At 34.8% G+C, this 144,179-nt stretch overlaps 10 protein-coding genes, 1 long non-coding RNA gene and 1 pseudogene across 15 annotated transcripts; 5 read left to right on the forward strand and 7 right to left on the reverse strand.

The window, feature by feature from the left end:
• The first annotated feature begins 8,310 nt into the window (after window positions 1-8,310).
• Window positions 8,311-11,932, forward strand: LOC142530087 (uncharacterized). Of its 4 annotated transcripts, none has more exons than XM_075635856.1 (10): window positions 8,311-8,475; window positions 8,570-8,639; window positions 9,478-9,545; window positions 9,812-9,873; window positions 10,127-10,208; window positions 10,291-10,524; window positions 10,648-10,776; window positions 10,860-10,921; window positions 11,004-11,114; window positions 11,669-11,932. In XM_075635856.1, the coding sequence occupies exons 1-10, from the start codon at window positions 8,425-8,427 to the stop codon at window positions 11,709-11,711; spliced, it is 912 nt and encodes a 303-aa protein (XP_075491971.1). In that variant the 5' UTR covers window positions 8,311-8,424; the 3' UTR covers window positions 11,712-11,932. The 4 variants fall into 4 exon arrangements, with proteins under 4 accessions (XP_075491971.1, XP_075491972.1, XP_075491973.1 ...); XM_075635857.1 differs by having other exon boundaries at window positions 8,312-8,475; window positions 11,675-11,932; XM_075635858.1 differs by having other exon boundaries at window positions 8,409-8,475; window positions 9,478-9,547; window positions 9,815-9,873.
• Window positions 11,933-20,432: 8,500 nt separating this feature from the next.
• Window positions 20,433-24,754, forward strand: LOC142529118 (laccase-1). The gene is made up of 5 exons (XM_075634512.1): window positions 20,433-20,590; window positions 20,856-21,007; window positions 22,313-22,560; window positions 22,661-22,789; window positions 23,505-24,754. The coding sequence occupies exons 1-5, from the start codon at window positions 20,492-20,494 to the stop codon at window positions 24,614-24,616; spliced, it is 1,740 nt and encodes a 579-aa protein (XP_075490627.1). The 5' UTR covers window positions 20,433-20,491; the 3' UTR covers window positions 24,617-24,754.
• Window positions 24,755-39,692: 14,938 nt separating this feature from the next.
• LOC142528956 (beta-glucosidase 44-like) lies at window positions 39,693-43,918 on the forward strand. The gene is made up of 11 exons (XM_075634261.1): window positions 39,693-39,951; window positions 40,268-40,326; window positions 41,621-41,696; window positions 41,897-41,968; window positions 42,049-42,136; window positions 42,224-42,476; window positions 42,580-42,695; window positions 42,852-43,069; window positions 43,151-43,182; window positions 43,263-43,365; window positions 43,449-43,918. Exons 1-11 carry the CDS (start codon window positions 39,723-39,725, stop codon window positions 43,721-43,723), a joined length of 1,521 nt encoding a protein of 506 aa, XP_075490376.1. The 5' UTR covers window positions 39,693-39,722; the 3' UTR covers window positions 43,724-43,918.
• Window positions 43,919-45,629: 1,711 nt separating this feature from the next.
• On the forward strand, window positions 45,630-47,024 carry LOC142528957 (uncharacterized). Its single transcript, XM_075634262.1, has 4 exons — window positions 45,630-45,938; window positions 46,065-46,257; window positions 46,359-46,414; window positions 46,522-47,024. Exons 1-4 carry the CDS (start codon window positions 45,696-45,698, stop codon window positions 46,810-46,812), a joined length of 783 nt encoding a protein of 260 aa, XP_075490377.1. The 5' UTR covers window positions 45,630-45,695; the 3' UTR covers window positions 46,813-47,024.
• Window positions 47,025-47,923: 899 nt separating this feature from the next.
• LOC142528646 (DExH-box ATP-dependent RNA helicase DExH3-like) lies at window positions 47,924-58,464 on the reverse strand. Its single transcript, XM_075633732.1, has 19 exons — window positions 57,974-58,464; window positions 57,514-57,668; window positions 57,351-57,438; window positions 56,890-57,117; window positions 55,183-55,278; window positions 53,781-53,969; window positions 53,523-53,682; window positions 53,311-53,441; window positions 52,885-53,052; window positions 52,526-52,798; window positions 51,752-51,946; window positions 51,460-51,663; window positions 51,279-51,348; window positions 51,033-51,181; window positions 49,861-50,166; window positions 49,503-49,562; window positions 49,249-49,401; window positions 49,016-49,126; window positions 47,924-48,846 (listed from the first exon to the last, which is right to left on the reverse strand). The coding sequence occupies exons 1-19, from the start codon at window positions 58,328-58,330 to the stop codon at window positions 48,382-48,384; spliced, it is 3,558 nt and encodes a 1,185-aa protein (XP_075489847.1). The 5' UTR covers window positions 58,331-58,464; the 3' UTR covers window positions 47,924-48,381.
• Window positions 58,465-66,369: 7,905 nt separating this feature from the next.
• On the reverse strand, window positions 66,370-68,024 carry LOC142530069 (transmembrane 9 superfamily member 9-like; annotated as a pseudogene).
• A 77-nt stretch (window positions 68,025-68,101) lies between these two features.
• On the reverse strand, window positions 68,102-70,258 carry LOC142530070 (peptidyl-prolyl cis-trans isomerase CYP26-2, chloroplastic-like). The gene is made up of 2 exons (XM_075635834.1): window positions 69,299-70,258; window positions 68,102-68,466 (listed from the first exon to the last, which is right to left on the reverse strand). The coding sequence occupies exons 1-2, from the start codon at window positions 70,105-70,107 to the stop codon at window positions 68,334-68,336; spliced, it is 942 nt and encodes a 313-aa protein (XP_075491949.1). The 5' UTR covers window positions 70,108-70,258; the 3' UTR covers window positions 68,102-68,333.
• Window positions 70,259-98,366: 28,108 nt separating this feature from the next.
• On the reverse strand, window positions 98,367-111,427 carry LOC142528934 (DNA mismatch repair protein MSH2). The gene is given in 14 exon segments (XM_075634224.1): window positions 98,367-98,579; window positions 98,975-99,125; window positions 99,501-99,703; window positions 100,352-100,478; window positions 101,281-101,391; window positions 101,950-102,021; window positions 102,105-102,194; window positions 102,270-102,380; window positions 102,471-103,025; window positions 103,643-103,696; window positions 103,698-104,717; window positions 110,903-110,935; window positions 111,052-111,101; window positions 111,202-111,427. Coding segments are annotated over 13 exon segments (2,616 nt in total). The 5' UTR covers window positions 111,251-111,427; the 3' UTR covers window positions 98,367-98,579; window positions 98,975-98,984.
• A 1,028-nt stretch (window positions 111,428-112,455) lies between these two features.
• On the reverse strand, window positions 112,456-115,271 carry LOC142529675 (uncharacterized). Of its 2 annotated transcripts, none has more exons than XM_075635284.1 (2): window positions 115,125-115,271; window positions 112,456-114,908 (listed from the first exon to the last, which is right to left on the reverse strand). In XM_075635284.1, the coding sequence occupies exon 2, from the start codon at window positions 114,865-114,867 to the stop codon at window positions 112,639-112,641; it is 2,229 nt and encodes a 742-aa protein (XP_075491399.1). In that variant the 5' UTR covers window positions 114,868-114,908; window positions 115,125-115,271; the 3' UTR covers window positions 112,456-112,638. The 2 variants fall into 2 exon arrangements, with proteins under 2 accessions (XP_075491399.1, XP_075491398.1); XM_075635283.1 differs by having other exon boundaries at window positions 112,456-114,918.
• A 1,966-nt stretch (window positions 115,272-117,237) lies between these two features.
• LOC142529677 (ATP-dependent Clp protease adapter protein CLPS1, chloroplastic-like) lies at window positions 117,238-119,249 on the forward strand. The gene is made up of 3 exons (XM_075635286.1): window positions 117,238-117,407; window positions 118,254-118,401; window positions 118,848-119,249. The coding sequence occupies exons 1-3, from the start codon at window positions 117,341-117,343 to the stop codon at window positions 119,107-119,109; spliced, it is 477 nt and encodes a 158-aa protein (XP_075491401.1). The 5' UTR covers window positions 117,238-117,340; the 3' UTR covers window positions 119,110-119,249.
• A 522-nt stretch (window positions 119,250-119,771) lies between these two features.
• LOC142529676 (peptidyl-tRNA hydrolase, mitochondrial-like) lies at window positions 119,772-122,391 on the reverse strand. Its single transcript, XM_075635285.1, has 8 exons — window positions 122,115-122,391; window positions 121,936-122,020; window positions 121,168-121,235; window positions 121,029-121,079; window positions 120,893-120,966; window positions 120,301-120,359; window positions 120,137-120,213; window positions 119,772-120,036 (listed from the first exon to the last, which is right to left on the reverse strand). Exons 1-8 carry the CDS (start codon window positions 122,358-122,360, stop codon window positions 119,923-119,925), a joined length of 774 nt encoding a protein of 257 aa, XP_075491400.1. The 5' UTR covers window positions 122,361-122,391; the 3' UTR covers window positions 119,772-119,922.
• An 8,065-nt stretch (window positions 122,392-130,456) lies between these two features.
• LOC142529777 (uncharacterized) lies at window positions 130,457-132,544 on the reverse strand. The gene is made up of 3 exons (XR_012815963.1): window positions 132,280-132,544; window positions 131,634-131,682; window positions 130,457-130,913 (listed from the first exon to the last, which is right to left on the reverse strand). It is a non-coding gene; the product is annotated as an uncharacterized LOC142529777 (long non-coding RNA).
• Between the last annotated feature and the right edge of the window lie 11,635 nt (window positions 132,545-144,179).

The raw sequence follows: 144,179 nt of genomic DNA on the forward strand, positions 1-144,179 counted from the left end.
ACATAATGGGACTTGGGATAGCGAGTAGAATTCTAGCTCGACTATTTGAGCGAGGGAGTGATGATATCCCGGGAAATATCCTATACTCTCCCAGGTCATCACCAGTTTAGAGCCCAAGCACCTAGGAGCCCTTGGGTCATCACCTACTTGGGACCCGGGCAACCAGGAGAGTTTAGTAGCAAGGGTGTTTTCGTCTGGGAGCCCGGGAGGACAAAGCTCGGGCATTCCAGTACAGGTGTCATAATTTAAGTTATAAGCATGGGACATCCTTTTCCAGTTAGGGCTCCAATAAAAAAAAAGCAGTACTCCATTATTCCCCCGGCTTATATACGTAACGTAATAACACGTGAGAATTTGAGCAAAGATCAGGATTATTCAGGTCTTCTTTGGCCACTCCGTGTATAGAAAGCCCCCATGTACAGAATGAAAACTTCATTCTGGATTCTACGAGAATTTTTATGAAAGCCTTTCATTTGCTTCTCTTCGATGGATCTTAATAGACAAAGAAAGGCAGTGTGCAAAGGATTTAGTCATCATTAGGAGATCCTTTAGCGTGTAAGAGAGTGACCAGACTCAATCAAAACAAGCATGGATTGTCAGACCCAACAATGTCAGTAAAGTAGAAGCATGTGCAGCCACACCCTCATTAATAGTGGTTGGACATTGAAAACAAAATCATCCTTGGTTTTCCTCCTATAAATACCAAGTTTTGTTTATTACTAATGGGAACACTCATATATTTATATTCTCTTGTTATAAACGAAATATCTACTCTCCTCACAGACTACTGACTTGAATGTCGGAGTGGCTACACTGGAAAATCATCCGACGCCCCACTAACGATCTCTGTTATTTCAAGTGTGCAGATATTCCAGAGCCAGAGAGAACCCCTTCTTAAAAAAATATAACCTAACCCGGTTAAATTACTCACGCACCTCGCATTCATTTTTACCCGGTCACATCAATGTATTAGAGGTTTGTCGTTAAATTTTCTTGAAAGCTGAAATAGTACGCTACAATGTATTTATTAGGCTAGGTTGGTCTCCGTTGTTGCAGGGTTGACGATGTTGATGCTATTGGAGAGCTTTAAGCTTCTTCTTATCTTGCTCTTGCTGCAATCATTAAGATTTAAATTTGCAAGTTTTGGGATCTTGCTATTACTTGATTTTGTGTAAGAAGTGAAATGTGGTGACGTTGTTTGAGATTTTTGTGATTACATGCACCAATTACGGGTTCATTTCCATTGCATATGAAGTAGTGCTTAATTAGAATTTATTTCTCTTTGAAGTTGGCCATTCACACACTGCGGCGTATGATTTTTTTTTTAATAGGGACAAAAATGGTGTGATATCATAATTTTAAAATTCATGATTGCGTACATAAAAATATTTCAATCCTAGTATATACTTGGTACATTAGTCACACTGCTATTTACAAATATATTTTGTTTTTGGGTTCATTGCACTTCACTTTGTTTGTAAATATTATGCATAAGATTGACTCATTGACATATACTTTGTATTACTTATGCATTAAATAAGGTCTGTATTTAAAATTTGATGTATCGTTTTATTTAAAAATAGAGGATAATCGAAATCCATTTATTTCAAATACATCTCCCCAACTGCACCCTCATAGTTCATCAAATATGAACAGTTTGATACGTCGAAATCTCGAGTTTGAGCTTCAATTATAATAAATCATCCACCAACTCAAAAGAAAAACAAAATGACCCTCTATGTAGGTCAAATATTCTAGGAAAAAAATTGTACGTACACAGATGATACCACAAATCTTATTAATCATATTATTAAAATACATAACCCAAACTACATCGTGTCATTTTCATCCAATTATCCTCTACTATTGGGACAAAACGTCATTTCACCACACATCTTGCGTGTGGATAATAATTTTTCTCGTTAAAGCTATTTAATTACCATATAATTTAGTCAGTTGAGAGGAGTAACGAAAGTAAAGTTCGGTAAGATTACTTTCAAAAAATAGAGTAAAATCAGTGGAGGTAATTATGAAAATACGTGGGAGGTTGTTATTTTTCATTTTTTTTTTTTTTTTGCTTTCAAAAAATAGTGTAAAATCAGTGGAGGTAATTATGAAAATACGGGGAAACTATTAATATTTTTCTACTTTTTATACTTTGAAAAGAATTGCTTTATAAGGCACATGGTTCTTAGTTCTTACTTAACAATAGTATAAATATTTACGTGAATGTGCTCTTGTTTTATTATGTATTATGTATGTGAGTTGGTTTTTTGTGAGATAAGATATCTCACATATCATGATACGGTTCTTGCAATATTTTTTTGACCTAAAAGTACTTAATATACGATGAAGATTTTCTGAACACACTTGTGCGGTGCGTCCGAGAAAAAGATTCACTAGAAAACTTGTCAGTTTACGGAACCAACTAATGAATAAAGAAAAACTAACTCCCTTAACAAAGTGAGGAAACAAAGTACATCCAAAAATATTTTATCAAATCAAATTATCAAAAACTATGGATGTAAGTTCTGTGAAGCTGATATCCTCTTTGGTAGACAAGACTCTAATCAGTTCAACGATTAGGTGTTGTGCTTGTATGTTTTCAACATTTCACGACAAAACAACACTACGCCTTGGCTCAAAAATATTCCCCTCGAATTTGCTCTCCAGCGGCGTCTAATTTTTTCAACAACTTCAGCTAAATATATTATATCTAGAGTTTATCAAAAATTTCAATGTTTTAAAAATACAAAACTCTATAATTTAACATGCACAATATTATTAGTAAGGAAAATAGAATTAAGTAATAAATTATATTCCTTTCAATATCCTCTTTTTTCTCTTTCTAGACAAAACACACAAAAATATTAAAAAGCATAACTCCCTTGAGTTAGCACGCAACTCCCCCTGAGTTGGAGACTCGTCTCCCCCTGAATTCAACAATCTTAGAGAAGTGTTGTTAATAAAATTCAAAGTATTTTTAACATTTTTTTACAATCTCTCGAGAGATTCATTATAATGCATTTCTCGCGCAATCAATAACTTTTAACCCAATCATTTTCAAATATCCCCAAAATATGGCACATTTATTCTCAAAATCAACTGTTTCAATAGTTGATTGGATGCAAACAAATCAACTAAATCAATATTATTATAATCAGAAAATTGATTTGCATATCATTTATTTTCACCAAGCTTGTCTTGGTTAAATATTCTAGAAATTTTTCTCAATAAGTGTTTTGACAAAACATTAAGTTGCAATTCATGGGCCATGTTATTTATAATTCCAGATAATATGGGGATTCATGTCAATTTGAGGTTATGATATTGATATCAAATTTGTTAAGCCATGAATAAGAATAAAATCTTCTGGATATTTGATTAAAAAATCTTCATGTTTATTGATCCAAGAATTTTGGACTTATTCATTACTTTGTGCAATATCAATATTTTGTCGATTATTTTTATAATTTGAATATTCAATCCAATCGATTATGTCAAACTCTGAAAGTATTTGCATCAATGATACTTTTTGAAGCTCTTCTAGAACTATTGATTTGTAATATACTATTTATCAAATACATCATCTTTTTTCATCGTCAATCAAATGATCTTATAAATCTTTCATTCATATCAACATGCGATGAAAATATAATTTGGGTAGACATCAGCTACCTCCACAAACTTTATATTGTGCTTGATATATATCAATAAAATCTATTTACGTATTTCATGCATTATATTATATAAATAGTGATATGTAAATTTAATACAATACATGATTAAGACATATATCTTAATATTTTGTCTCAATCTTATATTTAAATATTCCACTTCATATGAGATAATATATTCTTCTTATTTGGAGGATTAATCAACCACAATATCATTTGTGTTTATTGATGTTGTCACAATCACATTAGAGAATGGATCACATTGATTGACAACTTTCAATATTTGTCTCTTTTATTTTGTTTTGAATAAGAAAATACTATAATTAAAGCATTTAATCATTATTTTGAAAGAATTGAGATTGAGAAATTGGATATACTTTTTCAAATCCGTACGTATATTAAATAGATTTTTTACCTTCAACAATGTCACTCAATATATCATGAATGTCATTTGACATAGAATTTTTCCTACATTCCCAAAACATATAAGACAAAAACATTTAATAAAATACTTTTTTACTCATTTAAAGATAATGGCATTTAAAATTAAATGGTAATTTTAATCAAATAACATAAATATTAATACACTTTGACATAGATTTATATATTTCATGATATTTCATGAGCACCAATTTATAATTATGCTACTTCTAGATAACTAATAAATATCTCATAAAATTGAGTATTGACAATAAGTTGTGTTATTCCGATGACATGGAATGAATGAGAATTATTTTCGTTCTCAATTGGTTATAGCATCGGATGATAACGTATTATAACTCATAAGATAGACATAAAAGAATAGAGAGATGAGAAGAGAGAATTCATGAGAGAAAAGAGAATGTGTCAATACTTAAGGTACAATTTTCATTGAACTCAATCATCGAAAAATAAGATAATACAAATCTTTATAAATATTATTTTTCTATATCTATCTTGATCACAATCTATAATCATTTATATCAAGAAACTATTTTATAACAAATACTAGGGTTTTGAGAATGAAACTCTAATTTTAAAGAGAAAGTGTAGATTGTTTTTTAGAATTGGTAAGTATAGATTTTCAAACACGCATCTTCCTCAAATCGGCCTATCAAGAATCTTATTTTACAAAATGGTGTAACATTTCCTTTTTCAAATGCTAATTGATTGACAATTCACGCCAACAATTAATTATTAATAACAATAATATATATATATATATACTAGTTTAAAGAATTTTTGAAACAGAAACTAGTGGGAAATTTAATCGCATTCAACATCCTCAAAAATAAATTTTAGATCTACCTATAAAAACACGTTTGTAATTAAAAGTATAGAAAAAAAAAAGCTATTTATGAAAATACAGTAGGAAAAACAGGAGTTCATGAATTTACGTTAAAAACAAAAACTTATGTGAGACGGTCTCACGGGTCGTATTTTGTGAGACGGATCTCTTATTTGAGTCATCCATGAAAAATTATTAATTTATATGCTAAGAGTATTACTTTTTATTGTGAATATCGGTAGGGTTGACCCATCTCACAGATAAAGATTCGTGACACCGTCTCACAAAAGACTTACTCAACGTTAAAAGATGATAAAAACAACAAAATTAATTATATTAGTCATATTTTTATATGAACGAATGATAATTTTAAAATTATTACATGTAAAAATATTAGAAATAAGGTTTTATTTTTTTACTTTGAAAAATAATGAACTGTTTATTCGTTTTGGTTTTGGTTTTTGTTTTTCCTTTTAAATAGTTATACCGAATAAGCTTCAATTTTATATGATATTATATAATACGATTTATTTTAGTCGAAAGGCTATTTATTTTTGGCCATAAATAAGAAATGATATTATTACCTTAACTCTACAATTTACTATGAAATTTAAAATGGCCAATGGTAATTATCACACCACAGCCGAGAAGAGTGAGATCTGAATTTTCATGCTTGGATGTTAAGGGCTTTTGCAGTTGAACGATGGAGCAATCGAAGGCCCTCGTCGTCTCCGTGCTTCTTATCAGGTTTTCTCTTTCAGTTTATTAAGAAAGACTAAATTTTGTCCGTTGCTCTCCATTTTTGCACGTATACGGATGAATTCAATTGAGTTAGATAATGGAAAATACATTTCTTCATCAGTCTCACTCTTCTCTTTGTCTTTGCTATGCTCTTCCCTCAACTGTATTAATAATGTTGTGTCAGAGATCGTTGCCTGACGACGACAGCGTCAACGTGGAAGTGGATTTTTGGATACCCGGACTGGATGATCCCTTGCTGGCTGATGTAGTTACCACGAAACGCAGATACAAAATGCAACACGACCCGTCAATGCGACACGACCCAACATGAAAAAAATCAGGTTCGGGTTGGTGTTTTTCGGGTTCGGGTTAGTGCGGGGTTAGACGGGTTTCGGGTTGGGTCGCTGGTTGACCCGAAAACTTTTTTTTTTGAAAATATTACCTATATTTTTATATATTGTATGTTAGAACAAAATTTATTGTATTTTTATATGATAAATTTTCATCATTTAATATTTATTTTGTATATTTTTTATTTCTTTAACAATTGTTTATTTGATTTAGTAAATATACTTTAATTTTCTATCACTAAACTTTCAAATTTAAATCAAATTTTGTTATTATGTGTTTAAATTAAAATATTATTATTATTTTTTATTTTTTCAAAATTTTTTCATTAATTTTTTTTAAAATAAATAAATAAAATTCGGGCTAGGCGGGTTGAGTTGGATTAGACGGGTTCGTGTTCGGGTTGAGGGTCTTCGGGTTGCTTCGGTTTCGGGTTGGGTTCGGGTCGGAAAAAAAATAAAAAAATTTCGCGGGTTGACCCGAAACCCGACCCGATTGACACTCCTAACATAGGATACAGAAGGAGCAGTACAAAGATGATTTTGGTCAGCGTTTAGTGATGTAGTTACGAAGTGGCTGATCAGATATAGATCTCATTTTCAAGGTATTTATACTTAATGAAAACCACAAGTTCTTTATTTTCAATTATACAAATATATATGCATTAGAGGTTACTTTGTTGTTAAACTTATAAATTTGCACGAAAAGCTGAAAAGTGTGCAATGTATTGAGTTGGGTTTTTCTCTTGCTGCAGGTTGACGATGCTACTTAAACGGGAGAGCTTTGGAATCTTATCTGCATTGTTGATGATCTTTTGGAACGCACAATAATTCAACATAATTATTATAAACACACACATCTCATAAAATAGCTTGATTGGAAAAGATAAAAATTAAAAAGTAAACCAATCATTATGATGAAATTTCGGCTGCAAAAATTCTTATTTTTTAATATAAATATCGCACTTTTAATTCTTTGTTTATGTGTTACTTCGTAAAGATTTTGTAGGACCGAGTTCTTATCGCTTTACCAAAAGTTATAGCTAGTGGTAATGGTGCAACTCAAATCTTTTAAACCGCACAGCAGCTCAAGCACCACGGTTCGATCGCTCTACCAAGCAGGGACAATTATTGCACCCAACAATCTCTCTCCCAATAATTGCAATCCTTGCAATCAATGGGAATTGAACCTGTGACATTGGCTCTGATACCAATTGTGGGACCGAGTGTTTACCGCTTTATCAAAAACTATAACTAGTGGTAATGGTGCAACTCAAATCTTTTAAACCGCACAGCAGCTCAAGCACCACGGTTCGATCGCTCTACCAAGCAGGGACAATTATTGCACCCAACAATCTCCCTCCCAATAATTGCACTCCTTGCAATCAATGGGAATCGAACCCGTGACCTTGGCTCTGATACCAATTGTGGGACCGAGTGTTTACCGTTTTACCAAAAGCTATAGCTAGTGGTAATGGTGCAACTCAAATCTTTTAAACCGCACAACAGTTCAAGCACCACGGTTCGATCGCTCTACCAAGCAGGGAAAATTATTGCACCCAACATTCTTCCTCCCAATAATTGCACTCCTTGCAATCAATGGGATCGAACCCGTGACCTTTGCTCTAATACCAATTGTAGGACCGAGTGCTTACCGCTTATCAAAAGCTATAGCTAGTGGTAATGGTACAACTCAAATCTTTTAAACCCTACAACAGCTCAAGCACCACTGTTCGATCGTTCTACCAAGCAGAGATAATTATTGTATCCAACTGATTTTTCAAGTTCATGCGCCACTTCACTTTAAATCACTTTCGCCTCAAGTTATTGCACTCAACGTGGACAAAAATCTATAGCATTATCGTCGTTATATTAGCTGTTTTTTTAGGGTTGAGATAGAACACAGATTGGGAAGACGTTTACAACAATGATTTTTAAATTAATCAGCAAATGATTAAAATATATTGATGAGTTTTGAAATTATTTGAGTGAAATCCATATTTTGACATCAATTAGGGAGCGTAGAATAAGACAATTTTTTCAGGAAGTGAGAACAAATAAATAAAGATATGGTGACCGACAGCAACCTTATGGCTGCTTTTGGAGATTTATCGATCATATATCGTATATTTTTTGTTTTTTGTTTGTAAAAACAAAATCCTCGGCGAAAGGAAAAAATTAAAATAAATAAAATAAAATAAAATAGGAGGTGGATACAAGTGCAGCACCTCCTTTAACTTCAATCGCACATTATTCTCCAACAAAAAAAAAAAAAAAAGAAGCTCTTTCTGGAACGATTGACGAGTCAAAATTTAAAGAGAGAAAACAAAACCCATTTCAAATCTATCTCAAAGCTTCGTTGGTATTCGGCTACTCGAAGAATTTTTGCTCAATGGGAACCGTTATCGACTCACATTTCTTGGCACTCACTGCCATTGTCACTGTGCGCATTATTCAGCAAAAAACTTTGTGCACGAACATATATTCTGTATTTGTGGTGGGGTTGCTCAAGATAGTTGCTTTTGTTGTTTTTGCAGGTGGGCTATCAACTCCTCTTCTTCATAATCACAGCCCTTCTCAAAATCGATAAAATCACCGACTTTGCAGGTATTTTCATCCACCTTTCAAGTATGATGATTTTTTTTTTGTCAGTTTTGGGATACAATATGAAGTATTCTTTTCAAATATTGGTTGAAGAAGTTATAACTTAGATGTGAGGTTTAAATTTTGAAAAAATGACAATATTTTTAGAATTTATTTTTGTCACCTTTGAGATCATACGTCTTGATAATTCTGACTCCTGTAATAAGCCTTAATCTTGACGTTAAATCTTCTTTCGACATTTTCTTTAAAAGAAATTGTTATGATAATCGTGCTGTAATAAAATATTTTGTTAAGCTTGTCTTCTGTTTCCAAACTGACCTCACACTTGGAAATTGAGGCCTTGTTTAGTAGCATTATATGTTTATTGTGGAAAGAGTTTTTGGAAGATATAGAATTGAATAACATGAATTCTTTTTTTTATTTGTGATATAACTGTGTGAGAACTCTAGGCATATCAGTTTAAGATTGTAAAATATTATGTTTTCAGTTAAAATACAATGTAACAAGATACTATTTGAAATTGTTGGAAATATGAACTAAAAGTATTTATTATGTTGCAAAATGTGAACAGGATGGAAAATATGTATTAGAGAAAAGAATGTGAATTAAATTGTAAATGTTTGGTTTCCATTTGAGGATGGAAAATGGAGAACTATAATAAACTGAACAAGGGCCAAAGGTTTTTGTTATTGGGCTGAGAATTGTGATGACCAATTGGGAACTCTGTGAAGTTTGTATTTGAATAAAGCAACACTCTTTATATGATTGTTTTAACTGTTTTACATAAGTCTTTGGTGTTGTATGTCTTTTTGTAGATATTCTTTTTATTTTTTTGTTACAGGTAGCACAAATTTTGTTGTTCTTGCTGTATTGACCTTGGTCGTGAAAGGATCATGGCACTTTCGCCAGGTGATCAATTCTGTTTAAACTTCTAATTTCAATCACTTGTTTGTGTCAACATTATTTTGCAAAGAAATTAGAAGCATCCCAGTTATATTTACAATTTTGAATTGTATCTCATCAGAAATGTATCAAATGATAATTGCTATTCACTACTGGATCTTTATTTAAAAAGAACTATGTATGATACAATGGCATCAAATGTATATTAAATTTTTCTTGACGTCAGTTTAATTTTTTCTCTTAGTGGTTGAATTATTAAGTTCTATTTTCAGGTGGTTTTGTCCTTGTTTGCGATCATCTGGGGACTTCGTCTCGGCCTGTTTCTTCTGATGAGGTCCGACTCAGATAATTGTTCTCCTGAATATTTAGAAGATGCTTATATCTTTCTTTCAAAGAATGATCTCTTGACTGGGGTTTTACAAAGTTCACAATATTATTCAAGTGATGCCAACCAGGGATAAATTATTTAAAAAGGGATGTTTTGGTGCCACAGCACGTATTTTCTTGTCCTTGCCAGACCAGAAATGTTTCTTTCTTGTTATTTCTTACCTTTATTCTGAATTCAATATTGTGATTATTTGTCTTAGGATACTCCACTGGGGAGAGGATCGACGTTTTGATGAAATGCGCACTAATTTGGGAAAATTGGCAGTTTTTTGGATTTTCCAGGTTCCGTTGCTTGTTCAAATATGAAAAAAGTACCTAATGGTAACGTCTTCCCCAGTCAATCTCCTTAGTTGCTCTTTTGCAGGCTGTCTGGGTGTGGACTGTGAGTTTACCTGTTACAATTGTTAATGCAAGTGATCAAAATCCTTCAGTTCAAGCCCGGGACATAACAGGGTGGATCATGTGGTCTATAGGCATTTTTGTTGAGGCAACCGCCGACCAACAGAAGTTGTTATTCAAAAACGCTCAAGAGAACAGGGGAAGGTGGTGCAATGCTGGGCTTTGGAAATACTCCCGTCACCCGAACTATTTTGGCGAGGTTCACTTCAGATATAGTCTCTGATGCTTCAAGCCAATATAATGAAATATGAACGTGATATTTTCTGTTCATTTTCTAGGAATTTTCTTTTACCTTATAAAATTATATGCATTTTGTGCTCAGATACTTCTCTGGTGGGGTATTTTTGTGGCTGCAACACCAGTACTAAAAAAAGCTGAATGGCTAGTCATCTTTGGCCCAATATTTCTTACCTTACTGCTCCTTTTTCTCAGTGGCTTTCCACTTCTCGAGGTTGCTAATTTAGTTTGTTTACTTAAAATCAACTGTAATGACTCGTTTGAACATGCATTTTTACTGAAAGTTTGCATCAACAGGAATCTGCAGACAAAAAATATGGAAATGTATCTGCTTACATACACTACAAAAGAACTACGAGGTTGGTGTTCCCGTTCTTTATCTACTTTTGCTGTAAAATGTTGTGATTAAAGTGATAATCATCAAGTCATTTTTTTGTGCAGTCCTCTCATTTTACTTCCTCCTGCTTTGTACGGGAATTTGCCATCATGGTTCAAAGCAACATTTCTGTTTGAGCTTCCTCTCTATAGTCGCAGCCTTCCCCAAGAAAGCTGGTAAGATTACCTTAATTTTTAAAAATAATATATATGGCTAAATTTATTTTGCCAATGAAGTTTAACCATACCATTGCCTGCTCGTTGCGTACACTGCATTTACCATTTTCCATCCATCTCAACTTAAATCCACCTTTGTTACTCCCATAAAAAAAACGAAAATTCACATTTGTAATTTTTCATCATGAATTAACAAAAAATTCCATTGATAAAAATCTGTTTTGAGTATTAGGCTGCTACCATCATGATAGTTGAATTGAAATGCTGGTAGTGAATTACCTGTTTCTCGAACCGAAATCGTGGATACTCATCATTGGAGATTCACTCTCCATTCGCATTTATGTCTCCATATAGATGAAATTAGAATGTAGACTCTGTTATCGGCAGCTTTCAAATGAAGATATATTGTGGTATATTCTCATTTTGGCACTAGAGCAAGAACTTTGATCTTTTCTTCATCTTTGCACCTGAGGAGAAATCTTATGTCATGCATATTTACATACCGATGACAATTTAGTGAATATGATGTCGAAAAATATCCGTTTTCATGCAAGGAATAGAAGACAGAAAGAGAACGATGCAGGGAAGATAAGTTAAGTATTATTGCACAATCTACAGCAGCTTGCTCGCGCTGCCGACTTCTGTCGTGACTACTGCTAAAAATGTTCTTATTTACCAGGAAAGATCCCACAACCCATTTTTTTTGTTCCTTTTTTGTATGTAAATATTCTTTGAATAATCCATGTTTTTAATACCATTTGTAAAACTGCGGACTGGTTTTCGTTTTTATCTATGAGGTTGTGTTCGAACAGTTAAGATTTTTGTGGCTTTTCAATCCTTCGTTTTGAGCTTGGTTTATACAAATAGATTCATGTAATAACCACAGTTTTCAATGATAAAAATTACTTATAAAAACTCCTATCGTTTTATTGTCTTACAACAGATCTCCAACCTGGTCTGATATATGAAAAATAATTATTTTTTATGTCAAAATTATTATTTTTCTTCGTAAATATGAACCGGTGCAATCCGTATAACGGATATAAATAGGTGAGATCGGCTCATATGAAACTCACTCAATATTATTTACATTTTACTTTCTATTAAATATAAAAATTATATCATTATTTTATGAGGTAAGAGTCTAATGATATATTTATTGGTATGCTTTTGATTTTGGAGTAATGAAATGTTATACTTATAGTAATATCATAAGAAATTATATAACGAGACATTTATCAATACATGTGGCGTGAGAATTTCACGTCTATTATTAAATATTCATCTTTAGATACACTTTTAAGATGCTGATCAAAGTGTACCTTGAAATTTCTCTTCGTTTTGCTCAACAAAATAAAGAAGTGATCATTTAATGAGTGATAAAAAATAATCTGTATATTAAAAAAGCTGAATTTGGTGGATGTTTGGTAAAAACTAATAAATCGATTTGAATAATAAGAGGTACAGGAATTTTGCTTAGCGGATTTACGAATCTTGATTCAAATTATTAATTTCACAAACAGGAGCGTAAAAAGAAGAAGAAGCAAATTTAAGTAAGAAAAAGAGAGGAAATGATGTTATTTTGTAGCCAATTTAGGGAAAATAATAGATGTAAAATCTATGTAATTTAACTCTAATTTAATATTTTGGACAAGATATGACATCACAAATAGAGATTAACGTCAAATAAAAAAATAATATTAAACAAGACTCAAACCAATCATAAGATAAAATAAGACTAATGGTCAAATGCACCCAAAAGTATAGTAAAATTATTTGACTAATTTTTTTAATCTCATAATATAATTATAAAATTCTTGTAATAAAATCGTTTCTAACACAAATCATAATTATTTTATATATCACATGAATATTAATTTTATTAAGCGATAAGAAAGTATATGGACCGTCGCGTAACCAGGATTTTGAAATCAGGTACATAAAAACTTCAACAATTTTTTCTCGCTCATGAAAAATATTTTTTTTAAAAAAATTTATATAAGTAAAATTATGCTTAATAAAATCTCAATTTTGAATGTAAGAATATTAGATGATGAATGTACTAGATCACGAGAACAAATTGTTTTTTCTTCTTGAATCGGCCAGGAAGGGAATTTCTATTGGTCACATGTGCGGTAATTTGAAATAATAAATGTGAAAATAAAGAATAAAATGGACACTGAAATTTACGTGGAAAAACCCGAAAAAATTATTAGGGTAAAAACCACGGGCAAGATGAAAAGAATTCCACAATAATATTTACGGTGTACAACTCACTCACTGTGTTTCCAAAAAGAACACACTCTCTTAATACAGGATAACAAAACACCTCACAAATTTTATAGAACTAAGCACTCAAATGCAATAGAATGAGAGAAAATTCGAAGAATGGATGATTTCAGAATGAAGGGGGAGCTCTATTTATAGAACCCTTGTCTGTGTGAAAACGATTTTAAAACGCATCTTCCGTCTTCTATCAAACTTCCGCCAAATTTGACAAATAACTCATTTAATACATTGCAAAGAAAACATGTTTCTTTACCTCATTAAAATCTTTGTCGGTTTGTCTATTCCTCTGCCGACATTTCTTCCACTTGGATATTTGATTGATAATCAAACACATCTCCACACATCCTTTCAATCTTGCCATTCCCTGCTGCTTATGTTTCCGCTATGCCACTTGAGGATCTACACCACTCAAACTTATCAGTGTTCACTGACTTGGTCAGAAAATCGGCTATGTTATCTTTTGTATGGATCTTCCGCATATCCATAATTCCTTCTTCTACTACTTCCCGTACAAATTGAAATTGGACTCCAATGTGTTTCGTCCTGAAATGAAAGGCTGGATTCCTTGCGATGTGCAAGATACTCTGACTGTCACAAAACAAAGAAACCTTCTCTTGTTTGTGCCCGATCTCCTCCAATAACATTTTAATCCATATTGCCTCCTTGCAAGCTTGAGTAGCTGCCATGTATTCTGCCTCCGTTGTAGATAATGCCACAACGGTTTGCCGTTTTGAGACCCAGCTTACTGCTCCCCCTGCAAGCATAAACACATAATCAGTAGTAAATTTCCTTTTATCAGGATCACCTGCATAATCTGAATCGACATATCACCCGAGTGTAAAATCCGATCCTCCATAACATAATGCAGCATTTGAGGTACCCTTAATATATCTAAGGATCCTCTTGACAGTGCTCCAATGCTCTCGTCCAGGATTCGCCATATACCAACTAACTGCTCACACTGCTTGAGCAATGTTCGGTCTTGTACAGATCATAGAGAACATCAAACTTCCCACTGCTGATGCATATGGTACTCGAGACATCTCCATCATCTCTGATTCACTGCTATGACACATCTCGGAGGATAACTTGAAGTTAACAGGAAGAGGGGTCGATATTGGCTTACTATCTTGCATGTTGAAGCGTTGCAAGACTTTCTTCAAATAATTTTTCAGCGAAAGTAAATTCTTTCTGTTACTTTTGTCTCGTTGAACTTGCATCCCTAGAATCTTGTTTGCTGGTCTCAAGTCATTCATATCAAATTCCTTAGCCAACTGTGTCTTCAATCCTTGGACCTGATCTTTGTTGGGGCCTGCTACCAACATGTCGTCCACATTAACAAAATAATATAATTATCATCAGACCTCCTGAAATATGTACAAGGGTCTACACTCAATCTATTGTATCTAAGGCTTATGATATATGAATCAAATATCTTGTACCAACACATCGGCGTCTGTTTGAGATCATACATAGATTTGTTCAACCTGCAAACCAAGTTCTCTTTGCCTTTTTCCCCAAAACCTTCTGACTTGAACATATAGATTTCTTCTTCAAGATCTCCATGAAAAAATGTTGTTTTCACATCTAGCTGTTCTAGATGTAGGTCAAACACCGCACACAATTCCAACACTACTATGACTGTTGTAATCCGAACCACAGGAGAAAATCTCATTGAAGTCAATGTCTTCTTTCTAAGTATATCATTTTACCACCAATCTAGCACGATACCGCTCCACTTGGTTATTGTCATCACGCTTGATCTTATAGACACATCTGTTTCCAATAGATTTCCTCCCTCGTGATAGTGAAACAAGATCCCAAGTTTTATTCTTGTCTAATGCCTCCAATTCTTCCTGCATTGCTATCATCCAAAAGGATACATCCGAGCTTTGAGTAGCCTCGTGGAAACTCGATGGCTCACCATCCTCTGATAATAAACAATATGCAATGTTGCTTTCAGTGACATAATCTGAAAGCCAACCTAGTGGTCTTCTGTCTCGAGTTGACTGTCTCACATTGAAAACCTCAGACTCAACATGTTCTTGTTCTTCGTGCTCTGGTACTGCTTCACAAGAATTTTTACTTTCATCTGTCTTATTCTCCACCTGAAATATAGTAGTTCCTGAATTCAGTATGTCTTTGTCTTATTTTACTTTATCTTCCTCGAAGATAAAATCACTGCTGATGACAAGCTTGTGAACAGTAGGATCCCACAAGTGAAACCCCTTTACTCCATCAGCATAACCCTAGAAGATACATTTTCTGTATTTCGAATCCAACTGATCTTTCTTGTTCATTGTAAATAACGTACACAGGACTTCTAAATGTATGCAAATGAGAATAATCTTTCGGCTTCCCAGTCCACATCTCCATCGGAGTCTTCAGATCAATCACCACTGAAGGAGAACGATTGATAATATAACAAGCGGTTTTGACTGTCTCCGCCCAAAATGACTTGTCTAGACCCGCAGTCCTCAACATAGCTCTTGTTCTGTCCAACAAGGTTCTATTCATCTGCTCCGCCACTCCATTCGGTTGAGGTGTGTAAGCCGTCGTGAATTGTCTTTTGATGTCTTCATGTTGACAATATGCATCAAATTCTTCACTGGTATATTCTCCTCCATTGTTAATCCTCAGACACTTGATTTTCTTTTCAGAATCGAGTCCAACCCGTGCTTTGAAATCTTTGAATATCTGGAAAACATCTGATTTCTTCTTGATTGGATACAACCAACATCTCCTAGAGAAATCATTAATGAACGAAACAAAGTATCTCGGTCCTCCTAGGGATACAACTGGTGCTTGCCAAACATCCGAATGAATCAGCTCCACTATGCTTTTTCTTTTGGCAGTAGAAGTGACAAACTTTAATCTGTGTTGTTCACTAGTAACACAATGCTCACAAAAGGATAGTGACACTTTTGTAAATCCAGGCAGCAGCTTCCGTTCTGAGAGAATTTTCAACCCTCGTTCTGACATATGCCCGAGCTTTCTATGCCATAACACTGTTCATTCTTCTCCTGAACCAAGTGATGCAACAGCTAGTTCCGCCTCTTTGTGTGTTTCTCCCAAAAGTACATACAAATTTGCAGCAACTTTTTCCGCCTTCATAACCACAAGCGCACCCTTCACAATTTTCATGATCGTATTCTCGATACGGGTTTTGCACCCGATGTCATCCAATTGCCTCAAGGACAAAAGATTATTCGTAAGTCCTTTCACATGTCGTACCCCTTGTATGGTGCGAATGATGCCATCAAACATTTTAATTTTGATAGTACCGACCCCAGCGATTTCCAAGGCATGATCATTTTTCATGAATACAGATCCTTCTGAGACTGGTTCATAATGATCAAACCATTCTCTCCGAGACGTCATGTGCCATGTCACTCCCGAATCCATAATCCATGTGTCACAAAATATGTGTCTGCCTTCTGCAACTATTGCCGCTTCGCTGAATAATATTTCACCACTGCCTGAAGTATTGGCCACATTTCCTTGAGAATTCTTCTCGATACTCGTACACTCTTTCTTGAAGTGCCATTTACCGCCACATTTAAAGCAGTATATATTTTTCTTCTTGCTTCTCGACTTTGATCTACCCCGTCTTTGGCTCCCACTGGAGTCACGGTCCATAAATCTTCCTCTTATCATTGATAAAGCCTCTGTCTGCTTCGATGTTACCAACCTATCTTTCTTATTTTTGCGTCGGCTTTCTTCTCCGAGAACCGCAGTTAAGACATCGTCGAATTTTAGAAAGCACATAAGAATATTGTTGGTAATGTTGATGATAAGTTGATCATATGAATCTGGTAAACTTTGAAGTAGAAGCTCCGCACGTTCATTTTCTCCTATTTTATGCCCCATGGAAGTGTGTTGGGCAAATAGAGTATTTAGTGTGTTGATATGGTAGGTCATCGATGAGGATTCCGCCATCCGAAGAGTATAAAGCATTCTCTTTAGGAAAATCATGTTGTGTAGCGACTTGACCTCATACATCTTTGTCAGAGTATCCCAAATAACTTTTACTGTTCTTATCTCGGAGATACTTTATAGTACTTCGTCTGCTATAGCCAAGTGTAAATTGGCGACAGCATTATCATTCATCTCATTCCACTTTCTTAATACAGGAGAACAAAACACCTCACAAATATTATAAAACTAAGCACTCAAATGCTATAGAATGAGAGAAAACTCGAAGAAGTGATGATTTCAAAATGAAGGGGGGAGCTCTATTTATAGAGCCCCTTGTCTTTGAAGACGCATTTAAAACCCGTCTTCCGTCTTCTATCAAACTTCCGTCAGATTTGACAAATAACTCATTTAATACATTGCAGAGAAAACACGTTTCTTTGCCTCATTAAAATCTTTGTCGATTTGTCTATTCCTCTACTGACAATTCCGAGTCCACGAAAATTTGTAATTTTGGTTGGTGGTGACTTTCAAATGTTATTTTATTTTCTCTTGTTTCATGATTAATCCATCGAAAATTTTTGTGCTTTTTCCTAAATATTTTACATCAACTCAAGTTATATATATATATACACTAGCGACCGGGGCTAGAACTTTCATATATTAACTTTCATATATTTTACAGTAATTTTATATATTAAATTATATATATTAACTTTCATATATTTTACAGTAATTTTATTTAGTAAAATTGTGATATATTTAAATTTGTATAGAAAATAAACATGTAGATGACTTTTAAATATATATAATATTTTATTCATGATCACAATCTTATCATTATTTTAGGAGAATAATATATCGTAAAACTGCGATATATCAAGGAGCCTACATTTATAACCAATATTTGTACATTTATTAGATGAATGTCACATCAACAATTAATATATACATTAACATAGCTAATACATATCATATCAAAACTATATCAAATATATATATATCATCAGCGACTGACATATAAATTAACATAGTAAATATATATCATATCAAAATTATATGTACGAATATATATATTGTTCAATCAATCTATTGCACACTCTTTAATGTGGTTGACCAAAAGTTGGTGTGACAAAAGATGTTACAAAAATATAGTGTTCCACCATCATTTATTTATTTTATAAAAATAATAAAGATTCTGTATTTATCATCCTCTTTTATCCCTCTCCACATAACTCCATCGACCACTACAATTTCCCGTCCACGTATATACCTACCAACCATACCAACCAAGTGTCGACTACAAATATATTTTAAAGTTTTATATATAATTTTCAAATGTTATATTTTTTTGTCCAATGAGGTAAAAATTATTTTTGTCATGCAATAATTATTTTTGATCAGAGAAAGATTGAAACATGACGTTTAATTTGTTGTATAGTTTAAAATATTAGAGTTATACTGTTGGTAACGACTATAAATTTTTGTAAGTGGGTAAGGTATGATATCAGAGTTAAGATCACATGTTCGATTCTCATTAATTGAAAGAAGTGCAACTAGTGTAAGATGATTTTAGGAGTGCAACAATTACTCCTACTAGAGAGCGATTGAAACGTGATACTTGATCATTTTTTCTTTGATTTAAATGATTTAAATTGTATTATTATAACTAATGTAATTTTTGATAAAATGATAAGCTTTTCCACGTACGGTAAAAAAATGCAATAAAAAATATCCTTAGAGGTTCCAAAGAGTACCAATCAAACCATAAAAATCAACGACTCTTAAAACAATAAAACTAAAATTAATATGCAAAAGAATTTTTTAAAAAAAAACCATATTAAAAAATTAAAAACCCAAAATATAGTCGATTTAAAATCTTATTTAAATAAATCATATATATATATATACACATATATATAATTTTTATGTGAATTACACACACACACACACACATATATAATACATATCTATCACACACACATATATGTGTGTGTGTGTGTAATTCACATAAAAATATTATAAACATATATAACTCATGCATGTAATAATAAAAGGAGCATGGAGAACAGATAAAGGAAAAAATGATACAGGCACGCGCACTAAGCTTATATGTCACACTTTTAACATATGATCCAATTTTACTCACAACAACCCACCAAATTTGTGATTTCAGTAACCAATGCCGACTACTTACCCACAATTTAGTGGTTTATATATCCGTAAATATACATGTAAAATTGTATTTTTGATCTTATATATTTGTTTATTTGAGATTTAAGTTATTTATGTTGTCGGATTCAAGTTTTAGTAATTAATCTTTCCATTTTTTGGTATTTTTTAAATCAAGAATGCTGATGTGTACAGACTTTGACGTCAAATTAGCTTTGTATCGATGTCAAAAAACACCAAAATACAAAAAAAAAAAAAAAGATCATAATTAGCAAATTCAAACTGAATTTTGACAAAATGGATGACCGAATTCGAAAAAAGATAAATATACGTGGACCAAAAATGCAATGTCTCCTCTCTCTCTCTCTCACATACACAGACACACACACACAATATATATACATACACAGTTTTGATATGCTTCAGACCCACCATATATGCACACTTATGTGAGTACCGATGAAGTGACATACACCCATTGGATGTACAATTTTTCTCTGTTTTTATCACATCAAATATATGGATGTCACCTCATATATATGTGCTCATATAAAGCTGCACGATAAATGTGTAGCATATCAAAACTATATATATATATATATATATATATATATATATATGGGAATATGCATGCATGTTGACGAGGGATACCCTAATTAATATAGAAAATGACACATTTAGGAAGAAATACAACTTTTAAATTGGCATTGAACATATTTTATTTTTCTTGGAAAACTTTAAGTAGCATCCAAATTATATGATATTTTTTTAAAATAAAATAAAATAAAATTGAAGGCCAGTCACTACTCACAGCTAACTCTTGAGCCACAAAGTTCCAAGAGACAATGAGAACTTTTTCTATTAAAGAAAAAAGAAAATTGAAGGCTGCCTGATCTATAAATATGGCCTTGGGTTGAAATGGGATAATAGAAAGAGAGATTTTAAATTTCAGGTTCTCAATTCACAATTTCTTGATATTTAGCGTCAATTTTGTTGGATAAATGGAGAGATTTTGCCAACTTAATAATTTGTTAGTGACCACTTTCATACTAGCATTAGCTGTGCCTTCTTCATCCACAACAAAGCATTTTCAATTCAATGTAAGTTATTACTTATATTCAGTTTTCCAAAAATATATTTACATGCAATTTAATTTACAGGTATACAGACCACTTACGAACGAATCGTAGTCGTGCATATGCATTATGATGTATGTTTTTTCCTGCTAAAATGATCCCGAACTCGGATATATATCCGTGTTCACGCATGTGTACACCTTACGATTTTTGATTGAAAAATAAAGAAAATCGGACTATTTTCGAGCATTATCATGCAAATTGATGAACTAAATTAAAATTGCTGCAGGTTGAATGGAAAACTGTAACAAGACTTTGTACCAGGAAGCCAGTGTTGACGATCAACGGGAAGTATCCAGGGCCGACTATTGCTGTGAATGAAGGGGATAATGTCCAAATTAAAGTCACTAACAAAGTTGCCCCAAACACTACAATCCATTGGTGAGTTACGTTAATTAATTGCATATATTATAAAAATTAAACATGATTAATCCATTTATTTTATTTAAATAATGAGCAGTTAATCAAGTTCCCATTTCGAAAATAATTATTAAATTTAAATTTACTAATCATGAATATATATAATTTGTTTTAATTATTATTCGTCTGTCTTTGGCATGTCAACTAGAAATATATTATTTGCGGCAGATTTGTCTCCCTAACATCATTATTTAGGCTTTACTTATTCTAACATAAAGTTTGGTGTAAAAGAATCATTCTGTCATTTATAATTGAAATTTATAAAAATAGTGTACAATTGATGATTCGATATAATTCATACAAAACTGATTGGCTTTTTTTTTTTTTTTTGGTATTATTTGTACTATTTTTAACTATGTTGTATTCAAAGACAAGTAGTCGAAAATGGAGCATTATCATCGATGCTTGTCATGATTATTAATTAGCATATTATATAAAGGCAAAAACATGTGTGCGACGGTCTCACGAGTCGTATTTTGTGAGACAGATATCTTATTTGGGTCATCTATGAAAAAGTATTATTTTTTATGGTAAGAGTATTATTTTTTATTGTGAATATCAATAGGATTGACCCATTTCACAGATAAAGATTCGTGAGACTGTCTCACAAAAGACCGACTCTTATATAAATGGGATAAAAATACATCATTAATTTGAACATTTTTGCTTCTTGATTTTTTTTTAGAAAAAACAAAATCTTCCAAAGTACCATTCAACGTTACAAAATAAACAAAACTTCTCTATCGTACTTTGCGGCGGGCGATCCAAGAAATGGAATAATTGTTAAAAAAGGATATTATTTTGGTACAATAAATTTTTATTTAGGGATATTTTTTTCCAATTATTGATTTAACCTGTCAACATTTTTTGATACACACAAACAGATCACCATATTTGGTGTCACGTCAGCAATTGGATCAAAATGATCAAAATCTAAAATTTAATATGTACAAACTAAACTTTGAATACTCGATGAACCAAAACCTATATCGATAAAACTTTCGGCCTTTTGACACTATCTGAAAAATGATTAAAGAAAAAAAAAATCAACTTGGAGTTAGGCAGCTAATGAGCTACGCTGCTATGAGCTAAACGACCCGACTATTCTTGATTAAGACCAAGATTTTAGCACTTAGACCAACAGTAAAACACGCTAGATCACAAGATGATTTTGGCAAATTCCCTGAACGAGATAGCACATAGCATCATGCAAGTGGTATTTGCATGAGTTAGAAAGCCTGCCGGGCCTTATGATTACTGCAACAGGCACGGGGTTCGGCAGCTGAGAACAGGGTGGGCCGATGGACCAGCGTACATAACCCAGTGCCCCATCGGCGCAGGCAGCACTTACACATACAACTTCACTGTGATCAACCAAAGAGGAACCCTTTGGTGGCACGCACACTTCTCGTGGCAACGTGCTTCTGTTCACGGCGCTTTCATCATTCGCCCCGCACCACGCATGCCTCTCCCTTTTCCAACACCAATTCAACTCGACATCCCCATCATTTTCGGTAAAAAAAATAATAATAAAAATCATTCATTTTCTTCGCTTAAAAATCATTTTAAAAACTCGGGTTTCATCATAAATTTGTGTGTGCTGGACTTGTACAGGTGAATGGTGGAATGGAGATATCGATGCAGTTGAGAACGAGATGATGTTGTACGGTGGTGGACCTAATTCTTCGGATGCCTACACAATCAATGGTCTACCAGGGCCCTTGTACCCTTGCTCCGCCAAAGGTAAACATATATAATAACGAGCACACAAAATATTTTATATATAATTGTTTTTTTAAAAATTTTTTATACTATATTTTTATTAATATTGGAAAACAATTAGAGGGTATTATCTAGTAATAAATATTTGAGAAAACTGGAATATTGATCATGTATATTCATCTATCTGCTATTTTGGTCATCTCTATTACCAAATTTCATTCTTGATCCGCCATCTAATTTGTTATTTTCGCAATTTTGTCATTTTATCCTACGTACATGACAATGGCATGGTGCTTACATGTGAAATGTCACATCAGTACTTTCGATGAAAAAGACTAAAATTGCAAAAAAGAAGACTAATACAGAGTTTAACAAAACAAATTATTAAAATCACAAAAAAAACGAACAAATATTTTTATGATAAAATATATATTGCCAAAAAAAATATAATTGATTTTGTGTACATATTATGCATACTTTATTCACTAGTGTCGATTATACAAGATGCAGCAAGGTGCTCAAATTATTACGTCAACACTTTTGGTTTGGAGTTCAAATGGATCACCTACATATATTGCTTAGATATAGTTATTATAATTTATATAGTAATATCTATTATTTTAAGGTAATATTTTATTTATTTAAATTAACAAAATTGGTTTTTTTTAGCAAAACATTTCTATCATCCATGATCTACATTTATCCTCACATGTTACATTGGAATTGTGCATCACAGATACATTCATACAGACCGTTGAACACGGGAAAACCTACATGCTAAGGATAATAAACGCGGCGTTAAACGATGAACTCTTCTTCGCGGTGGCGAGTCACAGCTTAACGGTGGTGGAAATCGACGCCGTTTACACGAAACCGTTCACCACGTCCGCCATAATGATCACTCCCGGGCAAACCACCACCGTGTTGCTAACCGCCGATCAAGTCCCCGATGCATCCGGCGTGTTTGTCATGGCGGCTAGACCTTATCTTACCTCAGTTTTCCCATTTGATAACTCAACAACAATTGGTTTCTTGAAATACAAAGCTAACTCTAATCTTGAAACAAAGAAGCCTCCGGCAATTCCATCTCACTACACTTTGCCTAGCAATCTCCCAGAAATGAAAGATACCTCATTCGCCACACAGTTTTCGGACAAGCTCAGAAGCCTCGGATCATCTGTTTACCCATGCAATGTGCCGAAAAAGACCGACAAACGTGCCGTCATGACGATCAGCTTGAATCTTCAAGATTGCCCGGTTAATGAAACCTGTAAAGGGTATCTAAACAAGAAGTTCTACGCCTCGATGAACAACCAATCTTTTGTTCGTCCTTCGATGTCGATTCTCGAATCACATTACCGGAACCTCAAGGACGGGATCTCTTCCGACTTCCCCGAAAAGCCACCCTATGTTTTTAACTACACCGGAGTAAACCCTGTAACAGAAAACATGAACACGGAGTTCGGGACTAAAGTGCTGCAGGTTCCCTTCGGCACGAGACTAGAAATCGTGCTACAAGACACAAACTTCTTGAATCCGGAGAACCATCCGATACATGTTCATGGCCATAACTTCTTCATCGTGGGAAGAGGGTTCGGGAATTTTGATGCGACAAAAGATCCTAAGGGTTACAATCTGGTGGATCCACCAGAGAGGAACACGGTGGGCGTTCCCATGGGTGGATGGGCGGCTATTCGGCTAGTTGCGGATAATCCAGGAGTTTGGTTCATACATTGCCATCTTGAGGAACATACATCATGGGGTTTAGCGATGGGGTTTGTTGTTAAAAGTGGGAAAGAGCCGTTTCAATGCTTAGTGCCGCCTCCAAGTGATTTTCCAAGGTGTTAAGATTTACTCGTGCCTAAAAATGCCGCGAAGGTTTTTAAAATTTTATTTTGACGTTCAAAACTTTTGGACACTCGTATGATTTAAAAGATAAGAACATATGTAGGGAGTTTTAATTTTACCTTAGTGAATTGTCACTTGGCAACCAATTACTCATGTATTAGTGTATATAGCTCTTGTTATATTTTCCTACGAACTTTCTTGAAAATCTTCTTTCTTCGAATCTGCTAATCTAGTCCACCACTAGAATATTCATGCTTCTTCAAAATTGTATTAGAAATTTTGAACAGCTTTTAACGTACGAGAGCAAAATCAAAAGACAGGCTCAAGAACTTGTTGTCTCGGGGTTGGTTGAATTTTGAGAGAAAAAAAACTACACAGGAATTTCGAAAATTTTGAGAACCTTGGAGGTTAGGGTTATGGCCTCATTACCTTAAAACAATAGCATCAACCGAATTGCCTTAATTGTAGATTTAGATTATATAATTAACATTAATTGACATGATTAATTAATTGGATTACTCAACTAGTTTAATTAATTATATCAAAGTCCGTTAATAACTTTAATTATTTAGAATGTTGAACTTGTATTCCTACAAGCTCATTAAGCATATTTCCCACTACATTTAATTTAATATTTAATAAACTAAACTTTTGAGCTTAATAATTTAAATTCTCAAATTTTATAAATCCAACTCCTTAAATTTATTCTCTCCTAATTTTAATTATCATAAATTTAACTCCTTGAATTTATTTTCTCCAAATTTTGATTATCATAAATTCAGCTCTTTGAATTTACTATCTTGTAATTTTAAATAAATTCAACTACTTGAATTTATTCTCTCAACGGGAACAATTGATCCAGTGCTTGTGTGACTCTCAATGGTTCAGGGATACAGCTAGCTGTGGGTTCACAACACTTTGTAATTCATGAAATGTTTCTTTATTCGGGTTTACCCTAATTTTCTTCATTCCATACACAACATTTGATCATGATAATGTCGGAAATAATTTTCTGATTAAACCCATGAATTGAATCATGATAAGAGCGTCTAGTAGCATCGTCTCATGATTTCCTAGGTATCACTGATAGTGTCTGCAATAACTAATCGGTTATGATTAGCACACAGTACGATCCCTTCATCTCATATATCCCAATCGAATCTGCAATCATTGGTTCATCGAGGGTTGCATATTAGATTCGATAGCTATATGATATAATCATGAAATATTGATATTGTCATTGCATGCACAACTAGAGAAATTTTTCCCTCATGTACATCTCACACTCTGGCCAGAGATTTCATGCACTAATATTTCGTTGGATCACATAGGATATTCACACTCATAGATGATCGGTGAATTCCCGACTACAATGCATTGACTCCTACACACTTCGCAATTGCACCCAACTTCACCACCTTGTGACCCTCGCAGAGTCGGTAAATGGGTCAAAGCATAATCCTAGTGTGTATAACATCAGTGTTGTCTCGGGTCGTAAGGACTAATGGTAGACAATTACAACCACAGACTTTTTCTCTCAATGAATGATAACCACTTGGAAATTCCGATGGAGGGTTGTTCGATACGATCATCGTATGATTACCCATCTGCATGATTGGACATCTCTATGCCTTTACTATGAAATATGGTACACAACATTACAGATGCTAGTCTCAAGCTCAAGCGGCATTTATCCTTATTTTAGATGGCTGAATCGACTAGGAACGACTTTAGAATATACAGTGTTTACAAATGAGTTTCAAGATCAAATTACGATTCATTTGTATTAAAATATAATCAAGAACTTTATATATGCTGATCGCATGGGTATACAGACAAAATGAAATGAAAGCATAAAAAGTTAAATTATATTAAACTAAAAAATTGCTTATTACACTTGAGTGAATAAATTCTCTAGCTAACAGTTGGCTTACAGGACATCTACTCTAACAACTTTGAGATATATTAATATATATACATAGATTGTCATCTTTTTTGATAGATGGATGTAGATTCTTTCAACCTTTGATTATAGTAATTTCTTTTTGGTTTTATTCAATTGTCGGTAGTTTTCCAAAAATGGGTTATATTTTTATCTCGGACATTGTATGTGAAAATTTAATGTAGCTTTGGCTTCGTTTCTCTAGATGTACAACGATTAAATGTTCTTAGTGTGATATATTTATATATAATGCATTTTATATTTATGGTAATTTCGTTTTGAAAAATTCTGGCTTGTATTTATTTCGATTCACATAAATAATTTATAAATTTTGTGAATATGTTCTATCAATATATTACAAGAGATATTACATTAATTTATTATGCAATTTTGTGATAATTTTCTAATTTGGAATTTTTTTTAAAAAACATGTTGAGTTGTTAGATCTTTATTTCCTATATTTTGATTAAATTTTTTGTGGGGATATAAATTTTGAATAATTTCGAAATTACTTTTTTTTATTAAAAATAGTCTTTATTTTAAAGTGCTAATGAATGATAAATTATTTAATTAGATATTGTTGTTTTATATGTTTTGCAAATGTAGGAACTGAAAAATCTAATGTTGAATGGCATTTATAAGAGACCAATTTTCATTATTTAAGGTAAAAAAATCTACTTAGTACATGTAAGAATTTGAAAACGTACGGTCAATTTCTCTATTCCAATATCTTCGTTATACTATTTTGTTTATTCAAACAGAAATAAAATAAAAAAATTATTCAAAATTGTCCAATTAAAATGATTCATTCTATAAGAAGAATGTGATAGTGACAATGAACACACTTGATATAATGTTTTTGATTTGTTGTTCAAAGAATAATATAATATCAAGAATGAGATATGAATTATAAAATTGGCACAAAATATTGAGATATACATCTTAATCAAGTATTGTACATTGGTATCTCATATCACTATTTATACGATATCGTACATGAAGTACGTGAAAAGTTTTTATTGATATTTATCGATCACGATATAGAGTTTGTGGAGGCCATTGATGTCTACCCAAATTATATTTTTCATCTTATGTTGATATGAATATGTGGGAGATCAAGAAGATAGTTTGATTGACGATGAAAAAAAGATGATACACTTTATATAATAAAATAATAATAAACATTGACGTATATGAATTTGTGAATCCAATGCCAATATTGATTTGATATAAATAATATATTACAAATCAATAGTTCTAGAAGAGCTAATACTCTCTAAACGTATCATTGATACAAATATTTTTAGTGTTTATCATAATCGATTAGGTTGAGCATTCAAATTATATAAATAATTGACAAACTATTGATAGTACACAACATGTAAATGAAGAATCCAAAAGTTCTGCATTGATTAACATGAAGATTTTTGAATCAGATATCCAAAAATATTTATGAATTCTTATTTATGGCTTATTAAATTTGATATCACTACCATAAGCTCAAGTTAGCAAAAATCCCGTATTATCTAGAATGAATAAATAATGTGGGTCTACGAATCGCAACTTGATGTTTGCGAAAATATGTTTTGAGAAAAATTTCTAGAATATATAATCAAGACAAGCTTGATTAAAAAAGAGAATGTAAATATCAATTTTATGATTATAAATACATTGGTTTAGTTGATTTATTGTGCCTCCAATCAACTATTAAAACCATTGATTTTGATATTAAATGTGTCATATTTTGGGTATATATGAAATATATGTTGTATATGTTATGTCAACTGATAATATGTTATGCCGACAAATGCATTAGAGTAAATCTCTTGAAGATATGTTGGAAATAATTTGGATCTTATGATCAAATATTTTGAGCAATGAGAATTTTATGACGCAATTTCTCATTTGTTATTCTTGTAAAACGATATTTCCAACATTGAGGGGAGTAAATATATATAAGCTAAAAGAATAATTTTGATATCGATCTCAATGTAATATAAGGTAAACATGAAGTTCAAAGTTTAAATCTCAAAATATATTATTTAATCTTCTGTATAAGCTCGATTGTGTTGTTTAGTTTTATAATATTCTAGTTGAACAATGTATACAACTCCTCTAAAATGACAAAAAAGCCCTTTAAAGAAAATGAGTGAATATCTCAATGTCAAAAGAATAATGGAGGCTGTTAGATTTAATTGTGGTGATGAGAGTCAAAACCAGTAGGTCGCGATAGCTAAAACTAGAAGACTATATAAAAGCAGAAGCTCTCGTATCGCGTTAACAAAAACATTACTCTTCGAGTACTTATCAGCTTAGAAAACCAGAAGCAGAACGTAGCTTTATAAGCAGAACTTAGCTTAAGCAGAAGTAACTTAACGTCTTTTACTGGATCGTTACAATCTTAAATGTTACCGTTAATTTACCTAGTACTAAAATTAATTGCACCATTAATGATGTACAAAGTCATTTATTACGCCTTACCATTTTTGGTATAAAGTAAAGACTTATTATTCTGAAAGCTTTATGCAGGACCCTTTTTAGGTGATAAAGCTGATTTTATCAAAAGTCAAAAGAAGCCGTTTTGTTTACGTTGGACTCAAGCTTTCTATATATAAGAAGATCAATCCTTTATAGAAAAACATTGTTATTATCATTATCAACGCAACGATTATTCCAACGTGAGTTTTGAGCTTTCATCAACTACTTATCTTCTAGCTCAACATAAAGAAAAGCAGCACACGCTTTATTATTCATATCCGATCTTCTTAGATCACTTTGTGCTGCTGTTGTTTCGAAAATCTCTTCAAGCTAAACATTTTACTATATCATTGAGAAGAGTTTGTAAATTGAAAAGAGTCTTTTCCAGAACTTTGTTGTATTCGTTTTACTGAGTTGTGTAACTAAGAGTTTCAGTAGGCTAAGGCTAAGCCCTACTGAAGTGGGTGTGTACAAGTGTTGTACCGTAATATCCAAAGTCTCTTAGTGATACCTTCTGGAAACAGAATAAGAGGAGACGTAGAAGATTTTATCTTCGAACTTTCAGAAACAACCACTGTTCTACTGCCTACTGTTTTATTATTTCTCATCGTACTCCATTGGATCGTTTCCGCACTTATTGTGATATGCTGGATTTACATTCGAACAAGAACATCTATAATCTCTAACAGGATTTTAGCACCCTTTGCAAAATCATCAAACAAAGGAAAGAGTTTATTCACCCCATCTAAACTCCTTATCAATCCCCAACAAGTGGTATCAGAGCAGATTTTTCTTGTTCTACATATTTACAACAGATGTGGCACACTTCAGCAAAGTACCCATGTTTTCAAAAGAAGATTTCGATGACTGGAAGATCCGTATGCAAGCTCATCTTGCAGCTCAAGACGATAACATGTGGTTTTTCATCACAGATGGTCCACTGAAGATTTAAAGCCTAACACTGCTATTGCTGTTACTGAGGGAGTACCTCAGATGGTTGAGAAGCACAGAAGTGAATGGACAGGCGAGGATAAAAAGAAAGCCAATCTAGACAATGTTGCGAAGGACATACTTTACAAAACACTTGATAAGAACACCTTCAGCAAGATCAAGATGTGTTCTACTGCAAAAGAGATTTGGAAAAAACTCATCCAAATCTGTGAAAGAAATAAACAGACAAAGGAGAATAAGTTGTCTGTAGCAATGCAGAAATTTGAAAATCTCAAAATGAAAGTTGGAGAAACTCTGAATGAGCTTGATGAACGTTTCAACAGCTTAGTTAATGAGCTAGCAGCTCTGGGGAAAGAATATTGGCAACAGAGAAATATCACTCAAAGTTATGAGAGCTTTACCCAAATAATAGGATGTAAAAACTATGACTATGAGAGTATCTAAAGATCTGAACAAGTTAGAACTACATGACTTGTTTGCAGACTTAAAAGCCTATGGGTTTGAACTCGAAGTGAGAAGTGGAGAAGAGCCCTCATCAAATCCACCTACCAAGGCTCTTACTACTACTACTACCGCTGCAGTTGTTCAAAGTGCATCAGCTACTACTGCCATTGAAAGCACATCTGAAAAGACTGATGAACATATCAGCAACGATGCAATGTCTCTATTTGTGAAGAAGTTTTCCAGATTCATGAAGAAGAATCATCGAGCTTACCAGGGTCCTAACCGAAACTTTAAGAAGGATTCACCACCTGGTGACATGGCATGTTTCAACTGTGGAAAAGTTGGGCATTTCTTCGCTGATTGCCCTAAGCCAAAGAAGGATGATCAAAAGAAAAAGAAATACAGGAGGAATGACAAAAAATCCAAAAGAGACAGCAAAGCGATGATTGCAGAAGAAAGCAAGACAAAATGGGTGGATTCTAGTTCTGAGTCTTTTGACTCAGAAAGTCATTCCAGTGATAGCGACGCAGAAGAGATCAAATGTCTCATGGCAGACACCTGAATCAACCTCGACATCTGGAGAGGTATTTGACTTTGACTCTAATGAATTTACACGAATTGATTTGGTTAATGCACTGCATGGCATGGTAGAAGAGTACTCAAGACTTTCTCAATCATTCGATAAAGTTAAGACTGAAAATCAAAACTTAAATGATCAAATCAGTAAGTTTACTTGCTTGCAAGAAAACAGCTGTGATGATCTAAAAGTTGAGATAAGTAAGTTGAAGACTGAGAATGACAGAGTAAATGCAGATTATCAGATTATGAGATCTGATAATCAGAAGCTATCAGTTCTAGTACATGCATGGAACAAGTCTTCTGTTTCATTAGAGAGGATGCAAGAATTGCAGAAGCAATCTGGAGACAGGAGTGGTCTCGGATTCAGCAATAGTGAAAGCACTTCTGAAACAAGTACTAAGCCAGAACTGGAAATAAGCAAAGAGAAATACATTCATTTTGTTAAATCCAGTGTGGTATATGAACCAGTAGTACCAACTGTTCGAGTTGAAAGGTCTGTAGATCAGACGAACAGAAGAAATCATTATGGTCTGGGTTATGTTGAACCTAAGAGAAGAGTCCACCAGAGTTCTGGATCCAGTAGAGGATTCAACTCAGGAGGACAACCCTCTATGAAGGTTAGAAACAACCAGTACTATAATTCTAGACCTGTTCAGAAGAGATACAGGCCAGACAACAAAAACAGAAGGGAATAACAACATTCTAAGATGCATTCTGTTAGAAATAACAGACCTTCCGTTGCACACACCTCTCTAGATATCCGAAGTACAAGGTCACCTAGAATTGTACAAATGTGGGTTCAAAAGGACTAAATTAATGCATGAATAATTTGAAATGAGCATGATGGGAGAATTAACATTCTTCCTAAGACTGCAGATTAAGCAACTTGATATTGGAATCTTCATAAATCAGGCTAAGTATACTTAGGAACTACTGAAAAAGTTTGACATGGAAACATGCTCTGCTGCTTCCACTCCAATGAGCTCATCTACTAAACTTGATAAGGATGAAAATGGAATTTCAGTAGAGGTAACTCAGTGTCATGTTCTAATTGGTTCATTGTTATATCTTACTGCTAGTAGACCTGATATTATGTTTGATGTTTGTATTTGTGCAAGATTTCAATCTAACCCTAAGCAATCACATTACATTGCTGCTAAACGTATTCTGAAATACTTAAAGGGTACTCAAAATGTCGACCTATGGTATACCAACGATTCTTCTTTCAATCTTATTGGATATTCAGATGCTGACTATGCAGGTTGCAAACTGGATAGAAAAAGCACAAGTGGTTTTTTGTCAATTTCTTGGTGATAGGTTGATCTCCTGGTTCATTAAAAAGCAGACTTCCATAGCTACGTCTACTGCAGAAGTAGAATACCTTGGTGCTGGAAGCTACTGTTCTCAAATACTGTGGATGCAACAAAACTTAAAGACTATGGAGTTCAAGCCTCTGAATCACCTATATTATGTGACAATACCAGTGCTATTGCAATTACGCATAATCCAGTACTTCATTCCAAAACGAAGCACATTGACATCAGACATCATTTTATTAGAGATCATGTGCAGAAGAAAGACATTCGTCTGGAATATGTCTATACTGATCAACAAGCAGTAGATATCTTTACTAAACCTTTGCCTGAGAATAAGTTTTCTTATTTTCGTAATATACTTGGTTTAATTGATTTAACTTGAGTATATCGTTGCTATCACTTTGTTAATTATTATCAGTTATATGTTATTCAACTAACGTTAGTTTGTTTGAAAATTAAAGAGACAACATACTGCAACTACAGATATTTCATTGCGAATAAAATCGAAACCATGTTACACGAGACAATTCAGTTTCTACAGAATCTTGCCACTCGGTAATCCAATTACTCAATTCATGGATTCGAATCATTGTGAAGGATTCTGCACTAGAGATCTTCTCTAGCTGATGTCATTCTTTCCATAGAATCACATGTAGCAGAACTTGATCAGTAGCAAGCTCGGTAATATGATTAACGTCAAACTGCTGTTTGTATTTTCTTGTTGTTGCTCTTTGTGCGGCGGTAGGAGTCAAACCATTTCGATGCATGTTCGGGAGATCTTGCATCTTAAACCATGAAGACATGACCTTCATCCAGACGTATTCTTCAATGGTTTTCATCAGAGTTTCCAGATGAGGAAGTGTCCTTTGTGTAACTAAGTTATGAGTATTGCTGCAAGCATATGAATTGCTTGAACTAGACATATTGAATTGTTGTAATCTAATTTTTTTTATCTTACTTATAGACATGCTACATTTAATAATGAAGAAGATGAAGAGGCTCAAGTCAATTGAAACGTTTTTTGACTTACTCAGACTGGGTTTTTCTTACTCTTTCCTTTTATTTATATGCGTTAAGTAAAAGCAGTAGATAAACAAGAGATATGACAAAATGGAATATTTCATTCATAAATTCAGACGCATTACATTATCTAATTTATTACATTGATTGATTTCAGCAGTACTGAGAACTTCAGCAGGAACCTAACTAGGAGCTACTGGAATCATCCCCCTCTCTTTGCATGATCATGGTTTTTGAACGGGATGATTCCTCAGACTGTCAAGAAAATACTCAAATTATAGATCGAGATATTTCTTCCAAGTCTTCATATCTTGGAAAGGATGTCTTCAGATATCATCTTACTAGAAGCTGGAAGTTGCCTTTGTAACTCATCTGCTGAATCAGACTCTGGAGAAGACTCCGAGAGAATAGTTGCATCATCCATTTGTTTTGTTTTGTTATTTGTGTAAATGACTTAGTTTGTGAGCTTGCAGGTATTTATAGTAAGCCTCGGGGAAGCTAAAGAGCCACTTGACTGTTCATCTCATGCACGAATATCAAGAGTCACCTGTCTTTCCCTCAGATCTCGTATCTTCGCATTTATTAGTTGCATTAATTAAGGGGGAACCTTTTTTTATTCTGACTATTATTTCCATGCTTTATCAGAAGCAGAAGGAGGTTTGTTTTTTCGATAAAACAATGTGTCTACAGGTTTTCATCAAGGTGCTGAATATATTTTAGTACTTTATGACTTCCAGTACATATTATCATAAGACGACAAATTCTCTTCTGATTTTTTAGTAACCGCTTGGACAGCTCGTCTCTTTCATTCTATTTTAAAACTTTGGCGTAATTGACACTCTACTTTTAACTTTTCAAAAACTCAACCGCAAACATACCGACACGTGTCCTTATGTTTTTCTGACAGCTGTAAATTTCGATTATTAACTTGCCTTTTCGATCTCATTTCACTTTTTACGATTTCAGACTTTTGCTTACTAGCTACTGCTTTCTCTCGCACTCATCTACTACAGAATCTACTCCGAATTCTTTTTGTTTACAGAAATGGCTGGAGCTTACACTTAAATGCTTATCAAGTCAACTTTACATCGATTCTGACCATCAAAGACGAGAATCTTGTTAAGATGTTCAAAGCAATTGAAAAATCTTGTCTCCGAAGGTTTTTGGAAGCACCTGCTATCATATACAAGACTACTCTCTTGGATTTCTACGCCAAAGCAACCGTCGAGGAAGGGAAAATCATTTATTCCCAGGGAGGTGCATCTATCTCCATTGATGATGCACTATTGGGATCGACTTTCTTTCTCCCATGCTCAGGTTTCTCTGACTTTTCTGATATTTCTAAGAAGAAAATGTCCACTGCTCTTTCCTTCTTCTCCGCTTTTGGAGAGGAACTCTTTCTTCTTGCTTCAAGAAGCTTATGAAAATAGAATATCAAGTGCTTGCCGATATCGTGGCAAAGGCACTTCTGGTCAAAGCTGGTACGTTTGATAAACTGACCAAGGAGAAGGTAAGAGTGATGGTAGCTATCACTTCTGACTTTAAGGTGGACTGGAGTCGATTCTTGTTCAGAATCATGAAGGATATGGTTGTGAGGAAAGCTACTGGTTTTCCTCACGCTTCTGAACAGAATGCTTCTTTTGTAACAATGGCCGATGCTGCCAATGTTCTCCTATTTGATCTGTGTTCGAGAATTGGCTTCAGTTTATGAAGTCATTCAATCTATTGTTCTTACTGTCTCTGCTGCACCAGAAGCATATCAGGCTGATGATGTGGTCCAACTAGAAGCTCGACCAGCAGACCCACCCATGGCAGAATCAGATGATGCTCCATCTAAATCACTGCCAAATCTGGAGGTATTCCAACCGCTGAACAACTGGAAGTTATTTTGAATGTTCAATCTGAATCTATTCCAACCGCTGAGCAACTGGAAGCCACGGAAGCTACCCAACCAGATGAGAGTGCAGCTTCTGAACCAACTACTGTTGGAGGCACTTCTGCAGAATAGACTACTACTCCTTCTATTGCTCAACCAGAAGATGCCCCTTCTACTGCTTTGATTATCCATTATGCTGATTCTCCTGCTCACAACGATCGTCTCGCAGAGATCAGACAGCCTATGCTCAAAAGGACATCGTCCCCAGCAGAAATAACGTTTGATCTTGAATTCGAGATAGATATTTTGAGGAGAAATCTTGATAATCTGTCAGAGATTGTCAAACAGTTGTCTTTTGAACGTGCTGGTGAGGTTAGTGCCACCAAATTCTTCCGTGACCGCATCTCAAAAGAAGTCACTCGCACGGCAGAATCATTGGCCAAACTGCATGTCGAAACCAGCCTTTTCAGACAAAATGTTGTCTCAAGTCACGCCATCATCTTTCTTGGTCAAACCGACATCATTAAAACTGTCTCTGATCATGATTCGGCTATTCAATCAGTCTCCATCAAAGTAGAAGCCTTGGGCTCGAAACTTGTAACTATTGATGCCAAGATTGAGTCTCAATCTCAATTTATTCTTGATCTAAATGAACGAGTTTCGAATCAGTCACCATTTCTGGATATGCTGAATAATGGCATTCTTACTCTTACTGGCCGAGTGGTTGACTTACTCACTCGTGTTCAACCCAATGATGCCAAAAAGGGGGAAGCAGAAGGCAGAGAAGAAGGCAGATCTGGAGGACATCATGCAGAATCCTCCTTCAGAAACCAAGATCCTCAGGATGAGGAAACAATGTTCAGAGACATTGGAACTGATGATTAAATTCTTTTGAACTCTGTTTTACTGTTGTTTGTTTATCGATTATCTTATTTGCTATCTACTTGCATATTCTTCGATACTAACATCTAGGTTTTGGCATCACCGCAAAGGGAAAAATTGTTAGATTTAATTGTGGTGATGAGAGTCAAAACCAGTAGGTTGCGATAGCTAAAACCAGAAGACTATATAAAAGCAGAATATCTCGTATCGCGTTAACAAAAGCAGTACTCTTCAAGTACTTATCAGCTTAGAAAAACCAGAAGCAGAACGTAGCTTTATAAGCAGAACTTAGCTTAAGCAGAAGTAACTTAACGTCTTTTACTTGATCGTTACAATCTTAAATGTTACCGTTACTTTACCTAGTACTAACATTAATTGCACCATTTATGTTGTACAAAGTCATTCATTACGTCTTACCAGTTTTGGTATAAATTAAAGACTGATTATTCTGAAAACTTTCTGCATGACCCTTTTTAGGTGATAAAGCTGATTCTATCAGAAGTCAAAAGAAGCCGTTTTGTTTACGTTGGACTCAAGCTTTCTATATATAAGAATATCAATCCTTTATAGAAAAACATTGTTATTATCATTATCAACGCAACGATTATTCCAACGTGAGTTTTGAGCTTTCATCAACTACTTATCTTCTAGCTCAACATACAGAAAAGCAGCACACGCTTTATTATTCATATCCGATCTTCTGAGATCACTTTGTGCTGCAGCTGTTTCGAAAACCTCTTCAAGCTAAACATTTTACTATATCATTGAGAAGAGTTTGTAAACTGAAAAGAGTCTTTTCAGGAACATTGTTGTATTCGTTTCACTGAGTTGTGTAACTAAGAGTTTCAGTAGGCTAAGGGTAAGCCCTACTGAAGTGGGTGTGTACAAGTGTTGTACTGTAATATCCAAAGTCTCTTAGCGATACCTTCTGAAAACAGAAGAAGGGGAGACGTAGAAGATTTTATCTTCGAACTTCCAGAAACAACAACTGTTCTACTGCCTACTGTTTTATTATTTCTCATCGTACTCCATTGGATCGTTTCCGCACTTATTTTGATATGCTGGATTTACATTCGAACAAGACCATCTATAATTTCTAACAGGATTCTAGTACCCTTTGCAAAATCGTCAAACAAAGGAAAGAGTTTATTTACTCCCCTCTAAACTTCTTATCGATCCCCAACAGAGGCTAGTCGTTATGAAAGAAATTAATGTCCTGCGGGACAATATCTTATATTACTTGCAAGTAAATAAAAAAGACGCTAAAAACATGATTGACCAAATATTTTAATAAATCCAATTTGGATGGTATTATTCATGAAGAATAACAAGTACATTAAAAATTGATATTTCACATATTATTTGGGATCAAAATGATATAATTATTAATGTACTTTTGTTATGATGCAAAATGATTATTATCTTGAAATATAATTAATTAAGATTGTTGATGACAAATATTAACAAATAGACATGTGACATGTGATCACACTTTATCTCAAAGCTTCTAACACAAAGTTGGTTATTATAAGAAAATATTTTCAGTTGTCATGAATTGATTGACTTGACAGTGATAGATAGAAAAATCCTCGTAGGATTTGAGGCGTCAAATGTAATTAGATCTAACCTCCAAAATTATCATTTCAACATAGCAAACATGTCATTATAAAGATTAAGATAATCTTGGTACATGGATATATTCGACTTAGTATTGCTTTTGAAAAGTTACTAAAAATGATCTAGTATTTGAAATATAAATTTGCGATGATAGACTTGAAAAGAGAAAATTATTTCTTGAATTATGGATTGAACATTTCCTAAAAGGAATATTTGTTCATAAGTTATCGTACGCGAAAAAAGTAGTAAAATATTTTTATATTTATAATTCACATTTAATGATGATTGTTTGACAATTTGATACTCAAAATATCTCTTTCGTCAACTTAAAGATCAAGAAAATATATTTGGTATTCAATTACTATATCTAAAGGCAATTTATATATCATCATATTTCACGAATTTTACTATCGATGTAGATATTTACTCCAATTCGAAGACGGTGACAACAGTGCATGTCTTGTTTTATATTCAATCTCAAACAAACTATAGATTTACGTAAAGAGATGATCAACAACTGAAGACAGTATGAACGATTTTTTTACAAAATTTTCAACGGGTCTATACAATTTTTATTTATACTAAGTAGGTCGAGCAACAACTCACCATTTACAAGGACTCGACCACTGGATGTTCCATCGAAAAATTGTCAAACCAATTCTGTTATTTGAACAGACGGAATGGGTCAACCGAATAAACCTGAGCCCTTTTGAGGAATACTGACGGATAATTATCCAACAACTAGCAAGAGCAATTTAGGTGTTGGTAATAGTTTCGATAAATTGGGAGGCGTGATTTTGCCATTAAGATAACAAATTTATGACGTAATAAAATTAAGTCAACAAATTAAAAGAAATAACAGAACCAAGTCAGATCTCAGAAGAGATTAGATCGTTGGCGCCACATTTCCCAATACAACCTTTCATTCGTCATTCAAAACGGTTCATATCTATTTTTCTCACTAAATAACAATTAATTTATGACAAAAATTTGTATGAGACGGTCTCACGGGTCATATTTTATAATACAGATCTCTTATTTGGGTCATCAATGAAAAATTATTACTTTTTATACTAAGAGTATTACTTTTTATTGTGAATATCGATATGATTGACCCGTCTCACAGATATAGATTCTTGAGACCGTCTCACAAGAGACCTACTCTTTAATTTAACGAGACTGCAAGAATAGCCAGCCATACACAAATACAAATATTAATATTATATTAAATCAAATCATAATAAATTTTAAAAAGGAATGAAACAATATTAGAAATATATATATAATTTAAACATACATACACCACAATAAATTTCATCTTATTACGACATTTTTATTATTTTCAACAAAAGTAAATCATCAACTTTCAAGAAATTTTAATATGTTTGCTAAAATTATGATAGATTATATTGGTCATATCATGTACTAGTCAAATATATATTACATTTATAATCTCTAGATTTAGGGTGTCAAAATCATGATTAAAACGGGTTGATCGGTTTGATTCGATTTCGGGTTCGAGTTGAGAGTGTTGGCTCGGTTCGGGTTTGGGTTGAGCAATTTTTTAATAGCATTATTGTTCAACCCGACCCAACCCACCTAATCCACCCGAATTGACGCTCCTATCTAGATCAAATACCCACATTTAATTTTTTACAATAAAAAACTCAGGTATTAACGGAATATTTGAATTCAAAAAAAAAATCATCGGGATTACCGTATTTATATATTCTCTATATATGGAGCAATAACAATCTTCGCTATAATAACGAGATCACCACTTGAAATGTCGCATCGTTTAAAAACTATGATTTAATCATTGTATTAATTATAACTTTTAATAAAATATTATGATTATGATTTAATTGTTATATTAATTATAATTTTTAATAAAACGATAATAAATATTGGAATGGTCCCATAACACTACTTAACTGTATGTCTTCCTCTCGTGTCTATAAAAATAAGCCTCGCACTTGACATTTTACTCACTACGCAGAAATGGTTCATAAAACTTGTCTGCTTTTCTTGCTTCTTTCTACTTTAACTCAGTGTTGCTTCGGGGACCATGTCCCGGACAGCGCTAGCTTCGACATGGGCGGCCTGAGCCGGAGCAGCTTCGCCAAGGGATTCGTGTTCGGGACTGCGGGATCGGCTTATCAGGTCGAAGGCATGGCCAGTAAAGATGGCCGAGGACCTAGCATTTGGGATACTTTCATTAAAGTTCCAGGCTAGTGTTCCAATATTCACTGATTCGAACTCGTATTTCTTTCCTATTGGAAAATGTTTATGGAACTACATTTTGGAATTGACAATCCTTTAGTCTTCAAATATTATAATTCACGAGACTTCATCGAGTTATCCACTTATGTCTTTTTTCCAAAAAAAAAAAAAAATTTATGGGTTTGTTTGAGAATCATTTTTTATGTGAATTTTCATAAGTTTGATTAATTTAGAAATGGATTTTATATATTAAATTTGTGAAGTGTGATTCGCGTTTTTACTGGATGAGGCGTAAGAGGTTTGGGGTGTTGGAATTTATACAGGACGCGAGCCGAATAATGCTACGGGAGAGGTGTCGGTGGATCAGTATCACAAGTACAAAGTGAGTTCTTTCAATTATTATTGCCATTTCAAATTTGAATTATATTTACTTTTTAAAAAGAGATTTTTCATTTTTTTATATTTGCTTTATCGAAATCATAATTTTGTTCCTATGATTTTTAAATAAGATTATGAATTTAGAACAAAATGACCAGTAGATTTTAAATAAGGTTCTAAGTTCATAACAAAATCTCAAATTTGAATGTTTACTTTCAAAAAAGAAATACTTTTTTAATATTTGATTCTACTGAAATCATAATTTTGTACTTATAATTTTCATGAAAATCTCATAAATCAATTTTATAAAACAATTTTTCAATCCGACAAAAATATTATTTTTTATACAAAAAATATCATTTTTTATGATAATTATGAATAAAATTAACTCCTTATCCATAAAGTCGTCTCAAAATAAATATATTCTTTTTAAATAAGATTTTGAGATTAGAACAAAATCTCGAGATATGTAATTTATAGACAAAGTCTTTGATTCAAAACAAAATTTCAAATTCGAGATCGATAATAACAAACGTCTACCGAACTTAAAAAAAAAAAAATTGAATTTTGTGAATATACTGTTTTGGAAAGTGACAATTATTTGTGACAAGTCGTAGGGCACGTCCTGACACGAATTTGCCTCTTTTTAAAGGATGGACCGCATGAGGACCTATGAAAGATATTATTATATAAATTATTACAATTTGAATTTTGACTTTTCACGAATTTTTTGGCAGTAATAATCATGAGCATGCGATAGTATAAATTAATTTTTTATGCTAAAAATTTAGAGATTATATTGAGTTTACAAATATTAAAAATGGTTTTCACAAGAATTTTTTATTATTAATTATAATTATTATATATAGAATAATAATTTTGAAAAACGGTTGAGAAACAAGCATGAGTTGAGCTTCACTTATGCACTTCCAATTATATCATGAATAGCAGGTCTTTTGTGAGACGGTCTCATGAATCTTTATCTGTGAGACGAGTCAGCCTTACCGAAATTTACAATAAAAAGTAATATTTTTAGCATAAAAAGTAATAATTTTTCATGGATGACCCAAATAAGATATCTGTCTCATAAAATACGACCCGTGAGACTGTCTCATACGAATTTTTGCTTATCATCAAAGCAGCTTTAGAAAGTTTCTTTTCAAAATTTTGTTTCCATAAGATTTTTTTCCCAAAAAAAATATATTTGATTAACCTTTTTAATTTGAGTTAAATCTTTTACCAAAAAAAATAAAAAAAAAGTAAAAAATATATTAAATTTTGTTGTTATATCCACACAGGAGGACATTGATCTTATGGCAAGGCTCAACTTTGATGCTTACCGCTTTTCTATTTCATGGTCAAGAATATTCCCAGGTCATATATATATATATATATGTAGCAGCAACTTTTCTCAATAAATTCTCATGTCTATATATATCCAAGTAAAACAAACATTAAATATTTGGATTATTCGAAATGATTTGTTCATCTCATAGCTCATTAGACGTTACAGTCTCGAGTTTGAGACGATGTCTCGAGTGCGAGGAAAATAATCATCTATTATACCAATGCAGATGGAACTGGAAGAGTAAATAAGTTGGGAGTAGATTACTATAACAGGTTGATAAACTATATGCTCGAGAAAGGTGAATCAATGCACAAACTTCAATTCATTTAATGGATCAAGATGTATTATGTCTAATGTTCATGTCGAATTTTTCAACAGGTATCACCCCTTATGCTAATCTGAATCACTATGATCTTCCTCAAGCACTTCAGGATAGGTACAAGGGGTGGTTGGGACGTCAAGTAGTGTAAGTATCGTGGTCGTCGTCGTCGTTTGAATCACACAAAGGCTACATTACGAACTCTGATCGAATGATGTTGTTCAAACTTGGCAGGAAAGATTTTAGTGATTATGCGGACTTCTGCTTCAAGACATTTGGCGACAGAGTCAAGAATTGGCAGACATTTAACGAACCTCGGGTGGTGGCTGCGCTCGGGTATGATAACGGGTTTTTCGCGCCTGGAAGGTGCTCGAAAGTGTTTGGAAACTGCACGGAGGGTGACTCATCTACTGAGCCTTATATTGTTGCCCATAATCTGATTTTGTCTCATGGAGCCGCGGCTCAGAGATACCGTGAGAAGTATCAAGTAAAATATGCACAGTTCTTGGTTTAGACATGCTTTCTTTATAGCTTCATTTTCATTTGGAGAATGGGAGCTGAGTTTATTTTGTATGAAAATGCAATTGCAGAAACAACAGAAGGGGAGGATCGGGATTCTATTGGATTTTGTTTGGTATGAACCTCTTACAAGATCGAAAGCTGACAATTATGCTGCTCAAAGGGCAAGAGACTTCCATATTGGATGGTATTACGTCGACTTGTAATCGAGTTTCATCTGTTTTCAGGATTTTATAATCACCAGCTACCAGAAAAGCAACACATTTCAGGCTATATTTGGATTGTTCCAACTCAGTAAATGGATTCTTATATGAGTGTTTCATGTTTTGACGTTTCTTTATAGGTTCTTGCATCCTCTGGTTTATGGAGAGTATCCAAAAACAATGCAGAACATTGTTGGGAAAAGGCTACCAAAATTCACAAAGGAGGAGGTGTATATGGTAAAGGGATCCTTCGACTTTGTCGGCATCAATCAGTACACCGCCTACTACATGTATGATGCTCACCAGGCGAATCCTAAGAACTTAGGCTACCAGCAAGATTGGAACTGTGGATTTGCTTGTAAGAAAATCGTTTTTCAACTCTTTTCCTTGAATAATTCATCATTAAGTCAACTAACTTTAGGCTTAAAATATTTGGCAGACGAACGCCATGGAGTCCCAATCGGCCCTAGGGTAGGTTCACAGAACAAAGACTAATACGTTCTTGCGCGAGTTATACAGTGTCACCAACTGGTTTGAATGTACTTATGCAGGCACACTCATACTGGCTTTACATTGTGCCATGGGGTCTATACAAAGCTGTGACTTACATCAAAGAACACTATGGGAATCCTACAATGATTCTGGCTGAAAATGGTACATGGAAGATAAATAATTTGATTTCGTGTTGCTGACATAATTGTTGACACTAATCTAAGTTAACTCGATTTGGATTTTAGGGATGGATCAACCGGGTGAAGTGACTCTTCCGAAAGGTTTAAACGACAAGTTAAGGATTGACTACTATAGGAGCTATCTAGCTCAACTGAAGAAGGCAATTCAAGATGGAGCCAACGTTATAGGCTACTTCCAGTGGACGTTGCTCGACAACTTCGAGTGGAGATTGGGATACACGTCTCGTTTTGGGATCGTTTACGTCGATTTCAAGACACTGAAGAGGTATCCCAAGTTGTCAGCTTACTGGTTTCAGAGGCTCCTGAGGAGGAACAAGTAGAGTATGAAGCTGCACCAGTTTTCAGCTATCTCCATAATAATAAGCTTTAGGAATCCATGTTTTGTTTCTGTTTAGCTGTCCTTTTATGCTTAGAATCTATGTTCATGAAATATGTTGAGAAATAAATGAGTTCTCTCCAAACTGGCGATGAGCATGTGTTCTAGTTAATCAATTCAACTGCTTATTTTCTTTTCATTTTGGGAAAACTACAACATAAGTCATGCTGCTATATTATTAAATCTCATATTCGATCCTCTTTCTTTGTCATTTTCTACAATTTTTAGTTATTTTCATCTATGCTCCCGATTAAAAATATTAATATTGCCAAAAATAGAAATATACAAAACTAAAATTGAAATTGGACAAGATAAAAGACCAAAATCACAAAATAACAAGTATATTCATTTATTTAAATTTTGGTAATCTATATCTATAATCTATAAATAAACCTATAAAAACGTGGATGAGAGACAAAGTTTTTGCTTTGTGATTTTACTACATTGCTAAAAAATTATGTATTGTTTGTATCAATTGCATGAGCATTAGTGAAAAAATTATATAAAGCTTATGGTCAAATTTGGGGTATTGAATTTCTAGAAGTTAATGTACTGCTTATTCGTTTAATTGGTGCATTTATTTTTTCTATATACTTATAAAAGTGTGGATGATTGACAAAGTTTTTGCAATTTGATTTTACTTTATTGCTCAAAAACTATGTATTGTTTGTATCAATTGCATGAATATTAGTGAAAAAATTATATAAAACTTAAAGTCAAATCTGGGATATTGAATTTGTAGAAGTTAATGTATTGTTTATTCATTTAATTGGTGCTTTTATTTTTTGAATTCACTAAACATGTGAGGAATCATAGTAATGTTTTTTGTTTTTTAATAGAAAATTGAAATATAAGATACCTTGTTACATACAAATTAAATAGATATTTGATAATAAAAATATATTTCTCATTAAATATATTAAAAAACATTTTAAAAAATATATATTTACTTATTATACTTATAAAAATGTATAAAGAATGACAAAATTTTTCATTGTAGATTTTCTACTATTCTCTTAAATATTGTATTGTTAGATTAATTGCCAGATTTTCTATTATTCTCTTAAATTGTATATTGTTAGATTAATTGCATGGAAATTTTCTATACTATTTTTTAAAAATCTAATAACAGTTTATACATTAAAAATGATTATATGTTTGATAGTAAAAATATATTTTTTTAACCTAAATATATATCTTTATAAAAGTGTTTATCATAAGCCCTGTTTTACAATTGTCAAAAGATAAAAATTCACGAGTTTTGTTTTACAATTGTCAAAAGATAAAAATGACATATTTATCAATACAAATCCAAAAAATCAATAAGGGATATATATGTAAAATTTTAATTGTTGTACGGACAAAAATGAAATATCAAATTTTATATTTATTCCACCTAATATATAATTAATTAATAATCTAATTATTCCATCTAATATAAAATTGATAGTCTAACAATGCTATTGAATTATCACTACGATATACATTGATTGTAGTAATTTATATATCTTCAAGAATAAATGTAACTCCTATATATCTTCTTAATTTTCTCTCTATATGTTATTTTATAATTTTAATGTAATTTTATAATTATATTTTTAGTTCAATTTTAATAATGTAATATATTATAGTATCATGAGATGATATATGAAAAAAAATTATATATGTAATATTAAAATAAGTATGTAATAATATAATAATATTAAGTTTAATACTGATATGTTTTATGGTTTTTAACTAAAAATTAAAAGTAAATAATTTAATATATTATTTAAAAAATTTATATCAATAATTATTAATATATTAATAATATCATAAAATAAAAATTTTATTGTAATAATTCGAATTCAATCTCTCTCTTTTTGTGGCTAGCAGCAGCCATTTTCATAAAATAGTTCCTCAGTTTGCCACTGAAAATGGCTGTTGCTTCTCCATCTGTGGTTCCCGCTACACTTCGAATTCAATCTTCTCTTACATTTTCTTCAATCAGCCATCTTCAAACCCAACAAATTCGCGTACCCTTTTCCAGTTTCACTCCATTTCCTCATCTCCTCGGAATCAAAACTCCCAAATTCTCCACACCGAAGATCGGTACTAGAGCCGCTACCGATTCCGCCATACCATCACTTGTTCAAGAAGATGAAGAAAAACCCGTCAAGGTATCAATAATTAAGTAAATACACTTCTCAATAGATCATCTATTCTTTGGGAAAAAATGTGCTTTAATCAAATTTTTTCTGTATTTTAATTTACTTAATAGTTTGCGTGTTTCTATCGTAGCGCAGGAGTTGTTTGCTGAAGAGTCTGTGAAAGTGCTTAAAACTGCGGCGAAAACAAGAAAAGTTCCGGCCAAAGAAGTTCTGTCTGCCTTTTCGGTGATCGAAAAGGCGAAATCCAATCCCTCCGATTTTCTTGAAACACTCGGAGGGAACGAATCACCTGGAAGAACTTGGATGCTTGTGTTTACTGCAGAAGCAAGTTTCCGTTGAATTTTCTTCATGAGATATCGTTGCATTGCCTTTTTATGTTTTCATTTTGTTCATATAATATAATAATGGGTGATGTTAGTTTGCAGAAAGGATTAGAAAGCGGTAAATATTTCCCCATAACAGCCATTCAGAGGTTTGATGCAGCCGTAAGCTACTTCCTCTTTCTGTAGCAAATGATATTACTTGTTCCTATATGATCACAAACCATTATTTGTACCGATGTTCGATCCCTTTGGTGCATGTATTATTATAGGGACAGAGGATTGAAAATGGAGTATATCTTGGGCCTCTGGGGTGCTTGACGTTTGAAGGTAGAATCTCATGGAATAAACGAATACTGGCATTCGTATTCGAGCGGATTCGAATCAAGATTGGACCTTTAAACCCATTCGAGATCAGTTTCAAAGGGAAAGATGAGAGGGAGCCGAACACTAAGGACCCTTTTTTCCTCTGGTTCTATGTAGACGAGGAAATAGCTGTTGCTCGTGGAAGAAGTGGAGGTACTGCATTTTGGGTTCGTTGTAAACGAGTCCCCACCAACTAGTTCATATAATACAGTATTCCCAAGGGGTTGGATTTTACTTCGATGTCTTCCATCCCACAAGTCGAAGTGACTTAAATGAATTTAATAACTTTTTATGATTGAATCTCGAATCTAAGACATATTCGAATGCCTAAGAACTTTATACCAGATGAACTACAAACAATCGTCAATCTACTTGTGTATATTTTTTTTGATTGATTTGATTTCGTTTTCTCCTTCGTTCTATGTAGTGAGTTATATATAACTCAATGTGCCTCGTACGATTTTTCTCTTTTGGTATGAATGTCACGGAGTGAAGTTATATAATTAACTCTCATTTACCACATTTAAAAAAAATGTTACATATTAATTGATATTTATATATCAATTTGTACCATATAAAAAATTCAATTCAAAATTTTAATTTGTCAAAATCTAATAATATATTGAATGCAAAATTTCATAATATAACAATTATAAATATTTTGTAGCGACATATTAATAATATTTTGACATTATTAAAAAAAATAGGTTATATTTGAGTTCAAGAATATCAAATATATTGAATTGTTTGGATTTTTTCTGCATAGTAAAATTTTAAATAAATATCCTATAAATTTAATCTTTAGTACGAACAATTGTAATAAAAATACACGCAATATTAAATATAATTTACAATCTACGTTACTTTAAATCCTACTACTTAAAATCGATTCGGTTCTTCCAAACCCAACTTTATAGCATCCGATTATCATCTAAAATGACCTTTAATCTAACATATGAATCTTTTGATCTAAATTATATTGAAAATGCAAAACCATTTGATTATCTATTTGATAATTACATATTATTTTAATTCAAAGAACATATATTGCTCCATTAATGATTTAATTTATTAAATTTTAATTTTCTTCCTACCAACGTTTCACATTATACACAATAAATGTTATTTTGTACACATTACTGAATAATTGGAGCATACCCGAACCAACTCCAATTAATGTTCCAAGATTGCTGCTTTTAATTAAGGCGTAACATTCAATTTTCATATATTACACGAGTACACCAAACTGTACATTTTCTCTATAGCCTAGCTCACTCTACCGCAAATCAGGTGTTAATATTCAATGTGAAAATATGCAGCAGATTCCTTTGTTAAAAAGATTTTAAAGTGGAAGTACCTGCAAAAATGAAGCTTGAAATCACTAGGCATTCCAGCATGTGGCTGGACTTTCTCTGCTTAAAAAATGCTTGTAATATTTTCAGGTCACATTATCAGCTTTGCTGCTCCGCAAGTCACCTCAGTTTTGTGCTCAACTGGCAAGTATCCACACAAAGCTGGCAATACATTTTGATAGCGGATTGGTGTGCAATGACCACACATGCTGGTCTCACTCTATGCAAACAATCAAATACAGTCCTTCCAACAATGATGCTTCATTCTCCCAACTGTGATCTGGAATTGCATGAAACTTACTTGCAGTACTCCAGTCTCAGAGCATATATATCCAACGGTCAATCAGTGAACGACAATCATGTGTTTCTTGGCGTGAGACTGATTCATGCGTACGGAAATGGATTCCAAACAATTTACCTCCACCTTGTAGCAGAAGTCTGTTGTTTCTTCTTGCTTTTCTTTAGAAGGGCAGACATATAATCTACAGTCTCTTGAGATGATTGGCTCTCACCGGTAAACCATCTCACAGCCTCAGCAGCAGCGTCTTTTTCTGCCTCTTTCTTGCTACCACAAGGCTGGCCAACAAAATCAAGTCCATTGAATATAACAGTGGATCTGAACCTGTTGTTTTTTAGTTGGGTAGTCTTGTAGGTCGGTGCCTGATGTCCAGCCCGACAAAGCAAGGTTTGTAGGTCAGATTTCGCATTATCACCACCACCACTTCCTAAATCTCGAGTTTCTTTTGATTTCTTTTTGGACGGTGCTGATATCTGACGCCCAAACACAAATCTTCCTTCACACTTGTCCTCTGAGACCAATAATCCCACCGCTGATAGAAGTTCACTATAACTCTGTATGTCCAATTTTTTATTTAAAAGCTGCATAAGCAGAAAGGAAAAACAATTGGGTCCAGAAAAAAGAAACTTATGTAAAAGCACATCAATCCACGCCTTTAGCTCACGACATAAAATAAGCTACCAATGGAAAGTGAATAACAGACACCAGAATTCAAACAATTTGCTGCAACAGGAGGACTAAAATATTAACCTTTTTCTGAACAAATTCATCGAGCTCTCTATTTAATCTCAGATACATATCAGCCAACTCAGGCTTCATGAAAAAGTCCAGATATCCATCCAGCATTTTCATATGGCCGTCCTATCAAATAGCAGGAAAAAGGAAAGATTTACTACAACGTTCAAAAGCAAATACTTCTATAAAAGCAAAGAATTCTATGAAACAAAAATGCAATTTCAGGGTCGAGGGAAAAATAAACTTACTGATTCCCCTCTAGAAATTTTTCCTCCGAATAAGAGAACTGCCGAATCAGGTACTCCAGTTGAATCACGAAGGAACACTGCATTCACTTTCACTTTTTCATTAAAAACAAGCCACGGGAATGGAATTTTGCTTTCTTGGGCATTAACAGAATTCTGACCAGAAAAGAAAAATGCTTTAATCCATGATGAACACAACATAATCATAAAAACCACATGTTCACCAAAGCATTTTAAAAGTAGCTCAAGTATCTCACCGAATGCAAAAGAACTGCACCATCCTCCATTGTTTTTAATAATATCGACTTCTCCTTGTTCTGTATAAACATATTTCGATAAGTTTCCATAAAATGCATAAAGAAAAGCCAGTCTAATAGTATCAAGGAATGATAGAATCCGTCGTAATGGGACAATGTGGTTCAAAACAAGTTCAATGGGAAAAACTTTTCGTGTCTTACATCAGGAATTAAGGAATCTCAAACCAGAAGAAAATGATGCGTGGAAAAAAATTGTGCACCCATTTACCAAGTAGGTACCAAATTTTAGGGGAAGAAAATTGAGGACTGAACCCAAGTAAACAAAAAAGAGAATACAATAAATGGCCAAGTAACTCACCACCACAAAGCTTACTGCAGGGAACAGGCCAGCACATATAACTGCTCGATTGATATGTTCATCACCACTCCATGCGTTGCAACTCTCCTCACTTTCAATTATACCGATGTCTTTAAGAAGATAAAAAAACTGCTTCCTGAGGGAATCAATGGCTTTTAGAGTTTGTGCAGAGAGAAAATTTCTCCAACAGTACTCATATCCAGATCGCTGCTTTTCAGCATCTTTCCAACCATCATAAGCCCTCACCAGACATAGATGATCACTGTAGTCACGTGCAGAAAACTGTGCCTTTGCAGACTCAGCCAGCTGTGGAACAAGTAAATAAATCACTGAAGGTAATTTTTTCAACCTTAGAGAAAATTGTCAAGTATGGAAAGTGATCCTAGAAGAGGAAGTGTACAAGATAAGGGTGTAAAGTGTCCACCAGAAAAAAAATTAAATACCACTATACCAGAATTGCCAGGGAACCAAGACAGATTTACATTGAATCAATATTTAAGGGACTCTACTGGCCCATATATATAAACCCTTCCAGTGTGGCAGTTCGTATATTTACAATTAACCTAGCGCACATAAAGGCATTAAATCAGAAAAAGATTAACATTCACTGATGAAAATAATTTAATTTTTAATTAAATTAAACTTTTAAAATAATATTTAATAAGTTCATTTAAAATATTTAAGATAAACATTAACTAAATATACACGTTTTTAGATTTGAAATAAATATTTATAATGATATATAGATATACAAAATCATCTCATATATTTTATTTATTAGAATTAGAATTAGACTAAAATCAATTTTTTTTATATTTAAATTAATAGAATTTTAAAGCTTTATACTCAAATTTTTATCATACAACAACAATTATATGTTAAATATTCAAGGGTGATCTTGAAAGAAAATTCTCCCTTTTAACAAAATGGACCTTTGACATGAAAATTTAGTAAAACGGGTGTTTAGATAAAACTTTTAATTAATGGTTTTTTGGTTATTTTCCAAAAATATCCTAGAATCTAATTTTGTTACAAGTTCAGTTCTTGTCCTTTGGTCCAATGATTTTGATTTTAATGTAGTAGGTAGGATGAAAACCATTCACACCCCAATCATAAAAACCACTCAGAGTCTCAGACAACAAATGTCAAAGGTAAAGTTTGATATCACTTACATCCTTCTTATCAAATGGCATCAAGAATGGATCTCTGACACTTAAGCAAGCAACAATTGTCATTATTGGATCTAAGCAATTGAAAATAGCACCATATATGAGCATTTTTCCAAGCTTCGGCTCAACTGGAAGCATGGACAGGTTGCGTCCTGGAAGTATACCAATGTAACATTGTTAATTTATCACTTTGAATATTCTTACAAAATTTAAAATATTGGGGGAAAAATATCAGAGCTTGATAGTTACCTAGTACTGTAAGGTTTTCATTTTCATCCAAGGCACCAATTATCTTTAAATACTGGATGGCATTTTGGACCTGAGACTCAGAAAAAATAAGCCAATAACGGAAGATCTAGTATAATTGAATGCTAAGGCCATGGATGATAGGGTGAGTCACATGCTATTTTATGTGTTTCATTTAGCTTACAGATAAAGGTTCAGGTTGTTGTAGGGCTTTAGATAGGAAGTCTGAAATACTTCCAAGTTGTAGACTCTTGATTTGCAAGCAGAGAGACTGTAAAGGAGTTCTCAGAAGTTCTGGCACTTGATAATCCGCAAAGACATCATACACACATCTAGGATAAAGATGGAAACACTCGCCTGGTTGTACACGACCCGCTCTGCCTTTTCTCTGATTAAAAGTAAGATTAGTAACACTTTCGCAAAGATGAATTATCCAATATTGTCTGATGAAGTTCAAATATTCAGCAGAATCTTACTTGGCGAGCAGAAGCCTTCGAGATCCAAGAAGGAAGCAAACATGGAGTGTTATTTATTGCATCATAAGATGTCTCTTTAGCTTTACCACAATCAATCACATAAACTACATCATTTATGGTGATACTTGTTTCCGCCATGTTAGTTGCAAGAACAATCTTCCGAACTCCATCCTTGGGTCTTTCAAAAATCAATTTCTGTTTTCAGGTTGGATAAAGGGAAAAAGTGATCAAAGAGTACAAATTATCAATCAGCGGAGAAAGGGAAGAGGAGCTTCCTATCAGTGTGTTCTCTGAAGAAACAACCAAGAAGATAGGCCTCTAGATCACACTCATCGTGTAGCAATTTATCACAACAATTATTTTTCCTGTCCCACACTGGATCTTAATAAACTTTGCATCAGTCCATGAATAGGTGCCTTAAATGAATATACAATTTCCCTCATTAATCATAAAGCAGATATCGAGAAATACATTCAATTCAAAATGTGTGTTATATGCAACTTTTATGCAGTGGGGAAAACAAAACATTGCAAAGAGGTTGTACCAATATTACACTATACTGCTATATAAACTACCCTATTGAACTTCAAACGTAACTTGGCGGCTACTGAGTAATTAAAGCATTGCAATGTTGAAATTGGCATACTAAAATTGTCAAATATGCCCCAGAGAAAAAAAATTATACCAACATGAGTGCTGACCTTTCAGATAATTTGAAAATCTGTCACTAAAGAGTAAAGATTAGCAAATGGAGAAAAAAAACACCCAATTCACCTGCTCTGCACTGGCCATGGAACCGTGGCACGCAAGTAATAGAACCCTGCTTGGATCTCCAAAAAGTGGATGGGCTTGAAGCTGATCTTTCAAAGAATTTATGTCATCCCAACCAGTCATAAATACCAGCACAGCACCAGGTCTTTCGTTGCGACAAATATGACAAAGCACATGCTCAATGAGATTAAAGCCCACAGAATCTGGATTCCAGCAAGAGAGAGACTCCCGAATCCTATAATTATGCTCCTTGTAATCAGCAGCACCAAGAGCTTCCTGAAATTTCAAGGATGAAGAAAATTAAATAATAAAATTTAAACAATAAAACAAACAACCAAAAATTGAATGTACAAAACTTTAACCTCAACAGCTGAAGCTATCTGAGTTTTTCTCTTCCTAAGAGCCTGCTTCTGCATTTTCCACATCTTTTCTTGACCATAATTATCAATTTGATTATATGGTGTCAACCTGTAGCCAGTCATTTCTAGAATATTTTCTAGGAAATAACTCCAAACAGGATACGTAAATCCCTGGTTATAAGGCCCAAATTACAATGAAAACAGAATGATCAATTGGATCGATCATAAAAGAGGTAATAAATAAAGAAAGAAGGCAGTACAAGTGGGGCTAAAATCACAATGAGGGAGAGAACATAAAATCTACATAAACAGGAGGCCGCCATTTTAGATCAAGCATTTTCAGATTTTATGGTTTCCCTTCAAGGAGCATTAAGATCACGCGGAGCATGACATCATGCAATAAAGTAAACAAGAGTCGTCTGAACCTACCGGAATGTGAATCATAGGAGCACCACCAAAATAAGAAGAGAAAAGATCAGCATTTAGGGTTGCACTCATCAAAACCAGTCTCAGCTCAGGTCGACGAGGAAGAAGATCCTTCAGGACAATTAGAAGGAAGTCTGCAATAAAAGGCAGATGATACTAAAAGCAAAGAATGCAGGAAACAGAAAAAATAAAATTATCAGTTACCAATGACATACCTTCATTCATTCCGCGCTCATGAATCTCATCGACAATAACATGAGTTACACCTTTCAAATTTCTGTCAACCAATAATCTCCTTAAAAGGATTCCGGTAGTACAAAACAGGAGACGGGTATCTCTCCCCCTCATTCCCTCCAGCCGCACTTTGTAACCAACCTTCAAACAATATAGCCCAGCAAATAAGGTCTTTACTATATAGCCATTAGAGAACTTATCAAAGAATAATGTTAAGCACCAATAGGCAAAAGACTTACAGATTCTCCTATCTTCTCACCACGCTCGGCTGCAACCCTTTCAGCCACAGCAATAGCAGATATTCTTCTTGGTTGGGTGCAGATAATATTGCATGCAGCCCCCCGAGCAGCATCGATTTCTGACTCTAAGATGTATTGAGGGAGTTGTGTAGTTTTTCCACAGCCAGTTTCACCAGAGACAACTACCACCTGACAAACATACTGTCAGTCAAGGTCATTTGTATGTCACGACCGTAATTGGTGACTTAATACAGAAAATTTCTTCAAAGTTCCTTATAGCTGATTAAATAATAAATAAAATATGGCAAACCTTTCATCACACAAATCTAGAAGAGAATCATCAGTTTCCAAACACATGAAATTTACGTGCAGTCAATTAATAAATATAACCAGCACTTTTCCCCTAAAGAGTGGGCACTCAACCATTGAGAACTTGAAATGACAAAAAAACCACTGAACAGAGACGATTTGTGGAATATAGATACTAGGGGAAAACATCTTAGCTATAAATATAGATAAATTTTTGCAAATTGTTCGTATCAGGGTGGGTTAAATAGCATGACTCAAATGCAATTTCCCTATGTGATTTGATCACAGTTGTGCAAAAATAAATGACCCTGATTTCAGAAACTTCTACACTGAAAGAACTGGTTCATCATCCAGCTTTGACAGGGTCAGAAGCTTATCCGATCAGTGAAAAACATTGGCACTGGTTTAATACCAGGTACCAGTTTTAGTGATGCCGCCATGACCATCAAAACCATTACCCTTTCTCCTCACATGCAAGACATCACAGTAAAAAACACCAAAGCAGTGCGTGCACAACAAACTTTACCAACACCTACGGTTAATGTCTATGGTATAAGCTTGTTGGAGTTGCTGGGCTAGAAAAGGATGGCTGAAATGAAATACAGAAGCCGACTACAATTGTTAAGGATGTATGTGGTGATTAAAAAATTACGCACATCTATTTTTAGTTATTCGTATCCTCAGTTTACAAGCTTCTGAAGAGTTGCTTTGGCAAATATCCTAATGAACAATACTTTTGCATTTATGTAGTTCGTCACAGGCTCACAACCACTTAAAAAATATTTAGTTGTCTTTCCAAAAATATCTATTTTGATATTGCAGTCTGCAGTCAGTATCTTAAGATCTGCAACTGCTAATATAGAAGAAAACAGGAAGAAGAAAAATTCATCCTAGAATTTATCAGAGGATGCCAAAACTGTTCAAATATCTTGAATAAAGACCACGTCACTGCAATAATGTATCACCATAATGATACCAAAAGTCAGAGCAACTTTGAAATCCCTCCAATAAAACTCAAATGACAAACTTGAATTAAAAGAGTAGAACAAACAATATATAAAAGAATCTCTCTATTTGAACAGTACAATGATACCTGATTCTGGGCCACGACATTCAGTAACAAGTCTCGCTCTTTATACGAGGGAAGGCTTCGTCGAAATTCTTGCATCTTCTGGCCTTCTGGAGACTCCTTTAAAGCAGAAAATAATAATCATTAAAATCACAATTTTCAAATGTTTAGAAGCAATATACTTCATTCGGCAATTCATCAATCACACATGCTTATATCCAATCTTCCGAAAGCCCCATCAGCCATACTCGATTACAAATATGTCCTAATTATATAGCTATTTGGCTACTGGTGGGAAAAAGCATGATTGCGTCATTTTGGGATAGTTTTCAACAGTGTTATAAATGGCGGGAGGCGGTGGCGAGACAGTTAGTGACCGCCTACCGCCTCGACCGCCTAGGCGGTCGAATTTTTTTAAGCATTTTTTATAGGTAAACATATATAATCATGCAAACCGCCTAGGTGGTTGAATTTTTTTAAGTATTTTTTATAGGCAATCATATATAATATTATAATAATGCAATGTAATCACAAAAAAGTCATCATTTTTTATGTAAAATGTGTAATTAAATAATATTTAATTTAAAAATAAAAAAGCTTCATACAATTTAATATCATCTAGACAAGGTGCAAATAAATATATAAATGCAAACTAACAAGATAATTAATAAAGATTCATCATCATAACAATACTAATAAAGTAATATAATTACTTTTACCGAAAAACTAAGTTTAAAATTCAAAGTTTAAATCCACTATGTCAACAAGTACTAGACTAAACATAACTAATCTTCTAAATCATCTACACATGTATTATCAACAACATTCATAATTCTCCCATCATCGGACTCAAAATCAACATCTTCTTCATTCTCTTCCCCCGATGTATCTAAATCATCATCAAGTTCTCTAATGAGGATGCTCATTGCACTTCTCTTTGGTTGTAGCACTTCATCCGCTCCCGAGGCCTCATTTATCATCCTCCAAGTAAGTCCTAAACCCGGCTCTACCTCATCTTCACCACCACCATCAACAAACCAACCTTGAGCTTCACTAGCTTGAGATGATAGAAGCAAATCTCCACCTATTTTTCTTATTCTTCATTAGATTGGTGTTGAATTTGACATATACAAGATCATTCAATCTTGATATCTCGAACCTATTCCTCTTCTTAGTATGCATCTAAATATTTTCAACCATTGTTATTAATAAAAAGAAAGGATATAAAATTGAAATTTGTTAACTTTTGGCTAGGTTTTTTAAATTAATTAACTTTGACTAGGTTTTTAAAATTAATTGAGTTGACAAGAATTTTAAAATTATTGACCGCCTCGGCTGCCGGTTGGTTAGGGCCGCCTAAAGAGGTCGTCTGATGCAAAAGCAGGGGAGGTCAAGGGCGGCCTACCGCATAGGCAGCCACCTCGACCGTCATTTAAAACACTGGTTTTCAATCTACAACACAAGAAATTGAAGAGGATCAAGAACATTTCAAGTGCTCCTTTTTAAGCAGCAAATCGAAAATATTGGAATCCAAACGAAATGTGAACCGTGATACAAAGCAGACTACAGGAAGAGAAGTCAGTGGGTCACATCCAAATATCAAGAATGCAATCAATATCTACAAGTGAATTCACAAGTAAAACTACTATGGAATTTAGAGGATAAGAGGTCACCGTAACCACATAATTAGTCAGCACTAGTAATAGTCATTTACATCTGTGAAACACTAACTTGCCAATCTTGCTGTTTATTGTGCATTTGCAAGCTCCTTCGCCTGACAATAGTCTCAGATATAACATTCTGGGTGGAGGGCTCCTCAGGCTCATATGGTCCATCAAGTGCTAGGCTATGGGCTGCACTTGATGTCAAAAAGGTATCATGCTTCGTCACAGCCTTTCTAGAAAGGTGTGATCTAAGATGAGACTCTACCTGTCTTTGCAACCCAATTGGTAGCATCACCTACAGATATGCAGGAAATATCCAAATCAACAAGACGAAAAAATGAGGAAAAGATATCAAAAATTGAGAAATTTTAAGCATTTGCCTGACACATTGGTCATCATAGCTAGAAATGTAAACTTGATGGATATTAAAATCACTTAGAACAAATCCATTTCTTTCGACAATCAACAGAATTAGGATTTAGGATTATGCAACACACAAAAAGAGAGCTAATACAACTAAGATAATACCTCCCTCTGAGGTCGCTTCTCATCCAAATCTGATCTGTAGTTTGGCAACGGGAGTTTGCTAAATACAACTACCTTTTCATACCGACCACTGCAAATGGAGATGTCATAAACAAGTGCAAAGGAATATAAAAGAATAACGTAAGTTAGGCAAAACTTCATGTACCTGTGCAATCCCATTCTGATTGCCAATGCCGAAAGCTGCTCAAAATCCCTTCGGTCTTTTTTATCCTTGGACACAACTTCTTTCTCGCTTTTGTTGCGCATAAGCATGGTCAACTTCCACCTCCACTCTTCAACGTTATCAAGAGTCGAATCACCCTGGAAATATTAGATTAATAACAGAGAATACTTGAAAATGCGTGATAAATAGATATCTAACCAACTGAGCCCACTGAAAAGGGAATCCCTTTTGCAGGAATTCCAATTTGAACACAATATTTTAATGAATTAACGTTCTGATTTTATGTTCAGTGCTCACGTTATCTCCAAAGTTAACACATGCGCAAACGAAAAATATAGCAAAGGAAGCAAAACCATCTAGCATTCTCTAGGAGGAATAAATTAATTAAATATACAAAAACCAACTAACTTGCCAGAAAAGTTACACAAATCTATCCACCCACCAGTTGTTGCTTAGAAGACGGACTGACTTCACGGTCGGAATCCTCCTCCGACGGGTACTCATCGTAAGCAAACCTCCCGTATCCCAAACTCCGCTGGTAGGTATACGGGAAAGAAAACGAAGATGAAGGGGACGAAGTAGCGGCAGCAAAAGAAGAAACAATTCTATGCCGCCTCAATACAGATGAAACAGGAGAAAGAGCAGTAAAGGAGACGCCTTTTCGCGAAAGAAAATTGCATGGCTGCAAACTGTAAGACCTGCGAACCAAAAGAGGACGCGAATGTGTGCGAGTTGCCACAGACAAGGCACTGAGCTTGAATTTCAAACTTTTCTGAATGAACATCGAAGAGAAAGTCATGGCTGAGACTTCAACAGTTTACGGCAGCAAATTGATAAATAACATGGCATTATTAAGTATTGTAATTGCTCTGGAATCAGAAATGTGGCTAGGGTTTATAGCGGAGGTGGAGACTATGGAGAACTCGTTATTTTGAACTCTATCATATTCTCAATAACTGCGCTCCTTACAATTGAGACTCAATACGTGACATTATCTCTGATATCAATTGTAGGATCGAGCGCTTGTCGTTTTATCAAAAATTATAGCTGATGGTAATAGTGCAACTCAAATCGTTTAAACCGCACAACACCACGGTTCGACCGTTCTACCAAATAAGGACAATTATTGCACCCAACAATATATATATAAACTTTGAGCACATACAAATACATAAAAATATATATAACAATGATTAATATCTGAAGAATTGATGAAAAATATAAATTATAAATTTTTAAAAATTATTCATTAATTAATGTATATAAAAATTATTTGATTGTATATATATATATATATATATTATAAATTTTTAAAAAATTATTCATTAATTAATGTATATGAAAATTATTTGATTATATATATATATATATTCACATATATTTATTTTTTAAAGTGAGCTAATAATCATTCATATAAAAATTTTATAATGTAATACATTTATAATTTAGATTTTGATTCTAAAAAATAATAAAAATTCAAAAAAAAATTGAAAATCTAAATAAATTAATTATAATAAATGTATATGTCATATGCTTGATTATTTTATTAAATTATATAACTAAAATGTTATATGCATCTGTTCTTCAAAATCAATCATAAATCAAAACTCTAAGTCTGTAATGCATGAATAAAAGATATTAATGAGCAATTAAAAGATATGAAAGTTATTTTCTGCTGTAAAAAAATATAAATGATATAATTTTTATAATAAATATAAATTATAATGATCATTGATTAATATTTGTCAAAGTATTAGAGCTTTTACATATGATATTTTAATATATTTATTTACTTATTTTGAAATCAAACTAACAAATTCAACAAATAAAAAGAATTATGAAAGTTTATTGATTCGGTTATATTTCAAATTTTTATTATGAAAATCATACCAATAGTTTAAAATTTATATTTAGTAATTATTTTATGAGTTTATTTGATTTTATTTGATCTTACTATATAATCTTACTTAAATATGTATTTCATTACATATATTTATTTATTTATTTATTATTTTAAAAATTGTATTTAACAAAAAATTAATAATCATATATATATTCTACAAAACATTGATTCTTATATAAAATTAATTATTTATAATATAGAATTCTAAAAATAAAAGGTAAAAAAATTATATAGGACGTTAAATATTATTTAAATTGAATATTATGGATTAAATTTAATTATTAATATTATTATTTTATTAATTTTGATATTGTTTTGATGAGACACAAACGTTATTTTCTATTGTAATATATATATATATATATATATATATATATATAACATAATCATTATAATAAATATAAATTATAATGATCATTGATTAATATTTGTTAAAGGATTAAAACTTTTACATATAGTATTTTAATATCTTTATTTAATTATTTTGAAATCAAACTAACTAATTCAACAAATACAAAAAAATAACATTTTTGTATGAAAGTTTATTTATTTGGTTATATTTCAAATTTTTATGGTGAAAATTCTATCGGTGGTTTAAAATTTATATTTAATAATTATTGTATGAGTTTATTTGATTTTATTTGATAGTTACTAGATAATCTTATTTAAATGTGTATTTCCATTACATATGTTGATTTACTTATTATATTAAAATTGTATTTATCAAGAAATTAATAGTCATCGATGTAGTCATAAAAGATCAATTTTGATATAAATTTAATTTCTATTATATAGAATTTAAAAAACCAAAGGTAAAAAAGTCCTGTACGAGGTTAAACATAATTTGAATTGAATATTTTGAGTTATATTTTACTATAAATATTATTATTTAATTAGTTTTGATGTTGCTTTGATGACGTAGTCGCAAATATTTTAAATTGATAATTATTTATCCTTAATGTGCTTCACTTATGTAAATTATTATGTATGTATTGATAAAATCCATAATTTGGTTTGTTAGGTGCAATAATTGTCCCTGCTTGGTAGAGCGATCGAATCGTGGTGCTTGAGCTGCTGTGCGATTTAAAAGATTTGAGTTGCACCATTACTACTAGCTATAGCTTTTGGTAAAGCGACAAGCGCTCGGTCCTACAATTGGTATCAGAGCCAAGGTCACGAGTTCTATTCTCATTGATTGCATGTAGTGCAATTATTGGGAGGGAGATTGTTGGGTGCAATAATTGTCCCTACTTGGTAGAGCGATCGAATCGTGGTGCTTGAGTTGCTGTGCGATTTAAAATATTTGAGTTGCACCATTACTACTAACTATAGCTTTTGGTAAAGCGATAAGCCATCGATCCTACATGATTGATTTTCAGTTTATTATTCTTTAAACGTTATGTTTATATATATATGTATATGTTTTTTAAATTTGTTTCAGTTTACTTCGTTTTATATATTATGTTAATTATAATTTATTATATAAAATTTATTCGTCTAATATGACAAAAGATTGGATCATATAAATAACAAAATGATTTAAATTGTTTTTAAAAAATCAAATTTTAAATTTTTGTTATATAATTGGTATTTATGTGCATTAATTTATACATTGGGGTAAAAATAAACTAAATTGCATGGATCCTCGATGATTCAAACTCTACTTCCAAATGCTTATACTTTGATCAACCTTTTTTGTATTAGGATAAACTCCTACTCGCTACCCTTCTACGCATTACGAGAGCTAACGCAATAGCATGTAAATTACGCTAGTCAGGTAAAGCGACAAGCTCACCCGATAAAGTGTTAGAAGAATCGAACTCCTAATATTGATCAAGAGCTTACTTATTTTATCAACTCGAACCCCCACATGAATTTTTCAGGCAATCTTGATAGATGAGTAGATAGTTTTAGTGAACCAGAAACAAGCCAAGAAACCAATGGTGCCGGTGAGAACAAAAAACGCAAATGAAGCAATGAGCGCATACCCGAAATAGAGAACGGCGGGTACTGATTTAGTGAAGTTGGAAGTTTCTGAAGTAGTATGCAGCATAAAGGAAGAGGTAGAGTGCAGATGAACCAGGTCAAAAATGATATCCACCACCACAAGTAGTCTTCTCTGCCGAGCTGGTGATAGTTGTGGAATATATTGGTTGTGGCACTGGAGACAATAAGGACGAGGAATGCTAAGAAGAGGTATCCTAAGTTGCAATAGAACTGATGTGAGGATACTACAATGAATGGGAGCATGCCTCCCAGTCCCATTAATATGGTTGATTGGGTTCATGAACCATTCTTTGGTACGATTCTTCAATCACGAAAAGTAAAAGCACTCAGAAACAAAATCATACCCTCGATTCGATGAAACGAAAAACGTGTTTTGTCCCGATCTTTTGAAACAAGCAACTATTTTATGATATTCACATCTAAGCTATAAAGTTAGTAATAAATATTTACGACTGAAACAATTGAGAATCAGACGAACTTTCAAAGAACTTGTCTTTGACAATCCATATGAGATCAATCAACAAACTCCACAAAGAATAAATCTTTGATAAATTTGATTTTTAAAAACAAAGCAAAAACCTTGAAAAGTTTTGAGAGAAAACTCAAAATATTTTTGTATAAAATCAAGATAATTGTTTAATAATCATGAAAATTCGTTTATATGCTCTGTACATATAGAAAAGATACTCAAAATAAGTTACCAAATAATCTAGAATTCTAAATTAGGTCAAAGTCTAAAATTCAAGCAAGGCAGCGTGCTCGGGCAGTAAGATTTGACCGCTCGGGCACGGAGGGTTATGTAATTCATCATCTTGTACAGTAAGTGTGGCGCTCTGGCGGTAGGATTTGACCGCTCGAGCACGGAGGGTTCTGGAATTCGTGGCGCCAGGGCGCAACTTTTTACCGCTCGGGCGCGGAGGCTTCTGGTCTCCCTCATCATTTAACACCTGAACAATGATCATATGGCTCTCATACTCACTTTCATGCATCACGAACCCTTCGAGAAAAGGATTTGCCCTCGAATCCTGTTCATCACCAGGCATTAGCACGCCACACTCAATTAGATTCATATCATACTCTACTTCTTAAAAAAGATTTGTCCTCAAATCTTGGCTAACTACACAAAAACAAAGCACGTTAGTAATAAAAACAATTAAATTATCAACATGCTTACTTTAAACTCAGGTTTGTAGGTGCTATCGCCTCCGTGCTCCATCAACGTTTTGAACCATAACTTCATTGTTGTCTTCACTATCAACTCATCAACTTCAACATACACCAAATAACGAATGACACAAAATGATAAAACATCATTAACTATCACAAATATCAGATTCATCTCCTTCTGAGACTTAGTTAACACAAAAATATATCCATACATGTGTACAACCATAGTTCACTAGGTATATGAATTATCCCATGCAATATATAAGACTTTAGCCTATAAGCTATTTTCCTATGAATTATCCCATGCAATATATAAGACTTTAGCCTATAAGCTATTTTCCTATATGTAATGCGTGTTTCACAATCCCACTCAACATATCGCTTCATATGCAACCAACACATATATTCATGCAATATGTCAATTATCAAGTCATTACAATACTCATCACTATCACGTAATTCATGCAATGAATATAGAATGAAAAATTTATTCTCTTTAGATATATATTCATCATGAATGAGAAATTATCGTATTCAATTATGCACCTTTCAAAATCATCACCAACCGAATATAAATCATGCAAAAATGAAACACCAAATGTGATATCTATGCAATCATTTATCACATCACAAGAATCTAAGTCTAATGCATATAAATTTTTGTAGCCACCAATTCCCCCCAATTTAGCAACTCGTGAGACATCAAATGCAAGAATGTTTAAACTCAATGCATTAAACTTCTCATAACTCTCACACCCATAAAACTTAGAGACAAAAGTAAAGATACAATCATCTCTATTAAAAACATCCTTTTTAGAATTTCCTCTAAAATCTTGAAAACAACACAACAATTAAGGTAAGGAATCAAATTATACATCTTATATGTTGCGCTGGCAACTAACCTTACCTCATCTCGATTGCTCTCAAATTCATATAGACCATCCAATTGCATTCTCATACTATCAACACTTGCTCACCTCCTCATCATGACTTTATCAAAATCCTGCAAAGCAGAAATAATCATGCTCGAGATTGAACCGGCTATAACATCACAATGAGAATAAACAACTTTGTACAAAGGTATATGAAAGGACTTATGCAAAAGTAAACAACTCTCGATCTCACTCTTTTGGGCCATCAAATTATTTTTCTTTTTCTTTACTTTGGCCTTTTTTCTCTTTCTTTTTCTTCCCTCTCATCATTTTCTTCTCTTTTTCTTTCTATGATCATCTCACTCTTTCTTTCGACCATATCTTTTTCTAAGGTCGTCTCACTTTTTTGAACGTTTTTTAGGCCTCATCTCTTTTTCTTTTCTTTAATTGGTCCTCCAATATTTGTTTTGGGGACAAGGAAAGTAATACAATCGGTTCTGTGTTTAGAATAAATGAGTACATATTCTTGAAACTATCATGTGTCACTTTCCTATCACATTGTCAAGGTCTACCCAACAAGATATGACAAGCATGCATTGACACCACATCACACAATACATCATCAACATACTTACCAATCGAAAAGAACACCAAAACTTGCTTGTTTACTTTCACTTCTACACAGTCATTCAATCATTGTAACCTATATAGTTGGGGATGTTTTAAAGTAGGCAAATTCAGCTTCTCTACCATCTCACAACTAACTACATTGGTACAAATCCCTCCATCTATAAAAAGATTGCAAACCTTTTCGTTTACAAAGTACCTAGTATGGAAAAAGTTCTCCCTCTGATTGGTTTCCTCCTCCTCGACTTGGCCACTCATGACACGCCTCGTCACTAATGCTTCACCTACAACTGCTTCATACCCCTCATCAGAATCATCCAACTCAGACATCTTATCAATCTCATTATCATCATCATCATCTCTATCACTCTGAGATTCACACTCTCCATAAGCATTCATTATCATTACCCTCTTTGTTAAGACATTGACTAGGATATGGTCAACTCCTTGACACCTAAAACACTTGATATCTGTAGAACGATTAATAGGAGTTTCATATTTATCTTGCACCCCTTGTTTAGGCACATCTTGCTTAATTTCTGTTTTGGGCTTGGCTTCCCTCTTGCCTTCTTCATGTGTAGCAACGTTGGAATGCCAAGAGTTGATGCACTCCACACTTGGGTGGTGCGGCCAACTTCTCTCCTCTTGTTTTTTTGCTCCACCTTTATGGTCATTTGCACAATCTCGTTTAGATCCAAGTAGTGTCGAAGCTCCATTTGGTCTTGAATCTCCCTGTTCAAACCACAAAGAAAACTTGTCATCATCACCTCATTATCATCCTCAATATTCGTCCTAATCATGACTACTTCCAACTCCTTATAATAGTTCTCGACACTTCTCGTACCTTGTTTCAAGTTCTGCAACTTCTTAAACATCTCCCTATAGTAATGGTTGGGTACAAACCTCTTCCTCATGACCCTTTTCATCTCATCCCAAATTTTAACGGGTCTCTCAATATATCTTATCCTAGTAATCACAATTTGATCCCAAAAATGAGAGCGTAGTCTAGAAATTCAACCACCATCAACCTAACCTTCTTTTGTTCGGAGTAGTGGTAACATTCAAACACAAACTCTATCCTCTTTTCCCACTCTAAGTATGCCTCCGGGTCAGATTTCCCATGAAACGATGTAATTTTCGTCTTAATACTACTCATATTATTATCCTCCTTATTCTCATCATTGTATCTACCACGTACGACTTCTCTTCTTCCTTTACCAAACCCTATATCTCATACGTTCCTACCACAATTCTCGTTTTGGCTCTCCTCGTCTCCACCCAAATCATATTCATCCCCGCCTTCTCCTCTACCCAAATATGTAGGCTTAGACTTATTCCCACTAGTACTAACTTCAAGCTTATCCAACCGCTCATGTAATGGCTCCAACTCGGTCTTCATCAACCTACTGAGATGACCGAACAACGCCTCCAATTGAACCTTAGACAACCCTTGGTTCGAACTATCTCCTACCTCCCTCTCCATTTTCCTATTGGATATTGTACCTGCAAGAAAACGTTAGTAGAATAACAAAATATTCATCACCCGAATCCTCACAGTCACTCCAAAGAAAATGCACTCGTCTTTATTTTTTAATCCTCTCCTCACTTCAAATACTCACATGTCACTCCAAAGAAAATGCACTCGTACTCAAGTACTTACATGAATTCAATGAGGCAAAACTCTGATACCAAACGATACGATTTTTCAATCACGAAAAGCAAATGCGCTCAGAAACAGAGTCACGCCCTCGATACGATGAAGAAAAGAACGTTGTGTTATCCAACGATTTTATGATATTCACCTCTAAACTATGAACTTAGCAACAAATATTCACGACTGAAACAATTGAGAATCAGACGAACTTTCAAAGAACTTGTTTTTGACAATCCGTATGAGATCAATCGACAAACGACACAAAGAATAAATCCTTGATAAGTTTGATTTTTAAGAACACAGCAAAAGCCTTGAAAAGTTTTGAGAGAAAAATCAAAATATTTTTGTATAAAATCAAGATAATTGTTTGATAATCATGAAAATTCGTCTATATGTTGTTTACATATAAAAAAGATACTCAAAATAAGTTACCAAATAATCTAGGATTCTAAATTAGGTCAAAGTCTAAAATTCATGTAAGGAAGCGCGCTCGAGCGGTAAGATTTGACCTCTCGGGTGCGGAAGGTTCTGAAATTCATCATCTTGTACAGTAAGTGTGGCGCTCAAACGGTAGGATTTGACTGCTCTGGCGTGGAGGGTTCTAGAATTCGTCTTCTTGGCAGTAAGTATGGTGCTCGGGCGCGACTTTTTACCGCTCGGGCGCGGATGCTTCTGGTCTCTCTCATCATTTAACACTTGAACAATGATCCTATGACTTCCATACTCACTTCCATGCATCACGAACCCTTCGAGAAAAGGATTTGTCCTCGAATCTTGTTCATTACCAGCTATTAGCATGCCACCTCGATCATATTCATATCATTCTTGCTCGGGTATTTTCCTCAGAATTTCGTCGATTTTTACTGGACCCTTAATGGCGGGTTTCTTGAACCCTACATAGCTACCTACAAAAACAAGTGGAACGTAGACACCAAACCACTTAAGGACTAATGCAAACATGGCCCCAAATGAGATGCTCCAGATGATTCCTCTCCCCCACTTAGAGCATTCAAGATGAAAAAAATGACAAACACTGTTCCAGGGAACAGGAACGATTTTTAAGAATACATCTTTTCCATTCCGTTCCATGGAACACTTGGTAGAGACTAGCTGAGGTGTAGCCTGCAAACAGGCCCATGAATGCCCAAAGAGATAGCGAAGCTGTCATCAACTCCCCTCGGTTCCAAGGAGGAAGGAATCCAAGTGCAGTGAAGACAATTGTGACTAGAATCGTCCCAAAACACTGAACACCGGTGCCAGTATAAACACGGCAAATCTGAGTTTGTAAGAGGCCTGAAAAAATCACCACGAACTAATTTCCATCCAGTTTTTTCATCTTCTTCTTGAGCTTCCAATTTGTCGTACCGGGAGACATCATAAGGCATAATATCTGCCACCATTACCGAAGGAAGAATAACAGCAAACCACGAAATTAAGACTGATAACCAATGATTCTAACTATCAAGCATATACAGATAGGTATCCAATCTAGAAGCCCATTGATCTCACTCTCCTGAAACTTCACGTCATAGGTGAAAATAGTTTCCTTCTCATCTTCAACTTCTAGACGGAATCATTGCCAGTTACAGTGCAGTTCGTCAAACTAATTTTACCATCCTTACACTCATATTCATGCTTAACACCGAATGGTTTGACTTCAAATCCTACAATTTAGCAGCATCAGTTTCTTCATCCTTGTGATACTTTATCGTGAATGTCAAATGGTTGTTGATAAAATACTCGTGCTCTGGTTTTCCACCATACTGCACTTTCACTCCAACCGGGAAACCATGTTGATGCACCGAGTAATCCGTATAAGATCTGTTTGTATGGCATATCTAGAGGGAGATTATACAATATAATGTTCACCCAGTATTGTCATCAATCCTCTGTTTCAATTCCTTTGCATCTTTGGCATTAAGGATAGTGCGACAAACAACATTGCACATTTTTGGTTCTCACTTCTTGAACTTGTAGGGAGAGATCGGAACGAGAACACTACTAAGAAATATTCCCCTAGATTCACCCTATGGTCTACAATTTTCTTTGGTATGCAGTAAGGGAGAGAATACTAGGAATATGGAAGTTGAGTTTTCACTGAGGCCAATCTCTGCACTTTCACCGTCAGAGGATCCTCCTGGACAAAATCTTTATGACCGGCGCCGGGAAGATATAAGCCGTGAAGGACGAACATCAGGTAGCCACCTGCCAAGCGACAGAGGTACATCTGAATCGTGCCAGGCAGTCTCTCGAAGAAATTCATTTTTCATTCAGTTAAATGTCAAAAATCTGATAAAAGATTGAATTTCTCTCTGTGTGTATATCATAGAAGGATTGGGGAAGAGGAAAGAAAAGGAAACTAGAAGATAAGCAAGAATCCTAACAGAGAGAAAAACTGGAAGATACGTAGCTTTGTTCAACACATTCTAATCTGACATTTTCCTTGAGTTATTTGCGGATTTTTCCTATGCAAAATATATTAAAAACAAGCTAAATACTAAACAACAAAGTGGGGAAAAAATTTGATTAAAAAAGTCCAAAATTGTAAATACATTAGGGAAAAAAGATAAGATTAGGTAGTGTCCATGATGAGTCCACAATTTGTGATCACCACTTTGGAGTGAGGTCTGTTGAAGCCTCTTTCTGCTATGTTGAAGCCTCTTTCTGCTACCACAGCCCTTTTGTCTCCTATCAGCTTGGCCACCCTTTCCGCATTAAGCAAAGATTAGATAAGAACAGATAAATATTTCAAGTATACTCAAATTTAAAACAAGATAACACACATTCTTGAATTTTTGCTCAGCATGGATTTTCTGTTTAAAATTTTGAACTTTCAGATATCAGCAGCGCACATCTAGGGCACATTAAAATTTCAGCAGTTACACTTGGATTCATGAAAATTTCAGAGCAGTTGCTATGATCCCACACTAAGTTTACGAGATATCGACTAAGTCTAGAGTCTTTACAAAGAAACGACTACCTGAAGATAGATCTTCATTGGACCCGTATCCATAACATGACATATATTTGCATTATAGATTGGATTAAGTTACATAAATCAAATACTAATAGGTGAATAAAAATTGGAGTATTTTGTTTTTTTAACTTGATCAACTGTTTAATTAAGAAAATGAGGGATCGGAGGTTATTTTACAAATTTTCTCGTAAAAATTGTAACAGCCGTCACAATCATCAATTTCTCAAGGAGCCTGCTATGTCGCGCGATCTTAATCAGCTCGACCAAAGATCATAAGATTGAAAGGATATACCATTTAGAAAGCTAGTTTTTTTGGATTTGAATTTACTCTAGCGTATGACCTAAAGGCTCGTACAAAATTCAGAGGCATGAATTCTAGCCAAGCTCGTGTAACTACTAAATTTATTGTCAACATAGTTGGAACTAATTGAGTTCAAATCTTAACATATTGCATATATATACATACTTACATTACATATATATGTGTGTGTATACAATATGATTGTCTTTAGAGAAATATGCCTAAAATGCTTGGAGAATTTGGAGGTTAGAAAGAGTACCTAAAGTAAGGAGAAGATGTATTGTCTTTAACAGTTTCAACTCTGCCAATCCTCTCAACAACATCCATTCCTTCAATCACTCTCCCCACCACCAAAGCAGAGGCATCCAATTCCGGCGAGTCCTTCGTCGGAATCACGAACTCCGTCCCGTTCGGATCCGTTCCGACTTCGTCTTGACCGATTTCCAGCTTCCCTTCTGTCGCAACCAGCGACAGCTTCGGAGGCGGTTTCAATGGATCCCTCACAATAATGCTCACACTTTTGGCCACGTTCTTGGTCCCTACACAAGAACCATTCTGTTTCTCCAATTCGTCCACTAAACCGTCGAGTACCGGCAATTTACTCCCGGTTTTCCTGGCTATCTCCGCATCCCCACCGTAATATCGAAGCCCACCATGTTGCACGTAGTTAGGCATGATTTTTACGAACTCTTTACTGCGGTAGCTCACGCCCCCTGCCCCGGAGACAAGACCACTAAACCTGGATGACCCAGATGGGACAACGTCGCTGTACAGTCCAATCACGATTCTGCCAACAGGCTCCCCATTTATGGACACATCAAGAAATGCTTGCTTTCCCGTTTCTGGGTTTTTATCCACGCATGGAACAATGGCCTTATCCGGTGTAATCACCAATGTTTCTGCTCGAAGTGGTTGCGGGTTGAGAGGGTCCATCATGATTAGCAGCAAGGACGAAAAGGTTAAGTCCCGGCGGAGGATTGGATTGGGGGGAGTTTGCGTCACAGGAAACTGAAGTGGCTTCAGGGGAAGCTGGTGGATTTGACACAGAAACCGTGATGAAGAATGCATTTGCGGATCTGATCGATTTCTTGGCGATTAGCAGAAGAGAAAAGGTGGAAACTTGTTGCTGTGTTTTGGATTGGATGAGGAAGAAAGCAGCTGCAGTTTGTATTCGTTTCGTGGCATAAAATTTTGTCTGGAACCTTGTAGTGCAGACAGCAAAACATTCAATATTTATTTATTAAAAAATATTATAGATTACTTGAAAAAACATTTGTCTGTGCTGATTTATTGTTATTGGCACATATATTATTTATGTATTAAACATATTTTGATATTTTACAAAATTATATTTAATATTAGATTGAGTGATATGTTTTTATAATTATGAAAATATAAATAAATAACTATTCATAAATAAATATATATTATAAAGAAAAAAATTTAAAAATATGATTAAAAAAACTAAGGAAAATTATGGAAAAAAGATCAATGAAGGGTGGTCAAGAATAAAATTGTATGCATTAAATAAAGTTGAGTTGTGTGAAATATAATTTTGAATTTTTTTAAAAAGATTAAATCAAAATATAGTTATTATTAAAAGCTCTTGTTTTATTTATAGTATAGATATATGGTATATGATCAAACAAAATAAATCAATTTTTCACATCTATATTTGGTTCACAAGATTTTTTAGTCCTGGATGGAAACTTTGTTGGAGAAAATATAAATAGGCTTGGGAATAAACGAGTTTAGATGATCAGATGAACAAAAACGAGTATGATAATCGAATTTTTTTCTTTAAAATGTTATTGTTACGTCCCGGTACTTACAACTATTGGCAAAAAAATTTCAACGTACAACGACTTCGATTTTAAAATAATAACATTAAAAATTTTAAAGTCATACAAACTTTAAATTATTTAGAATGCTATTAATTTGAAATTTAAAAATCTAAATTCAAGAATTTTTTTATTGTAAACTTAAATTTAAGGGCAATTGTATAAAAAATTGAATCAAGTTTCAAATTTAATTCTAAAATTCGGATTTTAAATGCACATATTAAAAATTCAAATTCGAGAGTTGATATCTTGCAATTTCATATTTTAAGAGAAAAAACTTAAAAATATTTGCATGCAAAATTAAAATACAGAGAAAAGAGGGGAGAGAGAAAATCTGTGTGCAAAATACAATGGCGGAGCTAGCTCAGGCGATGGTTTTTTTTTAATCAATTTATGGTATTTTTCTAAAAGGTTTATCAAACTACTGTGATTTTAAAAAATTTATCAAACTACGTGAAATTTAACAAAAAAAATTATAAATAAATGCAATGTATTATATATATTTCATAATTTATATATACACACAAAAATGATGTAACAAAAAATTTATATCTCGAGTCCGATTTGGTGAGTCACTTCAATGTAGTTCTTCATAGATGATAATTCTATAAAATGAGAAAAGACGTGAAAATGTATATTGGACATAAGAGAGACATCTATTTATAGATGTTAAAGAGTGCTTGACAGGCTTGAGCCATTGCATATTTGGCTTATTTTATTAATTAATATTAATTTATTGAACCTTCTCCCATCAATTATAATGTATATAAATAATATATAATATAATAAAGTGATATATATATTTCATAAGTTCTAAATGCATACAAATATGATGTAACCAAAAATTTATATCTCAGGTTCGATCTGGTAAGTCAAGTGATTCTTTGTTGGTCAACTTGAGTTGAACGTATCTTCGGTGGGTTTTTTTAACTCCTAAACGTTATTAACACACAATTTAATTAGAGTTAATTAATCAGAGCAGAAACAATTTAAAATTTTCATTTAACATTACCCCAAAATGTGACAAATGTGACTATAATACTAAAAATAATATATAATAAATTCTCGTCGTACATCACATTATAAAACATGTTGACACAATTAAATAAATATACACAAGCATCTCATATTTCCAGGACATGTTACGATATATTTATAAATATACTGAGATATACACTACCAAACAATCTCAAGTCTGATTTCCTCCAAAAGTATCATCTCCAGTCTTTTGTATCTGTCAGTGTCCATACACAAAAAACAATAATAGTCCCCTTGGGGTGAGCAAACATCCCTTATGAAAGAACAATGCACGCTAATAGAGTTGCAATTAAATGAATTCATTGATTGAAATGAATATTTTGACTATGTCGATTGAGTTTTGGTATTAATATCTTAATTGTAGATCACGCTACATTGACTGGAGGCGAAAAATTGAGGTATGTTACGACTGAATAACACACGACGAATATCTGTATCATATAATATATGCTTGATTGATTTGACTGAAAATATGTGTCTATATGACTTATTTGTTTAGTTGATGTACCATACACGACATTCATGATTGGTATATCGATATATAAAATAAATATTTTGTTAACACACATAATTTTATACATATATCGATACATGACATGCACGTTGAGCTATGATCCTTGGATACTTTTTGTAACGTCCCGAAAATTTGAAGGGTCACGTAAACCACGTACATGCAAATTATTAAATTCTTTGGTATTTTATTAAATTCTTTTAAAGCATAAAATGTATTTTTATTTTATTAAATTGTGTTTAATTATTTTTATACATTTTACGCATTATTATTGCATGATAGGATTTAATTCATGAAATTTTAAAAGTTCATGCACTATGATTTTTAAGTTCATTTCGCGCTCAAACGAGGATCGGAGACCGAGAAATTTTCAAGAAAATTATTTTTATTACACGATTAATTTTTATTAATTAATATAAGATATTTTAAAGTTATTTTTCAATAATTGAGATTTATTGGGTATTTTTAACCGCATTATTTTTATTTTTAACGGTACGCGAATTTTATCGAATCAGGGAACTTTTTGAGGGTGGCTAATATTTAAAAAAAAAACTTTTCAACACGAAATATTTTTCGAGAGTATGTTTGGATTTAATGGGTCTATTTTTAAATTTATTGAGCTTAAAGCTCTTTTTAAATTTTTAAAAGTCCATTTAGGAACCATTATCTTATTAATTAAATAACTAATAAATACCTAAGGACCTACTAAACTTAACACTACCCTCCCCACCAACCGGCACCCCTTCATTAAACAATATCCCCTCTGTATTCTTCATTTCCAGCTGAAGTTTCCGTCGGTGTGCTCTTGTTCTTGCAAAAGAAATCCATCCGGGTCTCCCTCTTCTCGTTTTGTTCATCAAATTTCTAAGGCACTCCACGTACTTTTATTTCTGCATCATATACGCTATATATATGCTGTTAAATGTTGCTCTGTGTGTGAAAATCTCGATCTAACTCCATGCTTGAAGATTTAACGGGTTGGCTGCATTTTTCCATTTTCTGAACTATAACTCACGCTTTGTTTTCTGTGGTGCAAGGGGCTGCTGTTTTTAGTTGTTTAAGGGCTGTACTTGGTGTCAAGGTGGTGTTTTGGGGTTTAGAATTGTTGCTGGTGGTTGCAAGATGATTAGCCGAGAGGAGTGCTTCAAGGGGATAGCTCGTTTTTTTGGGATATTTAGCGTGCAGAGGTAACTAGCAACACCAGGACCTAGCCGAGCCTTAGACCAGATCCTGGTGGGTCTGAGACAAGGCTTGAAAGGGTTCAACACGTGCTGGAACCATCTTTAGGCGCGGTGTGCAGAAGGTAGGAAATAGGCTTCGGGTTAGACGCTTTGGGAAGACTAGCGGTTGTGGTGAGTTGCTGCTTACATGGGAGGTTAGCCGTGAGTTCATGAGGTCCAGTAGGGTCCTAGAGTGGTCTTAGTGTGGTCGAGTCATGGCTGGTCGTAGGTGGTGCGGTCTAGGTTGGTGAATAGCTCGAGTAGGTGCATAAGCTTTAAGTTGGGTGGCTCGCTGAATTTTTCCAGTAGCTGTTCCAGGAGGGTTCAGGTGTTTAAGAGCTCGGTTTTAGGGTTGTTAGGACCTTTTAAGTGTTTTTAAGATATGCTAGAGCCGATTCGGGTTTAAATCGGGACACCGGTCCAAGTTTTAAAATAATTCGGTTAAGTTATGAAATGAGCTCGAGTTTACGTCTAGGAATGATTATAAATAAGTTTTTGGATATTTTAAGTAGTTTGTTAAGTTTCGGATCAAAATAAAGAGTTTTGGATTTATCCGGGATTTAGTCGTCGCACGAAACGTTAATTAAATGATTAATGGAAACGTCTAGATTTAAGCTTAATAAAATTATGAGAAATTATATTTAAGCTCAAATAATTATTATAAGTCTAAGTTTTTAATTTGGGAATTTTATGCTAAGTTTTGGTTTAATTCGGGAATAAAACGCATTAATATGTTATATCTAAAGATTAATTTAAAGGTCATCGATTTAAGCCAAATAAAAATATGAGAAAATTCATGTAGGCTTAAATAATTATTTGGGACATGTTAGTGTCAATGGAATTAAGAAAATGTCAAAAACATGGAATTTTACGTATAGAGGCAAAATGATAATTTTTGGGTTTCTAGGGGCAAAATGGTCATTTTGCATCCAGGATGAGATGTTGGTCCTGGCAATGCCCTGAGCACAAATTTATGATATTTTAAATGTTCATGCATCATGATCACGATTTTAAGATTTTATAAAAATATACGTCGCATGCTTGGATTTAAGAAAAATTGCATAAATTCAAGATTTTTATAAGTGATGAAAATGATAATGTTTTGAATGATGGGAATTAGTTGTGGCTATCGAAGTATATGTAAATGGTTAAGACGTATATGTAAATGCTGATGATGAGGCCTAGGCCCAGTGGATGGGTGATCTTGTCACTGATGTCCGACAGCCGCCGGGTACCGCGGTTCTATGTATGATGGATCCATCGTAAATGATGATGTACGATATTCACCTCTAATGAACTGAATTCACCAATGATAAATGATTAAAGATGAATGATGAATGATGAACGATGAACGATGAATCATAAATGATGAATGATGAACGATGAATGATGAACGATAAGTGATAAAAGATGAATGAGGAATGATGATTAACGATGAGTTGTTTTGACACGTCATGATTTTACACGACACGTTCATGTTACATTTTTAAATTTCATGAAAGGTATGTTGAGTATGGTATTTTTCACTGCTGTGTGCTATGTATATGTATTTGCTATTAACGATGCAGGTGTGTTGAGTCTTTAGACTCACTAGGCGTGTGTGATCCAGGTGAGCTTAATGATGAGGAGACTGGAGGTGCCGAACTCTGAGTAGGCAGACCTGGTGCGGTGACATGACCCGAGGACCACAAGTTTTTCCGCATTACGATTTATGAGATTGAGAGGAGATGCATATTTTCATACATTGATGATTTTAAGATTTTTATTATTTTATGTTTTCGTATGATTATGGATGAGTTTGGTTAATTTAAATTGCACTATTTTTACGGTAAGATAATTACGATTATTTTAAATGTTATGTCGAAAATGCGAGTTTATATATATATATATATAAATATTTCCGCATTTTTTTAAAAATGAGCGAGACGTTACACTTTTATATCATTGGATTTTGATTTGGGGTTTGAAGCACGATGCTATGTTTGGTATCACTGTGGCCCTTAAAAACATAGTAATTCATGGCCCATATAATTGATTGATTGAGATTTGGGATTTGATAGCGCTTTGTCGACGCTATCATATGGATATACCCTTATATTTGACTGAGGTTGGTGTGCCAGCTCGAGCATTGATTTGAGAGCGATTCGATTAGTTTCGATACTTGCTCAGTTGATGGGTATTTGACCTGATATATCCACGACATGCATGCATTGTATATGTAAAGTCTCACTCCTTTTTAAAATTCTACTGGACATTTTTTTTTCCTTAAATAAAAGCTCGCATTTTCGAAATATCATTTAAAATAATCGTCTTTATTTTACAATAAAAACATCACAGTTTAAAATGACCAACATCAAACGTAAACGTAAAGGAGTAAAAATCGTAATAGAAAAATATAACATTTAAAAAAATGATCTTAAATATTTGTCAGTAAAAATAGCGCAGTTTAAAATAACCCAACTCGTCTAAAATCATACGTAAACATAAACGTATAAAATTCTTAAAATCATCAACGTATGAAAATATTCACATCTTCTCAATCTCATAAATCGTAATGCGGAAAACATGTGGTCCTCGGGTCGTGTCACCTTACCAGGTCTGCCTACTCAAAGTTCGACACCTCGAGTCTCCTCATCATTAAGCTCACCTGCATCACACACGTCTAGTGAGTCTAAAGACTCAACACACCTGCACCGTTAATAACAAGTACATATACCTAGCACACAGCAGTGAAAAATATCATACTCAACATATCTTTCATTAACTTAAAAGCATAATGTAAACGTGTTGTGTAAAATCATGTCATGTCAAAGCATGTCATCTCATATCATCATATACGTAAACATATCTTTAAAAATATCTTTCATGAACTTAAAAGCATAATGTAAACGTGTTGTGTAAAATTATGTCATGTCAAAGCATGTCATCTCATATCATCATATACGTAAACATATCTTTCATGAACTTTAAAAGCATGAACATCAACGTCTCGTGTAAAATCATGTCGTGTCAAAGCATGTCATCTCATATCATCATATACGTAAAAATATCTTTCATGAACTTTAAAAGCATGAACATCAACGTCTCGTGTAAAATCATGTCGTGTCAAAGCATGTCATCTCATATCATCGTATGAGTAAACATTTTCTTTTTTATTGAATTCAGTTCATTAGCTGTGACTTTCGTATCATCATGTCAGTCGATGGATCCATCTGCGTGTAAACACAGTACTGGGCGGCGGTGACACCAGCGACACTCTCACCCGTCAACTGGGCCTTGGCCTATCATATCATCATATCATGTCAATGAAATACGATCGTCGGGCTCCCTCTAGGGCCTTCTCCCGTAAACGGGCTCCCTCTGGGGCCTTTTCCCTCACGATATCTCCAATCATATCATCATGTCATCGTGTCATCGTGTTAGTCACAACTAAATCACTTCCTTCAAAACGTGTCATCATATTCATCACTTAATAAAATCATAGCATATACGTAATTTTTTCTTTAAACCAAGCATGCACCGTATTTATCATAAACATGATGCATAAACATTTAAAACATGATAAAATGTGCTCAGAGCGCTGTTAGGACCAAAATCTTCCCAGGTGCAAAATGACCATTTTGCCCCGGAAAACCCAAAATTATCGTTTTTCCCTTAGACGTAAAATTTCACTTCTTTGACATTTTCTTAATTCCATTGACTCTAACATGTCTCAAATAATTATTTAAGCCTACATGAACTTTCTCATATTTTTATTTGGCTTAAATCTATGACTTTTAAATTAATCTTTAAATATAATCTATTAATGCGTTTTAATACCGAATTAAACCAAATCTTAGCATAAAATTCCCAATTTAAAAACTTAGACTTCTAATAATTATTTGAGCTTAAATATAATTTCTCATCATTTTATTAAGTTTAAATCTAGGCGTTTCAATAATCCTTTAATTAACGTTTCGTGAGGTGACTAAATCCCGGATAAATCTAAAACTCATTATTTTGATCTGAAGCTTACTAAACTCCTAAAAATATCCCAAAACATATTTATAAGCATTCCTAGACGTAAACTCGAGCTCATTTCATAACTTAATCAAATTGTTTTAAAACTTGGACCGGGGACCCGATTTTAACCCGAATCGAACCGAAATTTAACCAAAATTTTCCCAACTTTTTACCACACATTATAAACTCTTAAAAGAACTTAATTTCCCCAAAACCAGACCCTTAGCCCTTCGAACAAACCTTGGACAGCAGCTGAAAAAAATCCAGCAGCCATCACTCAACCTTTGCCGAGACCCAAGCACGCAATTACCATCCCTACAACATAGCCGATGGTTCCAGCCACCAACCAACCTTTCTTATACCATCCTAGGACTTTCCCAAACCTACTGAACCCACGAAAATCAGCCCATGCATACTGGAACTCACCGCTTCTCGCTAGACTCCAAGGAAACCCAATTCACGAATAATTTCCTACTCTCTCGATCAGCTGCGCTTGAGTCCCTTTACTGCTCGTGCTGAACCCTTCCAACGCAACAAGGTCACGACTCCAGCTTAAAACCTTTCTTTTTCTGTGCTAACAACCCCTCATCACACATTACAGCAGTCCCCTTGCAACATTTCAGAGAAAACATGAGTAGTGAACAAAATATGCATGTGTTTGAACAAAAACCGAGGGATCTCCATGATATGCTTTGGATCGTGAATTCCACAAACAAATAAACATAATACAGCATGTATATAACGTGTATGATGCAGCAATAAAAGTACATGGCGTGCCTTGGTGATGTAGTTGCGAGGGGAATCGAAGAACGAGTGCCGGGAGAATTATTCTTGTAAAGAAAAGAAGTGACCGAAGCTTTCTTGAGATAATTCCAGCTGAAACCAAGAGAACCAATTTGAAAAGATGAAGTGTCGGCTGGTTCTATTATTGGTGTAGGGTAGGTTTAGTTTAAATGATGTTTAAGTGTTTAATTAAATAGTAAACAAATACTTAATGGGCCCTAAATTGCTAATTAAGAATTTAAAAAGAATTTTAAGTCCAATAAGCTTAAAATTAGGCCCATTAAATCCAAACATACTCCCGAAAAATATTTCGTGTTGGAAAGATTTTGAAAATATTAGCCGAACCCTCAAAAAGTCCCCCGATTCGATAAAATTTACGTACCGTTAAAACTTAAAATCATACGGATAAAAATACCCAATAAATCCCATTTCCTGAAAAATACCTTTAAAAACATCTTATATTAATTAATAAAAATGAATCATGTTATTAAAATAATTTTCCTGAAAATTCTCCGGTCTCCGATCCTCGTTCAAGCACAAAATGCAACTTAAAAATCTTTAATGCATGAACCTTTAAAACTTCATGAAATAAATTCTATTATGCAATAATTATGCATAAAATGCATAAAAATAATTAAACACATAATTTATTAAATAAACCTGCATTTAATGCTTTAAAACAAATTAATAAAATACCAAAGAAATTTAATAAATTGCATGCATGTGGTTTACGTAAACCTTCAAATTATCGGGACGTTACAGTATATCATATATCATTGTGTAGATACATGTTGTATATATTATGGTTGTTCCATACGGAGCGTTTGCTCACCTCCAAGGTGGGGTTGTTGTTGTCTTGTGTGTGGACAATGGCAGGTAATCCAGGTTATCAGGAGACCGGAGAGGGTACTTGTGGAGGGAGTCACATCTGAGTTGAGCTTGAGTGGTATATCCCAGTGTATATATGTATCTATATACTGCGCATGCACTAGGGATATGAGTTTTTTGTATGTAGATGATTTGGGTCATGTGTGGCTTATTTTACGATGTGGTGTATTAGACATGAGTTTATTATATATTATTTTTAGTATTATAATTATAGATGACACATTTTAGGCTCATTGTAAAGAAAATTTTTACTCATTTTTCACTGTAATTAATTAACCCTAATCAAATTGTATTGTAATAACGATTAGGAGTTAAGGGCCCTATATGATATGATATCAGAGCATAGATGTGAATGCTCGATTGAGTTTTGTGTACACTTGAGTAGGCACAAATGAATTGTGTGTTTGTGCTTGACTTACTTGTATTACTTGCTCCTGCTTAATTTAGTTTGAGTAAGTTGTTGATGAGATTGATGATTTGATATGATGTGGATGTATAGTTGATATCTAATTGTGATATTCATACTATATTTTGTAGATCTATCCCACAAATGAAACTACAATGAGCAGTAGTGTGGTGCCCAAATTCAGTACATGTAAAACCCATGCATCTATTTAATTATTAAATCATTTATTAAATTTTAAAATGAGTTTAGCAGTGCATTAATTATTTAATTGCATTATTTTAAATTATTTATGTTTATGTGATGCACGTTAAAATATTTCACGGGTTTCATGTTTCAGGCGATTATTCGATGCGGGACCGAGGAAAAGAGACCGGTGACGATTTTGGCAATTTTTAAATGCGGTATTTTATTTTTTGTTAGGATTGAGGCATTTTAAATGATTTATAAGTTTTAGTATATTTAAAAGCCTAATTTATTGATTTAGGTGATTTTATGATTTTTATAACTTTTAAAGATATAGCACTTGTGTGCGTTATTTCATTTTTGGGGTATTAGAATTTTAACTATCTTGTGAATTGTTATTATTTATTTAATTAACCTAATTAGCTCTAATTACCCTACTTGTAAACCCAAACACACGCACACACACCACTAACACACACACATTCACGTAAACACCCACACACATGTTACAATTGAGAAATTCATTTTTAGAGAAAAGTCTAGGGTTCCTTGAAGCAAGAGCAGCCACCCCTCTCCTTTTATTTCTCCAGCAATTTTTCGTAAGTTTTGTTGCAAGAAAATCGTTGCACGATTGTCCTGGATCAACCCTCGCTTCCTTCCCGCGTCGGAGTCGTCGTTTCGGTAATGTTAAAGATTTAAAGGCACGTATATTCTATTTTTCCTGCGTCGATCTTGTCATACTATTTATGTTGATGTTTATTATGCGTAAAATTCAAGTATGATGTTCATAGTTTGAGCAGAAAATTGGTTGGATCAGTTTTGAAATAATTTTTAGATCTAAATTTTCGTTTTTCACAGTATTTTGAAAACTGAGATTTTTTGGTCGAGAATTTGGGAAAACTTTCAACATATGAAATGTAGAAATTTTTGATACCTTCGATTTGATATAAAATTCGAATTATTTTGATAAAAATTGAGTGAGATATGATCATTTTCGTGGGATTGCTCAAACTGCGTTTTCTGAAAATTATGTTATTTATGTGTTTTGAAGTTTTATTGTTGTAGGTTTCATTGGGGATCAACGGGTGATCGTTGCTGCATTTAGGAATGTGTAGTATGATATTGGGTTGGTATTTGGTATGCCGGTTAGTGTCGATAGACACTTGAATTCATTAGAAGTCGTAGGAAACGATTTGGGGTCAATTTCCGTGTTTTTGAGTTGTATTGTGTCGTAGGTTGGATGTCATTGTTTCGAGGTGTTCGTACCGGTCCTGTCAATGTAGTAGCATCCTGGGATGGGTCTCGTGGTGTCGATTCATGGTCGGGAGGATCGAGTTAGGGAGATTGAGTCACAAGCACATAATTTCCGTTGGTTCGCGTCAACAGTGGTACACGGGCCCGTACACGGACCCTGGCACGGGATCCGTGCCCTTATTTCTTCCGATGTGTCTTTTTACAGAGTCTACACGGACCCTTAAACGGACCCTGACACGGGGTCGGTGTCCTTCTTTTCTTCGAGTATACAGATACAATACCTACACGGACCCGGACCCGGAGGGGTGCACGGGGTCCGTGTACTCTAGTTTTTGAGAAATATTTTATTGATTTGTTTTGGGGTTTTATGTCATAGTTTAGTACGATGATTAAACGAGATCAAGTGCAGAGCGAACTAGAATGTCATAAGCTACTTATTTACTTCGGTGGTGAGCTCGAGCACCTACGTCTAAGTTATGCAATTTAAGTGTTGAATTCATGTTAGTATGTGCAGCAGTGGCCCCAAGCGAGATCCAACGAATCTCTCAACACCAAGTAAGTATGTTCGACGTGCAAAGAAAATACTTTTAAGTTTTAAAGGTATGCTAAATGTCTTGTGACCAAATTTATGTATGGGATTGGAAAGCGGTAAAGCATGACCAGTGACCAATCCACCCCGTTAAATTATGAACGGGTTTAGATCAGGATTGGAAAGTGGTAAAGTATGACCAGAGATCAATCCACCCGTTAAATCATGAACGGGGATCTCATGTATGTGGCAGTGGATTTTTCCATGTCAGCCCAGTACTGTGGTTTAGTCTGATCAGACGAACTTATGTATGGGTCACTTGCTTTGAAACATGCCTCTACGCAAAATTATGTTATGTATGCTCAAGTATGTATGAAGTAAGCATGTTTACGAAAAGTGTATGTTGATGGCACGTCTAAGTATGTATGTACGTATGCTCAAGCTTTTATATGCACGTTCAAGTTCAAGTATGTACGTTCTATTTTGAAGTTGCATGTGATTTTATTACGTATTACTCGTTACTTTCCAGTTCATACATGTTGAGTCTTTAGACTCACTAGATTTGATCGATGCAGGTGAGGATGAGTTTGAAGAGACGAGAGGTGAGGATCAGTGAGCTGGCTTGGACTGAGCGGGAGGCTAAACCCGAGGACCGTGATATTTTAATTTTATGAAATGTTCAAAATACTCTGATTGTTTACGTTTTAGTTTTGATCTTTAAACAAGCACTTTCTTTAGCAAAATTTATCGTGATCCATCTTATTGCAAATATTTTGTTGGACAGTTTATTCATGATCAATTTGAAAGTTTAGTTTACATTTAAGAAAATTTTTATTTTTCCGCAAATTTCAAGTAGTTTAAAAGAACGGTACGTTACAAGTAGCACTGAGAGGATGGTTGGACAAGTCGAAGGAATATTCATGGATTTGGTTATGGCTTGATTCCAGGATCTGAAGCCACCGAGGTTCTTTGATACCGAAAGTGCAGAAAGAGCAGAGGCATGGTTGAAGGACATCGAGCACTTTTTTAATATTTTTGAATATTCCAAACATCGGAGAATGAAACATGTCCCCTATCAATTAAAGGACCGAGAAAAATCTTGGTGGGAATTCACTGAGATTTGACTGAAAGAGTCCGGTGTTGAAATCACATGAGATGTCTTTGATAAGTGCAATTTATTGCACTTTTATTACTTGTATTTAACTTAGAATTTTGTGATTTTTGAGCATGTTTTATGCGATTTGTTGTTGTTTTTGTTGTTGTTGTTTGGAATATTTTGATGAGAGTTTGGAGTATTAAAATGTTGAATTGGAAAGTACAAAAGATGCAAAAATACAGAAGCTACAGCTCACCCGCGCTTATACATACACTGCACCCGGGGTAAAGCACCGCCCCCGCGCTAGAAAGCATATCGAACCCGCGCTCACACACCAGTAGAAGCACGGCACCCGCGATGACTTCTTAACCGCACCCACGGTCCTTGCACGACAGAATCCGAAAAATCTGTATTTTGGTGTGCTGCGCATGGAAGTCCAAGATTTTGGTGTGCTGCGGATTGAGGCTTGTCTGGGACTATAAAATACATCATTTACTTAGCATCTAGGGTATTGGGGAGCCAAGGGAAGAGTGGAGGCTGCTGCTAGAAGATTGAAGACTCAAGTTCATCAAGTTTTTGGGAAATCTTTGGAACAACTCCGGGGACGGAATCAGCACTTCAAACTCTTTTTCTAAGTTCTTCTTTCTTTTATTTTTCATTTGATATGTCTTGTTTTAGAACCATGTTGTGAGACCCCGAAAATAAAATAGTATTGATGGCATTTTCGTAAATAAGTTGAAAAATAATGAATTAATTTTAAGGGCAAAATGGTAATTAGTGACATATCTTAGTTATATGAAATCCAAATGATTTGAGATTTGGATATAACGTAAAAAACTCAAAGATATAGAAGTTTCATGTTTTGAGTTTTGAAAAATTTGATCGTTCGACTGGTCCAACGGATATTAAAATATTAAATATTATATATTATATTATTATTATATATAATATTTTAAAAAAATATAAATATGAATCTATTCATTCGAAAGTGTGGATAACAGAGGGGGAAAGAAGAAGAGAACAGAATAGAGTTTTGATTTTCTTTTCGATCGTGCGACTTATCGGTTTATCCAATCGACGAACCGACTTCAGTTCTAGGATCGTTGACACGAGGTCTTCGATTTGAGGTATAAATTTTATATTTTTGGTGATGTTTGAAATTCGTCGATTTTTGGAATAAATCCGATAAATTGTTAAATCATACAGAAATCGAAAATTTTTGAATAGTGTATGATGTTAACGAAGAAGAGATGATTATAGTGATGTTATTTTGAATTATTCCTAATTTATTATAATTAGATAATTTTAATCGTAGGGTTGAGATTGAAGAATTATTTTTCAGTTGTTATTAATTCTTATTATATATGCGGTAGAAGAACCGACAAGAAACTAAGTTTTGAAGTCGGAATTGAATTATGTTATGATTTCAATTTGATTTGAAATTTCAAAGTTTCAAAAGATATTTGAAACTTATATTGTTGATTTTGAATAATGATATTGATTGAAATGAATATGTGTGAGACCCCGAGAATAAAATAGTATTGATGGCATTTTTGTATATAAGTTGAAAAATATTCAATTTATTTTGATGGCATTTTCGTAAATAAGTTGAAAAATAATGAATTAATTTTTAAGAATAAATTATGACATATCTTGATCATATGAAGCCCAAATATTTTGAGATTTGGATATATCATAGAAAATTCAAAGATATAGAAGTTTCATGTTTTGGAAAATTTGATCGTTTAACTTTTCCTTAGTGGCTTTCGCACACATGGAGGTTATTGGTTTCCAGCCTATATACCATCTTCAACTCTTATTGAGCTAAGAAAAGGAAGAATTTAAATCCCAGAATAAAATGAATATAAGATTCATATTTGGAACTTTTACAAAACATAAAAGGATTTATAAAAGATATACCAAAGAAATTAAACAACAGAGGATTTTACCGAGGTCCACCTCAAATCATAAATTCATAAAAAATCACCCATGAACGCCTTAAACGCCATCTCTCGGCTAAGCAGGCTAAAGGGCTACAACATGAATTTATTTTTCCTGGTTAAACTCGAACCTTGTGTTTACCATTTCCTGGTTCATCTCTTTACCTTATGTTCTAACCAAAGACTCTTATATTACATTAAATTCCAAAAATTTAAATAGATCTTTTATTATCTCAATCTGATCTCAAGAACAAATAAATATAGATCATGTCATAGTAAGGTAATAATTTAGCACAAATACTTTAGCCTGTCATTCAGGCTAAACTTATGAAAAATAGAAATTAAAAAAAAACAGTAAATAAAAACAGAAAATAAAAACAGTAAAAACTTACAAAGTTGTTACCAGAACTTTAAATTTTATTGATAAGCTTCAGAAGGGTTGAGTTTGCTCCCCTCTATTCTCTCTCTTGTAAATATAAAAAAAAGAAAGATAAATGTTAAAGATTACGTTGAATGATATTATCATTCAACAGAAAAGAGGGAGTAAGGTTTTTATTTTTCTTTTCGGTCTTGCGACTTAACGGTTTATCCAATCGACGAACTAACTTCAATTCTGGGATCGTTGACACGAGGTCTTCGATTTGAGGTATAAATTCATATTTTTGGTGATCTTTGAAATTCGTCGATTTTTGGAATAAATCCGATATATTGTTAAATCATACAGAAATTGAAGATTGTTGACTAGTGTGTGATTTTAACGAAGAAGAGATGATTATAGTGATGTTATTTTAAATTATTCTCAATTTATTATAATTAAGGAATTTTAATCGTTGGATTGATATTGAAGAATTATTTTTCAGTTATTATTAATTCTGATAAATATATGCGGTAGAATAACCGACAATAAACTAAGTTTTGAAGTCGAAATTGAATTATGCTATGATTTGAATTTGATATGAATTTTCAAAGTTTCAAAAGATATTTGAAACTTATATTGTTGATTTTGAATGATGTTATTGATTGAAATGAATATGTTATTGATGTAGATAGATTATTATACTGATATCTTCAAGCTACATCGACTGGAACGGAGAATTGAGGTATGTTGCGATCGGGTAACATACAACAGGTATCTGTATCATATGATATATGTTTGATTGATCTGATTGAGAATATGTGTCTATATGCCTTATGTGATGACTTGATGTGGCATATATCACATTGTGATTGAAATATCGATGTATAAAATAAATATTTTGTTAACACACATCGTTTGATGCATACATCGATGCCGGGGCATGTCCCGAGGATATGAGTTTGTTTGTATTCAGTTGATTTGGATTACGTGTGGGCTTGTTTTATATTGTGATTGAGTTAGACGCGACTATATTATATACTATTTTTAGTATTATGATTACAATTGACAGGTTTTGGGCGCATTGTAAAAAAAATTTAAACTCGTTTTCAGCTGTAATTAATTAACCCTAATCAAATTGCATTAGTAATAACGATTAGGAGTTAAGGACCCCACACATGTTTTGTTGTTTTGCTTGTGTTATTATGAATTAATTTTTATTTCTAGAGGAAAGATGCAACAAAACTAGAAACCATGTGTTAGAATCTATGAACTAAGCTATTTAAGTTCTTCATATTGTTCATTTGTATTGTTCTAATCTTAATACTTTCAATTTATTGGCCATAATTTGAATGATTTATATGTTTACAATTTATCACTTGGAAGAGGAAATTATAAACAAAAAATGGAAAAAAATACATCAATGATATTTATAGAGTTCGGGAGGGCCTATAATGCTATCGAAGCCCATAGACAATCTAGTGCTTGATGTGTTATTTATTTGTAGACTATTGATGGAATGTTGCAATCCATTTTTAGATAACTAATATATACTTAACATTCGGGAGATGGAGTAGATAATTATAGGATTCTTGGCTAATGAATAAGAAGGATTTTTATAACATAGCTACAAGAAATTACACATGGTGTACAGTTGCGTGAAATCGGACCTCTAGATCTTTTATTCCATTTTTATTTGTTACAATTAGGTGTTACATTTAAATCCATTGTCAATTTAGTTATTCTTGCAACCAAATCTTTTAATTGATTTTTCTAAATAAAGTCGAGACTATTTTAATCACAAGCACTAATATACATTTATATACATACTCATCGTGGGATCGACACTTGTACTCAAAAATACATTTACTATAACTTGACGTCGTGCGCTTGCGATCAATTAAGAAAACACGCAACAGTCTTCAAGGCCCAGTTTCTTGAGCAGTATTCTCCTCCATATTATTTTATTGCCCAGAAAAATGAATTCAATAGTCTGCAGCAGTGACAATGACGGTTGCAGAATATGCTTTTAAATTTTCTACTTGGCTGAAATATGCGCCTTATATAGCTGCAAACTCAAAAGTGAAATATAACAGGTTTGTGAATTGTTTACATCCTGATATATATACTTTTGTCATTTCTGGTTTTCCTACTAGCTACGCAGAGGTAGTTGAATGAGCCAAGGCAGCCGAAGCTGGATTAAGGCGAGGAGGTCCTCAGTACTTTGCTCCACCTCAAGTGTCAGCTCAGCAGCCTACCTTGCGTCCAAAAGGTAAAAAAATTTAAAAAAACCGGTTCTACTGCTTATTTATCTTTTCTAGTTCCAGTGGATCCCAGCGAGGGAGTTCCGATATTGCTCCATATTGTAGCCATTGTGGAGGGAAGCATAATATTGATCAGTGTCGGGGTATGTTTGGTACATGTTATCATTGCGGGCAGGAATGCCTTTTTTCACGGGTATGTCCGAACAGGGATATGAATTCTTTCCAACAACAACCAGGATTTCGAGGTGGCCCTAATATGATGAGACATGTTGCTCCTATTCCCTCTTTCTAGTAGTCGAATTTTCCACGAAATCGAGGACCTCATGGTCAGACTATGCCATGACAGAGGATCAGGCAAAAGAAGCTCCTGGTGGTATTATTGCAGATATCTGCATGCTTTGCGATTATTCTGCACATGTTTTATTTGATACATGAGCATCTCACACATTTATATCTCATGCATTTGTTTCTTCCCATGATATTATGTGTACTCCATTGTATGGTACTTTATCGATAGCCACACCAGCAGGAAAGATTACTCTGTCTAAACAAGTTGTGCATAATTGTGTATTGATCTATGAGGATAATGTGATATTTCTGAATATGATTATCCTTCTAATGCACGACTTTGATTGTATTGTTGGCATGGACATCCTGACAACCAATCGAGCTACTGTTGATTGTTTTCATGGGATGGTTTGATTTATTCCTTTTATGGACCCAAGTGGAATTTTTATGGTAAGGGTTCTAAGCTAAAATTCTTTTGGTATCCTCTCTGGAAATGTCCCGGCTTTTTGTTTAGCGGGGATGAGGTTTTATTATCTTTGTTGTTGACGTCTCTAAAAAAATAGCTCTCTTTATCTGATATTCATGTTGCTAAAGAGTTCCCGAATGTATTTCCCGATGAGATTCCTAATTTTCTGCCTCATCAAGAAGTCGAATTTAGTATTGATCTTATACTGGGGACTGCGCCTATTTCTAAAGCTCCTTATCGCATGCCACCTCTGGAAACGAAAGAATTGAAAGAACAGTGCAGGATCTTCTCGATAAGGGATATATTCGACCGAGTGTATCACCTTGGGGAGCTCCAGTTTTATTTGTTCGAAAAAAAGATGATACTATGCGAATGTGTATTGATTATAGGCAACTGAATCGGGCTACTGTGAAAAATAAGTATCCACTTCCTCGTATTGATGACTTATTTGATCAGCTTCAGGGTACTTCTGTATACTCTAAGATTGATCTTCGTTCTAGTTATCATCAAGTACGAGTTCGAGAAGAAGATGTGCCTAAAACTACTTTCTGTACCAGGTATGACCACTATGAATTTTTGGTTATGCCTTTCGGTCTCACCAATGCTCCTACTGTCTTTATGGATATAATGAATCTTGTCTTTCGAGATTTTCTTGACCGATTCGTTATCGCCTTTATTGATGATATTCTTGTATATTCGAAATAAAAAAGTAGCATGCTGAATATTTGAGACTGATACTTCAAACTCTTTGCAATGACCATTTATATGCTAAATTATCCAAATGTGAATTCTGGATGGACAAAGTAATATTTTTGGGTCACGTCATTTTGAGACATGACATATTTGTTGATCCTGCTAAGGTTGAAGCTGTATTGAATTGGCCGAGACCTACGAATGTCCCTGAAATTCGTAGCTTCATGGGTTTAGCTGATTATTATCGTCGTTTTATTGACGGATTTTTGAAAATAGTTAAAAATATTACTCAACTGACACAGAAAAATCATAAATTCATTTGGTCAGATAAATGTGAAGCTAGTTTTCTTGAATTGAAGACGAGATTGTCCACACCACCTGTGCTTACTATTCCCTCAGGTACCGGAGGATTTGTAGTGTATATAGATACATCTTGTAAAGGCTTGGGCTGTGTTCTGATGCAACATGGCAAGGTGGTTGCTTAAGCGTTTCGTCAATTAAAATCTCATGAAACTCGTTACCCTGTTCATGATCTGAAATTGGCCGCCGTTGTGTTTGCTCTGAATATTTGGCGTCATTATTTATACGGAGATAAGTTTGTTATTTATTCAGATCATAAGAGTCTGAAATATCCCTTTTCTCAATCTGATTTAAATATGATGCGCAACGCAGGTGGATGGATATTTTGAAAGATTTTTATTGTGAGATTCAGTATCACCTTAAATCGGTGAACGTTACTGCGGATTCGCTTAGTCGTAAAGTTCATGACTCTGTTTTGACCTTTGTTAATGTTGCCAAAGTACACGATGATATATGTTATTCTGGCTGGACTTTTCACTCGAATTTGAATTTTGTCACCGTCTCTGATTGCAAATCGAGCCTAATTTGATATCTAAAATACGAAAACCCAACAAAGCGATGCCCAGATTCAAAAGTCTAAAGAACTTATGTAACGTACCGTACTCTTTACTACTCAAAATTTGCGGAATAATTAAAAATTTTCTTGAATACGAAAATAAAATCAATACGGTCGTCACTACATCATCCATTCACCAATATAAAAATCTTGTATAAGGAAAAGCTTGCTCAGAACATCTCGCATCAAAACATAAAATCAGAGTATCAATATTTTCATGCTTAAAATCTTAAATATAGCGTGGGCGGTCCTCGGGTCTAGCCTTCTGCTTAGTCCAAGCCGGCTCCTTGGTCCCCACCCCTCGTCTCATCATGATCATCCTCACCTGCATCGATCAAGTCTAGTGAGTCTAAAGACTCAACACGTATAAACTGAGAATAGCAAGTATTACATAATAAAATCGCATGCAACTTTAAAATAGAACGTACATACTTGAAGCTTGGATTTGAAATGAGCTTGAACTTGCATACATACATAGACGTGCCATAACTTAAAAGCTTTCATAAACATACTTGTATACTTGATCATACTTAAACATACATGACTTCATTTTTGCGTAGAGGATGTTTCAAAGCAAGTGACCCATACATAATAAACGCCTGATCAGACAAACCACAGTACTGGGCTGACAGGGACGTATCCACTGCCACATACATGAGATCCCCTTTCATAATTTAACGGGCTGGTTGGTCCCCGTTCATAATTTAACGCTTTCCAACCACGATCTAACCCGTTCATAATTTAACGGGGTGGAGAGGTCCTCGGCCACGTTCACCGACTTCCAAACCCATTCAATTTGGTCACAAGACATTTAGCATACCTCAAAAACTTAAAATATTTTCTTGCACGTCAACATACTTACTTTGCGTTGAGGGATTCGTTGGACATCGATTGGGGCCGTTGCTCCTGCACATACTAACATGAAACTGCATACTTAACTTGCATAGCTTAGACGTATCAATCATACTTACTTACAAGTTCAATCAATTCCTTAGGACGTTCTAAAATTCCCATGACTCGACTTTGTAAATCATTGTACTAAACCTTGATCTCAAACCTCAAAGCATACCATAATTTTCCCAAAATATGAAGGACACGGACTCCGTGCCTACCTCCGTGTATGGGTCCGTATAGGTTCGGGTGAGAAGAACTCGAAAGGAAGGTGGACACGGACCCCGTGTCAGAGTCCGTCTGAGGGTCCGTCTAGACTCTGTAAAAAGACACCGAAAAGAAACAAAGGCACGGACCCCGTGTAGAGGTCCGGGTAAGGGTCCGTGTACCTGCGCAAATTTGACAACAAGAAGAAAACAAAGGCACGGACCCCGTGCCAGGGTCCGTATGGGGTCCGGCTAAGCACTGAAGGTCGAAACCTACGAGAAAAATCTTGACACAATATTACATTCTCCTCAACCAAATTCGATGGCTACGAATCGACACCGCAAGACACTTCCTAGGACACTAAGGCATTGTATCAAACCCAAGTGAACCATTAAAATTATTCCCGAGAGCAACGACGATCAATGACAACGACACAACCCGAAATTTGCCACTATTTACTTTCCTACGACTCTTGATTCAACTTATTGCCTATCGACACAAAACCAAACGTTAATAACCATCCCAACATCTTAAACAATGTACCTATAAGCAGCAACGATCACCCATCGATCCCCAACGAAGCCTGCAACATTAAAACTTCAAGAACTCATCAACATCAATAATTTCTGAAAACGCAGTTTGAGCAGTCCCACGAAAAACATCATAACTCACTCAATTTCTATCCGAATAACTCGAAGTTTATATCAAATCGAAGGTATCAAAAAGTTCTACATTTTTCTTATTGAAAGTTTTCTCAAAATCTCGACCAAAAATTTGCCGTTTTAACAAGAACAGTAAAAACGTGATTTAGATATAAAAATTTTCCTTCAAAATCGATCCAAACAATTAACCGCTCAAACTATGAACATCATACATTAATTTTACGCATAAAATAACGCAACACATAATATGACATGATCGACGCAGCAAAAGAGAGGTTATACGTGCCTTTTGATGATAAACTTTACCGAAACGGCGATACCGATGCGGGAACGGAGCGAGGCTTGATCCGGGACGAACGTGGCGCGAGAATCTTGGAAGAAAACTCAACAAAACTTGCTGGAAATTGTTAGAGAAGGGGGCGGCTGCTATGGGGAGAAGAACCCTAAAATTTCTTTTCAAAAAAATCTGAATGAATGGAGGTGTGTGTGCGTTGTGTAAAAAGCGTGAGTTTTAGTGTGTGTAATCATGTGTGTGTGCGTGCGTTTAGAGATAAATTAAGGGGATTAATTTCCTTAACTAAAATAATTAACATGCTAACCAATATACTAATTAAATGTTAACACCATTGACAAATAAAAAGGAAAACTATTACTACTAATCTTAAATAAAATCCTCTACATTAAAATAAAGTGCACCCTTGACAACTTTAAAAGTTTTAAAGTGTTAAAACTCACTAAATAAACAAATTAGGCTTTAAAATACTAACTCTTCATAAATTAATTAAAATGCCCCACTCTTGACTCAAAAATAAAATGCCGCATTAAAATTGCCAAAATCGTCACCGGGTCTTTTCCTTAATCCCGCCTCGAATGATCGCCTGAAACATGAAACTCGAAAAATATTTTACCGTGCATCACATAAACATGACTAATTTAAAAATAATGTATTTTCATAAATCATGCACTGATAAGATCAATTTAAAATTAATTAAATGATTTACTAATTAAATAAATGCATGGGTTATACGTGTGCTGAATTTGGGCACCACAACTTATATCTGCACGACATCATTCTGGCTTTCAAATTGCTTCTGATGGTTCTTTACGACTTAATGGTCGGCTGGTAGTCCTTGATAATTTTGATTTGAAATATGTCCTTCTTCGTGAAGCACATTATAGCAAATACAGTATTCACACTGGAGATCGAAAAATTTATTTGACATTGAGATATCAATTCTGGTGGAGATATATGAAGAAGGACATTGCTGAATTTATTTACGAAATGCCTTGTATGCCAGCAAATGAAAGTCGAGAGAATGAAACCGGGAGGATTATTTCATAGTCTTGAAATCCCAAAATATTGCTATGTTATGGATTTTGTAACTCATTTATCTCGTTCGCCCAAGGGATGTGATGCTATTTGGCTTTTTATCGACCAACTTTCGAACTCTGTACATTTCATTCTGTATGAGCGGACTTATCCTTCTAAGAAAATGACCTGTTTATACTTCGAGACTATTGTGAGACTACACGGTGTGCCAATCTCAATTGTATAAGATCGTGATCCCAGATTTGCTTCTAAATTCTGGGGTAATTTTCAAGTAGATATGGGTACGCGTTTGGCTATGAGTACTGCTTATCATCCTCAAACTGATGGCCAGACTGAGCGTACGATTCAAACGTTAGAAGACATGTTATGTGCTATTGTGATGTATTTTAAAATTGGATGGCAATATGCCTTACCATTGGTAGATTTTCTTATAATAATAGCTTCCAAATGAGTATTGGCATGACACCATTTGAAGCCTTATATGGGAGAGATCTATGTCATTGTTATTCTGGGATGAAATTGGTGAAAGACAAATAACTGGACCTAAAATGATACAAGAAATAAATGACAAGGTTCAGTTGATTCGACAGCGAATGAAAGCTGCTCAGGATTGTCAAACGAGTTATGCTAACAAACGAAGACGACCCTTAGAATTCCATAAATGTGATTAAGTGTTTTTGAAAATATCTCCCTTCAGAGGCACTATTCAATTTGACATGCGAGGGAAATTATCTTCTCGATATGTTGGTCCATACAAGATCCTTGATCGAGTTGGGGATCGCTTATCGGTTGGCATTGCCACCATTTTTATCTATCATTCACGATATGTTTCATGTTTCTATGTTGAGAAAGTATGAACCAAATTCATCACATGTGCTTTGACCTGATGAGGTTGAGCTTGATCCTTCTCTTTTTTATATTGAACAACATGTTTGCATTATGGATCGGAAGGATAAAATGTTGCGTAATAAATCAATTCCACTAGTTCAAGTACAATGGACGCGACATGGTGTTGAGGAATCAACATGAGAATTGGAAAGCAAGATGTGAGAATCATATATGCAATTGCTTGATTTTATTCCATCTATTTCATTGTATTCAACGTATGATGATATATTTACTGATTTTAGTTTTAATATGTACTATAACTGGTAATGTATGTGTATATGGATGCTTGAGATTTGGGGACGAAATCTTTTTTAAGTTGAGGAGAAATGTGACACCTCGTGATCTGATTAACGTTAATTACGTAGATTATGAGTAGTAAATCAAATCATAATAGAATTGTAATTGGAAATGGATTTAAAATAGTATATGCAAATGAAAATAAAATATACAAGTTGAAATACTCCATAGTTCTTTGAAAAATAATGCATCTAATTTTAATAGCAAACTTGTAAATAAATTGAAAAATATTGCATTAAAATTTGATGGCAAAATTGTAAATAATTTTAAAAATAGTCAATTAAATTTTGGTGGCAAAATAGTAATTATGAACATAAATACAAGTGGATGCTTGTGAATTGTCGTTTGATTCTTCATATATATGTGTCCGCAAATTACAAATTGAAATGGAATTCAAGTGCTTCATGTGAAGTGAGGATTAGCATATATGAAAACATAATAATAACAATCTTAATACTGGACAAGAGACATAACGAGAGGTAGAAAGAAGGGAAATAAGGGAATTCAAGTTCTATCCCTCAAAACTATAGTGAAACGTTGTCCAAACTCAAAACAAATTATATATTCGAAATCCTCATGTTGAGAACGATATTTTGAGGTAATTTCTTTTAGATTCAGCACCTTTATTTATTGAATTGATAGAATAACATATATTTGAATTTGATTTCAATATACTCGATAGAATAACCGACGAGAAATTAACTTTCAAAGATAAAATTGAATTATATCAAGATTTCACTTTTATATGAATTTTTGAGGTTTCAAAACAATTCCGAAACTTTAAATCCTGGTTGAAATGAATAGATTTATAAATTGATTATATAATAATGAATTATTAAGATTTATTATACGATATAATTCTCCTAATAATTTAAATGTTAAACTGAATAGAGTAGAATGAATTAATACATTCAAGTACGCTAATAGAGTTGCAATCGAATGAATTCATTGATCGAAATGAATATTTTGACTATATCGATTGAGTTTTGGTATTAAAATCTTAATTGTGGATCACGCTACATTGACTGGAGATGAAAAATTGTGGTATGTTGCGACCGAGTAACATACGATATGTATCTGTGTCATATGATTTATGCTTGATTTATTTGACATGAAAATATGTATCTATATACCTTATTTGTTGAGTTGATGTGGCATACAAGACATTCACGATTGGTAGATCGATGTATAAAATAAATATTTTGTTAACACACATCATTTTATACACACATCGATACATGACATGGACGTTGAGTTATGATCATTGGATATCTTTATATCATTGGATTTTGATTATGGGGTTTGGAGCACGATGCTATGCTTGGCATTATGTGGCCCTTAAAAACATAATCATTTGTGGCCCCTATGATTGATTGGTTGATATTTGAGATTTGATAATGCTTTGCCGACGCTATTATACGGATATTCCCTTATACTTGACTGAGGCCGGTGTGGCAGTTCGAGCATTGATTTGATAACGATTCGATTGGTTCTGATACTTGCTCAGTGGATGTACATTTGACCTGATATCTCCACGACTATGCATGCATTGCATATCATATATCATTGTGTAGATACATATTATATATATTATGGTTGTTCTATACGAATCGTTTTCTCTCCCCCAAGTTGGGGATATTGTTGTTTTGTGTGTAAACAATGACAGGTACTCCAGGTTATCAGACGACTCTGGATGGAGTCACATCTGAGTTGAGGTTGAGTAGTCTATCCCAGTGTATATATGTATCTATATACCGGGGCATATCCCGATGATATGAGTTGTTTATATATAGATGATTTTGGTCATGTATGGGCTTATTTTATGATGTGATGTGTTAAACGAGAATTTATTATATATTATTTTTAGTATTATAATTATAGTTGATACATTTTGGGCTCATCGTAAAGATATTTTTACTCGTTTTTCATTGTAATTAATTAACCTAACCAGTAATAACGATTATGAGTTAAGAGCCCCATAACATTTAAGTTTTTTCTCCGTAGTGACTTAAGTATTGGAATGACTACACCATTAACATCTCTGGTCCCCTCTAAATTTTATTCAACTATGCAATACATGCATGTCATGGATGTATCAGATTAATTGTTCATCCCCTGAGCATGTATCAAAATCAAATCGAATACCTTTGAAGGTGCTTCAAACACAATATTCTCCATAAGCTGTAATAGCTTGTGATCTAAGAATAAATACACCGATGAATTAAATCAAATTTGTTTTCAAACCACGCGGAAGATACTCGAAATAATTATTCGTTAAGAAAAATCAATAGTTTAAAGTTTTTAGCTTGTGTTTAAACTGTATAACTGAAATAAGTGGGATCAGTTCGGGCTTGTATCGGTTCAGTTATGGGAAGAACTGAACTTATATAAGCTGAACTGATCAAATCAATTTTAAAACAATAGTTAAACAATTAAGGATACAAGATATGTTTATGGATATTCAGAGACTTCAACTGCTTTTACGTCACTCTTTCTACCATCTCGGGTAGGATCCACTAGAAGACATTGATTTATACAACACCTTGTACAAATCCACTCCAGAAAGACAGCACCCAACTAGAACTCCTAGCACTCAAGATTGCAAGCAGCACCTTACAATCTACATAATGTTTAACGTCCTTATGCCAAGACTACAAACACAATCTTTAATGTATTTATGTGAAGACTCACTCAGTTAAACAATAAGCTCAAATCTCTGTATATGTGAGTGATTGTGTGTGAATGTGTGAGTACAGATCTAATCAGTACAACACGAAGGTGTTCTCACACAACTGAGCTAACTGCTTCTAGTAAGCTGATATGAAGTGAACGTACCCTCTGTTTTCTTCACACACCGGTATTTAGTTGTAGTTTCGCTTCTTATTTTCTTCAATGGTCTTTGATCTGGTATTTATAGGCACTCGGCTGGCCATACATGAAGACTCAATAATAATGTATGTTGCATTTGCATGTGCTTCCTTTGGATATGTCTTGTCATTCTGACAACTGTTCTGGAAGCTTTTCTATTTTCAGCTTTGCTGCAACATCCATTATTGTACATTCGTCTGTGAAGTAGCTTATAGCTTGTAGCTTATATTTTCGCGCTTAGCTGGATTCCATTAAATAGTCTTGTCGTGACATGCGAACATATCAGTTACAACTGATGCTTCTGAACTGGTTTGGTGAAATCAGTTTGGACTGATTTCACTGTATCAGTTCTTTTGTTCAGTTGTGTTCTTCATTAGTTGGCCAGGCTTCTGAAGGTTTACTGTTGAACCACCTATCAGCTGGACAATCAGTGTAATTGGTCTTTGATATATCAGTTGGACTGGTTCAGTTTTGGCAATCAGTTGGTGTTTTCAGTTGGCATCTCAACAGCTTCAGTTTTGGCTTCGGGAACTGATCAGTTTGGGATCTGAATTGTTTTTAAATTGTGTCTTTTTTGAGATCGAATTCATGAATATTTTTGACTATAGAGTTTACATTTTATATCAAATTTTGTTTTGATTGCAGAGTCTGTAAGTTTTGTTTTTTTGTCATTTTTTCTATGTATCCCATCAACTACAGGTGTTTCTTACCATGTGTAATTTGTGTTCGAACATTAAGATTATTATTGTTGTCAATTAACAAATACTTTTTTATTGTTATTATTAATTATAGTATATTATTATCTACATTGAACCAAAATCATGAATCCGTCCATGTATGGAACACATGCACACAAAGGCTAGTATATATATCATCACATGCTAGTGATCCTTGATCAATCAAATTTTCAGGTTTAGGCAAATTCATTGTGCTATGAAATGGCCTACCTGGGCTAAATAAGAAATCCAAACAAGTTGAACCGGTCCACGAGTTTTGTTACAACTACACGAACATCATCCAAGCTAGATAATTTCTAAATAGTTTTTCGAGTCCAAATTATTGTACTACAGACAAGTTTTATTACTTTGTTTAATATTTTAAAAACACACAAAAAACTACATATCTAAAAACTCGTGTATGAATCTGAAAATTTTCTTAGCAGAGCTTAATCCAATAAAACAAATCGAGTTTGATTTAAACTTTAATTATAGCAGAGCTCGAACTCAAAATATGTCGTCTTTTAAGCTTCAAACAGAAAAATCGAAGCTTGAGCTTGAGCTCATATTATGACATAATTAGCTCGGTTTAGTTAGTTTGCACCTCTATCATAAATGTAATAGCAAGTTTAGACGAATGCATCAGAAGACATAACCATGCATTACTTACATATATACTAATAAGCAACAGAAGGAACACAAGCAAACGCAGTATCAGCATGGCTTCAGGTTCGAGTGGTAGTATCCAAGCTGACCAACTTCAACAAAACCAAAGGGAAAAAAAGAGATGTTTGCGTTGGGTATTTTCTAGAATAACTGTTGGAGCCAGCAATTGTTAACTGAATCCTTCTCCAATCCATCTCTCAAGTTGTTAACTTGTTCCAACACTTGCTTCAAGTCCATTTTGTCCAGAGGCAGCTCAGAGAAGTCCTTTAAGAACTGGCGAGCTCGTTCAGCACCCCTACTCACATCATCAGCATCCCATTTTCGCTTCCGTTTCGGTAAAATCTGAAAATCAGGACAAAATTAGATGAACCAACCACTATACTACTGCATCATCAATTTTCTCAGCTGACATTTGCAATTAGGAGAAATAGTTATGTTGGTTATATGTCGAAATATACATGATCCCACAGAACCCAGAAATAACAGAACATTGAAAAAGTGTGGTCATTCAAAGTACCGGCAATTGTTATATATGGAGGGACAAAGAGTTACTTGCTCTTGTACTGTATCATCTCTTCTATCCCAAACTTTTTCATTCTTCACTAATAATGGTTCATCATCTTCCATCATCCGGTGGAATTTTTATGAACCAGGACAGTAGTGGTCTAGTGGAACCAGAAACTTATAAATCAAATTCTTGCTGTTGCTATTTGCATTTATGATGGCTAAAGATTTACCTCTTTTGCATCATGGTGCAAAACTTCCACGGGCGAAAAATCTTCCTAACTCGGAAGCCTTTGCACGGGCAAGAGCAACAACACATTCTGGAAAGTTGGCAAATTCTGCTACATGTATTCCAAAGCTTTGATCACAGGCGCCTGGTTCAACCTTGGAACAATAGAGCACAAGGAATATTGTTAAATGCATTTACGCTGTTTCATGAACTGATAATTTGTTTCATGTTTGTAGCAGACACACAAATATTGTGATGCCCTACAGGCATGGTTGCCTTGTATAAATTTTGATGTAGTTTCGATATTCTGGTTTCTGCTAATTATGAATGCATCATAAAAGCAACTAGACTGCACATCAACACATCAAGTGGCATGAACATCACACTCATCATCCAGCATCAAACCGATCATTGCTTTCCACATTTAGATCGTCAACAAACACAGCTTAATCACTTAGATGGTCAACAAATGCAGCTTGAACATCAATACAAAATGGCAGAGGTGTAGAGTGTGAGAGGGAGACAAACACCTTGTAAAGCATGGTAAGCTTGCGACTTGATTGGTCAATGTGTGCACTCACGTGGTAATTAGCTACTCCTATATGCTTTCTTGAAGATAGCTTATCATCTGAATTATCATGAGCTAATGAAGTCAACTCATGAAAGTGAGTTGCAAACAGGGTAGGTGCGTTTATAACTTCAATTATGTGCTCACAAATAGCCCAAGCCAAACCTGATATTGCCACAGCACAATATTTCAAAGTTAGGTTCATTAGCAATACAAAGTTGAATAGGAAAAAGCTAGATAGGAATATCCTCCAAGATGGAGCCATAAAAAGGGGCCAAGATGAAACAAAAGATATAATTCATTGCAATGAGGGAAAAAAGAGAACATCAATGGACAAACATGATTCATATCAAACACTAATCAGTTTATGTTGCAAATAATGTGTTTCTAGAAACCACAAAAATGAAAGTTACAAACAATGTGTTTTAAGTGAAATTCTCTGCGAATTCAAATCTTATATGAGCACCAGAACACGGAAAACAAGTTCAGTCACCAAACTACAAAGCATTCATAGTAACTTAACTCGAAAACATATCCTTCATTTCGCACATCATGGTCATTCTCAAATTACAATAAATTACAATAGAATGTCAAGTCATGCAAAATTGTAATTACTTGTTCTAATTATTGTAATATTCTCATTTCTGCGCCAGCAAATAAAACAATCCCAACAGGATATTTATTGGGAAAAGTGCCATAAAACTTAAACACGTCGATCATATTACCAAATACTAGTACAATATACAGAAATTAAAAAAAAAAAGATGTGTAAAAAATTAACAAACAAAGATGCAGATGAGTGAAAGACTTAACCAAATCCATCATATGTTGATGTGCCACGACCTAACTCATCAATTATTATTAAAGACTTGTCTGTAGCTCCTTTCAAGATTGATGCAGTCTCTAGCATTTCTTGCATGAAAGTCGAAACTCCACGCATCTATACAAGGGAGACAAAGAGGCGGAATGAAGATATGTTAAACAAATGAAATATAAATATATACATCCTTCTGTCACACAAAACATGCATTTGCACATACTGGGAGATTTCATAATTTAAGCTAAGCAAGTGAAAGTCATTTGGGTTCCTTCTTGTAAAGATGCAATTGCCTTGTACTTGTCAAAATATTTTCTCTATTCTGTGTGCGTGCATATGTGCATGGAGATCAGTTGACACACAACCAGATAATATATGATCAGAAGTCAATAAGTTGATAGCGATGTAAACACAATTTAATCATAGAGATGAAAATATAGAAGGTATGATGTTGTCTAGAATGTTATAATGATTGAAGAATGATAAATTGATATCTAAAACCCAAAAAGTGTTTTCAACAGTGAGTCAACGAGGAACTCGGAATTGATATTCAAACTATTAAAGTGGTATGTAAGTCAAATCAAATCAAGTCATCCTAACAAAGCACTTCTTCCCACTTATCCCCCAAAGCCAAAATAACATAAGTAAAAATCATAATCTAAACTTTCATCTTTTCCATTTAAACTAAATCTCTGAAGAAACAAATTTGACACTAAAAGAAAGTGATTGCAGCGTCCTGAAAAAACCGCGGCACCACTAAATCCCATGATCCCCAACTCCTGACAACCATGCCGACAACTGTAAGTCTATTCACAGTCATGGATGAATAGCTGATAATAAGATACATCACAACAGTCACACCAAACAAAATCTTCAAGGATTTAACCAACTTCAACAATTTCATTTCTTATCAGATTAATATTACCTGGCAGTCACCAGCACCCACTCGAGCAAAAATACAATCACGAATAGAAATGCTAGCGCTTTCACATGGGACAAAGGAACCAACTTGTGCCATCATAACATTCACGCCAACCTGTGTATAAATAAACCTCAGTTCAGCCTAATTTCAGTAAGCAAACAGCCTTTAATCACATGCGATGCATCAGGCACTCTTGAAATAATTGTTAAAGATAATTAATGGGTACAGTTCAAATTTAGGAGAACGAATTTTTTGGTTTTGCTAAAACACATTGAGCTGCTGTGATTATAAAGGAGATAGAGAAGCCCCATTTTTTCATCATACTTAAACAAGGGAAATCAAGATCATAAATTATTTTTTAGACATCTTTAGTCATCTGCACCGATGTGCACTTGCATGTAAACAGTATAAATAGCATCCTACAGTTGATGGTTTAACATCACCTTCTCCAAGGAACTTTTCACCTGCATTACCAGACCTGTGGACAAACTCCATGCTTTGTCTTATCAAGGTCAATAAGAGTTAACTCTAAACAATACAAGGAAGTTAGAACTAACCCCAATGCCGATCTTAAAAGTTTAGTTTAATCCCTTAGTTCTCATGAATAATGCTTACATATGCTCCAGTAAGTACTTCTTTGTTATACAGATTAAACAAGAACTTTTTACCAACCTGTCGTATGAAAGTTGATTTTCCACCCATATTAGGCCCTGTGATAATCTGGAACCAGCTATTTTCCCTGATCTGGAAACAAAAACAAAGTACTACATGAAAAATCTGAGCAGAGGCTGCTAAAGATAGGTTGTCTGCAGAGCACAAGAACTTACTAGCTTGCAATCATTTGGGATAAAGTTCACCCAGTCTTGTGCTTCAACACAAGGATGCCGACTTCCTTCTAAAATAATGTCTCCCATATCCTGACAAGAAAGAAATTGGAAAAATCCTGTTACAATTTCTTCACAAAAGAGTTAGGATGATTAACTAACTCTTACTGGTGGATTGATACTAGGTCGCGTGTAGGGAGTCGGACAATTAGCAGCCAAATCAGCAAAACCAAGTAAAACATCTAATTCAGAGATAGGCCCAGCTATTCCTTCAAAAACCTGTAAAAAGAAATCAACACAAATGACAATAATGGCGAGAAATTTTTGTAAAATGGCTGGGAGAGATTACAAGCATTCAGCAACATATACCTCAGAAAAGGTAGCAACAGTTTGAACTACTGTTGCAACCAATTCTTTCTGGCAGTTCTTATACTCCTCAACCACCTTTTGGTATTGGTCACTGAGTTTTTTAAGCTTGGTATTGGTAAACTTTACCCCATCTTTTCGAGTTTCAAGAATAATAAAATGGGTATTTAGCTTCTTCCTTACTTTTGGTTCTTCCTTTTTCGTAATTCTAAAGACATGTCCATATTGTGTGCCTTTTTCTAGTTTCAGAGCTTTATCGAGGGCCAGATCAAGATCGTTAGCTGCATTTCTGTGCAATTCATGTATCTGCTGTCCCAGAGACTCTTGCTCACTTTTCAAAACAGATAATCGTGAATCATAGTCAGCTGAAATCATGTATTCTCCATTCTCTAGTTGATCAAGGTCAATTGCAACTTCCACAAGACTTGTGAACCTATTCAAATGAGCATCTCCTGTCCATTTTTCTAGAGTATCTAAATACCTTTCTCTGATCAGTGAACAAAACTGGCCACTGTACTGCTCTAATGCACTTTTGATGTATGGCAGTCTGATGCTCGACTGTATTCCATGAAAAAGTGACAAACAAATAAATTTATGTACGGTGAAAAAGTTATAATAGTTGAGATAAAGAATGATAAGCATTACAACCTAATAGTTTCTATGCTAATGATCAAATTATTAACTTACGGGTAAAAAAATCGCAGAATTTATCTTGCTAGTGCAACTGAGCATTTTGGACAGACTGACATAAGGAATCCCTTTTGTACAACAGTATATGGTAGAAAGAAAGTGCTTACTTCCATAAAATCCAGAAAGCAATAAGACGTCTTAAAGCAAGCAAAAGGAGGACCTTTTTTTATTCCAGAAAGAAGTTGCTCCATTTTACTAATAGCCTAAGCAAAGAGACGAGATAAGATGAGATAAGACAGCACCTTCATGATAGGTAAAGAGTGTGGTAGTTCGTCAAGATATAACCGCACTGATAGCTTTTGCAATTAGACTTCAAGGGATCTACCTTATTCACAGTTGTATTACCTCAATTATACCTTCCAAAAGGCAATTTCACTTTTCTTTCAGTTGTTTACCATGAAGTCAATTTTTTTTGAAATCCATTGGATGCAGTATTCGGCTGCATCACCATTGTTCAAGTATACATCAAGAGAAATAGAAAATACCTGGTAAAGCTTAACCACATGCACCAAACTTGCTCTTTTCTTCTCAAGGACAGCAGATAAGCCTCTCTATATCTGAAATTCTTTTCAAATGCTGCATTAAATCTTGGCGAATGGCGCCATCCTCAACAAAAGCTTGCACCAAATCCAGCCTAGAGTTTATCTCATTTACATCTAACAAAGGTTGTTTCAGCCACAAGTGAAGTAAACGCTTGCCCATTCCAGCAGTACAGGTTCTATTCAGAAGGCCGAATAAGCTAAAGTTTTTGTTAGCATCTGTTTTGCTCTCAAAGACGTTTAGCGCCCTCATAGCAGCAGAGTCTAGTCTCATGTAACTATCTAGATCGTATCTTTGGATCGTATAGTTACCATAATTACTCTCGTCTGCAAGTAAATCTACATAAGACACAATACATGCAAGGGCACCCGGTGAGATTTCAAATTCAGAGAGCAGATCTCTTACTGAGTCATTAGACCCTTTCGCAAGCCTGCAAAGATCCTGTACCAAATCTCTTACTTTAAAATCAGTTTTCTTTCTTTCAGTTATCATTGCACCGCACCTGGAAAATGCATCCATCAACGGTTTATATTCACTAGATTTATTAATCTCTTCAGACAAAAGGCATTCTTTGCATCCTAGAGCAACAATAGCTGACTCCACGTTTGTGAAGTGACTATCATCAGGAAATTCAGCCAGACCGAGTATCCTTCTAGTTAGATCAATATAGCTTAAACCAATATTACGTATATTTTCCCGAATATTCAGTGCAATAGCCACAATTACAGGGGAATCTTGCATGTCATAATTAGCAAACAGAATGTCTTCAAAACTCCCCAAATTTCCAGGGGTTCCACTCTTCACTAGTCGCCAATTTGCTCCTGTGCCCTCGTACAATTCAAGAGTGTGATCGGTCCTCTCCAAAAGAAGGTCTCGGGTCATTGTTTCAAACATGTTCTTACTCACACTAACACTAGAAATGGCATCAGATCCACTTCCTAGCTGGCGCAAAGCAGTTGTAGTGTGGTAATAGGTCTTTGCTATGAAAATAGCATTCTCACCATGGGTTGTATAATAATCCTGGAAAAATAGAGTGCTAGTTACTTTAGTCCTCAAGCATTGTAATCCACAAGTTGCCAGTTAATTGTAAGATACGACAGTTAAGCTAAAGAAAACTGCTTGAAATTTTTTACTAATAACTGAGAATGTAAAATTTGGTGAGATAATAATTACTAAATCAGTGCTTTTAAAAGTAAGCCTGACTAATTAAAACAATTATTATCTCAGCACCAGCAATTTATCTAATAGCTGCAATAATCTTTAATAGCAAGCAATCATCATTCCCCTAAAAATTGACCATGGTTGAAACCCGTTTCTGATGAAGAAGCCAAAGGAGATTCTTTACAACCAACTTCATATTTCAATCCTATAGGAGAAATTGGTGTGATCATTGATACGATTATCTTTCCCTAAACTGAAGATACGGGTGAAGATATTTGTTTGTTAATCCTTGAATCTAATCTATATTATTAGTCTGATAGATTGCATTTTATCTTTCCATTTGTGTATAGGATCTTTCCCATTTATTTTACTTTGTTGTTGTATATAATTGTATTGCTCAGTAAAACTCTGAGAAGAAATACAAAAGCCAAGCCTTTTTCATTTCTTATCATGGTACCAGAGAGGTAACGTTCTTGAGACCAAATAAGCCTTCTTTGCTCCATTTTTCCTTCTCCTTTTAGGTGTTTGTCATTATATATGATAAAACACAATCTGAAAAGAAAGGTATGGACAAGAACATTGCTTTTACTTTGCATCCCTCGGACTATCCTGGAATAATATTGATGACATCCCTCTTAGTGCCAAAAACAACGGTCCTCGTATCTTTGAGGTACAAAAAAGATTGTTTCAACATAGCAAGGTCAGGATTCTATGACTATTTATTATATCAAGTTAAAGGCTTGTAGGATGACTTGAATCTTTATTCCCCTATACCAATATGCACCTGTAAATCAAACAAGACTCTAGAAGTCTATAAAGATAAAGATCATACCATGCAGTTTCTAATCGGTCTAAATGAAACATACACGGGTGTACGTGGCCAAATATTATTGATGGAACCAATTTCAACAATCAGAAAAGTTTTTCCTTGCTGCTTCAAGAAGAAAGGCAACGAGGTATCTCCATGGCACCACCATCATTACAAGACAATGTTGCATTTGTTGTGAAAATAGACTACCACTCAGGAAAATCTGAAAAGAAAAATAACTCGAACAACTCAAAGCCAAGCTGTGAATTTCGAGGATGGGCAGGCCATATCAAAGAAAAATGTTACAAGCTACATAGGTACCCCCAGGTCATAAGCACTACAAGGACCAAATCAACCGTACAAGGGATCAAATCAACAACACTCCATACCAAATGTCTATCAGCCAAGCTTCTGCTGCTCCATCCACTTCTCAGGTTTTCCCGTTTACACCAGAAAAATAGCAACAAATTTTGGCTCCAATTGGTTCCCAGGGAAGTTCTCCTACGACAAAGCAATCTGTCAGGTATTGCTTTAAAAATTATATCATCCCCCAACACCATAACTTGGATTATTGTTTCCGGTGCTACTGATCACATTGTGTCTTCTCCTTCGTTATTTTTTGATCACTACAAATTACTGTAGAAGTGTTCAGTTACCAAATAATGCAATTTTCAAAGGCATCAATAACTCACGTTGGCATTGTTCATTTAACTCCAAATATTATATTGAAAAATGTGTGTCAAGTTTCAATGTCAACTTAACTCCCCCCGACCACCGCCGACCCTAGCTCACCATCGCCGACCGTGGATTTATTTGCATCTAGAAAGATGAAAAGTCTCTTTTTATCACTCATCACTTCCCGATTCTAGTCGGCCAGATTCTTTAACCTCCGACAACTGCTGATTCTTCCCGACCATCGCCGGCCATAATCCAACTTACCCGATCGTCGATATTTATTCATCATGACTAGAATAACGTTGTCACAGCCCATCAATTTCCGACTTCAGCCAGCAAACGTTGTCATAACCCTTCATTTCCCAACAGCAGCCAGCAAACGTTGCCTCAGCCTACCAAATCCAGAATAATGATATCACAAACCATCATCTCATCACCTTCAGACAACAGTTTCTTGAGGTTCCAGTGTCAAGTCTGTGATTATCGAGATTCTTACTCATGAGGCAGATGGGTAAGGTGATTAATCAACCTTGGATTGATTTCAGAGATCCGTTATACATTCAGATGGAAGATGAATTTATGATAGAACACAGTTTTTCAGATTAGAGTGGGTTGTAGGGGGGCTTCAATTAGGTTCAATGAAAGAACCAGAAACGTGAGCTACTTTTTGGAGATAGATCTCAAGGGTGCATTGTGGGTTTGTTCGAAGTTATGGGATTGCATTAGCAATTGTAATTCAGGTTCGGTTTTTGGACGATATAGGGGCAGCAACTTTGTGCTAACTTTCCAAAAGTTTAGAAATAACAATGGAAGTTTTTTGGAGTTAATAAATATTCAGCAACATGGAACAAGGTAGCGTATCATTATTCCGAGTGGCAAAGATCTATGGGGCTGGAAACGATTCGCAGCTCACCTCTCTAAATTATTGGAAGGGAATAAGGAAGCTTTGGAACCGTCACACATGAATCAGATTCAAAAGTTTCAGTCTCGTTCTTTTCAACTTAATATTTTGAAGAAGGAGAAGATTAATAGACAACATCCAGATGAAGGGGGCATTCTTAACAGAGCACTGATCAAGGATTGTTGGCTCGAAGAAGACAACTGGAGCGGGTAGATTACATAATGGCATGTTCTTCTTGAAGTCCTTTTTGGATACACCTGGTTGTTCCCAAGTCACAGCTTCTTCAGATCCTACCTTAGGGCATCAACGTTTAAGGCACCCCAGCTTTAGTTTAGTCAAATTATTATTAATTTTCAAATAGATCCCTGGTCTGAGTTCTTCTGTTGAAATGCGACAATGTGAAGTTTGTCCTCTTGCTAAACAAACTCGTCTTTTTATTTTTTTTTTACTTTGAGTAATAAAACATCTATTGTTCCTTTTGATTTGATTCACTATGAAATTTGGGGCAAATACCATGCACCATCTTTTAGTGGGGCTCATATTACTTTTTTACGATTGTGGATGATCATACGAGGAGTACCTGCACTTTTCTCATAAAAAATAAAACTGAAACACACCTCATTTTAGTATCTTTTCATTCTTACTTTGAAACTCAATTTGGCAAGAGATCAAAATAATTCTTTCAGATAATGTTTACGAATTTGACATGAAAGAATTTTATCAACATAGAGGAATCATCCATGAACTAACGACATCTCATCAATGGAAACTGGGAACAAAATCGGGTTGTGGAGAGAAAACATGGTCATTTGCTTAATGTTGCTGGAGCCTTGCGTTTTCAAGCCAACCTTCCAATTCTTTTTTTTTATATTTGAAATGATAATTTTATTATAATAGTAGAAAAAGTTACAAAAAGACGGATGAGAAGTCCACTAAACACCCCACAACTACTGCTACACTATCGTTAACTGTAAATAAATTTTCAATCCTTAACTAGACCTGATATAAAAAGGTGATTAAACTCTGGCAACTTTGTCATCCAAATGAAAACTTTGAATTTTATCTTCTCCCAAATCTCATCCCTAGACTCTGATGCGTCTGTGAAAATTCTTTTGTTCCGTTCTAGCCAAATTGACCAAAAGATGCAATGAATTATCAAATACCAAAAGGTCCTAGTTCTTCTCCAGGGAACTAAGTCTGGCTCCAAAAGAAACAAATCCTACCCTTGTTCTTTCAGGAAAAACACCATATGAGTTACTTTTTGGATCCATTCCCTCTTATTCTCATTTAAGAATGTTTGGTTGATTGTGCTTTGCAACTAATACTAGTGCTCCAAAAGAAACAAGTCCTACCCCTATTCTTTCAGGAAAAACACCATATGAGTTACTTTTAGGATCCATTCCCTCTTATTCTCATTTAAGAGTGTTTGGTTGTTTGTGCTTCGCAACTAATACTAGTGCTGCAAAAATAAGTTTGATTTAAGGGTCTTCCGATGTGTTTTCCTTGGTTATCCATATGCAAAGAAAGGTTACAAGCTATATGATTCGAAAACCAAACGATTTTTTGTTTCAAGAGACGTTCAATTTCTTGAAGATGTTTTTCCCTCTAGCAATAATGCCAATGGATTACCAAACACTCTGATTGTGCCATTACCAGTGGAGGCCAACCAAACATAGACACTTCCTTGCCACCAAATAAAATGCAATCTAATGTAAGTGGGTTTACAAAATAGAAGAATTGGTGACAGAAATGCTTGCTGCCGGGATTATTCAGCCGAGCAATAACCCTTACTAAAGCCCTGTCATTTTGGCCAAAAAAAATGGTAGTTGGCGATTCTGTGTGGATTACCGAGCCTTAAACAACATTACAAATCACAATCCCTGATAAATACTCAATACCGGTTATTGAAGAGTTGATGGATGAGTTGCATGGGCCGGTTTACTTTTCTAAGTTGGATTTAAGATCGGGGTGGGTGTGACCCGAGGATGTGGCCAAGACTGCCTTTCAAACACATTAATGCCATTTGGGCTCAAAAATGTGCCCTCAACATTTCAAGCTACTACAAATGACGAGTTGAGGCCTCATTTGCGAAAGTTTATGTTGTTTTTTTACATGTTAATCTATAGTAGCAAATGGGATGAACATTTGTACCACCTACAGATTGTGTTGGAGATTTTGATGGGGGAAACGCTGCTGTTGAACAAGAAAAGTGCTGCTTTGGGATTACAGAAATAGAGCATTTGGGGCATATCATATTGGAAAATGAGGTGGCAGTGGGCCAGAAGAAGGTGGGCAGTGCCCGATCATGGCCAAAACCTAGCAACATCAAGTGTGTCAGAGCATTTTTGGGGCTTACAGGGTATTATCGCAAATTCATTCGCGACTATGACAAAATTTGTAAGCCCCTGACCGAGCTCCTTAAGAAGAAGAACTTCAGCTGGAATGAAGAAGCGACCAAAGCATTCGAAGAATTAAAAATGTCGCTGAGTTCAGCCCCTGTTCTGAGGCTGCCAGACTTCAAGAAAGACTTTGTAATTGAGTGTGATGCATCGGGAAGGGATATTGGAGCAGTATTATCACATGAGAGTAGGCCAATCGCTTATTTCAGTAAAGCCTTGGCTGAAAGGGCATTGGCTAAGTCCACCTATGAAAAGGAAATGATGGCCCTGGTGTTAGCGATTCAATATTGGAGGCCATATCTATTGGGGAGGAAGTTTGTAGCAATGACGGACCATAAATCACTGCGAAACTTAATCCAGCAGCTAGTAACAACACCCAACCAGCAACATTGGTTAGCAAAGTTAATGGGGTATGAGTTAGAGGTTAAATACAAACCAGGGGTAAACAATGGAGCAGCTGATGCATTATCTAGAAGAGAGGAGAAGGTTGAACTGAATAGTATTTCAATGCCAGTGTGGTTGGAAGTGGAAGAAGTCAAATTGGCTGTATCTGGTGATCCTACGTTACAAACAGTGATAAATAAATTGGAAAATGGAGGGAAATGGATGGTCCTTGCACTCTATGGAATGGTAGCTTGTTGCACAAAAACAGGCTCGTGCTACCTAAGGGGTCAAAATGAGTAGAGAAGGTGGAGGAGTGTCGCTGCACCCCGAGAGGGGGGGGTCATTCAGGGGCATTCTGAACATTGAGACTAGTAGAAGTGTTCAGTCATTCAGGGTCATTCAGGGGCATTCTGAACAAGGTCGCATTAACGCCAAACATATTCGATCGCAAGAACCAGCTGATGTCTTCACTAAAGCTCTTGTTGCCGATACTTTTTCGTGCTTTATTTTTTCGAGATGGGTGTTCGCAATCTTCACATGCCAACTTGAGGAAGGGGTATTGGAGAAATTGGATAGATCATTGATATGATTATCTTTCCCTAAACTGAAGATACGGGTGAAGATATTTGTTTGTTAAATCTTGAATCTAATCTACATTATTGGTCTGATTGATTGCATTTTATCTTTTCCATTTGTGTATAGGATCTTTCCCTTTTAGTTTACTTTGTTTTTGTATATAATACATTGTATTTTGTCTGTAAAACTATCGGAAGAACTATAAAACAAAAGCCTTTTTCATTTCTTATCAAATCAACATAGTCAAAAGCATTTATGCTGAGTTCCCATGAAAAAGAACGGGGGCAGAAGGGCAACTAACCCGACGATCGAAGAACCGAATAGCTCTAGGATCCTGCAAAATGGAGAAGATAAAAGCTGCTTCAACCATTTTTTTTCCAATATTACAGTATTTATCACAATGAAAATTCACAATACACTTGCTAAAAAAAGAAAGCAAGAATCGCTTACCATAGGTAGTCTTTTGAAAAATGAAAGAAACCCTTGAGTTTGTTTGGCATCTAGCATACATTAAACCCAAATTCGCACCGGTGTTAAAGGAGAAACAAGAATGTCGACAAACTACGGCAAAAAAGAAGATTAAAAAAAGTGCAATTGTACCAAGTTTAAGCTCGGGAAGCTTATTCTGCTCTTCCAAATCCTGGTCCATTTGTTCTTGCAGCAACAGCAGTCTCCCGGAGCTGAGTGAAAAATTGCGGATAAAAATCGTATGTATGAGTCTCGGGTTTAACGATTGGCGGGAAGGAGGGGAGGAGTTGGCGGGGGTCTCTTTCACGCAGGCTGCAATAGTCGGGCTGTTCTCTTGTCTTCCGCAAGTTAAACATAATTTTTTTTAATGGCTAATATCATAATATAATATAGTTTTACTACATTATTCTTAATTATAACTCTTTATTTAAAATAAGTAATATCTTGTTTGGATTTTTTTTTTTAAAAAATTTTCTTTTTTTCACTTGAATGAATGATAGAAAATACCACTAAAAATATTCAAACTCTATGTCTCAAAAGATTTTAATCAAAAAATAAATTTCATAGCGTAAGAAATGATAGGATTGAGTTAGTCAATCCTCTACAGTGTAATTCTTCCCATATCTCAATACAATAACATCGTATATTGATTATTTAAAGATTAAATCACGTCATAAAGGAAGTAAAAATACTCCAAACAAAAGAAAAATTATAAATTGTGTGATCATCTTATCGCAAGAAGAACTTCACTTGTTCCACCCAGTAGTGTAAACGAATCGGGTTGGTTCGCGAGTTTTTCGAGTCAACTAAAAAATATTTGATTCGTATTTGAGATTATCTAATTTAAGCCGAACTCGAACATATTCGAACTTTTTTCAAGCCAAATTCGAGCTCAAATTATTTTGTTCGCGTTTGCGAATCTTTATATTTTATTAATATAATATAGTATACATATACATTAAATAAAAAAATTTCAAGCATTTTGATTACTTATTTACGAACAATAGTTCGCGAATAAATCTTTCGATCCGAATTTGAATTTTAATTTGAACCGAATTCGAGCAAATTTTTAAAATTTTCGAACTTCAATCGAGTTCGAATAAAAATAATTCCGAACCTTCAAATTTCATTATATTCGACTCGATTCGTTTACCTACCTAATTCCACGTCATATTAAGCTGTGGGTGCATATATTTCAAATGTTAATAGAAATTATATTAAAGTATAATATATTGGAGTAATTAAGTTTTTATTGTTACCTTGGTTTTTTTTTTTTTCCCGTTAAGTAAAGATTATGGGGACACACTCACGCAAGCAAGTAAATACACATACATAAAATTTAGAAACATAAAACACCAGAATATCTAAAGAATTTGGAGCGTATGATGCAATGAAAAATAACGAAGTGTGTTGTCTTCAAAAAGGGTTGATTCAGGTTTGATACTATTACAGTACGATTTGGACTTGGATAACAAATATTGCTTCTATTTCTCATCAAATAATCTTGATATAAGTTAACCCCAAAAAATTCCACTCAGATGTGTCATCAAAACCTAGCATGAAATAAAATCAAGAGTCTAAAACTGCAGTCTTCTTGTTCCTGAAGTTTTCTTTCAAAGACGCAAACTTTTTCTTGCAGAGATCAACACTTTTCCCAGGAACTGCAGCAGCGACACGTTCCCATCGTTGGTTGGTGTCCTTTGGAATGGATTTTAGAGCTTGGATCAATGCTTTCTGCTGGACCTCAGACCATGTATCCTCATCAGAACCCGGAGAAATGCCATTAGCAACATTACTATCATCTGAAACTTCACTACTTCCGACGTGGTTGGAAGGATTAGGTGAATCATCTGAATGTGTAGCCTGTTTATTTGCCGGAGTGTTGTTCCTGAAGCTTTCCTTCATCAAGGTAAACTTTTTCTTACATTGGCTCACGTTTTTCCCAGGAACTGCAGCTGAAACTCGTTCCCATCTCTGGGTAGTTTCCTTGGGGAAGGTTTTCAAAGCTTGGACTAGAGCTTTTTCCTGGGCAGCAGTCCACGAATCTTGATCTAAACTTCGAGTAACCCCATTGGCAGCTGTACTTCCTGCTTGAATTGATGATTCTAGTAAATTGTCTACGCTAGAAGCATTCCCCTCAGACACGTTTCCATTCGATAATACTGGCAAATCTTCTCTAGTTGTAAGAGGTGATGCAATTGTTTGGACCGACTTTCTTTTCTCCAGGAAGGAGTCAAAAGCATTAGCAGAGTCAGGTTTCTGAAGAAGAACTGTTTTCGTAGCCTTGAGAATCTCTTCTACGGACCTTTTAGTACCAATATATTCTGAAATCACTTCCCACCTTCGAGAAGTACCTTTAGGATATTTCTGCACTCCTTTTCTCAGAAGCTCGATCTCTTCCTTACTCCAAGGTTTTTCCCTTTTCTCGTTACTGCTTTGTGCAACTTGTCCATTTATCCCCACATAACCATTCTGCTGCAATTTTTTATCGTCTTGTTTCTCATCCCCATCTTTATGATCAACCTTAAGTGCCTTAAGCAGAAGTTTAGCACTCTCTAGCCCTTCCTTTCCTTCCAACATGTCACATAAATTCCTTAGCTGTTCTTTATCAAGTGATGCACAGAGATCCTCCACATTGCTACCAGTAAGATCGAGTAAATGCTGGGACAAAATAGGTGCTGCAAGCGATCGAAGGCGGGTACGTTCTTTCCGGAGTAGCTTTTTTTCCCTGTCCTTCATTTTTTTATGATTTGATGCAGCTTCAGCAGCCTTTCTCTCCTCCTCCTCTTTCCTCCTCCTCTCCTCCTCAACAATCATTGCTTCTTCTTCTTCCTGCAATCTCTTGGCCAAAAGCTTTGCCTCCTTCTTCCTCAGCTTCTCAGCTTTTTGTTCCTCTTTCCGTCTCACAAGTCTAGGGTCCCTTTTATACGCGTTATCAACAAGAGTACGTATACGAACATATTCTTCTTTCCTAGCTCCCTCCGATAGCTTTGCATTTTGCCTTTCCATCCACCTCCTGTGTTCACGGGACTCAGCCTGATCGAGCTCAAATTCATCAGCATGAGGAAATTCCCTCCAGCTCTTGAAGCTATACCAGAAGTCATAAAAGCTATCCACTTCTTTGAATGGAGTTTTATCATCCCCCAAATTTGGGACAGGCTGGTTTACCGACCACCGACCATTCCTCAAGAAAGCAGGTCCAAAAACCTTAAAGAATTCATGGGATGCACAATCACAAGGGATTTCATCATCAAACTCATCTGTGGAATCATAGATTCTTCTCCTAACAGGGTCAATCAACACCTCGTACGCTTCTTGAATGGCCTTGAAATGGCTTTCTATCTCATCTTTTTTTGCTTGCTTAGCAGCCTCTGTTTCCTCAGCAAGCAAAAGGGCAGCCTGCTTGTCAGGATGATGTTTCAGAGCAGCCTCACGATAACTCTTTCTTATCAGTTCCTCCGTGGCAAGATACCTCATATGGCTCAAACCCAGCAGAGCATAATGATCCTGCTGCTTAGATTCACTTCCAGACTTCTTCCTACCTTTACTACTGTAACCATCTGATTGCACATAAACATTCTCTTTGCCTTCTGAAACTTCCTTGTCATCCTTCTCTGTTTGCACTTCCTCAATGTGCCCTACCAACCTAAGGGCAGCAGCATGAAACGCATGCCCCGCAGGTTCTAGACTCGAAGCCTTGGCGGGAAGACTATTAGAACACACATGGATTGGTTGCCCATCTAAAATTTCGCAGGAATACGTAACCAACAGCATTCTTTTCCTGGAAACCCCCACCATCGCGCATCAATGTCCAACAATTTTCTTCGAACTGTGAAATTCTGATAAAATCTACAGTAACCAATATCACCAAGAAGGAAAAAACATCATTAAAATAGAGAATTAAACTAAATTCCAACAAAAAAATTCACCAAAAAAAATTCCGGTTTCATACTTTCAATCAAGCTTAAATTTCAATAACGAACACGGAAAAAAGTCATCACACAAATATATCAATCAGCACATAAAAAAATCAACCGGAGATAAAATCAACATACTGGAAGTAATCGAATATGTTCACAATGAAGAAAAAATTCGCCGCCGCAGTCGAGGCAGTTGAACGATGGTCGGGGGATTGATAACTAGGGCACCTATTTTTGCCACTTCGAGAACAGGCGGGGGCAAAGGTTTGATTATATAATATAATTCATTCTGGAGCGGTGAATTGGACTATTCCAAGACATCTATTAAATGGGCCTTATGTGATTGTACAGATCCAGCAGTCAGGTTTAGGTAAGGCTTGGCCCAAATCTTGGAATACCCAAATAAATCTAACGACCATGAGATATCCCGATCTTGGGCTCCTTCGGGCGCTTTATCCCATCTTGGGTTTCCACTGGAGTCTTTTTTCTCACGGGCTTTCCCATGCGTCATTACTCGTAGGACTCTCCACACCAGGTTGGTGAAGTGATACCTCCCAAAGTCTCGAACTCATGACCTCATGCCATAAGTACATAGTTCAAAGATGGGACAAGGCCCGCGATGGAGCCCAAGATCGGGATAGCCCATGATCGTTACCTATATATATATATACACAGTATATCTATATTATTATATACTATATTATTAGGTATGAGAGATTAGAGGACACCAAAATATTTATTTCATAATTATTATTTTTATCCTACTAAAAACATACTCAAATCACTCAATATTTTTACATAAAAAAAATCTAAACAAAAGTTCTCTTTTAAATCGAATAACTCTTCTAAATTGAAAATAGTTTCGTATTAATTGTTTAGTATTTGATCATATTTAAAATAATAATAACACATGTAATGCGTGTGCATCTTTTACTAGTATATATTAGTCTGACACATGCAATGAATGTGTACAACACATTTTTATATTTTGAATGTCTGGTTGTATTATTTTATTTTTCTAAAATTTGAAAATAAATCAATTTTAAGGTATAATATTTTAAAATTAGGAAATAAATACAGTAGTTATTACTTGAATATATATTATTTCCAAGAAAAACCGAAAATAAGAATTGCAAATTTCAGCCTAAAGCCCATGAAGAGAAAAAACAAAATGGGAATCATCTTACCTTCGTTTATGAAATTTCAGTTTTGTGAGATGAAGAAGTTTTTCAACAGTTATTATTATTATTATTATTATTTTTGTGATTTCAATTAATTCACAGGGTTACAAACCAAAGTAGTTAGTGAAGGTATTTAACACTAAAAAAAAATAAAATTATAAGACGATTTCACGGGTCAATTTTGTTAGACATAATTTATGTTTAAGTTATTAATGAAAAAATATTATTTTTTATATCAAAATATTACTTCTTAATGTGAGTATAAAGACGATTGATCTATCTCACAAATAAAGATATCTTAAGCTAATATAGATACAAAAAAATTACCGTTTATACAAAATGGTAAATCCACAATTTTTTGGTGTCAAAATAAATTTTCAAACAATAAAAGCGTTGGACACAAATTTCAACTTGAGTATAATTGCAAAAAGCTGACTAATTTTTTTACTTTTTTGGTTCAATCTAAAATTATTTACCTATTTTGTTATCAATTAAGAGTATGTTTTTGTGAGACGGTCTCACAAATATTTATTTGTGAGATGGGTCAATCCTACCGATATTCACAATAAAAAGTAATACTCTTAACATAAAAAAAATATTTTTTCATGGATGACCCAAAAAGAGATCTGTCTCACAAAGTACGATCCGTAAGACCGTTTCACACAAGTTTCTGTCATCAATTAATATGCACAAATCTAGTTAAAAAATTGAAAAATATCATAATTTTTTTTAAAAAATATTTATAATCTCCCCATGATTTATTTATTTATGTATTTTTTTAAAATCCATGATCTATTTAAGCAAAGCTTAGCTATTAAAAATTAAATTTAATTCTTAATGCTAACAAATATGTGTGTGTGTATATATATATATATTCATGATTTATGCTAGATTGGGAGAATAAAAATAAAAATAAAAATAAAAATAAAATAAAAATCAGATTTTTTAAATGCAGGAAAATAGAAGGATAATTTTGTTCAAAATTCTCTGATTTTTTTGATTGACAACAGTGACAGATTTTTTTGAAATAAATTTTTTTGTTATAAATATTATGCGACTGAAATTAATTTATTCGTAATTTGTATTTTATAGGGGAGAGCTATTTGTGCCAATCGAACATCGTACAAATACTCCGTCGGTTTTGCTTGTGGTGGGGGAGAAAGAGAGCTAATGGAGAGCACGATTTGCTGCGGAAGAGTGGTTCTTTCCCCAAATCAAGCATTCCATCAAGCACCTGGTATTTTTTTGGACTAATTTTACTGTTATTTTCGTAGAATCGTCTGTTTTTTTTGTTTGTTTGAATACGTATCGAGTTTGCCGATGTTAATTTTCTTGTGTCTGATTTTTTTTTTCAACCGATTTAATTTCAGTCCGTCTGTAGTTGTAATCTGCTGTATGTTGCTTTACTCGGAATTCGTATCCTCAGTAGAATACTAATGTGAAGTTTTTCTTCTTTTTTCTTAAAGAAATGAAGTGAAGAAGAAAATACCTTTAGAAAGGTGGATGGCATTTGTGTGATCTCGTATCTGAAAATGGACCAAGAAAAGTGTTGTATAGTTGATTCTAGTTATTCTTTGAAAGGTTGTAGAGGACTAGAGTAAGGTTCTTATGTTGAGTAAATTGTTATTTCTTACATATTTGGGAAAAACGAAGTGCCTTTTTCCATTCTTCTCTATATCTGGGGATTGGCTGGGTTGTTGGGAATCCCCAATACACTTTGAGAGGAATCACCTGTTCTGTGAGTGACTATGGTTTTCTGCTGAATATCATCATGTTGTACCTCTATTTTATCTAGGATTGGTGTGCCTATTTGTGAGCGAACAAACATCGCAAGCTCTTGATAAATTTATGCTTGAGTTTGGATCAAATATCTGGCCAGAATTGGACAATTCTTTAGTAATAAGTTCTAATGATCGGCATATGGCTAATGATATTTAGCACCTCCATTAAAATAATAGCCACTTTTTTCTTTGTGAGTGCATCAGGTTTGGTTCAATTTCAATTTCCGAGTTTTCTACAGCTAAATACATTTCGCTTGGTTCTCTGAAATGAGAGTTGCAACGTCATATATTTATTTGTGTAGGGGATAAATATCCACTTCATAAACAATGCATCAGCCGACGCACATACATGGCAATTCCAATTGCTGGTCTGGGAAAAGGTGGTGGAGTTTTAGACAAACCCGTCATAGAAAAAACAACTCCTGGTCGTGAATCTGAGTTTGACTTGAGGTATGGACACTCTGATTTAAATGTAGCTGTCCCTTATTCTCTTTTATTTTTACTGCCATTCTGAGGGTAAATCTTAACTAATTTTTTTATTGAAGCTTATGATATTTTATTGATCAGCCTGAGGAGAGTTTGGAAATTTTTTCCAATTTATATTTTCTACTTTCCACGCAACTGAAACTGGTCTAGATCTGTCCCAAGAATGAAATACTTGGCTAGCAGATGAGATGTTGCCCTTTATCCGCAAAGACCTCTGCATATATATTAATTAATTCATTTATTGATATTTTCAACTCAATGAATCCCACACACATCAACTTTGCTTGCTTGATCTCATGTATTCAGCATTTGATGGTTATCAGTCATATTAACATTTAAAGTAGTGGAATTGTGATTCAACTGTTATTGCCACTAACAAATTATACAAGTTTTCTGTTTTGTTCATCTAGGAAATCTAGGAAAATATCACCGCCTTTTCGTGTGATGCTGCATAATGACAATTACAATAAAAGGGAGTATGTTGTGCAAGTATTAATGAAGGTTATACCGGGGATGACCCTTGATAATGCCGTGAATATTATGCAAGAAGCGCATTACAATGGCCTTTCTATGGTCATAGTCTGTGGTCAATCAGATGCAGAAGAGCACTGCACACAGCTTAGAGGGAATGGCCTTTTGAGCACAATTGAGCCTGCCAGTGGTGGTTGTTAGGTAGTCGTAACCGATATGTTATTGCGACACTAGAGTATATGTACATACAAAATGGGAGCTTAAATGTTTTCTATGTTGAGATTACTGTGAAGATACAGTCTAAATATATATTAATAAACAATTTGTCTCGTTCTGTAGTACATACAGTTTACTTGAGATCTATTACTACTGGTGCTTCATAGTTTCTTCACAGTTCAAATTTCCCATCACTTAAATCGAGCCAACACCTCGGGGTTTGTTGTACAATATTTTGCCATTTTTCTTGGCAGATCATATAGTTGTCTCTTTTGCAATTTTGCGGATGTATTATATACATTTATACTGTATAAAAAGTATTTATACATACGGAAAATTTGAGAGGCTCGAGCATATCTTGCGGGTTCCCTCCTCTGGCGTTGGTCTCAAAGCAAAACAATTATCATCTATCATACCAAATATTATTTGAATTGGGAGCTAGGAAAGTATCTGTGGAATTAAACTTCTGATCTCATCACATTGCCATTTATTTTGTAAATTTGACATTAGACATGATATTCAAGAACCTACTCTGGTCTTTCGTGAATAACATTCAGGCAAGGCTCATGACTGAGTTCGTTGGATAACATCCTCAATCCGAAGACAGGTATAACTTAAATCATAGAAACAAACAAACTTGGACAATATTTGGTTCTGTATAGTTTGATGTATAACTGGCAAATAATTCGAAGTTACAATGTAACAATGTTTACTCAGGATCCTCGAACGTGAGGCTTCCATGTATCATGATATCACCGGTATTACAAGAATTAGAGGCCTAAATATCCCTTTAAATTCCTATAATTTTTCCAACGATTTGGCACTGCTGTTCACAAAGGTCGCAGCTTTATTGAAGTTCTCTTGCACAAGAATTCTAACTGCTTTGAGGCCATTATGGAAAGTGAACTCCAACTTGGAAAAGAAAAAATATAATTATTATAAGCAAATACAATCCCTTCTTTGCTCAATCAAGTGATGCTTATTAGAAAATATGCGAGCCGAGACCAAGTACCTCTTCAGCTTCCTCTTTGTTGAAAGGGCGGAGGACAAAATTTACAGGGTCCATTTTCCCCGGAGGCCTCCCAATCCCTGAAAGAACTCGATTATGGTGATTCAAAAGTTATGCCACAACATACAGCACAAATAGTTAAAATGTAATATAATCATAGGAAATACCTATTCGAAGACGAGGAAAATCCTGACTACCTTTAAAGTGACTCATTATGCTTCTCATCCTGCAAGAGCAATTGATTCAGAGAATATCAGCATGCGTTTCTAACAAAAAAAAGGAACAGCGGACTAATTCAAGACAGGCAAGAAAAAAGTAATGATGAATGGAGCAAGGGTTTAATTCAGAGGGTCTCATTTTTAGCTAGCATCTTACATAGACTAAGCAAGCTCAAAAGAAAAGTATATTTTTCACACAGAGTTAAATTACATGCATGAATAGAAACATTATGGGGAATATAAGCATAAATAAGGCTGCTCCTCCAAAAAAAATAAGGCTCAAGCTCAAGCTCAAGCTCGGATTTACAAAGTTATGCATTCTCTAAACATACAGCACAATCTGCAATTGAAAAATGAACAGTATGCACACACCAGCAGGTCAGTATCTGAGGAGAAAAAACAGTCACTTTCGTAATGCCTAAAATTTCCATAAATTTGGAAGTGCAACAAGAAACATGTCTCATACATGAATCAATTCTTTAAGCACGGTCTGGAGTGACGTGAAAAACAAAAGCAACCATTTCAGGAAAACAGTAAATACCCGTTATGTCCAGCATGACCACCTTTGGGCAATAGTCTCAGCTTTCCAAAAGGTAGATCCATGTCATCCAGAATCTGAAAATGGAGAAATCTGTAACACAGTGCAAGAAATATGGCTTTGGAATTTGGATATTTACCACGAGAACTTGCTTCAATGGTATCTTATAGTATGAAACAATAGCGCCAACCTGTGAACAACAATAAATAACACAAGTATTCAATACTTAATGCAGGAAGATTTGAGAATGAGTATTGAGTTGAGATGGGAGAACTTACAGACTCACCGCTGGCATTCATAAAAGTCTGTGGTTTTGCAAGCATTACTGGAAAATCTCCGATGAAACCTAACCACACACAAATTATAAAAACACAAACAAAAGTAAAAAGAGACAGATTAAAGATAATAACTGCAAAAAAAACTTTATCTTCCCCCATCGTGTTAACTTTGAATTTTCTCCGCAGCTTGGATAGTTGGATATTTCAAAATATGCCAGATAATCACATTGAACCATAACACACTATGAGGCCAAAAGCACCCATTTACAGATACTGCACAACTCATTAACAGTACTAAAGAACTCTTTCAACAAATTCTAGCTTCCCCCATCAATGACATTTACATACAGCTACAAGACAATCAGTCATCATTTTCCACGGTTGAAGGATAATATATAAGTAGTTCCGTAGATTGATGTAAAGGAACACGCTCTACATTTCCTTCCATTTTCATTTTCATATGTTGTGGTCGAAGCTTTCATATGTTGTGGTCGAAGCAAGCGACATAAATGGTAGAATGAATGAACTACGAAGTAGGAACATAAGTGAAATACAGTTTCAGTATAAAGCATGTAACATCTGTAATTTGAGATGCGAAATTCAATTGGTCCAAGCATGATCATCCTGATCACTCTTCATGCAAACCATCGTTGACATGTACATACCTACGCTACATAAACAACTGAGAGAAAGATAAAGCAATGCATCGTTGGATAAAGAAACAGGTCAAGTTACCAAAAACTTCCAAAAAACAAGAGAAAAGATAACCTTTTCCAAAAGAGGATTTGAATGAAACACCGCCCAAAGCAATCCCTTCCGCTTCAGCAATAAAATCAACCAACTCAAAGCCCACCTGGAAAAGACAACAAAAACCTGAATCCATTAATCTATCTATTCATTAACTCAAAATTCACGAGGCACCAAATAACATTGCGCTCAATACCAACATTGTGACGGGTGCCTACGTAACGCTTTCCAGGGTTTCCGAGTCCGACCAGAAGCCAAGGTTTGGGCACTTCCGGCACGGTTGAGATCGAAGCCATTAGTCTAATGCTCCGACTCCTATTCCCCTTAATCCGCCAGAACAGCCCATAATTGGGGGCTGGTGTTTTTAGGACGAAGTGTCTGTACCCAATCGCCGCCGCAGCCGCCGGTAAAGACCGAGGTATTGGTGCCCCGCGGAAAATGTACATTCTTTCATGTACATTCAGAAATCCAAGAGTGGTGGATAAATTTCGACTGATAATATAATGGGCCAGTAAGATTTTTGTATGATTGGGCCTCGTTGTAGGGTGGCCATACGTGACCTATAACTAATTGGACAAGTTTTTTCATTGTGGCCCAACAATTATTTTTTAATTATTTCATAAACATACTATAATTCTGAAGTGTTATGATTCGGCTAATAAGATGAGATAATAAATGATTTATCATATAGGGATAATAAGTTGAAAATATAGATAGTAAACACCAGACAAAATAAATATATGTGATGTACATAAAATCTGCAAAAGCTAATCAACAAAAAGCCCATTATATATAAAGTCCTAATGCTGTTTAGTCCACGAGAGCTGCAGTTGGTCCGAGATATGGTACGAGTGAGGAATTTGACTCCCGATCCATGATGAACGATCATGGAAGATGGCCAAACCGCTGGGAAGAATGAAACAAAAGTGAATAAAAGACATCGGAAAAATTGGTCGCAAAAAAAATCAACGAACAACATTAAAAAGCTTATGCAATTCTCTCAATTATTTGTTGGCTTATTTTAAGTTTTTAGTAGTCTAGTTTCTTTAATTTTTGACACATTAATTCAACTTTCTTGTAAAAATGTAGCTCAAGTTCATAAAAACATAATTAAATTTTATGTTGTTTATGTTTATGTTGTTCATGGATTATTTATGCAATTTCCATTATATTCCTCAACCAGATTCTTACTTACAATCAAATCGGGATACATAACATTTGATAACAGAAGTCATATCATTTCATATTTGGTACGATCACGTGCCTGGCACGTCCCGCAATTTATGTACAAACAAATTTTGACACGCTCAATGAGACTCAATGCCTCCAAAGCTTACTGAAAAGTATGAAGGAATTTCTCAATCACAAGGGAAGGACCTTGCTACCAAGGAAGCGAGATAAACATGTATGCCTATTCCTGACAAAGGAAAGAGTAGAACATCTATACTCTAACTATACCTTAATGGTATAAATGAACCACTAATTTTTAATGGATCTTAAAGGGGCTTTGTAGGCCTTCTAATGGTTTACTAAAGAGCTATAAGATGGATTAAAGGGGTATCTATTTGGTATAGAATACTTTGTGTGTATGGGAGCGACCCTTCCCCTGGGGCGAGGGCTGACTCTCTTTCCGATCTCACCTCTCGGATACCTGAAAAACAAGGAAAAAGGGCTTATAGACCACTTTTCCGAGAGATAAACATGTATGAAGCCAAGGAACAAGAATCGTTTCTAGCAAGTCATAAAGAAGTATTGGATACCCCATAATATGATTTTGAAGCCAAAGACAGAAAGTATAAATGTTTCAAGATGGAGGATCATCATTATTGTATGGGGAAGACACCCGTCAGTTGAGGGAATACAAGTATAATGGGGGTCCTATGGCAAAAAATGTGGTGTACCAATACCTTGGAGGAAGTTTGTCACGCCTCGAGCCCGGGTCCGTGCTTACGTTACTGCACAATAGGCCCTTATAGCAATTACTTTGTATTTGTCCTCGTTTTATGAAAATGATTAACCCAAATTGCTATTCAAATACATTGTAGCCCACTATAAACTCATTTTAAATCTTTAATTTTTACTATGTGGGAAAAGTGGTATCCCAATCACCCCTCATTCAAAACGCGAAGTCCTTGTCGCGGTCTGACCCCTCGATCCACCAGCGCCGAGAATCTAGAGGTGGCTCCTACAGGTTCAAGAGGTGGCTCCCGTCATGTAGCAGTTTTCCCCGCAGGTTCAAGAGATGGCTCTCATGCACGTTGTACTTTACCCTGCATAACACTTATTTCCCGGTGTCCTTGCTGGTGATCGTCTCTGATACCATTCGGTGATGCCCCGAGCCCCGGCCCATGCCTGCGTGACTGCACAATAGGCCCCTATAATAAATATTTCGTATTCGTCACTGGTTTACTAAAATGATTAACCCAAGTTGCTATTGAAGTTCATTGTAGCCTATTATAAACTCATTTTAAATCTTTAATTTTCATCATGTGGGACAAGAGATATCACAAAGTTCGCTTGCTAAGGCAATGAATGATGGAAGAAGAGCTGATCTACAGACATTTGATAGAGTACCTTGGAAAACACTATCCCCGGTTGACAATAAAAAAATGAGAGGGTGAAACGTCTCTTACCTCTTATTTTAAAAAAATAATGCTAGAAATTTTTTTCTCCAATATTTTCATAATGATCAAACCATATCAAAACATAAATCCATATTTAAAAAAAATCAAAATTTGCGATAAAAATCCATAAATCGTGAATCATAAAAGCATACGTCAATCATACGAAATCCAATATCTAACTTTTAAAAATGAAACATAAGTATCTATTTAAAATAATCCTTAAAATATTAATCAAAACTTTGATTATCATAATATTGCGGAAAACGTAAGGTCTTCGGGTGTAATGTCCGAGATTTTGATTATGTTAATATTAGATTATTGATTTTGAACTGATATGATCATAGATGGATCATTACGAGACCAGATTGGACCAAGCATATGAATGACACAATTTTTGGGGCAGAACTATTGGCGCCCGAGCGGTAGTTTTTGACCGCCCGAGCGCCAATGTTCAATAAGGTGAGAAATTGGACAGAACGTCTGGCGCCCGAGCGGTAGTTTTTGACCGCCCGAGCGCCAATGTTCAATAAGGTGAGAAATTGGACAGAACGTCTGGCGCCCGAGCGGTAGTTTTTGACCGCCCGAGCGCCAGTGGATGGTAAGCCGAGTACCCGGACAGAAGGTTCGGTGCCCGAGCGGTAATTTTCGACCGCCCGAGCGCCGACAGAAATGGGTGGAAAATGGGACACATAGCTTTACATGCAAGTTGGATGTATATATATTGTAATCCTTTCAGAAATAAGAAGAAAGAAATGAGGAGAAAGCTTCTGAAATCCTTACGCCTTGTCATTCGTAGATTGGTGGTTTCTGCAAAATCCGTCCGTCTGATTTTCAATCCGACTTCAGTACCGTGTTCCTATCAACGAGAACTTCAACTGGGCGTAAGTTTTCTTATGTTCTGATACTGATTTGAAATTATGATATTTCCAGAATCAGATATGATTGATATATGCTGTTATTGACATAGAAGACATCGTATAATCGAAACCAGATTGAAGAACAGATACCGTATAGAATTGTTATGAATTTTTAGAGTTGATTTGATTGTGATTAGACCGATTTGATATCAGAATCGTGTTGTTATCGATTATGAGATGTTGGGATTGATATCTGATTGATACTGTATTACTGGGTATATTGATATTATTCAGATTTGGATCAGATGAGTTGTTGATTGTATATACTGATATTGTATTGCCGGTATTTCGAGATTGTACAGTTATGCCGTTAAAACAGAATTTGATTGAGTTCTGATTATATCCCAGTACTGATTTGATTGAGAAGTATATTGATATCGTGTCTATTCGATATTGTCATTGTCAGATTGATATGGACAGATTTGAATTCGAGACTTCGACTTCGTCATACCGAGAAGAGAAATGTATAAATTAATGTTGATTTGGGATTGCACAACTCGAGTTTGAGTTGACTTGAGTTTCCCAAAATCACATACTTTATCTTATTGCATCGATATTTGCAATTGATAATTTTGATATGTCTAGGCTATGGATGTATAGTCTAGTATGTGTTGTGATGAGTCAGTGGCAGGACATGCCAAGGCGGATAGGCCTAGTCTTTGGCAGGATATGCCAAGACACCGGACGTTTGGTCATATTGATAGTGCATAGGAGTGGAGCAACTTCTATAGAGAGATTCAATATGGACAGGACCAAAGTCCGTAATAAGAACGTACCGCCACCACGATCGGGAGAGTAGGTGGGAGATTGTTGTGTTCTTATTCAGATCGGGATCTCTAGATTAGGAATGAGTCGAGTCAGAGTCTCAGAGTCACAGAGCGTGATTTATCGCTTGATATTGATTCATGTTTTCTGATTTTGATACATGTTCAGAGTGTGATTTACAGTTTGATATTGATTCATGTTCCTGACCGTGATACATGTTATAGATACCTGCTTCATATTTTTATATTTGTTTATATGAAATGCATGTATACATGGTTTATACTGGGAATATAATTCTCACCGGAGTTATCCGGCTGTTGTCTTGTTTGTATGTGTGCATGACAACAAGTGGGACAGCACCAGGGTCAAGACGAGGACGAGAGAGGACTAGTTTAGCGTGGAGATTCGGACCCAGAAGTAGATCTGTTTCATTACCTGACATGTAGTGAATGAACAGTAGTGGTTATGATATAATTTTGTACAAGACTTGTACTTAGATCTGGATACTGATATTGTAAATGAAATAAGATTTATTTCATATGTTTCCGCTTTTGTATTTAAAAAAAAAAATTTAGACCCTGTTTATTTAATTGTTTTAATTATTCCCAAAGATGATTAAGAACTGAATTAGCGTCCGGGTCCCCACATCGGGAGTGTACTGCCATGCCCGATTCACTTAAGCGTCCGAGCCTCCCTCAACATCATCTTCACCTGCGACCATTCAAACCTATTGAGTCTAACGACTCAGTACATCCCAACCGTGATAGCAAATAATATATATACAAGCGCATGAATTTAAAATAATATTTTTAATAAAATACTACCAAATTAAAAATCGCTAGCACACAGTATTTTTATAAATAATTCAAAATCATCAACATTATATAGCATTTTCTCATCCTTTTTCATATTTCATTTTCGGTAAATTTTGATCATTGAAAGTTACTATCATTTATCCTATATTCGATTGATCAATCTATAAACTATCGTACCTGATGACGGGACGTCAGCAACTCTCGTCCTCTCGTCACTTGGTCGTTGCCAAAAAGTAAGTTCACCACCCCTTCTTAAGACGGATACTCCACAAATCCTCTGTGTCACAATCAATTCACACCCTTCAAAATATTTTTCCTTTCCTTTTATTTATAAAATATCATATCCTTCAAAAATCGTAAAATTAACATTTTCGAGAAATTCGCTCGACTGTAGCATTTATCGTAAAAATATCTTAAATTCATCATAATCATTTTAAAAATCATTTAACATGTATTATGACCCCTCGAGACAGTGCTAGGACATTCGAACTACCCAAAACGTAAAATGACCATTTTACCCCTGGATAACGAACTTCCCGTTTTTGACTTTTTCCTACGTTTCTTGACTCGAGCCTATCACGGACCATCATATAAACTTATTTTTGAACTATAACAACTTTCTCAAGCATGAACTCAAGCCCCTCGACTCAGTTTCACAATTCAACTTAGTCGCTAAACCGTAATCCCGTTTATAACCCGAATTGACTCGAAACTTAATAACTTTTTTTCCCAAACTCAAACCATGAATTATTAGACTGTAGTCCACCCTCGTGAGCCATTGTCCAGCTAACACAAGACCACGGTCCAGCCTCTTTCCCTCAGCCCTATCGGAAACCCGCAATTTTTTCCCTCCCTTATGCGTCGCGGCCCAACCTTCCATGAGCCACCTTCGACCAGCCCCTAGCTAGACCAACACCAGCCCCTTAGACACCCTCTTAGGACCCTACTGGACCGCCATTGCACCAGTCTCCTGCGCACAGCCACCATGCGCAGCCTTTCTCCCTTCATTTTCCCAAATCGTGCACCCTAGACCACAAACTGAGCCATCAAGCTTCCCTATCGTTCTCTACCCTTGTTTCCAGCCACGCTCGGGATCTCTAGGACCATGACTAGAGCCAACACATGGACTTGATCACGGCTGGACATCCTGCACGTAGCCTCCCCTCGCAAGTGCCAAACCGAACCTTTACATGCAATAAACCTTAACCGAGGTTCGACGCTTTTCCCTCTCGTTCCAGCCCTCTTATAACCTACATGGGACTCCCTTTAGGACTATTAAACATCATCTCCCTTCCCTTAATGTAGGGGCAGAGTCACGATTCATAAGTACTCGAGGCTGGCTCCATCCTGTATTAGACAGTAATAGGTTCAATTAAAATTGAATAGAATTTTCTGAAATCGAATAACAGAACTTTTTTTGACAAACCGAATCGAGCGAAATTTATTACGAAAACCTAACAAACCAAATTGAAAAAATTGATTATTTTAGTCAGTATCACAATTAATTGAAATTTTAATTTTTTTTAAATAATCATGTTTTACATAAAAAAAAGTCCAATATGAAAATTGGATTAAATAAATTTAAATTTTATATATTAAAAAATATTTTTAAATATAGTACTATTGTCTAATAAATTTTATTAAAAATTATAATATTTATATCCTTATAAAATTTATAAAAAATTTATAATATTAATTTTAGTTATAAAAGTTTAGTTTGTTAGATTAAACGAAATTTTATATTAAAAACAGAAATCGAATCGTACTAACATATATTTTAAAAAATGTAAATCGGACTTCCGAATAAGTCGAATGTATAACCAAACGTTTGCCGCTTTACCAAAATTTATAGCTGGTGGTAATGATGCAACTCAAATATTTTAAATTGCACAGCAACCCAAGCGTCATGATTCGATCGCTCTATGTAGTAGGGACAATTATTACACCTCAACACCGAACCAAAATTTCAAATTAATTCATTACAGTCTGTTATTTTGGTTGAAATCGATATTTAGTTCACTCATATATATACTTTAATTTATATTTTCCCGTTATTTGTTAATATATGCTCTTTTGGTTTAAAATAACTTGATAATTTTTATTTTCTTCATTCTTTGAGTTACTTAACTAGAAAAATTCAATATTCCCAAATTTTTATAATAAAAATTTATTTTTCAAATTTGATACTTATTCAATTTTCGGTTATTATAAGTAGAAAATCACAAAATAGGCCTAATAATAATCACACATCAATAATCATCAAACATTTCAATTAATTGATTATTATTCCAAAAATCCGCAACAATAGATTTTTAAGGTAAAAATTCAGACTCCAAAATTCATATAAATCATAAGACAACATTATTGTAACTTTAATAATCACAACTAAATATTCAATATAATTTTAGAGTCGTTGAATTTTTATCTCAACATTGCATAATTTCAGAACATATGACAAATTGACAATAAACCAACCAATACATAGTAATGAATTATGATTGTGGCAGTTGTTTTATTTTTAATTTTTAAACATGAGACTAAAATAATAAAAAAATAAACTAATAAATTTTTTTCTATTTTTAATATGAGCTGAAAAAATTTAAAATTTAAAAATACTATTTTTTTTTAAAAAAATAAATAGGTAGGGCTGGAGCCACCTTGAGCTCACCCTAGCCCAAGGGTGGCTCCGCCTCTGCCTTAATGACAACGAGTCTCTAGGAATCATAACGCGACTTAAACATGTATAAAACTTCAAAACTTTAAAATATATAATTCAAAACATTAATAAACTTGATCATCATGCTTCTTCATTCAAAAGATTATAAACATTCATAATATGTTTTAAATGATGCAACAAAAAAAAAAAAAGGTCTAAAGGACATATTCGTTGTAGAGATTTGCTGATTTTTTTTAAATAACAAACTTTTGTGGAGTTTTTAAATTTCTACAGACTTTAGCATAATCTCGTATATTTCTAAATATTTTCACTAAATATTGTAGATTTATTTTGCATGACTTTTATTGACATTTGTAAACTTTTTCATTGAACTCCATGAAATTTTTTAAATTTATTATTATGATTTTTATAATTTATTTGAATAATAACTGAACGTGAAATTTTCTCTCTCAATATAATATTTTTACATATTTATTTTATGAAAGGCAACAAATAAGTCAGTACTAAATTTATTGCAATTAAAATTTAATTATTCAATTCAATTTAATATGTTAATTTAAATAATTAATATTTTAAAAAATACATAATAATAATTTTCAATATTAATAAATAATCAAACTGAAAATATTTCATTCATTTTAAATAAATTTTTGTATAAAAAATATGTCAATATTTTTTTACAATATGGCAATGTGAGGGCCATATACTCTAATGACAAATAATGATCAAACAATAATGGTTTGACTTAAAATTTCAGCGGAAATGGTTTAAAATAATTTAAAACGGACCTCAGGGCCTAGAAAAATTTCGGCATGACCTCCCCGTAAGTAGGACATCCCGAAAAACTCAAGCAGCAATTTATATCAAAATATACTCCAACTAGAATCATTAACACGAAACCAAGGTTAAACAACCTATAGCCGCACTGGCCAGGACTAAACAGAAATTAGAACTTACCAAATACTCACCAGATCATGGATATCACAGAGTCGACTCAGAACATCACAAAACAACCAAATACTACTACAGATACACGGGACATCTCCCCGGCAAATAAAGTATATTACAAGACTGAAATAAACTCAAGACATACATATAGACTAACTGGGACACTCCACTGAACAGAACCAATCAATCCAACCTCAATCCCGAGCTCCACTGACGGAACCTCGGCCTGATGCTGCAAAACGACTCGGGAGATCTACCATGGTGCCCAAAAGCAACCACAGTAGCCCCCCAGTAAACAACTGAGGTTAGGATTCTGGTATGAAACAGTTCAACAATAACAACAATAACATAAATCATGCATAATCATATAATAAAATGTAATATGCAATGCATGAAAGGCTCAACGAATAACCGGGATAACAGGAGCCAACAAACGGTACGATAACAACTGGAATAATGCTCGAGCAACAATACAGGGGAGCTACATCGTCATGCAGCTAAACCGCCCTGCCAAGTATGCGAGGTATGCCAAGCTGTGCTGAATAACACCCCTGACTCGGCCTCCATACAGCTGATACGATATAACAGGATGGCACAACAAAACGAACTAGATGACACAATCCCAGCGCTCACCTCAAAAGGTTGCACTAACCATGGGATTGTTCAATCACATCTACGGTTTCATGTGTATAGGCCTATCAGCCACACAATGATCCCGAGATAAACAACAGTGCCAGATAACAACGGATATCAACAATGGGCTAACAAGAACGATAGGGCTCAACATGAATGTCATAATAGTATGCCAGATGCTAAATGCCAATAATATGTCACAATAATAAACATAGATCACAACGAATGCATTTAACAATTTCCAACAGCCAACAAGTCATACACCCGATCAATGTAACACAGAATGGTAATTAAACATAATTTATGTTTTACCGTCGTATGTTACTGAGCTGTAACATACCTTTACCAACTTGAAAATCCAATAACAACTTCACTTCAAGACCCTTGGCCTAAACAAAGCAACAATAAACCGATCATGAACTACATTCCATACCAATGTCCAATTTGGCACAAAAGAGCATAAAATTCGTATCTCGCTCAATATTAACTCAAATCAATATCCGCCAATTGGAAATGAAAGATAACTTGAATATCTAACTTTTTCTAGAAGAAACTATTTCCAGAATCCTAATAGATAAATCCCAGAATTATCAAGAAGACACTGCCACTCAACATATTTTCGGGCAGAATCTCGTACTGAGCAGTTTTGGCAAAATGAGCATAACTTGCTCAATTCTTAATGGAATTTAACGAATCTTATATCATTACGAAGATAACACATAGCTCTAAAACTTTTGTTTGAATCACAAGTCTAGAATCCGAGCGCATAATTGAAAAAAAACTCGAATTACAGTAGGTGTCCTGCACAGCACCATTTCAGAATTCGATTTGACACATTTTGGTAGAAAAAGCATATCAATTCCGTTTCTTATCCAAATTCGATGATTCTAGAGGCTATAGAAATCTAACAAACAGAGCTACAAGTTCTTTTAAGTCATTTCTACAAATTCAAGTTGTAAAAATCGCAGCAACACCAAATCTCTCACCCCAAAACCGGAAGAATTCGTGCAGAAACAGAGCACCGGAAGAGCAGCTTCGATCTACCCGAATCCTTGCTCAAACTTCGCGATTTCTGACTTGAATCGAAGCCTAGGATGTTAGGAAGACACCCCTTTAGACCGATTGAGATTTGGACGCCGGACGGAGGAGATATTGCAACTTTCCCGCAGCTGCTACATGTGTTGCGAAAATTGGGTTGAGGGAAATGGGTTTTCTTCATCTCTCTTTCCTTTTTCATTCTTTTTAAGGTAAGTTGTGTGTATGTATATGTGTATATATATATATATATATATATTGTATATTTGGTTACTCAAATAGTAACTCAAGCCCATTTATCCCGGTCTGAATTTGTTTTGCTCTCGTGTGTTATTTAAACTCTATATGTATTTTTTTATATCGTTTTAACTCCGATATTCTAAAATATATATTTTTTAACACACTTCTAGAATTTATTTGGCATAAATAATTATTTTAATTTACAACTCAATAATTATTCTAATTATGCCAAATTATCGGATAATTAATTACAGTGCCTTACATTTCTCCACCCCTTAAAACAAATTTCGTCCTCGAAATTTCTGTTTATACACATACATCTTACACACGATACGAAACCAACAATACATTACTAAGAATCAAACAGATATGGATAAGATGCTCTCATCTTCTGTTCTGTTTCCCATGTTGATTCTTCTACCCCATGTCTCGACCACTGAACACATACAAGTGGTATAAATTTATTGCGTAAAACTTTATCTTTATGATCCAAAATACAAACAGGATACTCAGTATACGATAAAGATGGATCAAGTTCGACCTCATCAGGCTGAATCACATGAGACGGATCGGGCTCATACTTACGCAACATAGAAACATGGAAAACATCGTGGATGCCAGACAAAGACTGAGGCAAATCCAAATGATAAGCGCAAGTCCCAATACGCTCAACAATCTCGTAGGGGCCAATGAAACGATGTGACAACTTACCTCTCATGCCAAAACGAACAACACCTCTAAATGGAGAGATTCTCAGAAACACAAAATCTCCAACTTGAAATTTTAGAGGTCGACGACGTCTGTTAGCATAACTAGCTTGACGATCTTGGGCAGCTTTCATTCTCTGACGAATCAACTGGACTTTATCATGCATTTCCTGAATAATCTCAGGTCCAGTCAACTGCTTCTCACCAAATTCATCCCAACAAAGAGGTGATCGACATCGTCTGCCGTACAAAGCTTCAAAAGGAGCCATACCAATAGTCACTTGGAAACTGTTGTTATATGAAAATTCTACCAGTGGTAAAGCTTCCTGCCAACTGTCTTTAAAATACATGACCGCTGCTCGAAGCAGATCCTCGAGTGTCTGGATCGTACGCTCTGTCTGACCATCTGTCTGAGGATGGTACGCAGTACTCATCGCAAGTCGTGTACCCATTTCTTTTTGGAAACTAGTTCAAAACTTTGATGTGAATCTAGGGTCACGATCTGAGACTATTGCAACTGGAACTCCATGAAGTCTCACAACATTTTCAATATACAGACGAGCCATTTTCTTGTACGAATACGTCCTCTCATACGGAATAAAGTGTGCCGATTTAGATAATCTGTCGACAATCACCCAAATGGCATCGAAATGACGAGAAGTACGTGGCAAATGCGTGACAAAATCCATAGCCACGTGCTCCCAGTTCCACTGAGGAACCTCCAGGCTATGCAATAATCCTCCCGGTCTCATTCGTTCCGCTTTGACTTGCTGACATATCATACAACGAGACACAAACTCAGCTACATCCTTTTTCATATTCTTCCACCAAAACTGAGGCCGTAGAATAAGGTACATTTTCCTTCCTCCCGGGTGGATACTATATCGAGTACAATGAGCTTCTTTAAGGATGGCTGTACTGCAATTCAGGAATATCTGGGACAACCAATCTACCATTCAACCGAAGAGAATCATCTGAGTGAATTGAGAAACCAGATTGGTGTCCTTGAGATACTAACTCATAAGATTTCAGAACTCGATCATCAGTTTTCTGAGCTGACTTTACAATCTAAATCAACTCTGGCTCAACAGAAATCTGAGATACACAAACATCATTACCTTGGATTTGAAAATCCAACCCAGAGGTGCAAATATCATCTCGCAACTTAGAAACATGAATCGAGGATAAATTAACGTCAACAACCTTACGACTCAAAGCATCAGCAATGACATTCACTTTTCCCGGATGATACTGGATCTCACAATCATAATCTTTCAAAAGATCCATCCAACGTCTCTGTCTCATATTCAGATCTGACTGAGAGAACAGATACTTCAAACTCTTGTGATCAGAAGAAATTACAAATTGCTCCCCAAACAAATAATGTCTCCAAATCTTGAGAGCAAAAACGATAGCAGCTAATTCCAAGTCATGAACAAGATACTTAGACTCATGCGGTTTCAACTGACGAGAACCATAGGCCACTACTCTGCCATGCTGCATCAATACACAACCTAATCCTCGATTTGATGCGTCGGTACAAACAACGAATCCTCCAGAACCACTTGGAATGGTAAGAACTGGTGCAGAAGTCAATCTCTTCTTCAACTCGACAAAACTTGACTCACATTCATCAGACCAAATGAATCTCTGATTTTTCTGAGTCAGTTGAGTGATAGGTCTAGCAATCTTTGAGAAATTTTCGATAAATCTCCGGTAATAACCGGCGAGACCCATGAAACTACGAATCTCTGGCACATTGGTCGGTCGTGCCCAGTTCAGAACTGCTTCCACTTTACTTGGATCGACAGAAATACCATATTGAGATATGACATGGCCCAGAAATACCACTTTATCTAACAATAACTAACACTTGGATAGCTTGGCGTACAACTGCTTCTTTTTAAGAATTCAAAGAACTATCCTCAAGTGTTTAACATGCTCTTCCTCGGACTTGGAATAAACAAGAATATCATCGACGAATACAATCACAAAACGATCGAGATATTTACGAAATACTCGATTCATCAAGTCCATAAACACAGCAGGAGCATTGGTCAAACCAAAATGCATAACCAAAAATTCAAAGTGTCCGTATCTCGTGCGAAAAGCTGTTTTCGGCACATCTTCTTGTCTAACTCTCACTTGATGGTACCCTGAACGAAGATCAATCTTAGAATACACCGAAGTACCTTGCAACTGATCAAATAAGTCATCAATCCTAGGGAGTGGATATTTATTCTTGACAGTAGACTTATTCAGTTGCCGATAATCAATACACATCCGCATCGTACCATCTTTCTTCTTGACAAATAGAATCGGTGCACCCCACGGTGAAGAACTCGGACGAATATAAACTTTACTCAACAAATCTTGCAATTGTTCTTTCAGTTCTTTTAGCTCAACATGGGCTAAACGATATGGTGCTCGAGATATGGGTTCAGTTCCTGGCATTAATTCGATACTGAAATCAACTTCTCGTTCTGGTGGAAAACCAGGAATCTCTTCTGGAAACACATCAGGAAAATCACGGACTACAGGAATATCAGAAATCCCTCGCTCATCTTGCGATAGATCCACAGCATAAACCAAAAAACCTTCATGACCAGAATCTAACAATCGATTCATTTCAATGGCAGAAACTAGAGGAATCTTGGCTTGAGAACCATGACCATAGAAATTCCATTTAGGAGCAAAGCTAGGTCTGAAACGAACTATTCCTCGATAACAGTCAACAGTGGCACGATTTGCAGTCAAAACATCCATACCAACGATGCAATCAAAGTCATGCATAGGTAGAACTATGAGATTCAGGTATAAAACATTTTCATCGTGAAACAAAACCGCATTGAACACCACATTATCAGTGATAATCATTTTGCCCATCGGAGTAACAACAGATAGATTGGAATTCATACTAGTGGTGCGAAGATCATGCGAAACAACGAATGCATGAGAAACAAAGGAATGAGATGCTCCAGTATCAAATAACACTCGTGGTACAAAACCACATAGAGTACAATTACCGGTAATGACAGTACCTGGAGCTGCCTGAGCCTCATCCTCAGTCAAGGCAAATACATGAACAGATGACTGATTTTGTTGACCACCTTGCCCTCTGCTCTGATGCGAAGTGCGACTAGGCTGATGAGAGGACTGGGACGCTGTTGGAATTCTATTACTTTGAGCTCCACCACCTGCCTGGGCTGATTTCCCCGTCTTACTAGGACATAATCTAGCAAAATGGCCAGGCCGACCACAAACATTACAAAACCCTTGAACTCCAACACACTGATTACTGGAATGCTTGCCTCCACAGTGATCACAGTAAGGTCCACTATAGAGATATCCCCCACTGTTCCCCGAACTCCCTGAACTCGAAGAACTAGAACCAGGCTTCTTAAATTGTTTCCCACGTGGACGAAGAGATGCAGAACCAGATGAACTGAATTGTTGTCTCCCCGACTGATAATGTTGGGTAGGAGCTCGATTGCCACTCCTCTTAAGACTAGCTTCAGCCCTTTTTGCTATTTTCACTGCTTCAAAATAATTCAGTGGCTTACCGGTAGAAACAAAAGGGTGAAAATGATCGTTCAATCCTTCAATAAAACTCTCAACAACAGCAACCTGACTTGCAGCAACATGAGGAGCATATCTCAGCATAGCATAAAAAGAATCTGCATACTCCGCAACTGACATATCGCCTTGTTTCAGGTTATGAAACTCAGAAGCCTTAGAACTGTAGAATGATGGAGGACAATAACTCTCCTTAAACTTCAGCTTGAATATATCCCATGATGGAATGATCCTCTGAGCATCTAAAGTCATCAATGTAGTAGACCACCACATTTTGGCACGATCTTTCAACTGATGCACAGCTAATCTCAATCGACACTCTGGAGGATACTCAATCAAATCGAACAATTCCTCAATCTCAGAAATCCATAACTCGGCTTTCTCAGCTCCCTCCGAACCACTGAATCGAGGAGGATGCATAGAATGGAAACGCGCAACTAACTCATCCATCCTAAGATGCTCTAACTGATCAGCAGCTTGCTCCACAAAAGTATCATCAACAACCCGGACACGAGGTCTACCACGCCCACGACCTCGACCTCGAGCTAGAGGAATCTCATCAACAGGAATTTCTCCACCTCCCTACATTCTATACGATAAAACTACCAAAACAATTAGAATGGAAGTAAACAAATCATATAATTACATAAGCATGTTTTCAAGTAGTATACACATGCGCAACAACCATTTTAGTGCCAAGACTCGAGTGTCCTAGACTCTAGTTCGAGCGTATCCCAGTTTACGCTCTGATACCAAGATGTGAGGCCCATTTACTCTAATGACAAATAATGATCAAACAATAGTGGTTTGACTTAAAATTTCAGCGGAAATGGTTTAAAATAATTTAAAACGGACCTCAGGGCCTAGAAAAATTTCGGCATGACCTCCCCGTAAGTAGGACATCCCGAAAAACTCAAGCAACAATTTATATAAAAATATACTCCAACAAGAATCATTAACACGAAACCAAGGTTAAACAACCTATAGCTGCACTGGCCAGGACTAAACAGAAATTAGAACTTACCAAATACTCACCAGATCATTGATATCACAGAGTCGACTCAGAACATCACAAAACAACCAAATACTACTACAGATACACGGGGCATCTCCCCGGCAAATAAAGTACATTACAAGACTGAAATAAACTCAAGACATACATATAGACTAACTGGGACACTCCACTGAACAGAACCAAGCAATCCAACCTCAATCCCGAGCTCCACTGACGGAACCTCGGCCTGATGCTGCAAAACGACTCGAGAGATCTACCATGGTGCCCAAAAGCAACCACAGCAGCCCCCCAGTAAACAACTGAGGTTAGGATTCTGGTATGAAACAGTTCAACAATAACAACAATAACATAAATCATGCATAATCATATAATAAAATGTAATATGCAATGCATGAAAGGCTCAACGAATAACCGAGATAACAGGAGCCAACAAACGGTACGATAACAACTGGAATAATGCTCGAGCAACAACACAGGGGAGCTACATCGTCATGCAGCTAAACCGCCCTGCCAAGTATGCGAGGTATGCCAAGTTGTGCTGAATAACACCCCTGACTCGGCCTCCATACAGCTGATACGATATAACAGGATGGCACAACAAAACGAACTAGATGACACAATCCCAGCGCTCACCTCAAAAGGTTGCACTAACCACGGGATTGTTCAATCACATCTACGGCTTCATGTGTATAGGCCTATCAGCCACACAATGATCCCGAGATAAACAACAGTGCCAGATAACAACGGATATCAACAATGGGCTAACAAGAACGATAGGGCTCAACATGAATGTCATAATAGTATGCCCGATGCTAAATGCCAATAATATGTCACAATAATAAACATAGATCACAACGAAGACATTTAACAATTTCCAACAGCCAACAAGTCATACACCCGATCAATGTAACACAGAATGGTAATTAAACATAATTTATGTTTTACCGTCGTATGTTACTGAGCTGTAACATACCTTTACCAACTTGAAAATCCAATAACAACTTCACTTCAAGACCCTTGGCCTAAACAAAGCAACAATAAACCGATCATGAACTACATTCCATACCAATGTCCAATTTGGCACAAAAGAGCATAAAATTCGTATCTCGCTCAATATTAACTCAAATCAATAGCCGCCAATTGGAAATGAAAGTAACTTGAATATCTAACTTTTTCTAGAAGTTTCCAGAATCCTAATAGATAAATCCCAGAATTATCAAGAAGACACTGCCACTCAACATATTTTCAGGCAGAATCTCGTACTGAGCAGTTTTGGCAAAATGAGCATAACTTGCTCAATTCTTAATGGAATTTAACGAATCTTATATCATTACGAAGATAACACATAGCTCTACAACTTTCTTTTGAATTACAAGTCCAGAATCCGAGCGTATAATTGACAAAAACTCGAATTACAGTAGGTGTCCTGCACAGCACCATTTCAGAATTCGATTTGACACATTTTGGTAGAAAAATCATATCAATTCCGTTTCTTATCCAAATTCGATGGTTCCAGTGGCTATAGAAAGCTAACAAACAGAGCTACAAGTTCTTTTTAAGTCATTTCTCAAATTCAAGTTGTAAAAATCGCAGCAACACCAAATCTCTCACCCCAAAACCGGAAGAATTCGCGCAGAAACATAGCACCGGAAGAGCAGCTTCGATCTACCCGAATCCTTGCTCAAACTTCGAGATTTCTGACTTGAATCAAAGCCTAGGATGTTAGGAAGACACCCCTTTAGACCGATTGAGATTTGGACGCCGGACGGAGGAGATATTGCAACTTTCCCGCAGCTGCTACATGTGTTGCGAAAATTGGGTTGAGGGAAATGGGTTTTCTTCATCTCTCTTTCCTTTTTCATTCTTTTAAAGGTAAGTTGTGTGTACGTATATGTATATATATATATATTGTATATTTGGTTACTCAAATAGTAACTCAAGCCCATTTATCACGGTCTGAATTTATTTTGCTCTCGTGTGTTATTTAAACTCTATATGTATTTTTTTATATCGTTTTAACTCCGATATTCTAAAATATATTTTTTTAACACACTTCTAGAATTTATTTGGCATAAATAATTATTTTAATTTACAACTCAATAATTATTCTAATTATGCCAAATTACTTGATAATTAATTACATGGCCTTACGGGCAAATTTTTTTTTTAAAAATATATGTTTTTAAAAAGTACAAATAAAAAGAAAAAATAAATAGATGAGAAAAGAATGAGAATTAGTGTTTATATTGAGTATGTGAGTTTTAGAGATTTTCCAATTATATCCAAATGTTTAGGTTGAATCAAAGATATTTTTAGACATTTTATTGTGGTACCTTAGGGTTTAATTTTTGTAGTTAATAGAATTTCATGGAGTCAATAAAAGTATATTGATATTTTTGAATACCTAGAGACTTTTGTAGAGTTTTTAAAAGTCAAGTTTGAATATCGCGTGACTTTTTAAAATTCTAAAGAAGTTTATATTGAATACAACTAAACTTTTATAAGAATATAAAAGTCTAGATTGAATACCTCTAAATTTTTAAAATCCATAAAAGTAATTAAAAGTATAGAACCAATACACCCTCCTTAGAACGTGCTTCTGCGTTTAATACGTTCGAAATATGATTATCGGTGCGGTGGAACGTCGGTGACGAATGGAGGACGATTTCTACCTTTTTTCTCGACGAAAACCCATCAAAACTCACCTTAAGATGCAAATGAATCGAGTTATTGTTGATGGAATGAAGAACGAGGAAGAAAATCGAAGAACGAAGTATAAAAAAATGGATATTTCCCTTGCCAAGAATCCCAAGTTTCGGCCGCTATTACTCTTTCAATTCATGTAAATTGGTGTGTGAGTGTGTGTTAAGGGCTATTATTTTTTTAAAAAAATAAATAATAAAAAGCTTCTTAATCACTTAATTAATGGCTATAATCATCCTTAATTTTTAATTAATAAATTAGGCCCATCAAGATTATTAAAATCACTAGGTCTCAAATTAAAAGATTTAAAAAAATACATGCATATTTCCAAAAATCCCTTATAAAATACATAAATTACTTGCTCCCACTAATTAATTTAAATTTGACCCTTAAAAATACTAAATTCTTAAATTATTTAAAATAAAAATTTTCTTAACAAAAAGAAAATTTTAAATTTTAAATATTTAAGACCTTAATCATTTCCGGCCCTCCGTTCTCGACCAACCACCAATATTCGTCTGAAAATCTTTAAATTATGAAATCAAGCCAAATTACACTATTAATCATTTAATCAATCAAAATATATCATTCATACATTTAAAATCATTTAATTAAAATAATTTAGCCATTTAATAATTTTCATGCATGCATTTTACGTAACCGGATTTTTGGACGTTACAGAGGAATATGAAGAAAATGATGAAAGGTATTTGATTCCCAAATAAATGATATTTGATGTAAAATACTTATGTTCAAAGTGAGAAATGAGAATTCCCTCGAGAAATCTATAAGAAAGTGTTGGGTGCCTAGAGATAAATGTTTGAAATGAACGATAGGTGCAAAACAAGTTCAATAAGAGAGAATCGTCATTTTAATTGAGAAATGTACTTGAAAGAAGAGGGAATGTAAGAGACAGTAGGGGATTTATGGACAAAGACCAAGGAATTAAAAATACTATCAAACATCATCAACTGTAAAACCAAGAAGCCAACAAAATTTTGGGGATCAATGTGAGACCCATGCCCTTAAGCCCAATTATCATGTAAGGTCTAGAAATTCGAACAACGTAACCAAACTGCATGCAAATCTAGTGGTTATTAAGATGTTTATTTAATTATTTTTAAATGCATTTAGTGCATGGTTATGACATGATTTCATGATTTTATGGCATATTTTATGTTGGGGATCGATATAGAGTTTAGAGGGCGGGAGGTGAATAAACTCTTTCTTTTACTGAAAGTTTTTGCAAAGAGTGCTAGAATCCTGTTAGATATTGTAGCTAATCTTGTTCGAATGTAAGTCCAGCAGATCACAATAATAAGTGCGGAAACGATCCGATGGAGTAAGGTGAAAACAGTAAAACAATAGGCAGTAGACAACGGTTGTTTATGAAAGTTCGAAGATGAAATCTTCTACGTCTCCCCTTCTTCTGTTCCAGAAGGTATCACTAAAAGATTTTGGATTTTACAGTACACACCCACTTTAGCAGGGCTTATTCTTTGCCTACTGAAACTCTTAGTATCTCAACACAATAAATTCAATACAATGAAGTTCTGGAAAAGACTCTTTTCCAGATTACAAACTCTTCTCAAAGATATAGTAAAGGTTTAGCTAGAAGATGTGAAGAAACAGCAATACAAAGTGATCTTGGAAGATCATATGTAAATTATGAAGCGTGTACTGCTTTTCTGTAAGTTGAGCTAGAAGATAAGGATTGGTTCGTGGTTGCTCAAAATAACGTTGGGTAGATAATATGTTCCTTGAAAAATAATCAGCGCATTTCTCTATATGGGTTTGATCCATATATATAGAAAACTTGGATCCAACGTCTATAATAAAAAATGACTCCTTTGACTTCTGATAGAAACAACTTTATTTCCTAAAAAAGATCATGCATAAAGCTTTCAGAATAATCAGTCTTTGCTTTATACCAAAAATGGTAAAACGCATTAAATGACTTCATACAACATTAATGGTGCAATTAATACTAGTACTAGGTAAAGTAACGGTAACATTTAAGATTGAATCGATTAAGTAAAGCCGTTAAGTACTAATCTAGTAAGCCAAGTTCTGCTTATAAAGCTAAGTTCTGCTTCTGTTTTTCTAAGCTGTTGAGTACTATCAAAGGTACTGTTTTTGTTAAAGCCGATACGATAGATTCTGCTTTTATATTGTCTTCTGGTTAATGCTATCCCTACTTGTTTTGATTCTCATCATAACAATTAATTAAGTCTATCAATTTTTCCCTTTGCGGTGATGCCAAAACCTAGAAGTTAGTAACGATGAATATGAAAGCAGATAGCAATTATAACTAAATAAACGATAACTATTTAAACAGTTAAATAGAGTTTAAAAAATTAAAATGGTAAGGAGTTTTAATCATCCGTTCCAATGTCTCTGAACAAAGTTTCCTGATCCTGAGGATCTTGGTTTCTGAAGGAGGATTCTGCATGATGATGTCCTTCAGATCTACCTTCTTCTGTCCTTCCTTATATCCTATTAACTGCTTCTCCCTTTTTGGCATCAAAACGAGTGATTAAATCATCCACTCGGCCAGTAAGATTGATAATTCCATCATTCAACATCTCCAGAAATGGGGCTTGGTTCGAAACTCGATCATTAAGGGCTTGAAGAGATTGAAATTGGGACTCAATCTTGGCATCGATGGTTTCAAGTTTCGAATCAGTAGCTTCAACTTTATTTGAGATTGAGCGAAGAGACGAGTCATGATTATAGACAATTTGAATAACATCAAATTGACTGAGCATGATGTTAGCATGACTTGTTAAAACATTTTTCCCGAAGTGGCTGGATTCAACTTCAAGCTTTGCCAATGATTCTGCCGTGTTAATGACTTGTTTAGATACGTGTTCACGGAAGAAGTTGGGAACACTGACTTCACCAGCATGATCATAGGACAACTGTTTTACTATCTATGAAACTCTTTCAATGTTCCGTCTCAGTATGTCAATCTCAGACTCAAGATTAAAGTGCTCTTCTTCTGATGATGGAGTTCTTGCGAGTTGATGCTCTGAGATTTCAGTAAGATGAGCAATGTGAGCTATGTGATTCGGTGAATCAGTAGGAGGAACAATCAAGGCAGTAGAAGAGACAATTTCGGTTGGAGCAGTGGTAACAGCTGGACTGTTCAGCAGACGTTCCTCCAAAAGCAGTAGATTTGTCAGGAACTCCACTCTCTTCTGGTTGTACAGCTTCAGTGGTTACCATTTGCGCACCAGCTGGAATGGATTCAAATGGAATGTTCAACAGAGCTTCCATTTCTGCTTGATGAGATGCAGAAAATATCTCCAAATTTGGCATTAGTGAAGCAGCATCTGATCCTTCCGTCGGTTGTTCTGCTGGATGAGCTTCTAAAATGACCACATCATCAGCTTGAGTAGGTTCTGGAGCAGTAGAGGCAGTAAGAGCAATGGATTGAATCACTTCATCAACTGAAGCCAATTCCCGAACAGAAATAAGTGAAGATGATTGAGTAGGCAGCTTCGGTGATGCAGGAGTACTGGAGACCTTAGCTTCTGGTGGAGCTGAGGTCCGTTCCTCAACTGGCTTATTCTGAGTAAAAACGGGGACGAAGCCTACTTGATATTGT

Source organism: Primulina tabacum, chromosome 16, assembly GCF_025594145.1.
Source record: "Primulina tabacum isolate GXHZ01 chromosome 16, ASM2559414v2, whole genome shotgun sequence".
Lineage (NCBI taxonomy): Eukaryota > Viridiplantae > Streptophyta > Magnoliopsida > Lamiales > Gesneriaceae > Primulina > Primulina tabacum.

Bases quoted from the DNA above. Each gene is read 5' to 3' on its own strand.
- LOC142529675 (XM_075635284.1), bottom strand. From the start codon at position 114,867: ATGGTGGGGGTTTCCAGGAAAAGAATGCTGTTGGTTACGTATTCCTGC.
- LOC142528956 (XM_075634261.1), top strand. From the start codon at position 39,723: ATGGTTCATAAAACTTGTCTGCTTTTCTTGCTTCTTTCTACTTTAACT. The intron at 40,327-41,620 runs GTGAGTTCTTTC...ATATCCACACAG, and splicing joins ATCAGTATCACAAGTACAAA to GAGGACATTGATCTTATGGC. The intron at 43,366-43,448 runs GTACATGGAAGA...TTTGGATTTTAG, and splicing joins AATGATTCTGGCTGAAAATG to GGATGGATCAACCGGGTGAA.
- LOC142529676 (XM_075635285.1), bottom strand. From the start codon at position 122,360: ATGTACATTTTCCGCGGGGCACCAATACCTCGGTCTTTACCGGCGGCT. The intron at 122,021-122,114 runs GTTGGTATTGAG...TGTCTTTTCCAG, and splicing joins ACGTAGGCACCCGTCACAAT to GTGGGCTTTGAGTTGGTTGA. The intron at 121,236-121,935 runs GTTATCTTTTCT...GTGTGTGGTTAG, and splicing joins CAAATCCTCTTTTGGAAAAG to GTTTCATCGGAGATTTTCCA.
- LOC142529677 (XM_075635286.1), top strand. From the start codon at position 117,341: ATGGAGAGCACGATTTGCTGCGGAAGAGTGGTTCTTTCCCCAAATCAA. The intron at 117,408-118,253 runs GTATTTTTTTGG...TTATTTGTGTAG, and splicing joins AGCATTCCATCAAGCACCTG to GGGATAAATATCCACTTCAT. The intron at 118,402-118,847 runs GTATGGACACTC...TTGTTCATCTAG, and splicing joins GAATCTGAGTTTGACTTGAG to GAAATCTAGGAAAATATCAC.
- LOC142530087 (XM_075635856.1), top strand. From the start codon at position 8,425: ATGGGAACCGTTATCGACTCACATTTCTTGGCACTCACTGCCATTGTC. The intron at 9,874-10,126 runs GTCCGACTCAGA...TATTTGTCTTAG, and splicing joins GGCCTGTTTCTTCTGATGAG to GATACTCCACTGGGGAGAGG. The intron at 10,777-10,859 runs GTTGCTAATTTA...TTGCATCAACAG, and splicing joins GTGGCTTTCCACTTCTCGAG to GAATCTGCAGACAAAAAATA.
- LOC142529118 (XM_075634512.1), top strand. From the start codon at position 20,492: ATGGAGAGATTTTGCCAACTTAATAATTTGTTAGTGACCACTTTCATA. The intron at 21,008-22,312 runs GTGAGTTACGTT...TTACTGCAACAG, and splicing joins CCAAACACTACAATCCATTG to GCACGGGGTTCGGCAGCTGA. The intron at 22,561-22,660 runs GTAAAAAAAATA...GGACTTGTACAG, and splicing joins CGACATCCCCATCATTTTCG to GTGAATGGTGGAATGGAGAT.
- LOC142528957 (XM_075634262.1), top strand. From the start codon at position 45,696: ATGGCTGTTGCTTCTCCATCTGTGGTTCCCGCTACACTTCGAATTCAA. The intron at 46,258-46,358 runs GTTTCCGTTGAA...GTTTGCAGAAAG, and splicing joins TGTGTTTACTGCAGAAGCAA to GATTAGAAAGCGGTAAATAT. The intron at 46,415-46,521 runs GTAAGCTACTTC...GTATTATTATAG, and splicing joins TTCAGAGGTTTGATGCAGCC to GGACAGAGGATTGAAAATGG.
- LOC142528646 (XM_075633732.1), bottom strand. From the start codon at position 58,330: ATGACTTTCTCTTCGATGTTCATTCAGAAAAGTTTGAAATTCAAGCTC. The intron at 52,799-52,884 runs GTTAAAGTTTTG...TTGAAATTTCAG, and splicing joins AGATAGCTTCAGCTGTTGAG to GAAGCTCTTGGTGCTGCTGA. The intron at 51,664-51,751 runs GTAAGATTCTGC...ACTTTTAATCAG, and splicing joins CGAAGGCTTCTGCTCGCCAA to AGAAAAGGCAGAGCGGGTCG.
- LOC142530070 (XM_075635834.1), bottom strand. From the start codon at position 70,107: ATGCATTCTTCATCACGGTTTCTGTGTCAAATCCACCAGCTTCCCCTG. The intron at 68,467-69,298 runs GTACTCTTTCTA...TAATGCGGAAAG, and splicing joins ACATCTTCTCCTTACTTTAG to GGTGGCCAAGCTGATAGGAG.